At 49.3% G+C, this 140,940-nt stretch overlaps 6 protein-coding genes and 1 long non-coding RNA gene across 40 annotated transcripts; 3 read left to right on the top strand and 4 right to left on the bottom strand.

Moving 5' to 3' along the window:
* Positions 1-45,071: 45,071 nt before the first annotated feature.
* LOC139603711 (uncharacterized) lies at positions 45,072-60,499 on the bottom strand. Of its 9 annotated transcripts, none has more exons than XM_071454606.1 (6): positions 57,834-60,496; positions 54,394-54,742; positions 52,653-52,984; positions 52,209-52,444; positions 50,913-51,327; positions 45,072-50,623 (listed from the first exon to the last, which is right to left on the bottom strand). In XM_071454606.1, exons 3-6 carry the CDS (start codon positions 52,659-52,661, stop codon positions 50,594-50,596), a joined length of 690 nt encoding a protein of 229 aa, XP_071310707.1. In that variant the 5' UTR covers positions 52,662-52,984; positions 54,394-54,742; positions 57,834-60,496; the 3' UTR covers positions 45,072-50,593. The 9 variants fall into 9 exon arrangements, 6 of the variants coding, with proteins under 6 accessions (XP_071310707.1, XP_071310706.1, XP_071310705.1 ...); XM_071454605.1 differs by having other exon boundaries at positions 54,129-54,742; XM_071454604.1 differs by having other exon boundaries at positions 53,940-54,742.
* Positions 60,500-60,661: 162 nt separating this feature from the next.
* On the top strand, positions 60,662-80,915 carry LOC139603712 (uncharacterized). Its single transcript, XR_011683789.1, has 3 exons — positions 60,662-60,831; positions 71,329-71,438; positions 80,589-80,915. It is a non-coding gene; the product is annotated as an uncharacterized lncRNA (long non-coding RNA).
* On the bottom strand, positions 73,622-76,874 carry LOC139603660 (toll-like receptor 13). The gene has a single exon (XM_071454551.1). It carries the CDS (start codon positions 76,811-76,813, stop codon positions 73,622-73,624), a length of 3,192 nt encoding a protein of 1,063 aa, XP_071310652.1. The 5' UTR covers positions 76,814-76,874.
* A 3,531-nt stretch (positions 80,916-84,446) lies between the features above and the next one.
* On the bottom strand, positions 84,447-87,671 carry LOC139603612 (histone H3-like centromeric protein A). The gene is made up of 4 exons (XM_071454502.1): positions 87,528-87,671; positions 86,812-86,903; positions 85,158-85,235; positions 84,447-84,512 (listed from the first exon to the last, which is right to left on the bottom strand). Exons 1-4 carry the CDS (start codon positions 87,616-87,618, stop codon positions 84,447-84,449), a joined length of 327 nt encoding a protein of 108 aa, XP_071310603.1. The 5' UTR covers positions 87,619-87,671.
* Positions 87,672-89,337: 1,666 nt separating this feature from the next.
* On the bottom strand, positions 89,338-99,394 carry LOC139603708 (uncharacterized). Of its 9 annotated transcripts, none has more exons than XR_011683763.1 (9): positions 99,356-99,390; positions 99,225-99,268; positions 98,106-98,553; positions 97,661-97,727; positions 96,628-97,568; positions 95,038-95,210; positions 94,194-94,266; positions 90,367-90,498; positions 89,338-89,808 (listed from the first exon to the last, which is right to left on the bottom strand). XR_011683763.1 is itself a non-coding variant. In XM_071454597.1 (9 exons), exons 1-5 carry the CDS (start codon positions 99,362-99,364, stop codon positions 97,499-97,501), a joined length of 942 nt encoding a protein of 313 aa, XP_071310698.1. In that variant the 5' UTR covers positions 99,365-99,394; the 3' UTR covers positions 89,338-89,808; positions 90,367-90,498; positions 94,194-94,266; positions 95,038-95,210; positions 96,628-97,498. The 9 variants fall into 9 exon arrangements, 2 of the variants coding, with proteins under 2 accessions (XP_071310698.1, XP_071310697.1); XM_071454597.1 differs by having other exon boundaries at positions 98,106-98,857; positions 99,356-99,394; XR_011683762.1 differs by having other exon boundaries at positions 99,225-99,377.
* LOC139603709 (uncharacterized) lies at positions 96,812-117,623 on the top strand. Of its 18 annotated transcripts, XR_011683770.1 has the most exons (8): positions 96,815-96,949; positions 98,244-98,860; positions 102,178-102,222; positions 105,314-107,403; positions 107,612-109,143; positions 109,433-112,322; positions 116,732-116,836; positions 117,325-117,623. XR_011683770.1 is itself a non-coding variant. In XM_071454598.1 (4 exons), exons 1-4 carry the CDS (start codon positions 107,395-107,397, stop codon positions 109,460-109,462), a joined length of 690 nt encoding a protein of 229 aa, XP_071310699.1. In that variant the 5' UTR covers positions 107,271-107,394; the 3' UTR covers positions 109,463-114,984. The 18 variants fall into 18 exon arrangements, 1 of the variants encoding a protein (XP_071310699.1); XR_011683769.1 differs by lacking the exons at positions 116,732-116,836; positions 117,325-117,623 and adding an exon at positions 112,686-114,984; XR_011683771.1 differs by lacking the exons at positions 116,732-116,836; positions 117,325-117,623 and having other exon boundaries at positions 109,433-111,201; positions 112,126-114,984.
* A 2,173-nt stretch (positions 117,624-119,796) lies between these two features.
* Positions 119,797-122,451, top strand: LOC139603700 (sushi, nidogen and EGF-like domain-containing protein 1). Its single transcript, XM_071454588.1, has 5 exons — positions 119,797-119,871; positions 120,551-120,706; positions 121,175-121,462; positions 121,610-121,747; positions 122,170-122,451. The coding sequence occupies exons 1-5, from the start codon at positions 119,797-119,799 to the stop codon at positions 122,449-122,451; spliced, it is 939 nt and encodes a 312-aa protein (XP_071310689.1).
* Positions 122,452-140,940: the final 18,489 nt, after the last annotated feature.

The following is a 140,940-nucleotide window of genomic DNA, read 5'->3' on the forward strand; positions in this document are numbered from 1 at the left end:
TCTGCCCTCTGTAACCAAAGCTGTGCCAAAGCACAGATGCTGCCTTCAAACTGACTCAAATTCCAGCCTAAACCTCTCACCTTCCAGACAACGCCTTCTCCAACACCCACCAACACCAAGCCCCCAAACTCCTACACAGAAGCCCTCAACACCCCACCAGGACCCCCAGCTGTCCCTGTCCCTCCGCAGAGCTTTTGCAGCCTCCAGCAGACGCCCTGGCTCCCTGCACGTGCCGTGGGCTGGCACTCAGGAGGATCTGCTCCAAGGCCTTCCCCGGTGGCAGCTCAGGCTGCCAGGCCTGTGGTTCCTGGATCACCCTTCCCACCGAGCCTTCCTGGGCACGGCTGTTCCATGGGCACCTCTGCGCTCAGCTCGGACTGCTCCACTCAGCCAGGGCTGCTGGGAAAGGATCCAGAGCAGCCTGGCCAGCTCTTTCTCCAGCTCCCTCTTTACTCTCTGGGGAGGCAGAACATCCCACAGGAAAGCAACTGGTGGCACAAGGAGCAGGGGGCCTCAGGCACCTTTGGCAATGGAACAAGGCCTTGGTTTGACATAAGTAAGCACAAAGAAATTCACATTAGTAAACAAGTGCTTAGCACAGACAGATAGAAGTCCTTAGCACCAGTTAGCATAAGAAAAACCTGGGAGGCCTAACTTGACATGAGAGTGACTTGACAAAAGCTTTAAACATAGTCTGCCAGAAGAACTAAGGGCAAGTGAGGAATCAGCCCAGTGCAGGGAAGAGGAAGACTGTGCTGCTTTAGGGCATCGGGAGCGCTCCTGGCCAGTGCCTGGACATCAGCTTCAAGTCTAGGAATCTGACACAATGTATTTCTAACCCCTTGCCTGTCGAATCATCTCAGCAGTTTAAAAATGGATGGTATTTTTGATACAATTCCTACATCAACCCACTGAAATTTATACCTGGCAGAGACACATTTTAGTGGGGTGCAGACACCTGTCCTCCTGCCAAGTCAATAAAAGAGCTTTTGGCAGACAATGCATTTGTCTGCCGATGTCTTTGAATGAGGGAGAGCCCTCAGGACTGCTATATCCCAAGGGAACACCGTTGCCCTTGACCAGTAGGCACCTGCACAAGCTTAAAATCAGCTGCCTCAGCTTCCAGGACCTCTCTTAGCCAGCATCCTGATGTGGGTGCAGGGCTGCTGTGAAGCACTGCTGGGACCCAGCAGGACAGGACCGGCTGTCTCGTGTCCACGTAGCACCCCTGACACAGCCAGGGCCATCCCAAAACCAGAAAAATGCTCACGTGTCAGCAGAGGGGAGCAAGGAGCACTGGGCTCCTCTCAGGTATCTCAGCTGGGCTCGCTCCACAGCACGCCCCCATTTGAAGGCCTGCTGATGCCCAGCTGCCAGAAATGCCCACCTTGTTCTCTCCAAGATGCACAGGGAGAGCCAATGAGCAGGATGCCTTGGGAGGCAAACCTTCCAAGCCTTTTCTGAGGCCAGGGACACACCAAGATCAGCCAAGGCTCTCCACGCTGCCTGGTCCACACAGCTCAGCTCTGTGCCAGCCGTGGGCCACAGCAGCTTCCACCAAGCAGGAGGCAAATGCATATTGCCAAGAGTTGAAACACAGCAGACAGGGAAGATGTGAAAAGTGTGTGCCTAAAGGCCTTTTAATTCACAGCTCTCAAAGAGAGCTTTGGGGCTCATGGCTGGACAGAGATGCTCCTGCTCACACCTCTGTCCAAAGAGGGGGAACACACCCTGCTGCAGGTGCTTGGGTTGGTCTCTGCAGGTCCAGGCAGATGCCAAACCTGCTCTTCACAGCCTTCTCCCTTGCCCTGCCCCTCTGCCAAGTGCAAGGGGCCTCAAGGACTGAAAGGAGCACAGAGAGCCAAAGGGGGACACTTGCACCGACCTCACTGGGAGCTTCCTGGCAAGCACTTTCCTTGAGAAGCAAGCCCCTTTCCTCCAAAGGCATTTCCCCAAATGTGTAGCTTTCCTGGGGAACACCAACACACTCTTAAGAAAAGCTGGTAAGGCTGAATGACTCCAGGTCCTTTCAGGACAGGCACTCCAGCTCTAGCTCGTATCCCCCCAAGTGTGTGTCCGGGGGGAGGTTCAGATGTGCAGCCCCAGGCCCTCTACAAACACAAGCTGCCCGCTGTCTCTTCACCTGCCTCAGCTCCTGCCTGCACTCACAGCAGCAAAACCAGGCTGTTCCCAGCCAGAGCCCAGAGCCCTGTCCCTGCAGGACGCTCTTGCCAGCACCTTCCAGGACTCTCTGCTGTGCACACAGCGCTTTTCATGCCCGCTCTCAACAGGCTTTGGAACAGAGCACAACGTGGCTGGCTCTGCCACCAGCACAGCCCAAATACTGGCAGAGGAAGAAGCAGCAGGGGCTGTTTTGTGGCCATACCCAAGAGAAACTGGAAGGGTGCCCTCCCTCTGGTCTCACTTGGTTGGCTTTCTGACTGGGTCTGAGCCCGGGGCTGCCATTCCTCAGTTGTGGGGACCAGAACCACACCCGGGATCCCGGCACTGCCTGACAGCGCTCTGGGCACTGGCACGGTCGCGCGTCCGAGTCTCGGGCACCGTGCTGCTGCTTCATTTGCTCTTAGGCACATCCAAAGCTCTCTGTTAAGCCTGGATGTGTCGGATCGGTGGAAGAAATGCAGCACTCGATATGAGTAATCAGCAAGTCTCCAAGTTTATTGAGATAGTTCACACATATTTATATTGGTGTTAATGAAGCTTATACATATTGCAAAGCTGAGCTCATTATTGGTTAATTACTTATAGGTCAACCACACCTACTTCTATATTCTTATAGTTATTTTGTTATTACTTCTACATTCTTGTGGTTATTCTGCTGAAACTATCTCCATATTTCTGCCAAAAGATCCTCTCCCCCATCCTAATGTTGCAGCAAGGTGGCATCAGTGATTGGACACTGACTGCTGACTCCTAGACTTGCTTTCTTCTATCTTAATCAGCGGTATCATGTCTACGTGACCTTTCTCAGCTAGCCAACTGTCCACAAAGTTCTCCACACGGATGGTCTCTGGTTCTGCCCTCTTCCTGATCCAGGGCAGGGATGGAGCATTCCTGTGCTTTCAGGAAGCTATTCTTGAAAACTCGCAGCATTCCAAGCTCCTTTGCCCTCCATGGATGCTTGCCATGGAATCCCTCACAGGGGAGTTCAGAGCATCCTCAGGTTGGCTCTTCCAATGTCCAGGGCCTCCAGGGTGCTCAGCAACATCTCTAACCCCACAGTGTTGTGGAACTGGACCTTCAGCACAGGGACCTTTCCAGCCTCATCTGCCCTCGTTCCTCTGTGTCTGTGCACAAAACACGGCGTGGAGGAGAACGGCAGGAGGAGCCTGAGTGTCCCGGGGCCCTGGATTTGCATCGCTCCAGCTCCACAGAGATGCAGGTAAAGCGAAGAAGCCAAACTGTTTATTAATGGAAGGCGAAGCAAAGGGATGAGCTGGAAGGGAAGAAAGGGGAGGGCAGGTGTGGAAGGGCTCTGCAGCCACGGGATGGAGGTTCTCTGGCTGGCACGCCCTTGGTGGCCAAGGGCACACTCGAGAGTGGCCGCCCCCTGATCTCTGCCGAGACCGTCCAGGGTGGCGGTAATCACTACGGCGTGGGTGACACAGCAGGAGCACGGCATGAGAAATCTGAGGCAAAGGAAACAAGGAAGGATCACTGGTCTGAGTTTCCAAGGAAGGTTTATTCCCAAAAGGAGTCAGGTGCAAGTCACAAAGCAAATGGGTCTGACTAGCATTTTTAAAGAGGGGATGGTACAAGGGGTGGATACAACTCTCACCCAATGAGGGGATCTTAGGGGAGGAACAGATCACTCAGCAACTCCAATAAGGATCATTCAGGGGAGGCAAGAAGCCTCACAAACCAGTCAACCATCGAGACATAGCTAACTGACACAGAACATTTGAGAATACAAGGGGAGTGACTACAGAGACTGACAAGAGTAAGGGGTAGTACAACTGAGATTGACAAGGGCTTATAAGGGAATGAGGGGAGGAGCAGGGAGACTGACACACTGATGGGCAGACAAGTGGCAGAAAACTTTGTGGTGAACAACTTAGGACTGAACCATTAGGGGGAAAAAAATGGGGTACATGGGAGAAACCATTATAACTGATTAACATAGGAAATCTAACTTTTATGTTAAAACAACTGTAAAACACCAACTACCACAGGCAGGAACTGAGGGCTGGAGACAGGGAGCTGTCAACAGGGAGGGAGAAGGCAGGAGCTATGGGAGCTTCCCCAGGCTCAGCTGTGCCAATCATCAGCTGTGCCTGGAGCTCCAGCTGGTCTCCTCTGGTCTCCAGGTGGTCTCACCTTCCAAGGGACCTGGAGGTCTTCAAGAGACACTGATTCTTCTGAGCCAGCAGATGGACGTTGTTCTGCAGCTCTTCCCTCGTACATCACCTGAACAAATGTGCTTATGTGGGAGGGGCTGTTGTCTTCACTCAGGGCTTGAAGGGCTGAGGAGAGGAACAGAGCCATGGTCAGAACCTGGATGTGCAGGAATCCATGGAGACCTTTCTGCCAGGGCCATCCCACCCAGCTCTTGCCATGGCCACAAGAGAGGAGGGGCCAAGGGGATCAGCTGCAAGGTGCTGGCCATGAATCCCCTCACCCATGCCCCTGGAATCTCTGTGTGCTCTGCCCGCGCCACCCCTGGTCCACACAAGGAGCGAAGCCACTGCAGCCGGGGCAGGGATTGCAGCTCCCTGCCCAGGCACTGCAGCTCACCCGGCCAGCCCCCGCTGACAGCCCACTGCCCTCATCACCCTCACAGAGGGCCTGGAGCTCTTCCTTCTGCCCCATCAGGAGCACCCCGGCCATGCCTGGAACACAGGCTAACCATAACTAAGGCTGTTGAGGCTGTTATCCAGTTTGCTCTATGGCTTAATGAGGTGAGGAATTCATGGATCTTTAACTTCCACTGGAAGGCAGGCACATGGATTCAGAGCTATCACACACTAACTGTATGGTTTTGGGGTTACTTTAATAATTTACTTTAAAAACTGTACGTTTTGGGGGTACTTACTGTGAGGGAATGACACTGGGGGAACTTTTCTCCCAACCCTTCACCCAGCTCTTTGGGTCTGCCCCACCAGTTTTCAAAGGGTTCAGATCCACTCTAAATGCTAATGATATCATACAGTGGTTGGTGTTGCTGATAGGCCTGTTCTATTTAGCATTCAGAGATAAGGGGAGATTAACCTGGATAACCACGCTGACACCTACCCCAGAGACAAGGGATGCTGCTGCCCCAGAGCCTGACCCTGCCCCACAGCCCAGCTCAGAAATGAACCACCCAGACTGGGTGGGGGCTCTGGTGAAGGAGATGGGCCAGATGCTGAAGGAGCACATTTCCCCAGCTGGTGAGAAACCCTCCCCCTGCCCCAAAGAGAGAGAGTCTGCTGGTGCAGCAGTGGAACCCAGAGATGTTACAACTGTCCAGGTTCCAGCTGAACTGCAAGGGCAGTCACAGCCAGCAGCAGTCACCCCTGTGGAAACAAGGAGGTCTAAGATGAAATCAGAGCACCCAGATAAGGACAAGCATGGAGGCCCCTCACAACCCACAGGAGAGCCAATGGTTGAGATCATCACTGAGTCCCTGATGTACAAAAGTCTCTGTAATCTGCACAAAGACATTGTATGACGGGATGTGAGGCTTATACAACCTGGTTATTCTGGGTCTGGGATTTATGGGTAGAGGCTTGCAACTGAATGGTGGTGAGGCAAGGAATTTGGGGCCCTTGACCCAGGACTCAGGTATGAATCAGATTTTTTAAGGGAATCAGGGTGCCTTTCCCTCAGGGAGCAGCTTTTAATGAGTGTCAGAGAGAGGTTTGTCCCCAGGGAGAGAATGCAGGAGCAGCACCATAGAATGTGCTGGAAGACCCTCGAGGAAGGGATCCAAGAGCTGAGAGAAGTGTCAGTGTTGGAGGTACTCTTTGGGAGGGATGGACAGCATGATAATGACCATGACAAGGTCAGTGCACAGGGCAAATGCTGTGGAGTCTGGCAAATCTGGGGCCATCTGAATACACCACCTTCACTGCAATGATTCATGCCGATAACAACCAAGAGACGGTGGGCTCTGTCACCAACAAGCTTAGAAATTGTGAGAGTGTGATCAATGGCCCCATGCAGGCTCCTGTCTCTGCTGTGATCAAGGACCTAAAGAGGAGATGAGGGAGGAGGTGAGGAAGATCAATGCAGCACCCGTGCAATCACAGGCGCCAGTCAGAGCCCAACAACTCCCAGCTAGAGAGAGGGTACACCCCAAGGGCTGACCTGTGGTTCTTCCTTCATGACCATGGGGAAGACATAGGAATGTGGGATGGGAAACCCACTTTTGTCCTGGCAGCACGGGTGCATCAATTCAAGGAGGGAAACACTAATCGAGGGAACTCCATTAAAGTGAAAGTAGCCTCAACCTCCCATGATCGAGCTACCAGGTATGATCTGTCAGATCCCCTTGAAGGAACCTGTACCATGCATGCCCAGGAAAGAAATAATAACCAGGGCTAGAGGGAATTTCTGAAAAATTCTTTCGCCCAGGATTTTTCTCCTGGGAAGTGGAGAAGCCTCAGAGGATAAGGAAAACAATAATTATCTCAGTTGCTTCTCCTGTGTTTTGTTCCTTTGCAATGTGTTAGGAGATATTTTATCAACAGCTGATTGTTTCATTGGTTTCTGGTGTGTTTTCACTCATTGGCCAATCAGTGCCAAAATGTGTCAGGACTCTGGAGAGAGTCACGAGTTTTCATCATTTGCTTTTTAGCATTGTGTAAGTATCCTTCCTGTATTCTTTGGTATAGTTTAGTTTAGTATTCTTTAATATTATATAGCATCTTAAAATAATAAATTAGCCTTCTGAGAACATGAGGTCAGATTCATCATTCCTTCCTTCATCGGGGTACCCCACTAATACAACAGATACTGGTGTGCAGTGTACCCTAATGCTATCAGGACATGTGGGGGCAGAACCTGTTTCCATTGCTGAGGTGACAGGGGAATCATAGCAATTGACCCTGCTGGGAGCCCAGGTGAGCCTGACTGGGAAGGAGTGGCAGAAACATCCTATTGTGACTGGCCCGGAGGCCCTGTGTATTCTGGGCATAGATTTCCTCTGGAACGGCTCTTACAATGACCCAAAGGGACTCAGGTGGGCGTTTGGCATAGCTGCTGTAGAGGTAGAGGACATTAAGTAATTAAACACCTTCCCTGGACTATCAGAAAACCCATCTGCAGTAGGACTCCTGAGGGTGGAAGAGCAACAAGTGCCAATTGCCACCTCGACGGTGCCCCACTGGCAGTATTGGATGAATTGAGATGCCCTGATCCCCATCCACAAAATTATCCATGAGCTGGAGAGCCAAGGGCTGGTCAGCAAATCCCACTCACCCTTCAACAGTCCCATCTGGCCTGTGCAGAATCTGACAGAGAATGGAGATTGACTGTGGGCTATCATGCCTTGAATGCAGTGACTCCACCACTGAGCGCGGCTGTGCCAGACATGCTGGAACTCCAGCACGAGCTGGAGTCCAAGGCAGCAAAGTGCTTTGCCTCTATCAATATTGCCAATGCATTTCTCTCCATTCCTCTGGCAGCAGAATGCAGGCCTCAGTTTGCTTTCACCTGGAGGGGCGTGCAGTACACCTGGAACCGACAGCCCCAAGGGTGGAAGCACAGCCCCACCATCTGCCATGGACTGATCCAGGCTGCACTGGAAAAAGGTGAGGCTCTAGAACATCTACAGTACATCAAGGATATCACTGTGTGGGGGAACACAGCAATGGAAGTCTTTGAGAAAGGAGAAAGGATCATCCAGATTCTGCTGGAACCTGGCTTCACCATCAAGAAGAGCAAAGTCAAAGGACCCGCCTGAGAGATCCAGCTTCTGGGAGTGAAGTGGCAAGACGGACGGTGTCAGATTCCCACTGAGGTCATCAGTAAGATCACAACAATGTCTCCACCAACCAGCAAGAAAGAAACACAGGCTTTCCTAGGCTCCATAGGTTTTTAGAGAATGCACATTCCCGAATACAGCCAGATTGTGAGCCCTCTCTACCTGGTCACCCACAAAAAGAATGATTTCCACTGGGTCCCTGAACAGCAACAAGCCTTTGCCTAGATCAAGCAGGAGATCGCTCATGCAGTAGCCCTTGGCCCAGTCAGGACAAAATAAGAGGTATAGAACGTGCTCTACTCTGCAGCTGGGAGCCATGGTCTGTCCTGGAGCCTTTGGCAGAAGGTGCCTGGGGAGACTCAAGGCCGATCACTGGGATTCTGGAGCCGAAGTTACAGAGGATCCAAAGCCAATTACACTCCCACAGAGAAGGAAATCTCGGCCACCTATGAAGGAGTTCAAGGGGCCACAAGGGGTGATTGGTACAGAAGCACAACTCCTCCTGGCACCCTGACTACCGGTGCTGGGGTGGATGTTTAAAGGAAAGGTTCCCACTACCCACCACACCACTGACCCCACATGGAGTAAATGGATTGTTCTGATCACACAGCGTGCCTGTATTGGAAACCTGAATCGCCCTGGGATTTTGGAGATAATTACAAACTGGCTGAAAGGTAGAACTTTGGTCTCATCAATGAAGAGGAACAAGAACCAGTGACACAGGCTGAAGAAGTTCCACCATGCAACCATCTACCAGCAGAGCAAACGTGCTATGCTCTTTTCACTGATGATTCCTGTCACATCGTAGGGATGAACCAGAAGTGGAAAGCAGCCGTATGGAGCCCCACATGACAGGTTGTACAAAGGAGAAGGTGGATCAAGTCAACTTGCTGAACTCAAAGCAGTTCAGCTGGCCCTGGACATTGCTGAAAGAGAGAAGTGGCCAAAGCTCTACCTTTATACCGATTCGTGGATGGTAGCCAGTGCTCTGTGGGGCTGGCTGGAAAGGTGGAAAAAGGCCAACTGGCAACATAGAGGAAAATCAATCTGGGCTGCTGATGGATGGAAAGACATTGCCTCTAGGGTAGAAAATCTATCTGTGAAAGTCTGTCAAGTAGATGCCCATGTCCCCAAGAGTCAGGCTAATGAGGAACATCAAAACAAGGAGCAGGTAGATCAGGCTGCAAAGATAGGGGTGTCAAAGATAGACTTAGATTGGCAACATAAGGGGGAATTATTCCCAGATAATGGGCCCATGATGCCTCAGGTCATCAGGGCAGAGATGCCACCTATGAGTGGGTACAAGAATGAGGGGTGAATCTAACCATGGACAGTATTTCTCAGGTTATCCATGACTGTGAGATGTGTGCTGCCATCAAGCAGGCCCAGCAGGTGAAGCCCCTGTGGTACGGTGGGCAGTGGTCCAAGTACAAGTATGGGGAGGCCAGGCAGATTGACTCCATCACACTGCCCCAGACTTGCCAGGGCAAGAGCTACGTGCTGACCATGGTGGAAGCCACCACAGGATGTCTGGAGACTGACCCTGTGCCTCACACCACTGCCCAGAACACCATCCTGGGCCTGGAAAAAACAAATCCTGTGGAGACATGGCACCCCTGAGAGAATTGAATTGGACAACCGGACCCATTTCAAGAACAGCCTCATCCACACCTGGGTCAGAGAACATGGTATTGAATGGATATATCATATCCCCTATCATGCACCAGCTGCTGGGAAAGTTGAACGGTGCAATGGACTGCTTAAGACTACCCTGAAGGCACTTGGTGGGGCAACCTTCAGAAATTGGGAAATGAACTTAGCAAAAGCAACCTGGATGGTCAACACCCAAGGGTCCATCAACTGAGCTGGTCCTGCCCAGTCTGAACCCTTGCACACAGTGGATGAAGATAAACTCCCTGTGGTACACATGAAAGGTATTTTAGGAAAGACTAGATTAATCCCATCTCAGGCAAAGACAAACCCATCCGTGGGACTGTTTTTGCTCAAGGACCTGGGTACACTTGGTGGGTAATGCAGAAAGATGGTGAAAGCCATTGTGTACCACAGGGAAACCCAGTCTTAAGTGAGAACAGTGTGTAAGGTTTCATTGTGATGCAGATGGAAATAGAATAAGGGGTGAATAATGTCCTGGATTGAAAGATAATGTGTGTATTCTGTTACCATCTGTTAGAGGTAGGGCAGTTATCTTCTGTTAATTGGGCAGTTTTTCTTTATCTCTTCCACAAACCAATCCTCCCTCCAGGGTGACATCTGCTGTTAATGGGCCATTGATTGTCACTGCATGGCTGATAAAATTCCATCATCCTATTGTGAGATGCTCCACCCAGTGGGAGGAGCCAAGCATTCCTACCTGGATATAATCTGAGATTTTGGGATACCAGAGCAGCCTTTTCCCACTGGATTCCCAGAGGAGCAGCTGTCTTCTCCACTGCATTCCCAGAGGGTGATCAGGCCCATCTACACCACCCCTGGACCTTCAGAGGAAAACTCCACCGTTCTACAGGATCACTGCTCCAACAGAACCACACCTGTCACTGCAGGAGGGCTGCAGCCACCATTTAATGGGACTGCTGCCAACACCCTGACCCACTGGGTGTCAGGCTGTATTCTGACTCTGTCAGTAGGTTTTTTTGTTGTTTGTACTATTGCATTTGTATTTTTAGTTTTCCTTGTAAAGAACTGTTACTCCTATTCCCATATCTTTTCCTGAGAGACTTTTAATTTCAAAATTTTAATAATTCGGAGGGAGGGGATTTACATTTTCCATTTCAGGGGAGGCTTCTGCCTTCCTTAGCAGACACCTGTCTTTTCAAACCAAGACAGCTGGATACACAGAATTTTAGAGGCAGAATATCAATTTCAGCCATGGATGTCTGGAGGTGAAGGATGATTCTTTTCCATAGGAAGGAAAGCAGGGGACACTGGTGTTTCAGGGCCAGATGAAAGGTGGCCATCAGAGGCCAACGTCAGCCAGACCTCTCTGTCCTGGCAGCATTTGTCTGAAAGCAGCCTTTGGTTACAGGGAATTTTGAAGGTGGAATCCCAGTTTTGGCCATTTCTGCATAGATAAGAAGGACGGTTCTTTTCCACAGGAAGGAGAGCACAGAGCCCAAGTGTTTCAAAGGCAGAAGAGTAGACAGGTGGCTCCTGGGAGGCCAAGCCAGCCAGACCTGTCTGTCCTGGCAGCTTTCACCTGGGAGCAATCCTTGGATGGACAGAATGTTGGAGGTGGAATCCCACTTTGGCCATGAGCACCTGGTCGAGGTGGATGGATTTTCCAGAGGAAAGAAAAGCGCGAAGCCCAAGTGTTTTGGAAGAAGATGAGAGGTGGCCACCCATGGTCCAAGGCTTCCAGAGCTGTCTCTCCTGGCACCTTTCATCCATGGGAAATCTTTGGACACATGGATTTTTGGAGGTGGAATCTCAGTTTTGGCTGTGGGCAACTGGTCAGGAAGGAGAGTTCTTTTCATTAAGAAGGAAAGCAAAAAGCCCCAGTGTTTCAAAGGCAGATGAGAACCAGCTCTTTGGAAACCAAGGCCAGCCAGACCTGTCTCTCCTTGCAGTTTTTGTCTGTGAGAAATCCTTGGATATAGTGAATCCTGGAGGTGGAATCCCAATTTTGGCTATGGGTGTGAAAGGTGCTTTTTTCCCATAAGAAAGAAAAGCACATGGTCCCAGTGTTTCAAATGCAGATGAGAGGTGGCCCCCAGTTGGCCAAGCCAGCCAGATCTGTCTGTCCTGGTGGATTTCATCTGGGAACAATTCTTGGATAGACAAAAATTTGGAGGAGGAATCCCAATTTTGGCCAAGGTTGCCTGGAGAAGAAGGGCAGCTCTTTCCCACAGGAAGGAGAGCACAGAGCCCCAGTGCTTCAGGGACAGATGAGCAGCAGCCCTCGACATGCCAAGGTCAGCTGGACCTGTCAGGTGGTCCCCAGGAGGCCAAACCAGCCGCAGACCTGTTCCATGTTCTCTTGGTTCCATGGGGCCCCTGAGTTTCACAATGGTCTCCTTGATTCCATGAGGCACCTCAGTGTCACCATGGCCCCTTGGTTCCATGAGGTTCTGTGCTGTCAGCAATGGTCTCCTTGTTTCTGCAGTGTCACAATGGCTGCACGAAGGCTTGAGGGTTCAAAAGAACAGAGCATGAGCTCAGCCCATGGTCTGGACCCTCCTTCTCCTGGGGTTTGTGTCTCACCCACACTGGAACCCAAGCAGTTGGTAGCTGTATCTGTGTGTTTCTGTAGATGTTCTGTATTTCTACCATTCTCTTTGTTTTTTCTTCTTATCCTCTTTACCTTGGACATTTTTAGTAACTTAGGATCTTAAGGGTTAGAGGTATGCAGGATAAATGGTCTAAGTTAATGAAGTTAATGCTATAAAAAGAGTTTTGTGTTGAAGTGGATGTTATATTAAATTCTTTGCCAAAGTTCCTTGATTTTCTGTATTTTGCCAATAAAATTTTGTGTCATTTTGACTTCTTGAGAATATCTGGCAGGTGTTTCTCCTGTGCACCAAACTCCAGGAAAGGAGCCTTTGGTCACCCCCAGCATTTGAGTGTTCTGGGGTGTCCCAGCCCCGCAGGCTCACAATGGCCTCTTGTTTCCATGAGGCCCCGCTGTGTCACACTGGCCCTCAGTTCCCTGAGGATCTGGAGTGTCACACGGGTTTGTGGCATTTGTCCTTGTTGCCCCTCACATCCCCCTGGCCCACCAAGAGCCCCGAGGCAGCCGTGAGGGACAGGCCCTGCTGGCCCAGGCTGGGCTCAGGCCTTGGCCTTTCTGCTCCTGCAGCCAAGCCAGGCCTTGCTCAGCATTGCAGTTTTCTGCTCAGAGCCTTGGGCTCCCTGCAATCCTGGCCTCAAGGATCTGCTCTCACCAGGCCCTGGGCAGCCTTTGGCACTGCCTGCCCTCACTGGGGCCCAGCCATGCTCCAAGGCACTTGGAGTTTTGCTGCTGACTCCTTGAGCAGCTTCTTCATCCTTCTCTCCGTGCCTGAGGCTCCTGGACCCAGCCCCAAATCCACTGTGGGGCTGATTAAAATACAGAAAGCCCTCAGGAGCTCTTTGTCCTCCTTCCATTGTCTTTGAGTCTGCCAGGCTTGTGCAGTGACTGGAGTCAGTTTGGAGTTCTCTTCAGGAGGAAGATTCCAAAGTGCACATCATGATTTTTTGGTTTTAGTCAAGGAAATAGTTTTTACTTTTCATTTCAGAGAAGAGGGGATAGAAGCGTTCCTCAGGTGATCTTGATGCTGAATGTCTCCTTAGGAGGTCTGGGCACAGAGAAGAATGAGCCCCTTGCAGGCTGAGCCTGTTTGGACAAGCTGCTCCTCACCCCCAGCCTCACCATGTCTGACATCACCCACCTGAGACTGACATCCCAAAACATATCCAAAAATTAAAGCATTTTCCTTATAAATAAAATTGAATTTAAAAATAAAATTATAAATATATTATTCTATAATTTATAATAAATATCCTTCATTATTTTTATTACATTATGTTTATATTTTTGTTTAAAAATCTATACATTTTTTGCAACCAAAAAAATTATTGGTCTCTGATTCTAAGGAACACAATTCCTTTTAAAAACGCCAATCACTTGTTTTTAAAATTTTTAAAAGTTTAATAGTAATAAAATGGTTATAAAAATAGTAATACAATTAGAGTAATAATAATTTGGACAAATTGAATTATGACAATATGAGACAATAAAGACAAAGAGTTACGGATGTCTGGGTACCTTTTTCCGGGCAGCACAAGCCTGAAAAAGGACCCCTGCTAACAAAGGATTAACCCTTAAGAACAATAGCCCATTGCATATTCATACACTTCATACATGATGCATAAATTCCATTCAAATACAGGATTCTGTCTGGTCATTGTCAACTTCTTCCTTCTAATCCCAACAGCACCTTCAAGGCGGGAAGAAGTTCATTTCTTCTGATAAGAAGGCAATAAATTCTTTTCCTTGAAAGATTTAGGTGTCCTGTGGCTGCTGTCTGGTGTGAGTGCCTCATTCCTTTCTTAAAAAAAACCACTAACATAGTTCTTATTTTAACTGCCAAAGTTACCTTCTAATTGCAAAACTACATTTATTATTAAAATGTCAATACAGCACTACTAATCAATACATCAAAACACATATTCATCACTACTAATCAATACATCAAAATACAGATGTAAATATCTGCGTGCAGCCATATAATAGGCACTTTTCACAATTCCCTTCATTAATTAATTAATATCTATAGGCTATTTATTTCTTCCTCTTTATGCTAATTAGTTATATTTGTAGTCTTTTTGTCATCTTTTTTATCGTCTTTTTCTCCGATATAGTCAAGAGGGGGAACTTTGGGGTCCATGGAGACATTTCTGGGGCACATTTGGGGCAGTTCTGGGTCTGGGGAGGGAATTCAGAGAGAACTTGAGGGTCTGGAGGACACTTGGGGGAGCCGGGTGGGCACTTGGACGGGGCACTCAGGGATTCTGAGGGACAGTTTGGGGTCCAGGGCAGAACTTGAGGGTCCAGGGGGGCCCTTGGAGGTCAGGGAGGGGAATTTGGGGCAGCACTTGGGGGTGTGGGCGGGCCCTTGGGGTCTCTGACGAGGCTCTCTGGGGCGCGGGGGGTGATGGGAGTTGTAGGCGTGGGTGTAGTACGGTTTCACAGCGCCGCGGAGCATCACGGGAGTTCTGGGCGCAGCTGCAATGGCTCTCGGAGGGGTACGGGGCATGACGGGAGATGAAGTCCCGGCTGGAATAGCGCTGGACGCGCGCCGCGGGGCATGATGGGAGCTGTAGTCCTGGAAGTGGTTGGAACGCGGCATTTGGGGGTCCGGGAAGGCACTTGGGGGACACTTTGAATCCGATTCGCGTCTTGAGGTCCTCGGGGGAACGTAAACAGTTCGGGAGCCCTTGGAGGGAGTTCGGAGACTTCTAACCGGGCTCTTTAGGGCGCAGGGCAGGGCAGGAGTTTGAGGCGCGGGACTGTGTTCTGAGGGGCACTGGGGCCGCAGGGGATGAGAGGAGATGAATTTCCAGAAGTGGCTGTACCGGGCATCTGTGGGGTTGGGAGCACTCAGGGGCTCTGAGGACGCTTTTGGGGGATCCCGAATGCGCGCTGAGGGGGCACTGAGGGATTCTGGAGGGTCTGGGAGACACTTATGGGACAGATGGGGCGGATCCCGGGGCGAGGGTGGGGTTCTGTGGAGCGCGGGGCATGACGGGCGTTGTAGTCGCGGTTCCATTTGGCCTCAATCCGGCCGCGGGGCATGACGGGAGTTGTAGTCAAAAAGAAAAATGGCGGCCCCACCAGGCACCGCCCCCAAGACACCGATCCCGGTGCTGATTGGCTGCGGGCAGTGACAGGCGGGAGACTCAAAAATTGATGCAGGAACAGCCCATTCAACCTCTCCAGTCCCTCCCAGTACAGACCAGTTCATCCCCACTACAGCCCAGTTCATCCCAAGTAGAACCCAGTACAACCCCAGTGTCCTTCCAATCCCTCCCAGTACAGCCCAGTCTCTCCCAATACACCTGAGTCCATTCCCAGTCCCTCCCAGTTCCCCCCCAATGTCATCTACAGGATGCCCCAGTGTCTACAAGTCTTCCCCACAATGTCCCCAATGTCCCCAGTTTGCACCAGTAGTGCCCAGTATCACTCCCACTATGTCCCAGTGTCTCCCACAGCGTTCCCAGTGTTCCCCAGTATGTCCCAGTCCTCCCCAGTGTTTCCAAGGACAGTTTAATTTCTCACGGTGGCCATGGCAGCCAAACCCAGCAGTGGGGTCAGTGCAGTGCCCATGGCCACAGCCCCTTGCAGTGGCCCAGTGCAGCTTGGGCTGATGATCCACCCTCACAGCTGGCCCAGGGCAGCTCTGAAGTGGCTTTGGTGGCACCTGGGGCTGGCACACACCTGAGCAGTGTGTCTGTTTGCCGTGGGGAAACTCAGGAGTTTCAGATTGCTTCAAAAAATACAAAAAGGGAAAACCCTTCTTAGGCTGAGTGCAGCCAGCTCTCCAAACACAGCAGGTCCCAGGGAAGTGAGGACAGACAGGATGGGGCTGGGCAGTGTGGAGCAAGGTTGTCCACACTGGGTCAGAGCTCCAGGCACAGCTTCTGTGAGCAGGCCAGAGCTGCTGAGGAGAGACCCTGGGTCAATATCAATCACAGAATGCTGCAATCACCTCTGCTCTAAAAAGAAATAAAATAAAATACATCATTTAAAATAGGAATGTGTATTTCTGACAAGTTCTTTGAAATCTTTCTCCATCACTGGACTAGGAAAACTTTAATGACCCTCTCAGGGCTTTGGTGTTGTTTACATCAGACTCAATCCCTGAGAGTGTCTTCAAAAACCTTCTCAAGAACTCAAAGGTAAATTGAAACTCCAAAGCTTCTTGAAGTTTTAATGGATCCCACTGAGGGACACAACTGAGAAAGAGTCCCCAGGTTCCAGTTAGAGCAGAACCCTGGAGGCAGTGATGCCAGCTGGGGACAAACAAGGCCAAGGTGTCTCTGGTGCTGAGCTAAGCTGGATGTGTTTGAGGAATGCAAAGGGCCAAGGCCTGAGCTCCAGGGCCTGGCCAGGCAGATCCTGTCCCTCCCTTCTTGCTCAGGGCTCTTGCCGGGATGGGCTCTGGCATGTGGGGATGTGCAATGCCAAGGGCAGGAGCATGGGGCGGCCCCTGCCAGGCTGCTGAGCAGGGACAAGGAGGCCATGAGGCCCCAGGCCTGCAAGGGTCACTTGTCTCCTGCTCCTGCTCAGGCCCAGGCCCAGGCCCAGCAGCCATGGCCAACGTGCTGCCCAAGTTGGCTCTGCCAGGGCCTTGCAGCTGCTGCACAGCCGTGGTGCTTCTGAGGCAGATGAGATGTGACCACCAGAGGCCAAGGCCAGGCAGAGCTGGCTGGTTTTTCTTCTGGGAGATACCCTTGCATACAGGAAATTTTTAGGGGGAGTACCAATTTTGTCCATGGGCGTCTGAAAAGAGAGACAGTTCTTTCAAGATGAAGGAAAGTATGGAGCCCCAGTGGTTCATGGGCAGATGAGAAGCAGTGTAGCAGGCTCTGGGCCTTCTAGGCCTCTGTGGAGGGAAGAGGCTTAATGATAGGAAATGCCATGTCACAGTGAAATAGCAAAAACCCCTCTCTTCCACCTTTCAGACCTGTGCTTATCTCTCTGAAACCCCATCGGTCTCTTTCCCTTAACCCCTGCTATTGGACAATTTTGGATCTCCCTATACCCTATATAAAAGGCTGGTTTAGCCCATTCTGGTTAGAAGAGCCGTGCTGGAACCCTTCACAGACCCCAAATAAAGCCATCGCTGTGGAACTCCAGAGCAGCCTTCTGTCTCTCTCTGTGTCTGCTGGCTGGCCAGCAGTGCCTTAGCAAGCAAAAGAGCTGAACTCACAAAGAGCTGATAATCACTGAAGAGCTGATAATCACTGAAGAGCTGATATCCCTTATGCTTGCTAAAGGTTGCCAGGAGCTGAGAGCTGATTGGGTTTTGGGCAGTCTGTCCCACAGAGGACTGAGCTATCCAGCCCATGTTGCCTGCTTGGGGGCAAACCTGCACTTGGCAGGAGGCCGGGACACGTGGTGCACCAAACAGAAGGAGAGAACTCAAGAGCAGCATTTTCTTTGGAAATTGTAACTGCCTTTTGGAACGCAGTGGCCCTTGTGCAGAGAGACTTTGTTCTAGCAGGACTTTTCTGCAGGAGGGTGTCAGATTGACCCTCAGAAATTTACATCTGAACGAAATTGTTTGAGGAGACTGACAAGGCAGACCACCTTCCGCAGACCTTGACCAACAACTGAAGAAGTCTAAGTTTTAAAACAGCCTCTATTGCGTGCTTTTTTCTTTGGTCCTAATTATCTTTTTGGTTTTGTTTTTTTTTTTTTTCCTCATTTTTGTCTGCTGGAAGGGACGGGATAAAATGAGTTCAAAACTTAGTGTAATATATGCTAGGGGTAATTCATGCTATTGATGTATGGTATAAAATATTGTGAAAACCAAACCATGTCTTTTGACCATCCCAGCCGGGAGCAGCTGTCTTATTCAGATTCAACCTGTTCCCAGATGCAAGTTAAGATAACAATCGATGCCTTAATGTAAGAACAGAAGCTTCCCGGATGATGATCTTGGTTTCCCGAGTTGTCAGGGCACCCAAGTGCAATTCTCACCTTGCCGATTGTATCTATCAAGATAGTCGGTGGTGCCAACCTGATACATCTGAATACACGGCTTCCCCAGAGTGGATGACACACCTGGACTGGGCTTTTGTCAAGCTCTGCACATGGAAAGAAACGGCGAAGCGTGTGAAGAGTTACAAAGGAAATTTGGCCATCTTTGCCTTGGGTAGAATAAACTGTATAAAAACTCGCCGCACAAAGCTGTGAGCGTGAATGGGGGGACTCTGACACTCGGGAGGTCAGATCTGTGTTCACCTGGTGCCGAACCCAGGCTTGCTGCTGTCTCTTTGGCTGTGGTGGTTTTGAAGACTGAACTTCGGTCTCACAGACAAATTAATAAATCTTTGCTAATTTTTTTATAATTTTGGCTTAAGATTTGATCATTTATAACAATCTGGTGACAACCCAATGTGATTTGAATTTGGAGTTCGGGACTCCTTCCCTCCTGGAAGGTGCCCCACTGATTTCAGCGGTCTGAGTGGGATTGGAGTCCGCGAGACCAATCAAAAATCACCAAACCAAAACCGGAGCCACAGCCAAAGAGGGATAAAACAGGCCCAGCTCTCAGAGACTCGGCAAGATCCAAGCGATCTCTGAGCCCAAGGTGCTTTTGTTTTTCCACTCGAAAATCGACGTGCATGAAGAATCCACACAGGAAAAGGAACTGTGAGTATCGCATGGTTGAGTGGGGTGTGACCGAACGTGTGTGTGAGATGTGACTCTGTCATGAAGTGAGTGTGGACCCCACAATCACAGTTCCAGCATCCTGCAAGGGATGTGGTCGGTCAAAGGGGAAGTGGACGCTTTTGCTTAACACACATGGGACCCGAGACTCGCAGGGAGTTTGAGGGGGAAAATCGGTCACGGTTGGGTCAGGAAGGGGAAAAAGATGGTCCTGGAAAATTCTAGGAGTCCATCTGCCTTCTGATCCAGAGAAAACAGGTAAGAAAACCGGAGATCAGTCGAAAAGTCAGCAGAATGGTTCTCCGTTTGACTGAGTAAGACTGGCGGTGTTTCGCAAGCTCAGGAAATCGACATTGGACAAAGAGCTGGGACTCACGACGAGCATCCCAGGCGGAGGAGACAAGGTGAGGAAATTTGCAGGAGGGATTTTTGGAAAAATGGGGTTGGGAAAGAGTAGGTTCCAGAGAAAACTCCAGGAAAAATCTCCCCAGGGTCCCGGGAAAGTTCTGCCAGAAATCCCAAGAGATAGTCTGTCGGGGTGGATGCTAGAACATTGGGATGAAAACCCCAGGAGAGCGGGCAGGTCCAAGGAGAAAATGCTCCATTTTTGTATGGGGAAATGGGGAGGGAAGGAGATCGCAAAATACGTGGTCTGGCCGGTGTTTGGCACTTTCGAGGCATGGACTTGCAAGTTCTTGTATGATCACATATTTGATCGCCGCCCGTAGGATTTTGAGGAAATTGGGTACGCCAAAATGTGGAGGTACAAGTTTATACCCGGTATGAGCCCTCTGACGTGTGGCAAACAGGGGAAAGGAATGGGAACCCTTGGACAATCTTCCACCTCCCTACCTTGTTCCTCCGCCCCAGCCCAGACTGGCTCAGGCACCACCGGTGCCCGCGTTGCCTCTCAAGGCGGTGAACCCGCTGGGTGAGGTCTCAGCACCGCCACTCCCACCGGAGCTGGCTGTGGCACCTTCCCCTCCACGTGAACAAGCGGCGGCAACTCTGCTCCCATGTGAGCAGCCGCTGCTGCTGACCCTTCCCAAAACTGAAGAAAAACAGGTAACTCTCCCCAAAGACAGCTCTACCTGGCCCATTGAACGAGGCGGCAAACAAGGAGGGCAACCACAGGAGACAGTGGGGATGGGGAAGAGAAGCCCAGCTCCTTCCCTTGACAGGAGGTGCCGAAGGCTCCTGGAGTTATCGGCTTTATATCAGTACATGCGCTGATCAACACCAATGATGTGAGGGCATTCAAGAAAGAGATGGGAAAATTAATGGATGATCCTTTGGGAGTGGCGGAAAGGCAAGACGAATTTCTAGGGACCAGCACCTACACCTATGAGGATCTCCAAGCGATCCTGAGATCACTGTTCAATAATGAGGAGAGGGACATGATCAGACAAGCCACGATCAAAGATTGGGAAAAGAGAAACCCCAATGGGGAAAGCGGGGATGAGAGGTGGCCAAACCAGAAACCGTCCTGGAATGCCCAGATGGAGGAGAGGAGGCAGAAAATGATAAATTTAAAAAATATGATAATTCAGGGTATCAGGGAAGTGGTACCCAAGGGACAGAACATGAGCAATGTACTCAGGGAGTGCCAGGGAAAAGATGAAACACCTACGGAATGGTTGGAGAGGCTCTGAAAGGGCCTGAGAATGTATTTGGGGACGGATCCTGATTCCCCAATCGGGGCGGTTTTGCTAAAAACTCAGTTTGTGGCAAAATCCTGAGAAGACATTTGGAAAAAGCTAGAAAAGATAGATGGGTGGCAGGAAAAGGGATTGCAGGAGCTGCTTCAGGAAGCCCAGAAAGTCTACATGAGACGAGATGAAGAGAAACAGAAGATCCAAGCTAAGGTATTGGTAGCTGCGGTAAGGGAAGCACAAAAACAAGAGCAGGGCAGAGACATGGTGAAGGAGGTGCCAGTGAAGAAACAGAACTCTTCCCAAGGAAAAGGATCGAATGATCAGAAGAGAGATTTTGAGTGCTATTACTGCAAGCAAAAGGGACACATCCGAAGGAATTGTCCCAACAAAGCCAAGGACCAGGCAATGTTTCAAGAAGTTTAGGGGTGTCAGGGGCTTTTCAGTTTGGGGTCCAGAATACCGATGGACCCCTTGATAAAATTAAAAGTAGGACCCCACAGGCAGGAGGTGGTTTATGGTAGACTCGGGGGCGGAACGGACAGCTGTGCAGCAGCTGCCACAAGGGTGATCTCTGAGTGACAATTCCATGATGGTAATCGGGGCAAAGGGGGAACCTTTCGAGGTTCTGATCATAACAGATGTAGAAATAGAAACGGAAAACAAAAGACGTACAGGAAACATACTATTGATATAGGACACGGATTTTAATTTACTAGGGTGGGATATGATGGTAGTCCTAGAAATCGGCTTGGCAGTGCAGAATTCCCAGCTCAGGGTGACAATGTATAAACTCACCATTCAGGACGAGGAGGAAATAGACCTGAAGGTGTGGTATGTTCAAGGGGAAGCTGAGAGGTTGGACATAGAGCTGGTTTGTGTCAAAACTGAGAGACCAGAAGACCCTATATGGGTCAAACAATATCCCATCTCCATGGAGGGGAGGAAGGGATTGAAACCAGTGATTGACGAATTGATAAAGAAAGGAACGTTGGAGCCGTGCATGTCCCAGCATAACCCCCGATTTTGGCTGTGAAAAAGACAGACGGTAGCTTTAGGCTAGTGCAAGATTAAAGGGCTGAGACTCAGAGAACTAGGACTTCGTTCCCCACAGTCTCGAATCCTTACACTTTGTTGAATAACATTTCTCCTGAGGACATGTGGTACAGTGTGATTGACTTGAAGGATGCTTTTTGGACCTGTCCTTTAGCAGAGGGCAGCAGAGATTATTTTGCGTTTCAGTGGGAAGACCCGGAGACAAACAGAAAGCAGCAGCTCAGGTGGACATTGTTGCCTCAGGGCTTTGTGGATTCCCTGAATTTATTCGGGCAAGCACTTGAGGAGGTATCAAGTCATTTTGTACCAATGGAGGGGACAAAATTGCTACAATATGTAGACGATTTGTTGGTTGCAGGTCCTAGGGAGGAGGATGTAAGGGTGAGCACCATTGAGCTTTTGAACTTTTTAGGGGAAAAGGGGTTGAAGGTGTCAAAGTCGAAGTTGCAATTCACAGAGCCCGAGGTCAGGTACTTGGGACATTGGTTAACCAAGGGCAAAAAGAAATTGGATCCAGAGAGGGTGGCAGGGATTATTGCCTTACCACCCCTGCAAACAAAAAGGGAAGTCAGACAGTTTTGGGGGTTGTTGGGATATTGCTGGCAGTGGATTAAAGGGTACAGTGAAAAGGTGAAGTTTCTATACGAGAAACTCACCACAGACCAAATCAAATGGACAGAGAAAGATGAAGAAGAATTCAGGGGAGTCAAGGAAGCACTCACAGCAACACCAGTGCTGAGCCTCCCTGATGTGAAGAAACCCTTTAAGTTGTTCGTGGATTTGAGCAGTCACACAGTACATGGGGTGCTGACACAGGACTTGGCAGGGGTCAGGAAACCGGTGGGTTACTTGTCAAGGCTTTTGGACCCGGTCAGCAGGGGCTGGCCCACCTGCTTGCAGGCGATTGTTGCTGTAGCATTGCTGGTGGAGGAAGCCAAGAAGGTAACCTTCACTGCACCGTTGGTAGTATTTGCACCCTACAATGTGCGGGGCATACTACAACAGAAAGCAGATAAATGAGTCACTGATGCTAGATTGCTAAAGTATGAGGCCATTTTGATTCACTCACAGGATTTGGAACTGCGGACAACAACCACGCAAAACCCTGCGCAGTTTTTGTTTGGGGAAGCTTCAGAGGAGCTCATTCTCAATTGTGTGGAAGTGGTTGAGTTGCAGACGAAGATCAGAGAGGATTTGGAGGAGGAAGAATTAGATGAAGGAGAAAAATGGTTTGTAGACGGGTCAAGCAGGGTGACTGACAGGAAAAGAAAATCAGGATACGCAGTTGTGGATGGACAAACAGGAAAAGTGATTGAATCAGGTCCCCTGAGTGCAGGTTGGTTGGCACAGGCTTGCGAACTGTATGCAGTTCTGAGAGCCTTGAAAGGACTAAAAAGGGAAAAAGGGAACAATTTTTACAGATTCTAGGTATGCCTTTGGAGTGGTTCACACCTTGGCAAGAAAGGGGGTTGATCAACACCAGGGGAAAGGGACTGATGCATGGGGAATTGATCCAGCAAATCTTAGAAGCTCTAAGGGGGCCAGAGGAAATTGCGGTGGTCCATGTGAAGGGACACCAGGCAGGGATTCAGTTCCGAACCTGGGGGAACAATTTGGCAGACTAGGAGGCCAAGACCATGGCACTGATGACGGTAAGTACTCCAGAGATTGAAGGGATCGAGGTCCCAGATGACCCTCCTCAACCCTCCCAAAAGGAGAATGAAAGTTATGAGAAGACTGGAGGGAAACTGGAAGAAGGTAAGTGGAAATTGCCAGATGGGAGAGAACTAGTCTCTAAAGGTTTTACCAGGAGGATTTTGAGGAAACTGCACCAGCAAACACATTGGGGGGCACAGGCCATGGCAGAAGAATTTTTGAAATTTTTTGGGTGCAGGGAAATTTACAAATTGGCCAAACAAGAGGTACAAGGATGCCTGATTTGTCAGAAAATTAACAAGACTAAGGCAAGACAGGCCATTCTGGGGAGTCACTCCATTGCATACCGACCAAAGCGATTGCTCCATTGCATACCAACCAAAGCTGCCCAAAGTGGGGAGATTTGTGCTTGTGATCATGGACAAATTGACCCATTGGGTGGAGGTTTTCCCCAGTCCACGGGCAATGGCTCAGACAGTGTCCAGAAAATTACTGGAGGAAATTGTGCCCCGATATGGGGTGGGAATTACATCGATTCAGACCAAGGAACTCATTTTATGTCAAAAATTGTTAAGCAGATGGCTGAGTCACTGGGCATTCAGTGAGAATACCACACTCCGTGGCATCCCCAGAGTTCAGGACAAGTGGAAAGGATGAATCAGACTTTGAAAGCACAGTTATCTAAATTAATTTTAGAAACTCAGATGTCTTGGCTGAAATGCCTACCCTTAGCCTTGGTTAATATCAGGATGATGCCTCATTCAGAGACGGGGCTCTCACCATTTGAAATGCTATATGGGATGCCATATAGGCATGGGATGCCGGTGGGACACCCCAGGCTTGAGGACAGTCAGATTCAACCATATCTGGTTGCGATCAACAAAAATTTACAGGAACTTAGGAAACAAGGGATAGTATCTCAGAGTGCTCCTCTGGGACTCACTATCCACAAAATTCAACCGGGTGACAGAGTGTTTGTGAAAGTGTGGAAAGATGTACCCCTCTCTCCTCACTGGGAAGGCCCCTTTCTTGTGCTCCTGACCACAGACACAGCCATTCGGATGGCGGAGAAAGGCTGGACACATGCATCTAGGGTGAAGAAAGTCGAACACCAGGAGGAAGCGCCCGAGTGGAAGGTCACTTCTTCCCCAGGCAACTTGAAAATCAAACTCCAACATCCTTGTAAATGACCGACAGCGAGCGGATAAGTTGTATACTGTCTGACTGTGTATGCTATCCGTTTATACATTTCAAGTGTGAATATTGACAGGGGGTGTTTGTTGTACACTGTAGAAGGGGAAGAGGCTGAAGGGGCTGTGCACTCAGTGTCTGGAGGAGGAGCTTGAGCTGACTGACCGAATCCTAACCCTAGCCACAAATCTAGGAATCACCGAATTAGATTCACAGGAGTGAATCTAATTCACATTTTTCAGAATGGGGTGCGTGGAAAGCTTAGATCAAAGGCAGAGATTCTGGATGTGGAGTGCCGGAAGTCAATCAAGGTACTGTGCAGCTCAGATGCCGTCAGAATTTCATGGTGGGGCACCTTTAAAAGGAGGTATGTGGCTAGGTCAGAAAATGTGTTCCCTGAAGTATACTCCTGCTGCCGTGAAGATGGTCTTCCTCGCCGCTGGTAGCACCCCAGGGGGTGGAGGCAAAGGCAGAGGAGTACGCCTGGTGGGAATCCTGATTGGCCTGAGCCCAGCCATGTGTGGGACACAGTCTGCACATTGAGGTCCCGATGAGAGGCGGAAACGAGAGCTCTGCAGGTGAGTGCGGAAGTTGCACTCAGGTGGTCCCAGTTGTGCAAGGGGATGGGAAACCCTCAGCATACCAAGCCCTGGAGGAGTGCATCAAGGAGCCTGGCAGGTACTGTTGGAGAAACGGCACAAGGGTCAAATTATGTAAATTGGACAAAGGGATTTGGTGTATCAATCCCGAGGCAGGGTCAAGGAACAGGCAGTCAGGCAAGCACCAGCATCAGATACAGAGGAGGAATGCAGAAATAACATCAATCCCCGTTTGTAACCAATGTAATCGAACAATGTGGGTTGGGGGAAAAACGGAATTGATTTTTGTCGCGTATCACCAGGTGAACCCATTGTGTTATGACAATGCAAGGCTGGGGATATGCACGATGAACGGGAAAATGTATTGGATGGGAAGAATTGTTAAATTTGATATCAAATTTACCCTAAGCAGGGAACCAATCATACTGGATTTGGCACAGGCAAATGAGATGATAGGGTGTGCCTGCAATATTACAGAGTTGTCTGCTTTGCGAAAAATAAAGACGGTGAGGATCCTGAGGGAAGAATGAGGGAGATAACTCAGGAATTGAAGAGAAGGGAGTCAGAACTGAGGAGAAAGTGAGTTGAACAGGAGAGATTAAAAAGTCTGGGAGAACAGTATGAATTACTGGAGAAACAATACGCTGATGGGGAATTACCTTCCCTGGACAGAAATATATTTATTGATTTGATGCAAGAAATTGCAACTGAACTGGGATTGTCAAATTGCTGGCTTTGTGGGGGGCTGAAGTCAGCAGAGAAATGGCCATGAAAAGGGGAAGGTTTGGCTCCAGAACAGCTTCTGAAATGGGACAATCCAAGAGTCTCAAAGTTGGCACAGAGGCCTGAGGAGTAGATTTTGGGACCAGACGGTGATTGGAATCATTTGCATGAGTCAGGAAGGAAAGGAATATACCGAGATGGTGGGATACACTCCGTGTGTAACTACCCTGACGGTAAATTCAAACAACAAGGGCAAGGTCTGGCAACCAGAACCCCCTACGGGATACTGGAGCTGGAAGAATGGGACCAATTGCGAATGGAACAAAAGGATAGGACTGTGCTGGTTCAAAAATCCTGGAGCCAACCCTTTCCAATCCTTGGAGGGCCTGAGAGAATACTGGGGAGACCCAGGGAGCATAAATATCAGATGGAAAGCCCCAGATGGAATTTATTGGATTTGCGGGAAAAGGCATACAGCAAGTTACCCCCAAGGTGGAAAGGATCATGCACTTTGGGCATGATCTGGCCGGTTTTCTTTACTCTCCCTTGAACAAAAAGTAACCTATTAGGGGCTCTTCTGTATGAGGCCCTGAGGAGGAAGAGGAGAAGTTTGAAAAAGATGATACCTGTGATAATTGGCAAACAAACCTGGGGGGAGGAAGAGTGGCCGGCGGCAAGAATAATTAATTATTATGGACCGGCCACGTGGGCTCAGGATGGAAGCTACGGGTATAGGACTCTGATTTATCTGCTGAACATACTGATTAGGCTGCAGGCAGTGGTGGAAATTGTATCAAATCACACCTCTGAGGCCCTGGATTTACTTAGTCAGCAGCACACCCAGGTATGGGCATTTGTGTACCAAAATTGAATAGCTTTAGACTATTTGCTGGCTGAAGAAGGGGGAGTGTGTGGAAAGTTCAATGAATCAGAATGCTGTATTGAGATTGACAGTTATGGGGAGACCATAAGAGGATTGGCAGCCGAGATCAAGAAAGTGGCCCATGTCCCTGTTCAAAAATGGAATTCGATTTTGCAATCTTCATGGTGGGACAGATTGTTTGATGGGGCCTGGTGGAACCAAATTATGTTTTTTGTGCTGTGTTCAGTAGCCAGAATCCTATTCCTGCCATGTCTAATTCCTTGTTTTATTCGAGTGATTCACTCTGTGGTACAGGGGATGCAGATAGCAATAGTGCCCGTGGACCCGGAGTTGGCTTCCAGAGGCAACACACCTAAGATCATGAGTCTGGGAGAAAAGAAGTATGCCAGAAACGCTGCCAAAGTATTGACAAAATTTGAGAAACGAGTGAAAACAAATGTAAATAATACTGAGTATCAGGGTGTTCCACAAGGAGAGTACAGGATAGTTTGATAAAAGTTGCTCTCTTTGTGAAAGACCCTTAATGGTGGTGGGTAGAAGTAGAAATAAAAGAATTTAGCAATTTGGGTTATAAAAGAAGCATGAATTAAATTAGTGACATAAATGGGGAGGGATTGTAATATATGGTAAGGATAATTCATGCTATTAATGTATGGTATAAAATATTGTGAAATCCAAACCATGTCTTTTGACCATCCTGGCCGGGAGCAGCTGTCTACTTAGATTCAACAAATTCCCGGACACAGGGACACACATTAAGATAATGATTGACACCTTAACATAAGAATAGAAGCTTCCAGGACAATGATCACGGGGTTTCCCAAGTTGCAGAGAGCCACCCGAGTGCGATTATCGCCTTGCTGATTGCACCTCTCAAGATAGTCAGCGGTGCCAACCTGACACATCTGAATACACGGCTTCTCCGGAGCCGATTGACACCAATGGCACACCTGGACTGGACTTTTGTCAAGCTCTGCACGTGGAAAGAAACAGTGATGCGTGTGAAGAGTTACAAAGGATATTTGGCCATTTTTGCCTTGGGCAGAATAAACGGTATAAAACCCCACTGCAAGAAGCAGTATTCGTGAACTGAGGGGGAGACTCTGACACTCTGGAGGTCAGATCCAGGTTTACCCAGCGTCAACCCCGGGCTCAATACTGTCTCTTTGGCTGTGGTGGTTTCGAAGACCGAACTTCGGTCTCGCAGACAAATTAATAAATCTTTGCTAAATTTTTTATAATTTTGGCTCACGATTTGATCATTTATAACACAGAGAAGTCTTGGTTAGTTTGCAAATTATGTATTGTAGTCCCAACTTTGTCCCAAAAGAAGTCTTTAGTGATAATGTCTGTGTTAGTATCAGGAAACTGAGAAAGAATCCATTTTATGAATTTTTTTTGGATGGGTTTTGAAAGTTTACCTTTAGAGAAAGAAAAGTTGTTAGAAGATAAGATTTCTAGGATTAGTAAATATAAATCTCTCTCGTTCTGGGCTTGTTCCAAAGTACTAAGTTTTGACCCCATTTTATCCTGTCCCTTCCAGCAGTCAAAAACAAAAACAAAAACAAAAAAAAAAAACAAAAAAAAAAAAAAAAAAAAAAAAAAAAAGAAAAAAACCGAAAAGGTAATTTGGGCTCAAAAAAAACCGTGCGCAATAGAGGCTGTTTTAAAACTTACAGTTCTTCAGCTGTGGGTCAAGGTCTGCGGAAGGTGGTCTGCCTTGTCAGACTCCTCAAACAATTTCATTCAGATGTAAATTTCTGAGGGTCAATCTGACACCCTCCTGCAGAAAAGTCCTGCTAGAACAAAGTGCTCTCCCCACAACGGCCATGGCGTTAGGAAAGGCAGTTACAATTTCCAAGAAATGCTGCTCTTGAGTTGTCTCCTGTTTGGCTTACCACGTGTCCCGGTCTCCTGCTGGGTTCAGATTTGCCCCCAAGCAGGGAGCACGGGATGGATAGCTCAGTCCTCTGTGGGACAGACTGCCCAAAACCCAATCAGCTCTCAGCTCCTGGCAACCTTTAGCAAGCATAAAGGATATCAGCTCTTCAGTGATTATCAGCTCTTTAGTGATTATCAGCTCTTTGTGAGTTCAGCTCTTTTGCTTGCTAAGGCACTGCTGGCCAGCCAGCAGACACAGAGAGAGACAGAAGGCTGCTCTGGAGTTCCACAGCGATGGCTTTATTTGGGGTCTGTGAAGGGTTCCAGCGACGGCTCTTCTAACCAGAATGGGCTAAACCAGCCTTTTATATAGGGTATAGGGAGATCCAAAATTGTCCAATAGCAGGGGTTAAGGGAAAGAGACCGATGGGGTTTCAGAGAGATAAGCACAGGTCTGAAAGGTGGAAGAGAGGGGTTTTTGCTATTTCACTGTGACATGGCATTTCCTATCATTAAGCCTCTTCCCTCCACAGAGGCCTAGAAGGCCCAGAGCCTGCTACACTGCTTCTCATCTGCCCATGAACCACTGGGGCTCCATACTTTCCTTCATCTTGAAAGAACCGTCTCTCTTTTCAGACACCCATGGAGAAAATTGGTACTCCCCCCTAAAAATTTCCTGTATGCAAGGGTATCTCCCAGAAGAAAAACCAGCCAGCTCTGCCTGGCCTTGGCCTCTGGTGGTCACATCTCATCTGCCTCAGAAGCACCAGGGCTTGCAGCAGCTGCAAGGCCCTGGCAGAGCCAACTTGGGCAGCACATTAGCCATGGCTGCTGTGCCTGGGCCTGAGGCAGGAGCAGGAGACAAGTGACCCTTGCAGGCCTGGGGCCTCATGGCCTCCTTGTCCCTGCTCAGCAGCCTGGCAGGGGCCGCCCCATGCTCCTGCCCTTGGCATTGCACATCCCCACATGCCAGTGCCCATCCCGGCAACAGCCCTGAGCAAGGAGGGAGGGACAGGATCTGCCTGGCCAGGCCCTGGGGCTCAGGCCTTGGCCCTTTGCATTCCTCAAACACATCCAGCTTTACTCGGCACCAGAGACACCTTGGCCTTGTTTGTCCCCAGCTGTCAGCACTGCCTCCAGGGTTGTGTTCTTACTGGAACCTGGGGACACTTTCTCATTCTTTTCCCTCAGTGGGACCCATTAAAACTTCAAGAAACTTCAGAGTTTCAATTTAACTTTGAGCTCCTGAGAAGTTTTTTGAATACTCTCTCAGGGACTGAGTCTGATGTAAACAACACCAAATCCCTGAGAGGCTCATTAAAGTCCTTGTGCTGTGTCTGTGCTGCTGAGCTTTAAAGGAACAGCTCTTCCCAGGGCCAGCTCCTTTCCCAGCCCAGCAGGGCTGAGGGCTCTGCCTGCAGGCACTGAGGGGACAGGAGCCAGGCAGAGACAGGCTGAAGGCAATCAGGATTGGGAAGACATTGAGCTGAGACTTCACTTGGGGAAAGATCTTCACAGCCCTGTGCATGGTGAGTGTGTTGGTGCAGGGCAATGTCCCCTGTGCTTCTGGAGGGATCTCCTGAAGCCAGCACTCCCCAGAGAGGAGGAGGAGGAGGAGGAAGAGGACGAGGAGGAGGAGGAGGACGAGGAGGAGGAGGAGGAGGAGGAGGAGGAGGAGGAGGACGAGGAGGATGAGGAGGAGGAAAAGGAGGACGAGGAGGACGAGGAGGATGAGGAGGAGGAGGAGGAGGACGAGGAGGACGAGGAGGAGGAGGAGGACAAGGACGAGGACGAGGAGGAGGACGAGGAGAACGAGGAGGAGGAGGAGGAGGAGGACGAGGAGGAGGAGGACGAGGAGGACGAGGAGGAGGAGGACGAGGAGGAGGAGGAGGAGGAGGACGACGAGGAGGAGGAGGACGACGAGGAGGACGAGGACGAGGAGGAGGACGAGGACGAGGAGGAGGATGAGGAGGAGGAGGACGAGGAGGAGGAGGAGGAGGATGAGGAGGAGGAGGAGGACGAGGACGAGGAGGAGGATGAGGAGGAGGAGGACGAGGAGGAGGAGGAGGAGGATGAGGAGGAGGAGGAGGACGAGGAGGAGGAGGATGAGGAGGAGGAGGAGGAGGAGGACGAGGACGAGGAGGACGAGGAGGAGGAGGACGACGAGGAGGAGGAGGAGGACGAGGAGGAGGAGGACAAGGACGAGGAGGAGGACGAGGAGGAGGACGAGGAGGAGGAGAAGGACGAGGAGTAGGAGGAGCAGGAGGAGCAGGAGGAGCAGGAGCAGGAGGAGGAGGAGCAGGAGCAGGAGCAGGAGCAGGAGGAGCATGAGCAGGAGGAGCAGGAACAGGAGCAGCAGGAGGAGCAGGAGGAGGATGTGGTGCAGAGCGGGGCTGACCTGGGCACCGTCAGAGGGACAGGGCAGGATGGCTCCTGCTGCCAGGGACGGCTGCAGGGGCTGAAGCTGGGGCTGCAGCCAGGGCTGCCCAGGGCTGTCCTGCAGAGCAGCTCCTGCAGCCCTCAGGGCTCTTGGCCAGCCCAGGGCATGTGCCACCTGCCAGGGGCAGCTCTCAGCCTGCCTGGCAGCTCCCCATGGATGCTGCAGGGGAGAAGTTCCAGGTGCAAGGAGCCACCCCCATCAGGGCAGATTCCTCCTGCTCTGGAGATGGTGCTGCATGGCCAGGGCTGCTCTCAGCTTTCTCCTAAAGGGAAGGGAAAGGGGCTGTCAGCTTTGGTTGTGTCCCTGAGCCTCCTGCACTGTCACCCTGTGCATCCTGAGATGGGCCTCAGATCTCCCTCAGAAAGTGCCTCCTCAGCCTCCTCTCCCTACACACAGCAGCAGCAGCACCTTGGCTTGCAGCATCTCTGTTTGTCTGGCCTGCCCTTAAGGCCCTGGTGCCAGGGAGATGCCCCTGGGCAGTGCCCTTTGCTGGGACGGGTCTGCAGGGCAGAGCTGAGCCCCCAGGGCTGGTCTGGGCTCTGGCAGCACTGGCAGGGACAAGGCTTGGATAGAGAGAAACAGCTCCCAGTAGGCACAACTCCAGGCAGCAAAGAGCCAGACCAACACTCAATATCCCTTCCTGTTGTCCTGCACAGGGAAAGAGAAAAGGGCTTAGAGAAACTGACTTTGAAACTGGAGTCTTTAAAAAGGCCACTCTATTTTTCAAGTACAGTTTTAAGTAACAGTTACAGTTTTAAGAGATCACCCTGAACTAGAGGGAGGTGAAATGAGCAAAGGGCACCTCTGTGGGACCAGCAGGTCTGACTGCACTGGGGCACAGGGAGCAATGTTTTCCCTCTTGGCTCCCCAGTATTCAGGCTGAGAGCAATGCTGAAGATGAGGCAGTAATTCAGCCGCACAAAGTCGAACTCAAAAATAAAAATGTTTAGTGAAGTTTCCCCACAGAAAGATAAGAAGTTTTGAGGGAATTCCTAAAAAATCCCCATAGGATTGACTCAAAGAAGTTGTGCCCAGCTTGTCAATGTCTTCTCTCAACAGTCCACAATTCCCAGAGAGAAGAAATGTCCAACAGCAGCTCCATCAGGCACTTCCTCCTGCTGGCATTGGCAGACACGCGGCAGCTGCAGCTCCTGCACTTCTGCCTCTTGCTGGGCATCTCCCTGGCTGCCCTCCTGGGCAACGGCCTCATCATCAGCGCCGTAGCCTGCGGCCACCACCTGCACACTCCCATGTTCTTCTTCCTGCTCAACCTGGCCCTCAGCGACCTGGGCTCCATCTGCACCACTGTCCCCAAAGCCATGCACAATTCCCTCTGGGACACCAGCACCATCTCCTACTCAGCATGTGCTGCTCAGCTCTTTTTTTGTGTGTTTTTCATGTCATTAGAGGTTTCTCTCCTGACCATCATGCGCTACAACCACTTTGTGTCCATCTGCAAACCCCTGCATTATGGGACCCTCCTGGGCAGCAGAGCTTGTGCCCACATGGCAGCAGCTGCCTGGGCCAGCAGCTTTCTCAATGCTCTGCTGCAAACAACCAACACATTTTCCCTGTCCTTGTGCCATGGCAATGCCCTGGGCCAGTTCTTCTGTGAAATCCCACACAACCTGAAGCTCTCCTGCTCACACTCCAAACTCAGAGAATTTGGGCTTTTTGTGCTTGGTGCCTGTTTAGGTTTTGGCTGTTTTGTGTTCATTGTTTTCTCCTATGTGCAGATCTTCAGGGCTGTGCTGAGGATCCCCTCTGAGCAGGGACGGCACAAAGCCTTTTCCACCTACCTCCCTCACCTGGCCGTGGTCTTCCTGTTTGTCAGTACCTCATTTTTTGCCTGCCTGAAACTCCTCTCCATCTCCTCCCCATCCCTTGATCTGGTGGTATCAGTTCTATACTCAGTGGTGCCTCCAGCCCTGAACCCCTTCATCTACAGTCTTTTTCCTTCTTACCATCCAATATTCTGACACTTCAATGGACAAGGATGGATCCAGTATATTACTAGTGTGAAGATTACTTTCATATACCGGAATTATGGAGTCACAATCTGGCCAGAAATAGGTATGAGGATGGTACTCATCCCCTTTCCCCTCTTTTATTTATCCAGTCTCCTGTCATCTTTGGGCTTTCAACCTGTGACCACTGGTGGTCCTGGGAGAGTCTGATAGACTCTGCCAAATTTGTGGTGAGGGGCACCCCTTTTGAAAACTCCTTGTGCCACTGGGGCGGGGTATAAATCCTGGACACGTCCCCACTGTGAGAAATGATGCTCATTTCTAAAAAATTTTAGAAATGAGGCACCAGGAACAAAGGATTTTTTCCCACCACATGCTCATCCACACATTGGATATTTTGCCTTTTATCCCTTTAGCTCCTCCCAAAGTTCATCCTCCCAAATGTCCTGACTGCCCAGGTCACCCGGTGATAACAATGTGGGGGGGGATAGCGGTAGGTGTAAAACATAATTATAAATCTATAAAACTTCTCTTAACATATACATAATATTTGCCTTTTAATTGTGAGAGTCAACCATCACATTACTCATCTATCACAAGGGGGAATGAGGGACACCAGGAATGAGGGACACAGGGAACAGGGGACACTATAAACAGGGGACACCAGTGTCACCAAAAATATACAACAAAATAAAAAACCTCCTTAACACCAATGTAGCATTAAGAAACAGCATTCTTTATTTGTCCAGATGCATGAAGAGATAGCTCCTCCATGCATGCCTTCTTCTCTCCATGGTATTATTTTGCAAAACAAATTGTCTGTTTTTCAACAATTGATTTATTATTTTTTGTCATTTTTGCACTTACTATATTCCTTTGTAAACGAATCACCATATTCTCTCATTCCTAATGTGTTTCCTGATGTTTTAGTTCCATTATCTTATACATTAATTGTGGAGGTACAATTACCAGCCCACAAGATTCTATCAATCACCTGCTGGGATTTTCCTAATGGTAGGACTAACTGCCTGTCCTGATTACAATAATTTTGGGTTTTTTCCAGGACATTAAACTTTTTCCTAGGCATTAGCACAAGGATACCTTTTTTAGCATCCTCTTTAGCTGTTTTGTCAGCTAATTGATTCCCTGTATGAACTGGGGAGTGTCCAAACTGGTGGGCTTTACAAGAGTATCACGGCCACTTCTTTTGGCTTTTGCACACACTGTAGTAGTTGACTGATTTCTTCTTTGTACTTAATAGGAGACCTCTGCCAATAACATCCCCTTTCCTTCCATATGGCTCCATGGGCATGTATTATTTTAAAAGCATATTTTAAATCAGTCCATATGTTTACCCTTTTTCCCTCACAGATTCCTAGATAAAGTCATTAATTCTGCTTTTAATGCTGGTGTGTTAAAAGGTAAAGTCTGGTCTTCTATTCCCTGGGTCAAGATTCCTGCTGCACACCCAGCTGCCTGTTTTCTGTTTCTTATCATGCTGCTCCCACCGTTGCACAGGTCCTGTTCTGGGTCCTGGATAAAATCACTCTCAAGATCCCATCTGCCAGAACAAACTTGTTCAGTGGTTACCAGGTAGTCGTTGCACAAAGGGCTCCGGGCTTCTTTTGAAGACCGGAGAAACATGGCCAGGGTATAAAACATGGGTTACCTTAAGCACTGTCATTACCTTACCTTTTACCTTACCTTACCTTTTACCTTACCTTACCTTGCCTTACCTTGCCTTGCCTTGCCTTGCCTTGCCTTAACCTTACCTTACCTTACCTTAACCTTACCTTACATTACCTGTCCTGCTCCTGTAGGGCAACCTGCTACTTCAGCATCCCGCTGGCAATATCCAATGTCCTCCTTTTTGTTCCAAACCAGCTGTTCCCATGTGGGGTACACGTATTTTAATCTTTTGTCACAATATCCACTTTTGTGCTTCCTGCATTAAGAGCTCTGCAGTGACTGCTGCTCTCAAGAATTGAGGTCATCCTGTTCTGTCATTGTCCAGTTGTTTGGAAAAGTACCTCACAGGCTGCTTCCATGACCCCAAATGCTGTGCCAACATCCTTAAGGCCAGGAACACCTTTCGTGCACAAATATCTCCAATGGTTTAGTTAAGATTGGGAGTCCCAATGGAGGGGTTGGCATTAAGTCTCTTTCTAGGGCTTTAAAGGCCCTCTGACTCTCAAGGAGGTCCTGTGATCCCTCCGATCCATTGAATTTCAGGATTGTGTTCCACCTGGGCCACCACAACTTTTACCAATAATTGGTAAAAATAAAAAGCTCCTTAACACCAAGGTAGCATTAAGAAGTAGCATTCTTTGTTCAGTCAGATGCATGAGGGCTTAGCTCCTCCAAAATATCAGGTACAGGAGTGCTGACTACAGGAAAGTTCCTGTTTTTAGACTGTATTTTGCATACATATTCATTATCCCAGAATAAACATACTGATGATAATCATTTCCCCAAAATCATTAACATATTTCCCCTCCCCTTTATGTATGTGTTCTTTTGTCCTGGGCGTCTCTGGTGGTCCTTGGTGTTTGGAGACGCCAATATTCCAGTTGACCTGGCTGAGTTGGCAGGACACTAGGGCTGGTGAACTTCCAGTTGTCCTTCTTACACAAGGGGCATTGTGCAGTTCATGGGCCAGTCTGTTTTGAAGAATGAGCATGTGTGTGAGCTCACCAAGTGTGAACAATTTATCATCTGGTAACAGAATGGGCAATGGCCTTGAAGTGGGAAGGGCTGGGGGGTGAACTCAGGGACCATTGTCCCAAAAGACACCACACCACTGTTTTCACTGGCAGGCAAAGGTCACCTGGGGGCCACCTACCATGGTGGCACCAACCACAGTTACCCCCCACAGTGGTCCCAGGTACAGTATCTCCAGTCATGGGGGTCCCAGCTATGGTGACCTGTAGAGAGCTTTTTGGATAATTGGTTAGCTGAGAAAGGACATTTCGATGTGATACCGATGGATAAGGATAGGGGAAACAAGCTGGGAACTAAGCAACCAGTGTCCAATCACTGACAAAGGTCACAGTGACTTTCTCTGAAACGGGAAGACGGGGGAGGAAATTGCTTGCCAGAAAATGTAGATATCTTAGGTAGAGAAGCTAGAAGAATGCAAACATAGAAGCAAAACAATTATTAGAAGATAGAAGTAGGTGTGGTTGATCTAAGTGTGCTTTAACCAATAATGAGCTCAGCTTTTGCAATATGTATAAGCTTCATTAACACCAATATAAATATGTGTGAGTTTTCAATAAACTTCGGGATTTACTATTCACGCATATGGTGTGTCGCATTTCTCCCGCCGTTCACGACAGTGACCCCTGTCATGGTGGCCTTAACCATGATGGCACCAACCACCATGACCCCCAATCTCCAGTCTGTCACCCCAGAACCTCCCAGTGTGGGCCTGGGAATTCCAATATAGGTCAGGGACCCTCAGTGTCACCCTAAAACCTCCCACTGTGCACCTAGGGCCCGCTGGTAGTGGACTGTGGTAGAGTCCCTGTTGTTATGAACTGGTGTCTTAGGTTGGAAGATTTAACTGGAGGTGTGTGTATTCTATCACCATCTATTAAAAGTAGGGCAGTTATCTTCTGTTAATTGAGCAGTTTTCTTGATCTCTTCCACAACCAATCTTCCCTCCAGACAGACATCTTCTCTTAATGGGCCAGTAAGCCTCACTGCATGACTGATAAAATTACATCATCCCATTGTGAGATGCTCCACCCAGAAGAGCCAAGCATTCCTACATGGATATAATCTGAGATTTAGAACACCACAGTTGAGCTTTTCCCACTAAATTTCCAAAAGAGCAGCTTTCTTCTCCGCTGGATTCCCAGAGGAAGACCAGGCCCATCTACACCACCCCTGGACCTTCAGAAGAAAACTCCACCCTTCTACAGGATCACTGCTCCAACAGAACCACACCTGTCACTACAGGAGGACTGCAGCCACCATTTAATGGGACTGCTACCAGCACTCTGACCCACAGGATGTCGGGTCATATTCTGACTCTCTCAGTGCTGTTTTATATTATTATTGCATTTTTTATTTTATTTTTATTTTCTTTCCTAATAAAGAACTGTTATTCCTACTCCCAGATTTTTGCCTGAGAGCCCCTTAATTTCAAAATTATAATAATTCAGAGAGAGGGGGTTTACATTTTCCACTTCAAAAGCGGCTCCTGCCTTCCTTAACAGACAGCTGTCTTTCAAACCAAGACTACTGGTTTAAACACAGAAGACCCAAGAAAATGAAGTCTCTAAATAAAATGGATCAAACCCAGAAATGTTCAAAATACCCAAAAAACATGATTAAAACCAAATGAGGTTAGGTGTTTGTCCCAAAAATGTGATATATTTTATTTAATAGTAAAAGAGGCAAAGATAAAGAAAGAAAGAGAGAAAAGGGGAGAAAGAGAGAGAGAAAAAGAGAGAGACAGAGAAAGAAAGAAAGAAAGAAAGAAAGAAAGAAAGAAAGAAAGAAAGAAAGAAAGAAAGAAAGAAAGAAAGAAAGAAAGAAAGAAAGAAAGAAAGAAAGAAAGAAAGAAAGAGTGGAGGGTGGAGGCACAGGGAGAGAGCGAGAGTGGTTAGGTAGAAATATATCACCCTTCCAGGGGTCCCAATGACATCTTGTTGTTCCCCTTCATCTGGTCTTCTTGGTGGTAAGAGTCCCCCACCACCAGCACTGAAAAGTACAGAGTCCAATGATTAATTGTAAGATATATTAATTATGAGAATATTATATGTTTTATGAGATTAATATACATTTTGGGCAGGTGGGAATGCCCATATGCCTCCCTTGCAGGGGGCCAGTTTGACACTGTCCATTGCAATACTGTGGATCTGTTGCATCATGCTGCAGTGCTCTGGTGCAGGGACTGGGGCCTTTTAGGGGGCACCTTTGATGGGCCATGACACCCCTCTGCTGTCCTACAAGAGGATGAGCTTTTCCCCTGTGTAATATATGTTATAAAGTAATTCATGCTTAAGGGGAGAATGTATAAAATAAAAATTGTAAAAAAAATCTAACATCCAATGAACATCTGACTACAAGCAATCTGGAGACAGATTACCACATTGGAATTAGGAAACTCCTGGTGGCAGCAGGAGAACAATGCCTCGTTTACTAACGAAAGAACATGGCCAGCGTGGAGATGGGCTTCTTCTGGAGCCCAAGGGTGATCATCACTTGATAGATATCATCAATCAAGATAACCGAAGTCGCCAAGGAACATACATCTGAATACGCAACTTCCCCTGACATGATCCGCGCCTGCCACTACTCAGGAAACAGTGATTGTCCAGCCCTGTACAGTGAAAGAAACCTTCATACATATGTGGGGTTACAAAAGAAATCGGGGTACCTCTGCCTCAGGCATAAAAAACTGTATAAAACAGCCCTGCTGGAAATGGCATTCGTAAACACAGGGAGATCTGATGCAATAGAGGTCAGATCTAGGTTTACTCAGTGCTGATCCTGGGCTCGATGCTGCCTTTTTGACTGTGGTTTTTGAGGACCATATTTTGGTCGCAAAAATAAAATCTTTCACATTTCTTAATTTGGATTTCTGGCTGATCATTTATAACACCTGGGTGAAGGGGCCTCTCAGTTGAGCTGGTCTGCACAGTGGAGGGTGGGTGGTCACTGTGTGAGATGCAAAGCTGTGTTTTGTGTCAGGTACAAACAGGCGAAGTGTGTACTTGTGAATGCGAAATGTGTGGACATCGACAATGGGATAGTTGCGAATTCTAATAATAACTGATGAAAATAAAGCACGGAAAAAGGCCTTTGAACCTATCTTTTGTTTGCAATTAACCCTGGTTGATTTAGGAGCATTGGAATTAAGGTGTTAAGCATGTTGCTTTTTGCTTGCATTTAATCCACAAAAAAGCTCTGCAATAATAACCTTTTGAAGTATAGAGTATTACTTGTATCCTTGAAACTATAGCTTTAGAATATATATATAGGAAATATGCTTATCTCACGCCTTATTGAAGCAGAGAAAAACAGTTTGAGAAAGGAAGATGAACATCACCTCAAGGATTTATGGTTTTGACCAAAGGGAAGCTAGACATCACTGTTATGAGATTTATAGTCTCTGCAATTAAAAGGCGGACACATCTGGGGAGCTGGACTCCACCAGATGGGATTCGTCTTTCTTCTTTTGGAAACTGGACCATCACCATCTGGGGATACACCTTTGAAAATACATCCCGAGAAATTAAAATCACAATAGTGTATAGAATTGTGATGTAATAATTTGGAATAAAAATTGCTGATGAGTAAAAATTGGAAATAGAAACTGTTGAAAAAAACTGATGAGTACCCCTATAAATACCTGTAACCCTCAATTATCAGTGTGCAGTTGGAGGGAAAACTTCCCCCACTGTACCCAGCGCTGTATTGCTCATACTTTACCATATTAAATAATAAATTGATTGCTGCTTGAATATTGGCCTAGTCAAGCTTCTTATTCACAACAACTGTACTTCTGATCAGAGGTTTTTCCACTACACACCCAAAACCGCTTTCCATCCCACCCTTTGGTTCGAGGGTGTGTTCGAGCCTGGCAGCTGATAGCTCTGGGGCTGTGATCTCCACCCACAGAAGGTGCTAAGCTTGATCCCTCTGTGAATGTATTGTTCTCCATCAGCCCAGACCTGAGTTACTTTTATTTTATCTCCAGGGCCTTAGACAGGAGGCCTATTCAGGGTGTAGTAGTCTTCTGAGCAGCTTTTATACAGATTTCCTAGAATAGAAAAAAGTCCTTGATGAAGGAGTTTAAACTGTAACTTAAAACATTTCAATCTCCAACACCAGTATGGAGCTGGGACATCCCAGTATGGGCCTAGGACCCCGGGTGTCACTCCAGAACCTACCAGTATGGGGCTGGCACCTGCCCAGTATAAGCCTGGGACCCCAAACTCACCCAGGGGCCCCACAGGGGTCCCCAATATCCTCAGGGGTCCCCACTCCTCTGCGTGGCTGAGGAGGAGGAGGATGACGACAGGGGAGACCTTCATGTGTCCAGGCCTGGGGGAGTGTGAGGGGATCCCCTATCAACCATGTCCTCAGGTCCCCTGTGACCGCTCCATCTTCCCCATGTCCCCAGAGTCTCCATATCCCCCCATGCCCCTCCATGTCTCCTCCAATGTCCTCAGTGTCCCCAGTGACCCCCCACCATGTCCCTTTGTCCTTCCGATGCCCCTCATGCCCCCCCTCCATGCCCCCCCTCCATGTCCCCCCTCCATATCCCCATGTCCCCTCATGTGCCCCATGTCTCGTGTGTCCTCACTGGCCTCCCGAATTCCCCTGTGTCCACCATGTCCCACGTGTGCCCCCATGTCCCATATGGCCCCATATCCCCCATGCCCACCAGTGTCCCCACTCACTGCACTCCCATGGTCCCAGTCTGTCCCAGTGCTGTCACTGGAGCCACTTTATGCCCAGGGAGGGGACAGGCTGGGGGTGGGGGATGACATGGGACACCCCCAGGTGGCACCACCCAGGGCCCCAGGCAGTTCCGTCTCTGCCCAGACTGCAACTGGGGCAGACTGGAATGGACTGGGATGGACTGGGGAGGACACTGAGGTGGGGGCTGGGATGTGCTGGGGGACACTGGGAAGGCTGGAGGGGACACTGGCAGGGGGCATTGGGTGTGACAAGGATTCACTGGGAGGCACTGGGGGGCTACAGGAACATACTGGAAGACACTGAGAATGTTGGAGGGGCACTGGGGAGGGAAACTGGGAGGGACTGAGATGCACTGGGAGGCACTGGGGGATGCTGGGACATACTGGGGGGGGCACTGCAAGGCTTAAGAGGGCACTGGGGGGACACTGAGTGACACTGGGATGCAGGAGGAGTGACCAGGAGGGACTGGGACAAACTGGGAGGGATTTGGGAACACCATGGGGAATAGTGGGGGAGGACTGGAATGCACTGGGAGGGACTGGGGACAATGGGAGTGTACTGGGGCTAGTTGAGGGGGGCTGGAAGAGACCGGGGGGGTGTCCTGGTTCAGGGCAAATTTGGGAGAGAAAAGCATTATACAGTCAACCCAGGACAGGGGAGTAGGAGGCTGTTATACTGGGAGATACTGGGAGGCACATGGGGGGACTACGGGGTGGGTATTGGCATGTACTGGGAGGAACTGGGGATACACCTCCCCTGTGGACTCGGATGTCCGGGAACCCCCTCCCCTCCCCCTCCCCGGCACCAAACATCCGGGTGCCCCGCCGCCCTTCCCTCCCCGTGGGACTCCGGCGTTGGGAAATATTGACCGACGGGGGGCGGGGGAAGGGGGGACACGGAACCGCCCGCGGCAGAACAAGGTGGGACCAGCCCCCCCCCCTCCCCCCACTGCCCCCCAGCATATTCCCACACTCCTGTTTTCCCAGAATTCCCAAGATTTTATCCCGCATCACCCAAACGCAAACGGCGTTTTCTGTCAGGTTTTATTTTGAGGGCGAAAGCATAGATCTGGGACTTCTAAAATTCCGGGTTTTCCGGCTCTGAGGCTGTTTGAGGCTGACGTCAGTGATAGGGCGCAGCTACCCAGGTGAAATGTCAATTTTCCACATCACTGGATGGGAAGAAAGGCAAAATCCAGGGGGACTTTTTGGTAGTTTCCCCCAATTTAGGGGTATTTTCCCCCATTTCTGGACTTGTTATGCCCATTTTTGAACTCTTTCCCCCCTGTTGTTGGCCTCTTTCCCCAGTTTATGAGGCTCTTCCCCCTTTTTTATTCACTTTTCCCCTGTTTTGGACTCTTTTCCCCGCACCTTGTCTTGTGCTTCTCTGCCAGTCCTCTTCCCCCCTTTGTGGGGGGCTCTTTCCCCCGTTTCTGGTGTCTCTCTTTTTTGTCTTTTTCCCTGTTTTTTGTGCTCTTGCTCACTTTTTAATATTCCTTTCCCCCATTTTGGGATCCTTCATTAATTTTTGGTTTCTTTTCCCATCCCTTTGAGTTTTTATTCTAATTTGGGGGGTTCTTCCTGCATTTTTCCTCCCTATTTTCTCCTTTTTTGATATCTTTTCCACTTGTCTAAGTTCTTTTCCTCTATTGGCTCCTTTCCTCATTTACAGGTCTCATTTCTCATCTTTTGGGGTTATTTCCTGCCCCCCCCCCCCCCCCCCCCCCCCGTGCTCTTGCTCCCTTTTTTTTTGGTCTCTTTTCCTGAATTTTGGGGTCTTTGGAAAGCCAAACTTTCCCCAGTTTTGGCTCTTCCCCTCCTTTTTGGTCTCCTTTCCCATCTTTTTGGGGCTTTTTTCTCCCTTTTGGGGAACTCCTTTCCCCCTTTTTGTTCTCTTTTCCATCTTTTGAGCCTACTTTCCCTTTTTTAGGGGAGATTCTTTCCCTCTTTTTTAGGCTATTCTTTCCCGTTTTTTGGCACTGTTCCCCTAGTGCCACCCCAAGACACCCAAATCCCCCCAGTCCCGGTTCCCCAGCGTCCCCCTGGTGTCACCCACCTGGGTGATTGTGGATGTGACAGCCTGGTCACATCCAGATAGAGAGAAAGCTAGATAAGTTTTCCCAGAATTGGTCTGTGGAGCTGTAGGGAGCTGGAGACAAACAATGATAGCCAAAGATTAAAACAGCCTGCAGGTGGTTTTTTTCTGTTTTTCTCATAAGATTGTTTACAAATGGATGTCTTGTTAATTATCCAATTAGGTGAAATGTATTGGTTAAGTGACCAATCAGGTGCCCACGTCACCCCTGCGGCACCCAGTTCCACCAGAAATCCCGGGGTTCGGCTGATCCGGAGGGTTGTGTGCGTCTCCGTGATGGTCAACAGTCCTGGGAACTCCGTGGGCAGGGGCTGGGGACCCTGTTGAGCTGGAGAACACCGAGTTAAGGGAAAAAAGGGGATTTGGGGTGATACGGGGGTGAAGGGTAGTTGGAGGAATCTGGGTGGAAAAGAGGGAGTTTGTGGAAAAATTATGGGATGCATCAAGGCATGGTGGGGGTAGGATGAGGGACAACCCATGGTGGTGCTTCTCTGACATGAAATTGGGAGAATAAAGAGCAATTTTGGTCAAAATTATGGGGTGGGTCAATTTATGGATCTCTCTTAGCGAAGCACACAGGCTTCACTGGCAGGAAACTGGGAGCAGAATAGAACAATCTGGGGCAAAATTAAGGTAAGAACATCCTGTGGTGCTGGTGGGATGGGACAACCCATGTGGACTCTTGCCTGGTCTGAAATTAGGGAAAAAATATTGGGTTTTTTTTCAAATTAAAATGAAGGTCAGAAGGACATTTAGGGTGACAACATGCAGGGGTGACAACATCTTTGGGTGCCAGCCAGGATGGTGACAACTTACCCAGACCTTCCTGTTCTTCCGCATGGTGATGAGGCCGTGGGGGGTGGAGAGGTGAAGTGCCACCACTGCCAGCTGGTCCCCAACATCCCAGATCTCCCTCAGCAACTGGAACCACACAGGGTCCCAGGGGTCACACGCTGGCCACCACATAGATGCCGGTGGCTAGGGTGGCCCTGATGATGCTGTCAAAGGTGATGAAGCGAGTGGCAGGGACAGGGTGCAGTGCCCCAGGTGTGCGATGCAGGTGTGGGTGCTGTCATGGAGGCTGCAGGTGTGGCTGAAGGGACAAGTGAAGGGGTGGCACTGGAAGCCCCCAGGCCCCCAGCAGGTGGAGGACTGGGAGCAGTCAGAGGTCAGGATGGTCTCAGTGATCTGTTTTCCATGGATAAAATGTGGAAAGTGAGGAAAAGTGGCCTAAAATGACCAAAAAATGGGGATGAGGTCTCATGGGAGGGAGGGAGGGAGGGATGGGGCCCATGGCTCCCATATCCCCTATGTGTCTTCATATCCTCAATGGGTGCCCATGGGGATCACTAACATGTCCCCAGCATGTGGCCATATCCCCACACACCCCCATGTCCCCCATGGGGGAACTGGGACCTGCCGGGTGACACTGGGAACACTGCTGAAGACAGAGGGAGACACTGGGAAGGACACTAAATTCCCCCACTAAGAAGCATTGGGAGGCACTGTGGGGGGAACAGAGACAAATTTGGAGGGATTGGGAATGCTGTGGGGGAAATTTGGGGAGGACTCGAATACCTTGGTAGGGACTGTGGACAATACAGGGAATACTGGGGGAGACTGGAGGGGAGGACAGACCCTGAGCTCTCTCACCCCTGGGCTAAAGCAGGATCCACTGGGGGATGTGTTTGGGGAAAGTGGGACGCACGGGGAGAAATGGTGATGTGGGGGATGCTGTACTGTACTGGGAGGGACTGGGGACACTATGGGAGGCACACTGAAGGCACAGGAACAGACTGTCCCTGTGTGCCGAAAGATGAGTCGACGAGGCAAACATCCAGTCTGGATGAGCAACAAGGTTTTGAAGGAACTTAGAAATAAAAAAAAGATGTATCATCTTTTAAAGGAGGGACTGATTTCCCAGGAAGTATTTAAGGGAGCTGCTGGGGCATGTAGAAAAAAAATCAGGGAGGCCAAAGCTCAGTTTGAACTTAACTTGGCAACTTCTGTTAAAAATAATAAAAAAAGTTTTTACAAATATATTAATGGTAAAAGGAAGGGTACAACCGACCTCTGTTCCTTATTGGATGAGGCAGGCAGCCTAGTAACTAAAGATGAGGAAAAGGCAGAAATGCTTAATCCCTTCTTCGCCTCAGTCTTTAGTGGTAAGACAGCTTGTCCTCAAGACAAGTGTCCTCAGGGGTTGGTAGGTGGTACCAGGGAGCAAAATGGTCCTCTTGTTATCCAAGAAGAGGCAGTCAGAGAACTGCTGGGACACTTGGATATATATAAATCAATGGGACCAGGTGGGATCCATCCTAGGGTGATGAGGGAGCTGGCAGATGAGCTTGCAAATCTGCGCTCCATCATTTATCAAGACTTGTGGTTTGCTGATGAGGTTCTAGTTGATTGGAAACTGGCCAATGTGACACCTATTTACAAAAAAAGGTAGGAAGGATTGATCCTTGTAATTACAGGCCAGTTAGCCTGACCTCAGTACCAGGTGAGATAATGGAGCAGTTCATACTGAGTACTATCACACAGCACTTACAGGATGGCCAGGTGTCACGTTTTGAGGCTGGTGCAATGCCAGTGCCCCCCTGAAAATACATTCTCCCTGGTGTCTGCTGTGAGATGTGACCAGAAATAGAGCAAAGCGGGCTCCAACTTAGGAATAAAGAAGAGAAAACTTTATTAACCTACAACTATATGTAAAAAGAAACACACAGAAAGAATGAAAACCTTCCAAAAACATTCCTCCTACCCCCACCAAATTTCCAATACATCCATACCTCAGATCACCAACTCTCAGTCCATCACCACCCTTTAGATAATCAATTCTCAGTTCATCAAGGAGTGAAGAGTCCCTCTTGTGCCATAGGCTTCCCCTGGAAACACAGTGGAGACCTCTTGTGTTTCCTGTCACACGTGGCACCGCCCGGAGATCATTTGCCATCGTGACCTCTTCCATGTACAGTGCTCTCAGAGCTGCTTCTAGGGTTTTTCCTTTTAAGGGTGCTTTGTCCAGTTCCAAACAAAGTGCACAGTCTCTCACTTTCGGGACACCAGTCCCCCCCAAATTTCACCCCCTGTGGCCGAGGGGTCTCAAGAACAGAGATCTTCTCCTCCACTGAAGATCGAGGGCACCACTACCCTCCTCACCCGTTGCCTCTGTTCACACACTCCTTCACGTAACAACACTGAGCTCTCTTGGCTCCGAGCCATTGCCTCCCCCTAGATGCAGTCTCTGTGTCACAGGAAAAATGGTTCTGTCCATGACTATACAAGAAAAGTCCAGCCAAAGACCACTCCAGCATCTCCTCCCACCTAAGATCCTTCTCCACTTGTCTCATGGCCCATTTCCTCTTATCTCATCTCTATCTCTCTTCTCATTCAGCTCCAGGAGGATTGGCATTTGTAAGGCTTCCATCATCCAAGAAAAGGGTTAAAAATCTCAGGCTCTGCCTGTCCAGAACTCCCACACTGCCCTGCCAAGCGCCACCCCCCCCCCCCCTTCTCCTTCTCAGCCGGCCTGCTATCAAATTTCAAGGTGGTACAAACACAGAGACCGACTCTCCCCCTCTCTCTCTCTCTCCTGGGGGGGGGGGGGGGGGGGGGGGGGGTGGCTGCCCGATGACTCTCCAGTGTCCTCCACCCTTCCATCCTCAAGGGCCTCTTCACCTCCCTTCTCTGTCCAAGGCCCTGGCCTACCTCACCCGGCCGCATGGCTTCCCCTCCCCTGCCCAGCCACAGCAGCTGGGCAAGGGAGGTATGAACCTTTCCCTGACCGGAACCAAGAGAAGGTTTTCCTGGGAGTTCTCTGCTTTTAAGCCCCTGTGTTCTCAGAGGCGTATCCATGTCCTCGCTGGCCACACCAGGTGTCAATATTCAAATCTGAGCACCTATTGGTTTGACCACAGCATCCCAAAAAACCCACTTCTTCTCAAACCATAAACCCACTTCTTCTCAAACCATGACACCAGGGTATCAGACCCAGTCAGCATGGGTTTACAAAGGGTAGGTCATGTCTGATCAACCTGGTGTCCTTCTGTGACCAGGTGACCCGCCTGGTGGATGCAGAAAGGCTGTGGATGTTGTGTATCTGGACTCCAGCAAAGCCTTTGACACTGTCTCCCACAGCACACTCCTGGAGAAGCTGGCAGCCCATGGCTTGGACAGGAGCACTCTTTGATGGGCTAGGAACTGGCTGGATGGCTGGCCTAGAGAGGGGTGGTGAATGGTGCTGCATCCAGCTGAGAGCCAATCACCAGTGGTGTCCCTCAGGGGTTTGTACTGGGATCAGTTCTATTTAATATTGTTATAGACGACATGGATGAGGGGATTTAATCTTTCATTAGTAAATTTGTAGACGACACTAAGCTGGGAGCTTGTGTTGATCTATTGGAAGGAAGGATGGCTCTGCAGAGAGACTAAGATCGGTTGGATGGATGGGCAGAGTCCAACAGCATGAAGTTTAATAAGTCTAAGTGCCGAGTTCTACATTTTGGCCACAAAAATACCCTACAACGTTACAAGCTGGGGACGGTGTGGCTGGACAGTGTTCAGGCGGAAAGGGACCTGGGAGTGCTGGTTGACAGCCAGTTGAATATGAGCCAGCAGTGTGCCTTGGTGGCTAGGAAGGCCAATGGCATCCTGGCCTGCATTAGGAATGGTGTGGTCTGAAGGAGCAGGAAGGTCATTCTTCCCCTGTACTCGGCACTGGTGAGACCAGGCATCCTGAGTACTGTGTCCAGTTCTGGGCCCCCAGTTTAGGAAGGATGTTGAGATGCTTGAGCGTGTCCAGAGGAGGGCAACAAGGCTGGTGAGGGGCTTGGAACACAAGCCCTATGAGGAATGTTTGAAGGAGCTGGAGAAGAAGAGGCTTAGAGGTGACCTTATTGCTCTCTGCAACTTCCTGAAGGGAGCTTGTAGACAGGTGAGGATCGGTCTCTTCCACTGGGCAGCAACTGACAGAACAAGAGGACACAGTCTCAAGCTACGTCAGGAAAAGTATAGGCTGGATATTAGGAAAAAATTTTTCACCGAAAGAATAATAAAGTACTGGGAATGCTCTTATAAAGTACCTCCCTGGGAATGCTCTTCCCAGGGAGGTGGTAGAATCACCATCTCTGGATGTGTTTAACAAAAGACTGGACGTGGCACTTGGTACTATAGTTGAGGTGTTAGGGCATAGGTTGGACTTGATGATCTTAGAGATCTCTTCCAACCTCATTATTCTGTGACTCTGTGACCTGGGATCACCATGAGGAGCCTGGAAGGAGCTAGGGCTGGAACTGGGCTGTACTGGGAGGCACTGGGACCACACCCACCTGGAAGTAGCGCCCCTGGTGGAGGCAGCCACAGGTCTGGGAGGATGCAGCGGCCCCGTGGAACAGCAGCCCCTCGGCGCACTGACACCCCTGACAGCAGCGCTCACTGCAGGGGGGTGGGGCCGACACACCTGCACAGGTGTGCTCACAGGTGCAGGCACACAGCTGGTAGTGGCTCTTGGTGGGGTAGGTGAGAGCTGGGAAAGGGAGGGAAGAAACAAAGGGGGTCAATGGGGAGCAGTGGGGCTACTGGGGGGTCATCTGGGGTCAATGGGTGTCTCCTGGGATCAATGCCATCCCATCTTTGGGGTGGGTGGTCCCAAGGGAAATCCATGAAAATACGAGATAAAAGAAAAAATGCAGAAAAAAGGGCAAAAGTGCAGAAGAATAGGGAAAGCAGTGAACAAATTGCAAGGCAAAGGGACATACATGCATACCTTCCCTATAAATAAGGAAAAAAAGGAGAAATGCAGGAAAAAAAATACATAAATGTAAAAAAATTGGGGGAAATGGTGGGGAAAAGCATAAATATAAGAAAACTGAGAGAAAATGCAGAAAAAGAAATACAAATGCATAATACAGAGAAAAATACAGGCAAGAAAAATATGTACTGCCTAAAAATAGGGGGAAGAAAGGAAATGCAGGGGAAATATGACATAAAAATAGGAGGATGGAAAGGGGAAAAATGCTAGGAAAAGGAGAAAGAAAAATAGGGAAAAATGCAAGAAGTAAAGGTGTAAATGCATAGGAAATAGAGAAAATACGGGGAAATTGATTTTTAAAATGTAAATACATTTATCCAGGAAAAAAAAAAAGAAAACACTATGAAAAAAGAAGTAAATGCAGAGAAATATGACAGAAAGGAAAACAGATGCATGAAAAATATAGGTAAGGATATAAAAATAAAAGAAGGAAGGAGAACAAGGAAAAATGAAGCAAATCCATAAAAATAGGGGGAAAAATGAAGGGAAAACAACTTCCAACCAAGGTTTTAATGCATTTAACAGATCTTGCTTAGGAAAAAAAGTTGGACTGCATAGGAGGTGGGCTGAGGAGTCCCTTCCATCAAAGAAACCCAGTTTGGGGGGATCCCATGAGATTTGGAACATAAAGTGCCTTACCATGATGTCAGCCCATTTTCTGTGTTTCAATGACAAGGTGACTCCATAGACTTCCACAGACAATGCTTGGATCCTAGGGACCTTCCCCTTCTGCTGCTCCTCCTTCTAGATTGTGACAATAAATGATGTCACGTTGTCACCTGTGCCAGTCTGGGTAAGGACATATGAGTAAGTACCAGCGATGTTGAAGGCCATCCTATCAAAGGTGACATAGGTGTGGTCCCTTGTGGCCACACAGGTGCTGGACACCTGCGAGGTACACTGGAAGACATCACTGACAACCTTCCCATGGCCAACATGACAGGAAGTATTTTGGCACTCCACAGTGCCACCAGAGAGGCACTGGCACATCTCCTGCTCTGTGGGGTAGAATGTCTCCCCCTCTTTGTAGTAGACTCCATGGTGGCTGCAGCTGCAGTGGGACATGGGCACACACTTGTCGACGCCATCCTGACACATGCAGCCCTCGTGGCACTGCCCTTGGCATGTGGCAGAGTCAGCGCCGCAGGTGTGCTGGCAGGTGTGCGAGCAGAGCTCATTGGAGCTGTTGGAAGGACAGGGAATATCTGCCAGGAGACAATGGGATTCATGAGGAACCAGGAAATTCCAAGCCAAATCCTGGAAGTTTCCTGGAAATCAAGTGCAAACTTCACCTAATACAGAGCCTTTTAGCCCATGGCAAACTTGATTTTCATCCCTGTGCACATGACAAGGGGCATCATCAAATGACAATCCAACGATTATCTGATGATGATCCAATGATCATCCATAAGGAATATGCCATCCCATTACAATAGGAATTCTTCCTCTAAACCACACGATTTCTCACATTTTTATGGTGAAAAATGAAATATTCACTCAAAGAATGGGATTGCTCCACACTGGGTCCTCAACTGACCTCCAGGCTGGATCCCTTTAACCCAATTCCACTATTTTTAGTACATTTTTTGGTGGTTCTCCCTCTAAATTATCCACTTTGTAGCCAACACCAGGAAATTGGAGATTTTGAGGGGGTAAGGTATTCCAGATGAGACAACTTCTTCCTTAGTAAGGGTTTATTTTGGGTGAATTATGGGATCAACCAAGACTTTGGGTGGGATTCCCATGCGCCTCTGGGTTGTTCATACATAGATTTGGAGCAGACTTGAGGATTCTTTGTATACTGCTGAAGGAAAAACCCTCCCATTGTCCCAATCTACAGTAGAAATTATCTGTCCTCCACCTCTCAATGGACACACCAGCAGCCTGGCATGTGGTGGCGTAGAGGGCAATGATTGGACACATCCCTTCTTCCTGATCAGGGAACAGGCAGGAGTCATGGATGCAGCTCTAGAAGTACTGGTGGCCATCAACATGACCATGACATCCTCTAAAGAGTCCATCCACTTCCAAAATAATTTCACACCCCATCCCAGAGACTTCCTGCTGCAGCCAGGAAGGTGCAAGGGTGCTGGAACATTCCACTGTTGACCTCTCACCACATCCTGGGACATCTGTGACCTTCCAGCTGCTCCTGAAGGCATCTGGGTCTGACATCACATGGTTGTTCCTCATCATCATGTCATCGCTTGCAGTGCCTTTGTAGTTCCCACAGAGCCCACACAGGGCATTGGTGAAGCCACTGGCACCATGGTGGTGATGTGGCTGTACCAGTCATAGGTGACAACAAGGCCAAAATTGGTCACTTCCACCACGTCCTGCCCGTGACAATAGACAACAATCTTTCTTTCACTGTAGTGCTACGGGAGATTGACCAACTGCTCATCAGTCTGGGGAGAAAACCATAGAAATTGATCAAATTGGCAGACTGAAGGTAAACTATTTTCAACAGCCAGAGCAACCAAAAAGTGTCGATTTAATTAAATTTTGAATTGAATTAAATTTTTGATTGAATTAAATTTTGGATTTAAGAGAATGAGAAGGACCAAGTCCCAAAAGGAGGTTGATCAACCACTCATTGATCTGGAACAAATGATGTTGATTTAATGACATTTCAGATGTTCATGGGATGAGGTGGAGAATGTGATGAAAAGATAAGGGATCATTTCCTAAACTCACCATGATTTTTCCAGCATGTTCCCTGCTGATGCTGATGGTTTTCTTGTAGACTTTGACTGTCACCACGGCAATGGACGACACGAGGTGGTCACTAAGGTGGCCATTCTGCACCAACACCTGGCATCCCACCAAATTTTGGGTGTCCTCACACAACCCTACCAACACGTAAGACACACATCCCCTGGAAGATGAATGCCTTGCCATCAAAGGTCTCATAATGGGTGGCTCCGACAGCAGTGCAGACCCCAAAAATTTTGGGAGAACAATCCTGGATATCCTCCTCCATCTGGCATCCCTCCTCAGTGCCACAACCAGAATCCCAGCACACTGTCTGCCGCTGCTCTGCGTCACACACACAGTGTTGGATGCAAGGGAGGTCACTCCAAAATTCCTTGCCAAGGTCACAGAAGAAACCCTGAAAGACACAACCACATTCAGAAGGGGCGATTCAGGTGTCGGCATCAAGGACAAGGCCCTCGTGGCACATGGAGGTGTCCACGCAGGTGCTGACAGCGGCACAGCTGGATGACACAGCAGGGATGTTGCAGGTAGGGAGGCAGGCAAGGCCTCAGGTGCTGTAGGGTGGGCAAATGAGAGCTGGACAGGGAGGGAGACAGCGGTCAAGGTGGGGCGGTACATAGTGGGACAGACTACTTTGACTATCTGCACAGATACCCTGCAGATTCCATGGATTTTATGGAGTCTCCATGGACTTTCTAGGCCTTCTACCTGGACTTTCTGGAGTCTCAGCAGACTTCCTGCTCAGACTTTCTAGAGACTCCACCAACTTTGTGGACTTTCTACATGGACTTTCTGGAATCTCCTTGGAGTTCCATGGATTTCCTGCTTGGATCTTCTGCCATGGTCTTTCTCAACCCATGATCCCATGGGTCTTTAGTCCCACATCAATTAGCCTCCACCCACCCCAAGGAGTATTTTCACTTAACCATCCTCTATTCACAACATTCCAACTCTTTCCTCCAATGGGAAACATTGATCCTCTTCTCCTGGCAGTCATCAGCATAGTTCTTGAAGGCATAGCACAGCACATTGCGATGCCCCTCATTGGCACACAGGTCATAGATACAGTTCTTCACATAGATATTGGGACTGATAGTGTCATGACATGACTGGAATGGCCCAGAACGTTGGGACAACTTCCCACACCAGGTCTCTGCCTTGTATGTCACCACCTGGTCCCATCTGCACCGCCCACAGTCACCATCACAGATGTCCTGGCAGTGGCCACTCTCACTGGTCGCCTTCCAGCTCCACCCAAACTCCACAGTATCTCACATTTGTTTTCCATCAGGAGAGAGAGTGTCATCTTGGGGATCCCCATTGTTTTTCCCACACATTTCGCAGACTTTTCTAGAAAGAGCAGCCGGAAGTTTGATCACTACACGATCATCCCAGCTGTAGAGGACCTTCAGCTTGAAATTTGATTGAATCAACATGGATTTACCCTTCTGGTGGATGCAGACCTTCCTGTGGCAGAGGAAAATGGGGAGGCACAAGCGGTGGTTGCTCACCTGTAGGACAACAACAACCATCAAAACAACCAAAATCCATCAAAACTGGGCATGGAGTTCAAGAAGACTAGAAGTGTTTTCATACAAGGGTTACCTGCATACCAGCAAATCTGGGAATTATTTAGGAAAAGACCCTCGAGATCATTGCTAAATATGTAATTTCAGCAAAATTTTAAAAAATTGGGAAATTATGATGGTTTTTGCTTACCCTCACCATACCATTCTCTGACTGGACAGCAGTGACAGTGACGTTGTCGACTTGGATGGTGATGGAGCCAATGGAGGAAACTTTGGAGTTCTCCTTTTTCCTCCTTTTTGACCTCAACAGAGAAAGTAGGAAGGGTGGGATCAGGATTGCAGATGGTGGTCATGGTGTAGGCCCGCGATCCCATGAAATCAAAGGTTTTTCATCAAAACTGCAGTAGTGTGGCCCACCAGTGAGCCTACAGGTGGAGAAAGTCTCCTGGATGCACTCTGGTTGTCCATCCACCATCTCACACCTCTCGCATACCAAATCCTCACAGGAGACTGCTGTGGGGACTGAAAAAAAAGGGGAAAACCCATGAATGGTCAACTGCACAACACTCAACCATTGGGGTGACACAACAATTGACTCACTTTACTCACTGGCAGCACAGAGCCCCAGGAAACCATATCCAGTGTGAGTCTGGAACCCAGACACCAGGAGCCCAATGGGCACCTACGAGTTCTCAGCACTCTGCATCATTGCACTCATGGTGATGCTGGCCCAGGAGAAATCTGTGCCAGGAATGGCCTGCCATGCCACTGTGTTGTCTGGCCAATGGTTGAGGGTGGTGGTGGCAGTGGTAGTGGTGGGTGCAATGAGGATGGCATGGCTATACTGGCTGGGCACACTGCTAAAGCGGAATGCAGTGCAATGGGCGGTGACAGGTGGGACAAGAAGGAGGAAGGGATCTTGCCAAGATGACCCACTGAAGAAAAACACCAACTGCACTGCCACCACTGCACTGATGTACAGGTGGGAGTTATGGTTCACTGTTGACGATTTTTGCAGGTTGAGGAGTTTTTGCAAGACAATGGCCACGTTCAGCCAATGCACAATCGAGCCTGCTTGTAATAATGGACAATGGACACATTCACAAACAATGGATAATGGACATATTCAGAAATGGGGTCGGTATGTCCTTGAAAAAGATACAAGAAGAAGAGTCATCAGGACTCAGCAAGTTTGTCAGCAAGCTTGAGAAAGGGAGAAAAAAGAGAAGCCATGGGTGGGCCAGACAACCACAGCAAGACGTGTGAAAAATTAGATGATCCAATCAGCATTCCATTTTAGATACGTGAACAGCTAGGATTAACCAATCATGTATTAGCTATAGACACGTGAACAGTAGAAACTTATTATAAATATAGTCCTTTTAGGGATAATAAATTTGGCTTCACTGGATCATATTGGTTATGGCGTGATGTCCCTGAACCTCTGCACCCCACAGTTCACCACGAATGTCTGCACCTCCCTTGTTGCCATGGCCACAGTGGCATTCCTGCTCCCAGTATTGTAGTTGATGGTGTTGTCTTCATCCGTCACCACATAAACAAAATCAACCTCTGTCTGCAGTGGGTTGGGTGGCACCACGTAGCTCCTCCCCCACACTGTCATTGGGAGGAACTGCTCCACCACAAAGTCAAATCCAGCAGATACCTTGACACAGGTGTGGCCACTGAGGACGGCCACAGGGGTGTCGGCCACCACAACTGTGCCAGTGAAGTCCTGGCTGCTCTGGAGCTGCAGGCTGTGGTAGGGCTGCAGGAATAGGCGGAGCACGGCAACGGGGATGTATGTGGCCCCAGCAAAGTGGAAAGTGGTGCTGGTGCTGATGCTAAGAGTGATGGTGGTGGGGTCAGTGGCCACCATAAACTCAGTCAGGCCGCAAGTTTAGTTCCCAACCGGTGTCACCACATAGTACCTGATGCCCAGGCTCTCCATAGGTAGGAAGGCAATGGCATCCACAGTGTAGCCATTGGTACTGACAGACGTCACAGAGATGTCAGCACTGGCCTCAATCACCAAGGTTTTATGGGAAGTGTGGCTTCCAGTGAGTTCCAGGGTAGCAGGAAAGGGCAAGGGCACAGTGACATCTGGTCTCAGGGTGGTGTTCTGGGTGATGGAGCTGCCACAGAGCATCCCCGACACCTGGGTGTCAGCAGGGCCATAGAAGGCGAGCAGCAGCTGCAGGTACGTGCTGGGGGACTCGTTGTCGTTCTGTAGGATCACAGCACGGAACTCCCAGCCCCGGTAGCTGGCACTGGAGAGTGCTGGGAAAACAGGGGGAAAAGAGGGCCTTGGTTACTTTTTATATTAACCAAGGGGGTTATATAAAGGGGGCTTTTAGATTTTTATATCAATTTTTTTAATGTCAATTCTATACGTGTTTATACATCAGTTTTCCTATTTTACAGGAGGAATTGTACTGAAATTACATTAAAGATATGACTGCACTATCCAATTTATAGAGTCTATTTTTATATATTATCAAAATAGAAATTCTATTTGCAGTTTGTTATTTTAATAAACAATATTTGTCTTCTATTAACAAATTATTAAAATATATCAATGTGTTAATAATATGAAATAATGTATTATTAACTAATACTAATTATATAAAATACTATTCCTTAATACAACAATATTACTAGATATTTATATTATTATACCCTGTGTTCATTATATATTAATGGTATCATGTAATATAATTTAGTATATTACTACTTACTAGCACATTGATAAAATATTAATAATATAGGGCTAATATATCAGTAAAAATATGCCAATCACATTTTAGCCTGTTATTGTAGTATTATACTTGTTATCCATCATATAACTTAGTTATATAGTTTTCTATGTTATTATTATAGAGATCTATTAATTATAACACTGTGATATACAATACTTACATTTAAATACATAGAAGTACTTTTTCTATTATTTTGTACTTAATTTTGATAGAAATATCAGCAAAGATTTATTCCAAAACCATAAATATTAAAAATAATTAAAGTAATATAATAATAAATGCTGTAGCTATTGAACTTATTTCCGTATTAATCAAAGTAGAAAATAAATTAACGTATTTTTATAAATCTATACATCAGTAGATGATTTATATTTTCTCTACAAAATTATACAGATAACGATTTAAAATAATTTTATTGATTGTTTTCATAGAAACGGTTTGGGAAGAAATGGTAAAAATCAAGCAAAAATAAGCAATAAGGAGCACAATTACAAAGTTAGAGAGTATACTAGAGACTAGAATAGAATTAATATACCATTATATTATACTATATTGCAATATAATCTATCATTATATGTAATTAATATAACAATTATGATAGTGGATAGGACATTCTAACACAAAATATTATATATATATATATATATATACATAAATTGCATAGTTATAATACATTATAATATATAATAACATAATTCATATAATATTATGCAACTTCATGCCATATTACATAGTAAATTATTCTTTAATTGCATTATGTAATTACATTTATAGTAATTTATATATATTCTATAGTTTATAATTATCTCTTAATAACTAGATATAGTTATATATAATAGGAATATAGTGTGCTATATTAATAAATGCACTATTATATGAATAGAAAATATATTACATGTTTTTATAGTTCACATCTTTTGTATGTTCATATAACTTTTAATAAATTATTATTATTATTATTATTATTTACTGAATTTTCACAGAAATTTTTATTAAAAAATGCAAATCAAGAATAATGATAATACCAACATAATTACAGCAGAGTAGATCATATGTTGAATTTTCTATATAATTACAGTGGAGACTATATTATACATTCATATGGAACAATTGTAGTGGATGTATATTATTAATTTAACCACAACATATAAAAATATAAAAATGTATTAATAAGCAATTATTGTCCTATTAATCAATATTATGCTATTAAGTTACACTATTAAATATTATTATTAGGCAATTAAAATTGTACATATTTGGTATAAGATAAAATGTATATAGAAAAAATATATAAAATATCCAGAAATATGTAAAAGGAAAACTAAACAAAAAATATTGTAAAAAGATCAAAAATATTTTCAGTTTTTTTTAATGCTACAAAAAACCCAAAATGGCTGTTTTTTGCCTCAAAAGAGGTTAAAAAGAATGGGTATCTTCTCCTAATAAAAAGAAAAAAACCAAAAAAAGAAAAAAAGAATTTTTGAGATTGTCGGGGAAAAAAAACCCAGGAAAATGAGATAAAAATCTATTAAAACTCGGTGTATATATAAAAGCCCATCATAAGAGGTTTTTTAATTTAAAAAATAGGGAATTGAGGATGGTAGATTAAAAAAAATTCTGGTGATTTTTTCTGAAAAAAATTGAAATCAAGTGTTTTGGGGGGAAAATAGGGAATAATGAGGTTTGACTATCAATAAAAATAGGATTAAAGGGGCCTTTCCGAAATAATACGTGAAAACTATTTGCTTTTTTTAAAAAAGGGGATTTTGAAGAAAAATCAAGAGGGACGTGAGCAATTGGGATTTTAAGAATTACAACAGAGTGAGTTTTTTTTCTTTAAAAATAGCTGAAACTTAAAACAGAATTCAAGAGGGCTTTTTTCCTTAATGAATAAATTTTTAAAATAAAACTAAATAAAAAAAAGAAGAAACAAGAAAATATTAAGGGAATAAAAAGGGTTTTTTTTAATTTAAAACACTATCTAAAAAATTGGGCTGATAATTTTCTCTAATGAAAATTAGAAAAAAGCCAGGAAAATAAGGAATAAAAGGGTTTTTTTATTTTTCCTTAAGAATCAACTGCTTTTATTAAAAAAGAGCAAATAAAAGGACTTTGTTTTTTCATTTATAAAAACCTTTTAAAAATAGATCTTTTTTCCCTGGGAAAAAAATACAATTCCAGCATATAGATCTTGCGGTTTTGTCCTGGTAAAACACTAAAACTGAACATTAGAATTTTAGCTAAAAACAAAAAAAACACCAAAGAAAAACCCCACCAAAAAAACAACCCAAAAAGTAAACAAAAATACCCAGGACAAAGTGCACTTTTTTTTCCATGAAAATTAATCAGGCATTAATTTTCTTTTCAAAAAGAAGAAGATTATAAAGGCTTTTGGATTAAAAAAATATTTCAAAATGGGATTTTTGGTTAAACATAATAAATCTGTTGCTGAGAGGTTGTTGGAAAAATGCAGAATGGGGGAAGAACAGAATTTTCAGGCAAAAACAAGCCCAGGGGTTCAGGATTTCATCTTCTGTGCTAAAAAGTCTGGAAATGAGTAAAAAATCCAAGAAATTTGGGGATTTTTCATGGAAAACAGGAATTTTATTTACCACAGAAGGGAAGGAGGAGCCATCAGATCCCGTCTTGTGCCACCCCTGTAAAAAAAACACCAAAACCCACTAAAACCTGTTCTTTTGTGGGAAAAATCCATGTGAGCCCTGAGGCTCCAGAAGCCTCAAGTCACCCCCCAAATCACCCCAAAATGTCTTTTAATACCCTAAAATACCTTTTTTCACCCCACAGAAACCTCCTGGGACTTACTTTGGCCCCCACTGCCCCCAAGTCCACACCAAACATGCCAAACTCTAAAAAGTTTGTACAAAATTCCCCAAGTTTGGATCAAAATTGTTTTTCTTCCCAAATTCTCCCACTTTGGGTCAAAGTATTTTTTCTCCCAATCCCCCCCTTTCGGTCAAAATGGAATTAAACAGGGATTAAATATCCCTCCCCCCATTCTGCTCCCCACCTTGAGGCCACATCAGATTCTCCATCTATATCAGATTCACTCCAAAACCAGATGAATTTTAACTAAAATCACCTGGATTCATGTCAAAATGCTGACACAGCCCTCCCACCAACCCCTGATGCCCACTCCGTACCCCATTTCCACCAAATCCACACTAAAACTTCATGGAAAGGATGAATTTTTCCCCAATTCTCCCCACCCAGTTTTGGTATATGGATATTTTTTTTTGCCCAACATCCTCCAAATTTGGATCAAAATGGGGCTCAACATCCAGGAAAACTCTTCACTCACCTTGTCCCACACAAACCCTCCCAAATGCTCAATTTGGCCTCAAAAAGGGGAAGAGAAAACCCACCAAATTTTGGACATGATGAGGGAAAAAAAATCTGAAATTTGGAAGAAAAGTGCACAAAAAGGGCAAACCCCTGAGATTTGGGGGGGAATGGGCAATTTTATTTTTTGTTTAATGTGGAAAAAAGTGTTTGAAACCCAACATTTTAGAAGAAAAATGATGGAACTTTTGGGGAAAAGAGAGAAAATGGTCCTAAAACTGGGGAAGGGAAAGGGTAAAAAAATCTGAAATTTGGGCAGAAAAAATCCTCAATTTCTGCCTGTCACTAAACAATAAGGAAAACCAGGAATAAACAGGGAATGAAGCCTCCCCACTCTTCCCTACTCACTGGCCCCTTGGCTCTTGAATTCCTGGGTTTCTGCAGACACACAGTGTTTGTTCCAAAGCCACTCCTTTTATACCCAAATAAAAAATACTCAAGTCACAGCCAAACCATGCAGATTTGGGCAGATTCAGCAGAATTTCAGGATGGGGGCAAGGGTCATGACCCACAGTTCCAGAGAATTTGGGAGCTGGCAGCTGGATCCTGTCACAGATGGGAAATGATGGGAGTGGAACCCTCAGGACATTTGATACATGTGAGTGACAGGGATGTCGTGACAGGTGTGGGACCCACAGCAATTATCCCAAATTCCCTGAACTCCCAGAATCGCTGTCCCCATGGTAGCCTCTGCCCCACAACACCAGGGAAAGGACAGACCAAATCCAGACGTTTTTTACCCAAAATTAATGACCCAAGTCCCAGCAAGGAATTCCAGGGTATGGGAAATTCTGGCCCAAATGACTGAAAAAGCTGAAGAAAACCACCTGGAGTCAGGAGAGATGATGGCAAACAGGGAATTAAAGGGCTTTTGCCTTAAAATGAAGACATAAAAATGGGGAAAACCTGAACCCCACAGAGACGCTCAAAACTGTCCAGAGACAGAGACTCCACCCTCAAAGCCACCCAGGGACCCCCAAAACTACATGGGGATCCCCCAAAACTACGCAGGGATCCCCTCAGCCCTCTGAACCTCCCAAACCACAAGGTCCCTGGGGGGCCGTGGGGGTCCCTGGAAGGGTTTTGGGGCTCCTGACAAGTGACATGGAGAAGAGAAATTTTCAGCTGCCCTGAAGGTGCTGGATGGAGCTTAAAGACTAACAGGCAAGGATGTAAAGGTATGTACAGAGCATCACAAGCACTGGAGCCAGTGGACAAATAGGTAATGAGGAATATAGTGGGGCTTTTATCAAGTTACGTAACTGGACATGCCCAAGGAAAACGTTCAAGGAAAGGTCACGTGTAATATGGAAGCATTCTGTGAATATGACCACCAGAGACCTGTTCGTGGTCCCTCCAGGACCATACCCTGTGGCAAAGTTTCACCGCACACATCAGATTAAAGGAGACACATCTTCATTGTGTTCTGTACAGATAAAGAACGCCTGCTTTCTAATGCTTCAAATTGTGCTAGAAAGTTTATTTGCCAGCCAGTTTTGGTATCATTCCCTTGCACGGGCTTACGGATCTAAGGTGAGCTGAGAGAGTCCTGCCGGGCTTTGGGAGGGTTTGGAGTTCCTAGGGGAGATTTGGGGGGTCCATGGGGAGACTGGGGGTCTCTTGTCAGCGGGATCCCAGCTCTCTGCCACTTTAACCAACCCGAGGGCCTCCCAAACCACACTGGGACCCCCTCGACCCTCCTGCACAGCCAAGTCCTTTCTAGGACACCCAGAACCACACCAGCCTCCCTCCACCCCAAACCTTTCCCTGGGAATCCCAAACAACCTCTCTGAGACCCTCAAAACCACCCCACTGACCCCCAGAACTCCCTGGGCATCTCTCAGCATCCCCAGAACCGGAAACCCCTCCAGGAACCCCCATTTATACTCCAAGGCCTCCCTCGGCGCCTCCAGAGCCCCCCAAACCCCTCCGCGCATGCCCAAAGCCTCCCACGGACCCCTCCCCTGCCCCGCCGCGCTCGGCGGCGCCGCCGCTTCCTGCCTTCCCCCTCCCGCGCCTCCCATTGGCCGCAGCGCCCGCCCGTCCCCGCCCTGAACCAATCAGCGCCCGAGCTTGGAGCGCTGGGGGAAACCAAACGAGAGCGCGGGCGATGGAGCGGGTGAGGCCTGAGGGCTCCAGAGGGGACCGAGGGGGGAATTTGGGGGCTCAGGAGGGCTCCGCGTCACTTCCCGCATTCCTCCCGCAGAAGCTCAGCCTGGAGCAGCGAACGGAGCGTCTGGTGCAAAGGAGGTGGGAAAGCAGCCCGGCCTCAAGTGCCCCTCGGGATCCCCGAGTGCCCCCTGGAGGCCCCAGTCTGCTTCCCCGTTCCCTCAGTGTTGTCCCGGAATCCAAGTGCTCCCCAGACCCCCAAATGCCGCCCCAGACCTCTAAGCGCCTGCTAATTCCCTCCCTTGCCCCGGTGATCCCCCAGGAACGCCTCGGGGACCCCCAGTTACCCCACCCGAGCCCAGGTGATGCCCCAGACCCCCCATTATGCCCATAAGTGCATCCCGCAGCCCCTCAAAGTCCGCCCGAGACCATCAGTCCCGTCGGGTCAGTGCAGGGTGAGCATTTCGGGGGTCCTCGCCCCACCCCAACCTTCTCCTCCCCTCACCAGCCAGGCCCTGCTAAAGCCCCGCCCCTGCGGGCCGAAAGGGGCGAAGCCTCTGCTTGGCTCCCCTGCCTGCAGCTCCAGCTGCCTCCACCTGAGGGGCTCACACCCCCCCCAACCCATCTCCCCCAGGAGCTTTCTCATCAGGTTTTCTCTTGCTGTCTCTCCCTGAAGCCTGAGTGACAGAGCAGCCCGGGGGAGCACCTGGGGTCAGCCAAGGTCGCCCATCCCAACCCTCCCCCACTTTCAGAATCCCAGGCTGGTTTGGGTTGGAAGGGACTTCAAAGGTCATCTCGATCCACCCCCTGCCATGGGCAGGGGCATCTTCCACAATCGCAGGTTGCTCCAAGCCCTGTCCAACCTGGCCTTGGACACTTCCAGGGATGGAGCAGCTGCAGCTTCTCTGGACAATCTGTGCCAGGGTCTCACCACCCTCACAGGGAGGAATTTTGTCCCAATATCTCATATAACCCTGCCTTCTGGCAGGTGAAAACCCTCACCCTCCATCCTGTCCCCTGAAAAAGACCCTCCACAGCTCTCCTGGAGGCCCCTTTTTATATTATATTTTATATCTCTATTAGATTTATACCTACATACATATCAGCCCAAAAAGTGGCTCAGGCAGTCTGTGACTAGTTGAGGCCCTGGGGTAGCCCCTTTTAGGGGGTGTGGGGGAGTGGGCAGATCTATGGGTTATTTTAGAGAGCCTCTGGAAGTTTGGGAGGGTTCTGAGGGTTCATAGGGTGTTTGGGGAGGGAGAGCTATGGAGCATTTTGAGGGGATTCTGAGGGTATTTGGGATCTACCGGGGAGTCTGTAGGGGATGGAGGAGGTCTCTGGAGTTTTGGGACAGGCTACAGAAGTGTATACGCCAGGGCCCCAAAGTCCTCTCAACCTATTCATCTGACAGGATTTATCTGCGCCTGTCAGGGAAGCTCACCACACAGACCCTGTTCCAGATTACCATGAAATTTTGATGCACGCAACATGCAGGAATGTTTTTCCTGCAATTTCCCTGGCTCCAAGAGGGACCACGGGAGTGGCACGAAAAAGTTGGGGGGGCCTGTCCATCCCCCACATAGGCAATTGTAGTTTTGATTCAAATTTTAATTAAAGGCTGAACTGGTGCTGATACTGCAACAGGGTCAGGGTCTTTCTCTACATTGTCGTCATCACGCCAATTCCCAGGAGACACTCGAGGGGCGCATGGAGGCCAGCTGGGTGTGCTTGCGGGATCATTAAAGGGTCTGGAGGGGCACTTAGGGGTCAGAGAGGCTGCTGGAGAGCACCTGGGGGTCCGAGGGAACACACAAGGGGCATTTTGGTAGCCGACGAACGACCCAGAAGTTCCCATAGGTAATCCATCAATGATGATTGGTCCCTTTATTCCAGTCGGAACCTTTTCCGGTTGGGTGGTCATCAAGGTTACTGCTGCTGCGGCTGCCACATTCAATCTGAGGCTCCCGGCAGTGTCTGGTTGAAGGGAAGCTGGGCTGAGGTGTTGACAGCAGCTACTTGTGTCTGGGCGCGGCGGCTGGTGGACGCGCTGGCTTTCCCGTTTCCCGAGTGGCGTTGGCAGGCTCCGGTGTTGTGGGTATCCAAGGGACAATTTTGGCACCAGACCCTGGCTGCTTGATAAGCCTGTCGCATATGTCCTGTACCTCCACACCGGTAACATTTGAATCGGCCAGTAGATGGAGCCCGTGGAGTAATTGTTGCCGCTGCTTGTAGGGGGCAAGAGCAGCTAACACCTGACTCTGTGAGGCTTCTGCCTGTTTTCGTAATCCTACTCCTATCTCCTTAATAGCATCTACTAACATTGCTTGATTCCCTACGGGCACATTCGCCAATCATTCTAAAGCTTCTTCTATAGACCAATTAGCTCCTAGGGTATTTAATATGTTCTTTGTAGTCTGATTACTATTCTGGAGTACACATTGTTTTAACAAAGTACCCTTCATGAAATCAGGGACTCCTGCCCGCTCAATAGCATTGGCTACCTTATCTATAAAAGATCCAAAGACTCATCTCTTCCTTGCTTTATTCCCATATAAGAAGGAATCCCCCCTGGCTCTTTTATCCTATCTATAGCCAACCGCACCAGACGCATCGCCTCCCGACACTGATCAGGACCGAGTAACGCTTGTGCTTCTGTCCAAAGAAAAGGCCCTTGACCCATTAACTCCTCTAGGGTTATCCCATGTAATGGGTCGCCTGGCTGCCGTATTACTGCTTCACATTCCTGACAGAGTGACTGCCAGTGTGCATTAAACAAGAGCTGCTGATGTTGAGTGAGGATAAGCTTCTCTATTCCTCTGCAATCAGCTGGCAGCAAACCCTGAGTCCCCCAGATATAATCAAGCATTTGTTTTGTGGGCTCACCAGTTACCCCAAATTGACTAACTGTGGACCATAATTGCAACAACAACTTCCAGTCTAGATTAGTTATCGTTGCTTGAAACCCGCCCCCTGCCACGGGTGAATATATCACCGGACAAGCAACATCCATAGCTGCTTTTATAGCCTCCTCATCCCCCGTATCCATGATATCTTTTGCTACCGCTGCCCATGCCTCCCTTCACCCCATGCAATGGCCCCCGCTAGGTCACTCTCTGACCCAGGAATCGGCACATTACTAGGAGGAGGAGATGGAGGGTTTGACACAGGCGGTGCGGACGGTGCTATTGTAGCACACATAGGGGGTGAGCTGCTGCTTGAAGCAGGAGCCGATGTTGGTGGCAAAATGATTGTGGATGTGGCAGGGGGTAACGGACAATTAAACCAGTCCCCATAACCCTTATTCTTTTCATGTGCCACACTAGCTTGCTGAGCAGCCTTCTTTTCCGCCTGATATTGTAATAACTCATCATGCACAACTCGCCATAGCTTTCCCAACTTTTTTGCAGTTTTATCATCATCTATGACTGCCTCCCACAGCTTGTCCCCAAATTTACGCCACTCTGTTAACTCATGTACTGTATGAGGATTTTGAAAACCTCCCTGTTCATACCCATAAGCTAATAACCCAGGAAGCTCCTTCTGCAAATCTATGCCCTTAACCTGACGCTTTTGTAAAAAGCTAGTAAATAAATCATATGCTGCTTGCCTTTCTCTATCCATTTTAAAAACGTCAGTGCTGTTGCAGCCCTACAAGGTCTCGGCAGTACGTATTGGCCGGGCTCTCCGTTGAGGTCGCCCAGGGCGCGGCACCTTCCCTTTTTCAGCGGTGCTTGTTCGCCGTCCTTGCTGCGACAGGACCCGAACTCCTACACCGATCCACCGTGGTTGCCGTTGCCAGTATCTCGTCGTGGGGTCGCCATTTGTTGGATCGGTGGAAGAAATGGGCACTCAATATGAGTGATCAGCAAGTCTCAAACTTTATTGATAGTTCACACATATTTATATTGGTGTTAATGAAGCCTATACATATAGCAAAGCTGAGCTCATTATTGGTTAATTGCTTATCAGTCAACCACGCCTACTTCTATATTCTTATGGTTATTTTGTTACTACTTCTACATTCTTGTGATTATTCTGCTGAAATTATCCTCATATTTTTGGCAAAAGATCCTCTCTTCTATCCTGCTGTTGCACCAAGGGCACAATGTCCTTGTCAGTGGTTGGACACTGACTGCTGAATCCTAGACTTGCCTCCTTCTAACTTAACCAACGGTATTATGTCAATGTGACCTTTCTCAGCTAGCCAACTGTCCACAAAGCTCTCCACAGTCCTGCAAGAGACAACTTTCTAGGGGTCTCAGTCAGCCCTTCAGCCACAGGGAAATCTCAGCAAGGGGCAGATAGCTCAGCTCATAGCAGTGATTTCAGCTCTGCGTGATTTCAGCTCTGCCTTGCGAGGTGTACCCTGGCCAACACTGTCCATTCTAGATGTCTCTCAGGGCAGGAGGGCTGTGGTGCTGTTGGCTGGTTGCAGCATCAGGAGCTCATGATTGGTGTATCTGAAGCAATCCATCCTCATTGGCTATGGGAGTTACAGCACACAGTGGCAGTGTCATTCAGCACCCAATGTTATACAATTCAACATCACAGACTATTCTCACCCAAAGTCAAATCCTCCTGCATTACTCACAAAATGCCCCAGGGTCCTTGAGCAAAGACAATGCCATGGATAGGTTTGCCTCTGCTTAAGGCAGGACTGATCCAAACAGTTTTCCCTAACCCACTTCTCATATGCGCCACAGGTATTTTATCCCCTTCTCCAGTATGTGGATGTTTTGTTTGGGCAGGGCCAGCTCAATTGGGTAGAGCCTGGTAGGTGCTCACTGATCAGGCAGCCTTTGCTAAATGAAGATCCTAATGTTTGAAGGTCCCACCATCCATTGCTTTCAAGGTGGTTTTTAACAGTTCATTGTACCATTTGGCTTTCCCAGGGCCCAGGTGTTCATGAGGCTGTTTTTGAAATAAGTCCCATTGTTTGAGTCAGTTCTTTCAGTGCTGCTACTTTGCCACAGGGCTTGTTTTTCAAGGGTTTTTCAAGGGTCAACATGATGCTCCAGGAAGTGGCATAATGCATGAGGATGGGTCTCCAGCCATCCAGTCATACCTTCTACCACTGTCAGCATGTAGCTCTTGCCTTGGAGAGGTTGCAGCAGTATGATGCAATTGATCTGCCAGGCTTCCCCAGATTTATGTTTCAACCATCGTCCCCCACACCACAGGGGCTTTACTCGCCTGGCCCTGCTTGATCTCAGCACACATTCCACAGTCATGGATTACTCAGGATATAGTGTCCATTATTAAGTCTACCCCTCAGTCATGATGCATCTGTGTGATACATCTCTTCCCTGATGACCTTAGATGCCAAAGGGGCCCACTGAACCAGAAATAACTCACCCTTGTGTGGCCAGTCCAGACCCACTTGAGACACTTTAATCCTGGCAGCCCAATCCCCTGCCCATTGTTGTGATGCTCTTCGCTGGCCAACTCTTGGATACGTGAGCATCCACAGGATGGACTTTCACAGCCAACTTCTCTACCCAGGCATCAATGTGTCACAGCAACGGGCTCCTGCCAGGTAATAATTAGCATTGACGCCATCATTCACAAAAGGCTGATCAATCTCTTTATTCCATTATTATTATAAAGAAATCCATTGCTTTTATAGACAGTTACAATACACCCGGACCTAATTGGTCCTCCAATCCAAACACCATCACTATTGGCTAATTAAGAAACCACCCTTTGGTAAACACATCTCCATAACACATTCCACATTTTCACAACAACAGGTGCAGCAAGTTAAGATAAGAATTGTTTCTCATTCTTTTCTCTAATCTTCTCACAAACTTTTCCCAGAAAGGCCTGGGAAAGTTGTCTGTTGCTCTCTGTGACCAGAGAGCTGCTGCCACAGCAATGTCTTGCCACAATTCAATAACCTAGGTGGGTTTCCCTCTGCACTGCCAATTGGTCTTTTTCCATTGTCCAGCCACCTTCGCAGAGCATTTGCTGTTGTGCATGAGTCAGTGGTCATTCCTCTCATTCAGCGATATTCAGCAATAGCCAAAGCCAGCTGGATAGCTTTCAGCTCTGCAACCTGACTTGATTCATGTTGTCCCTCAGTAACTTCTGCAACTCATCACATAGGACTTCACAGGGCTGCCTTGTCTTTCCTGATATATCCCTACAATATCCTCTCCTGAGGTAAGGTCTGCAAAGGATACATGGGGCCACTGGGCCAGTTACAATGAGGGCCACTGGGTCAGTTACAATGAGGTTTTGCCCCTCATTCCCAGTCAGGATCACTTCAGCTTCCAATACAGTCAGCTGTTAGGATTCCTCTGTCATCCCAGAAATAGAGATGGATTCTACCCCTACAGATATTGATGGCATCTGGGTACATCAGGTGCTGATGTCAAATAAAGCCTTGTACTCTTGTGGTCCTGCTGTATATCCAATGGTACTTTTCCTCCACCTTGATGAAGCCAGGGCCCCTTGGAGCGGTGTGGCCGGTGGAAAGATACGCCCAGGCTAGGAATGACCAGCCCGTCTCCAGCCAAGGGGGCACTTCCCCAACACGAAGTCAAGTAATGTGCCTAAGGCAATAATCTGCCTTAAGGACGTAGGCCGCTATGGTACTCCGAGCCGCAGGATTGAAGAGGCGTCTCTCAGTTTCTTCAGGGTAAATGGGTTTATTGGATCGGGGGGAACTGGTAGTGAGGGAGAAGAGAGCTGAGAGCCCCGAGGTGGGGAAAAACCCCGGGTTTTAAAGGGGATGGGAGGGGTGAAGGATGACAAATCAGAAGAGGGAAGGAAAAGATACATTGGGGATTGACATGACAACAGAACCAATCTCGTATAACCGAGGGAGGGGCCCCGGCCCCTGAGCCAATCACCCGACACCCTGACCAGAAGCTTCTGGAAAAGGAGGCAGGGGTGCCAAGTGACAGGCAGGCAGCCAGGGGTGGAGAACAAAAATGATACATTCGACAACCATAGTAACTGGGGAGGGGTTTAGGGATTGACAGATAACTGGGATTGGGGCAGGACCTTTAACATGAACAGGGGGGGAACAGAACAAACACAAAACAAACCACAACAGCCCCTCTAGCTCTGATCATGGTACTTATTGCTCACTTGTAAATATGACCTGGAGGTCCTTTCAAGAGGATCAGAAGTAACATCAGCCCTTCTATTCTGTCTGAGGACTTGCCCAGTGGTAACTGGAGAAGATTTATCCTTGATGAGTTTTCTGTGATGGTGTTCTTCCTCTTAACTCACCTGTGAGAAACAGCTGCTCACTTTGAAAATTTAAAAAGGTTTATTAAACCTTAACAAAAATACAACAAAGGACTACATAAGAAAAAAAGTTGCAGCGCTGGGAATTGCCCGTGTGCATACCACATGGCTGGTTCCTCTTCAAGATGGATGCTCAGTCTTTTATCCCCCTGGAGCTTGCATCAGTCAGCCCTGGCCCCTCCCAAAGTCTGTCAGTCAGCTCTTCTTTGCCATTTATTGGTGGAGACTGCTTTCTTGTAACTGGATTGGAGATCAGGTGTTGCCATGTTGCACCCCCTAAGCACCAAGCTTTTCCATTCCCAACTGCCCCAGGTAAGGGACACCTGTGCGCACCTTCTTTTTACCTGGCCTAGACAACCCAGGCTGTCTGATGGTCACAACACGGGGTGGGGGGGAGGGAACTATGGGGAGAATAGAGGACATCTAAACTACAATAACATAACTATACATCACTAAAGCTTTTCTTAATATTCACACAATAGTTATCTTTTAATTGCGAGAGCCAATCATCTCATTATCCATCTATAACATCACCCATGCTGCTGGGGCAGAGATGGATTTTCAATCCCACTTCCTCATGTCCTCTCCATGGTCACACAGTTAAAACCACAGGTTACTGCACAGTCTGTCTCCCCTCTCCTGAGCAGGATTCTGCTCCCAATAGCAGAGACTCCGGTCCGTACCGGCAGGGCCTGGACATTTCCTCTTTAGTTTGCTCGAGTCTTTCAAATCTGTCTTCAGTGTTGGACATTCTTTCCACAGACAATGCATAGGTTGGTAGGGAGAAGAAAAGATGATCTTCATATTGCCAAAGCTGGGTGGAAGCTGTTGTCTCATTAGTCAAAGGGACAGGACCACGATCAGACTAAGAACGATTTATTGCTTAGATAACATCAGTCTCAAAGGCCATGAGATTTATAAGACAGCAAGCAGTCAGCCAAAATCTAAGATGGTCACAAGTTCTTTTTTGCAAGACAGTATATAACTTTCTAATCCCATGGACAGTCGCCACAGAGTATGTTTTGTTTTTCTAACCTATCCCCTTTACTTCTTTCTACTGCAATGTGAATACTTTTGTCCAATAAGGTCTTATTACATATACACACATATGTCTCTATTATAATATCTAAACTTTTAGCTTATTCTATACAATCACATTACTACATTATTGCACTATAAAACCCTTCATCATCTTATCTAATACAGTTTCTTACTTAAAGCATATTCTTGCTTATAACTATAGAAGCATAAGTTTATGATTTTTCTATTCAATGTCTGTGTACCTTGCTTTCACATCAATCTAGACTTCTTCTTAGGCTGTAAATCAAACCCTCTTGAGTCTGTGAAGATTTCTATCTTTCCAATTCCCACACTAGGTAGTCACCTGAAGCACTGTTTGCTTTCCTTCTTTCATCAACATCACTGCCAATGGTGGTATACAACGATGGTAGGCTTCATACAAACTTCTGCCATGTGGATTGTGTGCCCTGGACCTCATCGGGATCTTCCTCCTGTTGTGAGAGCCCCACTTCGTCTTCATCCCTCACTGAGCAAACTGATTTGGTCTTGGATTTCTTGTGTATAGGGACAACTGCTCCCAGCATATGTTGTGCCTGTGGTTCAGCTGCAACTGGAGTGCCCACAGTGCTTGTTGCTCTGCCTTCCTCCTCTTCCTCGTGAGGGTGCTGTCTAGTGATGTACAGTGGCTGGTAAATAACCAGGGCCCAGCACGTTGCATAACTTTGTGCCTCTCTGGAGTCACTACAGCATTTTTCTTTCATAAATTTTATCACTTTACCATGGTCCTGTAGTTACCAGGGGTGAACTTCCAAACCACTGGAGCAGAGAAATCCTCCAAACACTGGCCCTTGTCCTCCCATATTTCATACCACTCCTGACTATTCTCCCTCAGGGAAGATCTCTGAATGGTCTTTATGAAAATTTCTTTTCTAATTTTAAACGTGGTATAGACCACACTGAGGAGGCCTGGCAGACACAACAACAGGAACAGGCTGGGAGCTATTATTAATGGACTATTAATGGACTCCTCTAGGCAAGGGCAGGAGAGAAGCACTGAATACATATCCCAAATGACCCTCACTGCCTTTGATGTTACCATGTCATAAACTGATATCCCAGAGTACAGCAACAAAGCAATCCTGATCCCTCTCCTTGCTCTGAAAAAGAACATATGGCAATACGTACAGGGCATACAGGGTTAGGTACCACACCCACATGAACAGACCAAGAAACATTGTGACCACTGGCTTTGCACATAATACAACAAAGGCTTAGATCACATTTGTTTTCAAACAGCTCTAGATAGGTCTGTTGTTATCTCAACCCTTTGTGCCTCACATTGGGCAGCAATTAAGGATGTCATGTTTTAAGAACAGTATTCCATACTTTAATGCTTATACTGAAACCACATTGGCTCTTGCTTCCCCAACCCCTCCAGCTGGAAGCAAAAAAGGCAAAGATCACAGTTTAACACAAGAACAATTTACTGGAAACAGCAATGAAATAAGAAAACAGTGACAGAAACAATATTAATGACAACAGCTCATTAATAGATCATAATAAGACAAAGAATCTACACAGAAAGTCTGTGATAATACCGACTGTTTCCCCTCAAAGAAGGAACCCCTTCCTCTCAGAAGTGAGGAAAAGAGTCCTTTTCCCTTACCCCTGGCAAATAAGATGGTATTGAATAACCTCCTAGAAATGCCCACAGCAACACCCCTCAGCTACTGCAAAAAAAAAAAAAAAACAAACAAAAAACAAAACCAAAAAAAACCTCTATTTTAACAACTCTGTCCTGGCTGAAACTAGAATGGCCATGCCGGTGGGGAGATTTCAAAGGGGTATGGGAAGATGGATGCAAACAAGAGGAATGAGAAGCTCTGAAAGCAGAAATACCTCATGGGAAGTGACGTGAGAATGGGACTATAAGCTTGTTTGGGGAAGGTTCAAGGGTAAACTCCACATCATAGCAGTGCTGGTTTGGCAACTCCTTTGTCTCTGCTGCATTGAAGAGGCTGAAACAGGGAGAAAAACTGCCCTAAAGGGGAGCAGGGAGGGTGATAAGCTTTGCCTCATCCCAGCCCAGCCTGGGAGTGACTCCTGGCACAGGGGCTGCTGCAAGAAGCTCCCCTTCCCTCCTCTTCCCCTCCACTCCTCTCTCTCCTGTCCTGGGGACAGAGGGGGCGTGAAGATCCGAGGGTGCCACCTGCACAACTCCTGGCTGGCAGCAGATGTGACCCCAAGTTGTCACAGAGCCTGCAGAGCTGCAGGATGCCTCAGCCCGAATGCCTGGGGCTGCTGATATTGGGGTGTCTAGGTGCATTGGGGGTGCTGATCTCTGTGTCTGTTCTCTCCCAGCCCACATCATCAGAGCAGATCCTAGAGATATTGGCCAAGGGCAGTAGAAACCAGCGCAGCATCACACCAAGGCCAACACCACCTCCTCCCACTCCCATGCCATCCTCCAGGTGAGTGCTGCTGGCTGTGGTATTGCTACAATCAGTGCTGGAAATGAAGCTAGGAAGCTGCTGAGATAACATCCCAGGGCTGTCCCAGTCAGCACCGAGTTGGGAATTACATACCCCAGGACTCTGAGTGTCAAAGTGCTCCCCAGTTTCTTGATGCAAACTTGCCAAGTAGATTTAAACTCCAGCCATGTACTTTCCTGAATTTGCAGGGCTGTTACATTTGCCTGGGCAGATGGAGGCTCTGGCTATCACCTCAGCCTGTTCCTAGTGCCTCATCCATTGCTACTTGTAGGGGAGCAATGGATGAGGCATTCAATCAGGTGTCCGGATGCTTTTCCAGAGCCTTGGAAACCCAACCAGCTGTACCGTCCTCCACCACTAAACATGGGAGTTGCTGATTCTTTTCCATAACTCTGTCCCTTCCTTCCAGATCCTTTCCCTGGCTTTGCTCCTAGTGTCATGTCCAAGTGTTTGACTCATCCTCACAGCATGCCAGGTTCCTCTCCTACTCCTGCTCCATCTTCCAGTGTGATCCACTGACCCATTCCATGGGAAACACTGAGCCCTGGTCCCGCTAGTGCTACTTGCTCCAACCAACCTCCCCAGGGGTGTGTGGAGCCATGGCTTCAGCCATCTCTGTCCTCGCAGATCCAGGTGAAGCAGTGGGACCAACCCCACTCTTGGCTTTGCTGGGAATCTGTGTGTGTGGCCAAGGTGAGCCTGACTGACCCAGCGGACTTGGAGTGAGCCTAGGTCACCAAGGACTGCAGAGAGGGGCTGTGGGAGGGACCAGCATCAATTGCTCACTGCTGGCCCTTGACAGCATCATGCGCCCACTGGCCAGATGTAAGGGAAGGCTGTTCCCAGCCTGGAACTGCTGAGCTCTGGCTGTTGGGGGTTGGGCCTGGGAGGCACCTACCCAAGCACCCCAGGGCCGATAAGCTGAGCAGAGCTTCGGTCTCTCAGGACAGAGCAGGCAGAGCCACATCCTGCTCTGGAACAGCAGCTGATGCTCTTGCGAAAGGGCTTCCCTGGGCAGCACAACCCAGTGATCGTGGCCATGAGCCCTTGGCGCCGGCGGCCTGGACACCTGCAGCATGCTCTGGTTTGCCAGCCAAGCCAGGTACATCCTGCTGCTGGTGAGGATCAGGTGGGAGCGACGCAGGGACCTGCCTGGGGCTCGGGAGCTGCTGAGTTGGGGGTCAGGACAGTGTGTGGGAGGATGGATTGGTGGGTGCCTCCTGTAGGCTGCTGGAATTTCCCAGCCGTGGGGGTGTCGCTAGGGGCAGAAGCAGCTGCAGCAGCGTGTGCCCAGGATGACCCAGATGTGCAAGACCTGAAGCTCCCACGTGCTGGGAAAAGGAACTGAATGATGAAGCATTTGTTGCATTTGAACAACGAGGTCCATCTTGCTTCCCTCTTTTCCTCCTCCTCCATCCCCTTTTCCTCATTACTGTCATCCCAACTGCACATTTCTCAGACGATAACTGTCGGAACTCAGTACATCCCTCTGGGTGTCCAGAGTTGCTGAGGACCCCGCCGGGGGGCTCAGAGACCCTGGCATGCAGCCCAGAACACCTGGGGATTTGATTATGATCCCTGGAGCAAGTCACCAGATTTGCATGAGGACCTGAAAGTCACAGAGGTTTGAATAGTATAATAATAATATTATCACAGGGTGAAAATGTAGATTTTAGGATTTATGGCATGGGGGTTATGGGGACAAGATGGACGAACTTGGGCGTGTCTAGCCTTTCTTTTTCTTCTTCTTGTTCTCCATTTTCTGCTGTGATGCTGGCACTTTGGGATTGGTTTAGAGTAGAAGTGCACTGTCTAACACAGGTGATAGGTATTGGGAATTAAGTGTAAATATCTTATACATAGTTCATAGTATAAAAGGACAACACTGCCTTGGGGACGGTCAGAGTGCCTTTGGCGGCCTTGCTGAGCAGACCTTGGCTGGGCAGAAAGAAAATTTTATAGATAAGAATTAATAAACAACTTGAAGACTGAAAACTGAAGAGTTCAGACTCATTCTTCAGCCGCGCGGGCTGAAACAGAGACATCCCGCACATCTTGGGGTAGCAATTAACAACCATCTATCCGAGAGATAACCAGGGATTTTGGGATTTTTTTGATTGGGAATGTCCCTGGGGATCCCCATTACACCAGGGTAAGTCGCTCTAGAGCAGCTTCTCTCTCTCCCAGCAACCTTTCTCCTCCTCCTCCGCCTCCTCCTCCTCTTCCTCTTCCTCCTTCTTGTTACCTTCATCCCCACTGTGCAGAACATATTCCCAAGAGAAAAGCCAGTGATTTTGGGGCAGAAAACTGCTTTTCTGAGGGGGAACCTCCACAGTGGTCCCAGTCTTGTCAGGGCAGCCTCCCTCCCTGTCCCCCATCTTCCTCTCCTCGTTCTCCTTTTCCTCCTTGCTGCCATCAGCCCCACTCCACAGGACACCTTCCCCAGATAAAAAGCAGTGATTCTGGGGCAGAAGGTTTCTTTCCTGAGGGAAAACTTTCCTGGGGGTTCCAGATGTGCCAGGGCCTTCCTCCCTGCCCCCTCTCTCCCTCTCCTCCTCCTCTTCCCCCCCACTCAGGGCACACCTGAGCTTTGCCCAGAAGAGGGGCTGTGCAGGGGGCTCAGAGGGCCAGCGCAGGTGTGTGCGCCGCAGCAGCACACGGCGCATGCGATGGAAGGCCGAGAGCTCAGCCTCAGGGATGTCCTCAAGAAAGATGAGGACAAGGACATCACGCAGCTCATCGAAGAGGCGATAGCTGGCCATCTGGATCTCCAGTGAGCACCACTCACTGCGCAGGTACCCACGGCTCACCACACACACTGTGTGCCGGCTGTTGTACACAGCGTCCACAATGTTGTCCACTATGGCACGGCCGGGGCGAAAGTCACGGTGGTGCAGACAGAGCCGCAGGGCTCCACGCTCAAGCTCAGGCACCAACTCCTCCAGCACCCACTGCTCATCCCCGGAGTTGTAGGACACGAAGGTGTCATAGGTGTAGCGCCGCTGCTCCCGCCGCCAGTGCCCACGTGCCCAGGCACGCAGCAGGAACAGCTGGTAGCGCAATCGCCAGTACCCACGGTGGTGCAGCAGCGGCAGCACCAGCAGCAGGAGCACAGCCGGTGCTGTCCCTGCAAACAGGTACCGCCCCATGTCCAGGTAGCACACACACGTGTCAAAGCAGTGCAGGTATGCGGAGGCCCCACCCATCTCACCACATGTGTAGTTATACAGATAGACCACCTGCACAGGCCCATGTGCCAGCCAGGCAGGCAGCCAGGCATTGGCACAGCTGCAACTCAGTGGGCACTTGCGCAGGTCCAGATAGCGCAGGGCAGGGAGGCGGGTGGCCAGAGTCACATCCAATGTACGCAGCCCGTTCTTGGCCAGGCGTAGCTCCTTCAGTCGTGTCAGATTTCCGAAGACCTCAGGGCCAAGGCTGCGCAGTCCTGCGCTCTCCAGGTTCAGGCTGCGCAGTTGGCTCAGGTTCTTGAAGATGCCGGCAGGCAGGTGGCCCATCCCACCGCTGCTGTCAGCCAGCGTCAGGTACTGCAGCTGTGCCAGGTCATCGAAGGCATCAGCAGGGATGGCCGAGAGCGAGTTCTGTGACAGGTAGAGTGAGCGCAAGGCACTGAGGCCCTGGAAGAAGCGTTGTGGGACCACACGCATCCCATATGGCTGCTGCGCCTGCAGCTTCAGGTCATAGAGGTTATGCAGGTAGCGGAAAGGTGGCAGCTGCCGCAGGTGTCGGCTCAGGTAGCGCAGCGCATTGGCACGCAGGTCCAGCACACCCAGTGTCACCTGCACCGGCTGGAATGTGGCCACCCTCACCTCCAGCAGCCGGTTGCGGTCCAGGTAAAGCCGGCAAAGCTGCGGGAGGCCCTGGAATGCCTTGGCTGCCAAGTGCCGCAAGTTGTTCCCACCCAGGTCAAGGGTCTGCAGGCGGTCAAGCCCCTTGAAAGCACCAGGGAAGAGCACGGCCACACGGTTGTTGCGCAGGTTGAGGTCTTTCAGCTGGTGCAGGTCAGCAAAGGAGCCGGGCAGGATGTCAGTGAGCAGGTTGTTGTCAAGGCGCAGGTGCCTCAGGTTGCGGAGTCCACGCAGCGCTGCGCGGTGCAGCCGTGCCAGCCCGTTCACATCCAGCCGCAGCTGCCGCAGTGCTGGTGCATTGTCAAAAGCACCCGCACCGGCCACTAGGATGCGGTTGAAGCGCAGGGACACATTATGCAGCTGCTTCAGAACCGGGGTCCCATTGCACGATGGCAGCCGCTGCAGCAAGTTGTGCTCAGCCACCAGCTCACGCAGTGTTGCATGCTGCTTTGGGTTCAGCAGCTGCCCTATGCAGCCCAAATGCCGCAGCCGGTTGCCAGACACATCTAGGGCACCCAGCACCGGACACTTGGCCAGAGCCCCGTTGGGCATTGATGTAAGGTTCATGCGCTGCAGCTGCAGCCTCTGCAGCCTCTGTCCTCTCAGCTGCTTGCACAGGTATTCCAGGCCGCTTGTGTTCACCTGTAGCCCTGACACATCCACCTGACGTGGGGAGATTCCAGCCACGCGCAGCAGCTGCACTACATCCAGTGGGTTCCCAGCCAGGTGCAGGTGTGTCAGGTTGTTCAGGCACAGGTGAGAGAGCAGTGCAGGGTCCGAGATGTTGTTGTAGGACAGGTCGAGCACACGCAGCCCTGGGGGTATCACCTCAGGGGTGGCCCCTGAAAGAGCTCCCAGGGAGTTGTTGCAGAGGTACAGGGTCCCCAGTGTGGGTGGCAGCCCCGGGCCCAGTGTTGACAGCATGTTGCCACAAAGGTCGAGCAGGTCTAGGTGTGTCAGATTCCCCACAGCCATGGCCACAGGCTCCAGTGCGCTGAGCCGGCCACCCCGCAGCCAGAGCATGCTGAGTGCAGCCAGTGGCTGGAAAGCCCTGGGGGCCACCTTCTGTAGCGGATTGTGGTCCAGCCGCAGTGTGCTCAGGTTGCCCAGCCCGGTGAACACACCTGTGGGCAGCTCTGAGATGTTGTTGTGGGCCAGGTTTAGGTGAGCCAGTGCTGACAGCCCCGAGAAAGCCCCTGGGGCCAAGAGTTCCAGCTGGTTGTGGGTCAGATCAAGGATGTAGAGCCGCGGCAGGTGGGCAAAGGCACTGGGGGGCACCTGGCGCAAGATGTTGACAGAGAGGTTGAGGGATGTGGCAGTGGAGGGGAGGTCATCCACCGCAGCCCCCACGGTGCTCAGGAAGCGCTGGATGCAGCGGAACAGCCCAGGGTCCCATGGTGCCTGGATGCAGTTGTGGAAGCCATAGGGAAAGACCCCTGCTGGCACCATCACCAGTGTCACCAATGTCACCAGCAGTGGAGTGCACATCCTGACTCACCCTGGGGAGATCCTAGATGCAGTAGGGGAGAGAGAGAGTAGGATGAGGCTTGGTACCATAGAGGCCCCCTTCGAGGCCCAGGGACTGCACTTGGGGGTCAGGGATCCCCACCCCCCTAGGGACCTCCCTCGCAACCCAGGGACCTCACCACCATCCCAAAGACCCTACTCACGGCCCAGAGAACCCTCATCCACACCCCACCAGAACACCAGGATCCCCACTCTGCATGCAAGGACTCCTTGTCCGCACCCCAGGGACTCACACACACACTCCAGGGATTCCCTTCAGGGCCCAGAGACCCCCTCCATCCACAGCCCAGGCAGACACACCCCAGGGACCCCCATCACGGCCCAGGGGCCTCCCCCAGGACCAAAGAACCTCCACACACCCCAAGGACCCCTTGCCCCCCACTCCCGAGGGATTTTGGGGACCCCCTGCTCCCCATCAAGTTCCCACCGTGCCACTGCCTCTGCTTTGGGTGATTTTGGGGTTAGAAACGGGAAGTTTGGGGTATCACTTTTTGTCACCACTGCCCCACCCACCTCCCTGTGACGTGGGTGGGGGAGGCCCCTGCCTGGACGGATTTAAGGGTCCCCGGGGGGCTGGCAGGTGTACCAGGCCACACAGCTGGGTCACCCACCTGGTGCAGATTCCCGGAGTCTGGGGGGGAACCCTGGGACATCCAAGCCTCTTCCCCTCCCTCCCCCCCATCCCCACCCCGTGCCATCCCCCTGCTGCCACATGCTGCTCTTTGTTCCTCTTCCCCTTCCTCAGACTGAACCACCTGGTTTTGGTTCCTTCGGGGTAAATACTGGGCTGTACTGGGTTATGCTCTCTTGTACTGGGCTGTACTGGACTATATTGGTCTATACTGAGCTGTGATGGGTTGTGCTGAGTTACACTGTAGTGTACGGGGTGCTGCTGGGCCGTACGACGCTGTACTGGCTTGTACTGCCCAGTACCACCAGGGACAGAGGCGCTGTCCAGGTGCTGCGCAGGGGGCGTGGCCTGACTTGGGGGCGTGGTCCGTGCAGCATCAGGGCGGGCCCTGTCGGGAGTGTGGGGGGCTGGAGAGTGGGGGTCCATCAGGATGAGGGGGAATATTTGGGTCTGGGGGATTATAAACAGGCTCGGGGGATTTGGGGGCTGCAGGGACTGGGGTGCATGGGGGAACCATGGGGGTGTGGTGGGGGGGCTGCAGGGACTGTGCTGTGCAGCGGCCGCAGCTGGTGATGCGTAGCCCGCTGCAAATGTGGGGCGAGTACCCTCATCTTCCCCCCAGGGCGATGGGCTGGAGCTGGAGTATGAGATGGTGCCGAGCAAAGGGGATTCCTTCCGGATGCGGCACCTCTCGGCTGATGAGTTCAGTGCTGCCGCAGCCGGGGGAAAGACATTGCAAGGAGGACTGGCGTGCACCAAGATCGGGGGGTATATTGGGGGCTATGGGGGTCTGAGGAGGCTTATTGGGGTCTAGAAGGTCTGGAGGGGCTGAAGGGATTGGTGTATATCAGGGTCTGCGGCTGTATAGGGAGTTATGGTGGTCTGGGGGGCTGCAGGGATTTGGGACGGGGACATATATGAGGGTCTGGAGGATTGTTTAGGGGTTTGGGGGGTTGGAAGGATTGGAGTGCATCAGTATGGGGAATTATATTGGAGGTTATTGAGATCTGAGGAAGCTGAAGGGGTTGCGGTACAATGGGGAATGATGCTGGGGCTGCAATGCAGGGGGCGTCTGTGGATAGTCTGGTGGGTATTGGGGGGCTTCATGGGGTGAACCCCTTCTCACCCCTCCCCCCACCTTCCCCAGGCGTCCTGGAAACAGACATCACCTTCCTCCTCGTCTTCATTGTCACCCTCATGTTATTCATCAGCTGGAGGGAAATCTGAGCTTCAAGGGGGCCTGGGGGAGGCAGTGTTTTGAGAGATCTGGTGCTCACCCCCCCAGTCCCCCCAGACCTGGTCTAGGGATGGCAGCTGCTCCACACTACCTGCAAGATGCTCATGGTGGCTGCCAGCATGGAGTGTGAAGGGGGAGCTTGTGGGGCTATGGGCAGGTTTGTGGGAACCAGCAGCAGCTGTGGGGACTGGAGAGCATTGGGGTCTGGGGAAGTTATATTGGGATTTGGGGGATCTTCAGAGCCTGGGAGGTGTCGAGGTCCAAGGGGCATATTGAAATTTGATAGGGCTGGGGGTTCTGGGTGCGTTTGGGGAGGGCTTTCACAGCAAAGTATAGGGGATATGGGGGAGCACAAGGGCACTTTGAAGTCATGGGAGGTAATGAGGGGCTTGGGGAGGTACAGGAGGTGGGGGGGTGCACAGCCCCTCGTGTGGGGGGTGTGATGAAGGGGGGTACCCAGCCCTCCCCATATCCCCATGCCAGCTGCTCCCCCCACCCCATCAGCTTCCTCATTTTCCTCATGCTCATCCTGCTGGGCAAGTGCTTTTCCATCACAGGTACTATGGAGGGTATGGGGAGGTGGCTGGGGGGCAGCTGTGGGTCACTATGGGACAGTCAGGGGTCCCTATAGAGCATTTGGGGGGGGGAGGTGTGGAGTAGTTTTGGGGTTCTCTATGGGGCACCCACAGGGTTGGTGCTTTCAGGGGCCACATCAGACTGGGGAGCTCCATCCAGCTCTCCGTGTACAGCATCACCTACATCACCCTGCTTGCCTACAAGGCCCAGGTGAGACCCCTACACCCACTTGTATTTGTGCAGTTTAGGGAGGGTTTTTGGGTATTTGGGAGGGTATTTTGGGATGCAGGGGCAGTTCTTGACCACCATAAGGTGCTTTATAATTGTGAGGTTCAGGTGAGACCCATGTGCCCAGCTTTATTTGGGGAATATAGGAGGCATTTGGAGGGGTATGGGGTATTTGGATGGTGTTTGGCTTTGTGGGGTTTATCTTTGGAGGGAGAGGCAGTTTTTTGACCCTGGTTGAGTGATGTACCCCTACAAGTCACCTGCTGGGCACAGGCTCATTGTGCTGCACTTGAGGGCCTTCAGCTGGTTATGCAATGCCATCGCCATCACTGTCACCATTGTCCTTGAGTACCGCAACTTCTACCTGCCCTTCCTGGGAGCTTATGCCCTCTGATGAGTCCTCGGGCTACCTGGAGGACACCTGAGGTCTCTCACACAAGAGTCTCTCAAGGGGGTCTCATGAGGGATCTCACAAGGGTCACTCTTATAGAAGTCTCAAAGTGGTCTCACAGGCAGAAAACTCTTCAAGGAAAAATGCCACTCAGGTTCCACTGGGCAAGTCCTCAGGCAGAATTGAAGGGCTGATGTTACTTCTGACCCTCTGGAAGGGATCTCCAGGTCATATTTACAAGAAGTGAGCAACGAGTACCATGATCAGAGCTAGAGGGGCTCTGGCTCCAGCCAGCTGTGGGAAAAGGACAGTGGGGTTAGTTAGACTGTGTGGATCCATGGCCTGGCACAGCAGAGCCACAGGAGCACAAGGCTTTAGCTGACATGGGTGCACAATGCACCCTGATGCCATCATGCAGGGGCAGAATCCACCTCTGTTTTTGGGATGACGGAGGAACCCAACAGGGACTATACTGGAAGCTGAAGTGCTCCTGACTGGGCATGAGTGGCAGAAAAATGCCATTGTCGCTGGTCTAGAGGGTCCATGTATCCTTGGCACAGATCACCTCAGGAGAGGTATTTCAAGGACCCAAAAGGACACCATTGAGCTTTGGGAGAGCTGCTGTGGAGACAGAAGAAATTCAGACAGCTGAATTCCTTGCTTGGTCTTTCAGAGGACCCTTCTGCTGTGGGACTGCTGAGGGATGAAGAACAGCAGGTACTGATGGCCAGCACAACAGTGTCCCATTGGCAACATGGCACCGACTGGGACTTCAGGACCCCATCCATGAGCTGATGATCTGTGAACTGGAGAGCTGGGCGTGCTCAGCAAGACTCGCTCACCCCTCAGTAGCCCCACATGACCCCTGCCTGAGTCCTGTGGAGAGTGGACACTGACAGTGGACTGTCATGGCCTGAATGAAGTTACACCATCACTGAGTGCTGCCATGCTGGACATGTTGGAACTTCAGTATGGGCTGGAGTCCAAGGCAGCAAAAGGGTGCCACAGCAGAGGAAGCTTTTGAGAAGGGGGAGAAGATAATCCAGATCCTCCTGATGGTTCATTTTGCCATAAAACAGAGTAAAGTCAAGGGACCTTGAAATTCATAGCAATATGGACATTGTCAGATTCCAGTGTATGTGGTCAACAAAATAGCAGCAACGTGCTTTTGAACAAATTAAAGAGGTGATTGTTCCTACAGTAGCCGTTGGACCAGTCAGGACAGGACAAGGTGTGGAAAACATGCTCCACACTCCAGCCAGGGTGAATGGTCCACCCTGGAGCCTCTAGCAGAAGGAACCTGGGGAAGTTTGAGGACCACCCTATGGTTCTTGAGTCTGGGATACAAAGGATCTGAAGCCAGCTATACCCTTACACCACACTGCAGGTACTGGCAGCTTATGAGGAGGTTCCATCTGTTTCAGAAGTGATTGGCACCAAAGCACAGCTGCCACTGGCACCCGACTGCCAGTGCTGGGCTGGATGTTCCAAGGGAAAGGCATCTTGGAAGTCATTACGAACTGGACCTGAGGCAAAAATTTCAGATTATCAGCAGAAGGGAAGAGGTGAAGGTGGCACGTGCTAAGGAGGCCTTGACTACCAGAAAATGAAAAGCATCACTCTCTCTTTACTGATGGTTCCTGCCATATTGTAGGGATGCATCAAAAAGGGAAAGCTGCTGTATTGAGTCCTACATTAGAACTTGTGGAAGTCACTGAAGGACAAGGTGGATCCAGTCAGGTTACAGAGCATAAAGCTTAAAGCCATCCAGCTGGCTTTGGATATAGCTGAATGAGAGAAGCGGCCAACACTCTGCCTCTGCACTGACTCATGGATCATGGCAAATGCTCAGTAGGGTGGCTGGAATGATGGAAAAAGGGCAATTGGCAACACAAGGGAAACCCATCTGGGCTCCTGGACTGGGGCAAGACGTCACTGCCCAATGGATAAACTGATTGTGAAAGTCCCTCCTGTGGATGCTCACGTGCCCAAGAGTCGGGCACTGAAGAGCATCACAACAATGGACAGGGGGATGGGGCTGCCAGGATTAAAGTGTCTCAGGGGAGTCTGGACTAGCCACACAAGGGTGAGTTATTTCTGGCTCAGTGGGCCCATGATGCCTCAGGTAGCCAGTGTTTCAGGGGCAGATGAGAGGTTGCCCAGGCAAGGTAAAGACCTTTCTGTCCTGGAACATTTTGTGTGGGAGCAATCCTTGGATGGATCCAAATTTTGAGCTTGGCACCAAATTTAGGAAGTTGGGCTCAGAAAGTGAATGAAAGCACATTTCCTTGGGAGGAGAAACACCTAGTCCTACTGTTGGTGCTGCAGATGATTGTCGGCCCAAGAAAGGAAAAGGCAAGCAAGACCTATCTCTCCAGGCACCTATTTTGTTGGAGAAATCCTTGGACATACTTATTAGTAGAGGTGGTTTCCAAATTCCTTAAATGTGTTCCTGAAAGGGAATGACACTTTTTTTTCTTGGAAAATAAATCACTAGTCACAGTGTTTTAGGATGAAAACATTTTGCTGGCCTTCACCTCCACCTGGCAGATGATCATCTGCACACCGTCAGTCGGACAAGGTGTTTCCCTTCACAAGAATAGGTACTGCCATTCACATTGAAGAACCTAGTTGCAGCATTTTGAGCTGAGTTCCAGTATTGAATACATCTCAGCTCTAGACATTGCTCTCACACCAAACAGACTAGGGCAGAAAAGTTATGCTGGAATTTTTCTCCCCTCTTCAGTTTATAATCTGTGGTTAGCTGCTTTCTTTCCCATGTAAAAGCACTCTCATTCCATTTCAGGAATCAAACACACAATTTTGTAAATCACCTGCAATGTTGACTATGTCCAAGGATTGCTCCCAAACAAAGGCTCCAGAACAGCAAGGTCTTGCTGGCATGTCTCTCTACCAGGCAGATGATTATCTGTAGAACCAGCATTAGGACTGGGAATTTCACTTTTCTAGGTAAAGTATTGTCATTCACTTTCAGGGCCTGGGTTCTGACATTTGGATTCAAGCTCTGATATTGAATGTCTAAGGATTCCTCCCACACAAAAAATGTAAGGACGGAAAACTGTTGCTGTCTTTTACCTTCACTTTGCAAAGGGGTGAAGGTAAAAGACTTTGCAGTCATCTGAACACCACCAGCAGGATTATGTGTTTGCCTTCCCAAGGAAAGGTATTGTCATTCATGTTCAGGAGCACAGTTGCAGCATTTGGAGCCACATTCCAATATTGAATACTTCCACTGATTATCTAACACAAAATGATCCAGGGCAGAAACATCTTTGTGGCCTTTACCTCCCCTGGGAAGCATATCTGCACAAGAACAGTGGGTTATGTCCTTTCCTCCCCATGGAAAGTCACTTTATTCCTCGTCAAGAGTCCACCACCTTACTTAGGAGACAACTTTCCAATATTAAATATATCCAAGAATTACTCCCACACAATATGTGTCAGGTTAGAAAATTGTTGCTGGATTCTACCTCCCCTGGGGCATCATGTTATCTGCTCTTTGAACCCTGGGTCTAGGTGTTTTCCTTCCCCTATAAAAGTGCTTCAATCATCTTTAAGGAGCTCACCACTGAAATTTGGATACCACCTCCAGTACTGAAAACATCCAAGGATTGCTCCCACACAAAATGTGGACTAACAGGTCCTGCTGGCCTTTACCTCTAATGGACAGAGCTCCTGAAATAAAATGAATGTGCTTTACCATGGGAAGGAAAGCACATAGCCCCAGTGGTTTAGGTGCTGATTACAGGCTGCCCTAGGGGGGTAAAGATCAGCAACAGCTTTCTGATCTGGCAGCTTTTGTTATGACAGTCATCTTTGGGCATATATAATATCGGAGGTGGTATCCACTTTTGAATGATGGGCTTCTGGATGAGAATGAGAGTTCTTTTCTGTAGGAAGGAAAGCATGTTGCCCCAGTGTTTGCGGTGCTGATGAGAGGCTGCACAGGGGAGGTAAAGACCAGCCAAGACCTCTCTATCATGGCACCTTTTTGGTGGGAGCAATCCTTGGACATAATATTGGAAGTGTTATCTAATTTGGGTAATGGGTAAAATCCCTGGTCATATTCAATTAATTGCACTTACAGCTGAAAAGCATGTGTGATGTAGAATGCATGTACTAAGTTACCATATTTACTAGCTTAAATAAAAGACGTAACTCTACCCTGTGGGTTAAACTTGTTAATTTGTGAACCAAGTTTGCTTCCTGCTGGCAGTGATTGCTCCTGCAATAAGGATAAGCTGTCCTTCAATGGTTAACTTGATCCTCAGTGGGGGTGTGCTGGAATCATTACGATATCATTCCTGGGTAGAAAAAACAGTATGAGTCTCAGCAGCATTAGCCTGAAGACGTGAGATTGTCAAGAGAGAGCCCCAGGGTGGGGGTCTTGGTACAGGAGCCTGGGTGGTTGAGTCTGTGCAGGGGCTCTGGGGGGGTCCCCATTCAGATGCCCCCCCTCGGGTCCCCGCAGGTGCTGGGCTAGCTACAGATCCTTGGGGATCAGGGTGACTCAGCAGGCGTGCAGCGAGCACAGGTACACATCTTCCAGCAGCCACACCATGAAGGCCTCTGCTGCCTGTGTACCAAAACCTGAGCTGAGGTGGGGGGGTCCCCAAAACCCCCCCAGCATGCCCCAACCCCCACAGCTCCCCCGGAGGCAGAGAACCCCCCAAAACACACACCCAGGGGGCAAGGTTTCTCCAAACCTACCCACGGGCGACTGGGAGGGACCAAAACACCCTGTGCCTGTAAATGTGTGAGGAGGCACCAACACCCAGTGACCCATCCCAAATCCCTGACAGACCCCGGGAATAAGAGACACCCCCTGCACCACCCAGAGGTCTCCCACAGGCCCTCTCAACATCCATGGAACCCTGTCCCAGAACTCATAGACCCACCCCAGCCAATAGAACTCTGCTAGACTCCCCCTCAGCTCCCATCACACACACCCAACAAACCTCTCAGCCTCATCCAAGTACCCAAAGAGAGCTTCCTGGACCTCCCCAGCCCCCAGAGACACCCCCTGCACCCACAGACCCTTCCTGCAGCATCCACAGAACCCCCTCTTCCAACTCCCATGGAAACCTTCTCAGCACCCATGAGATCCCCCTCAGCCCCCTCCCCACCCCCTAAGTCCCCTGGATACCCCTGCAGGACCCATAGGACCCCTCCAGCCCCTCTGTGACCTCCCTCCACCACGTCTGGGCCCCACGAGCCCCACCTCCTGCAGCGCCAGCAGGGCCATGCTCTGCCAGCAGTGATCGACCCCACGGGTGAAGAGGAGGCAGATCTCCTGCACCTGTGGCAGGGAGGGCACAGGGAGGGGGGCACATGGGGGCAGTGGGATCACAGGGAGTGCAGGGACACTGGGACAACATGGAGGGGATATGGGGGCATTGGGGACATCCAGGGATGGGGCCACCACCATGGCGACACCCTGGAGACGTGGAGACACTGCCCTGGGGACATCCCAGGGACCTGGGGACACTCTTGTTGTCACCCTGGAGACACTTTGGGGACACCCCAGGGAGAGGAACACTGGGGACAGGAACACCTGGGTGTCACCATGATATTTTCTGAAAAATCCCTTTGCCAGGATTTTTCTCCTGAGAAGCTGAGAAGCCTCAGAAAATAAATGTAAACAATAATTATCTGATTGCTTGGAATGTGGTCTGGAGGTTGCTTACCAACAGGTGCATCTTTGATTGGTTTCATGTGAATTGTTTTTAATTAATGACCAATCCCAGTCCAGCTGTATGGGGACTCTGGTCAGTCACGGGTTTTTATTATTCATTTTTTTCCAGCCTTCTGTCTGTATCCTTTCTCTATGGTTTAATATAGTTTTAGTATATCATTTTCTTTTAATATAATATCATAAAATGATAAATCAGCCTTCTGAGAACTTGGAGTCAAATTCTCATCTCTCACCTTGTCCTGGGGACCCTCACAACACCACCACAGCTGGGGATACACTGGGGAGCGGGGATGTGGGAACACCATGATGGGGACACCCTGGGATCTGCCAGGTGGGAGGCAGGGGGGGAAGCACCACTCTGGGAACATCTTGGGAACACCCTCAGCCATGGGAACATGGGGACACTCCCCTGGGGACACCCCAATGGGACAGGGGAACAGTGCCAGCACAGCAGGAACACCAGCATGGCATAGGGAACACCCAATCCATGCAGCCTCTGAAGCTGGCAGCACACAAGGATGTCTGGAACCACAGAAGGACTTTGGGGGATATGCCAGGATGTTGGGGGAAGACAGGCCCACCATGTCACAAGGACGGGTGGTCCTAAGGAGTCCCAGGGGTTGATCTGGGGTTCTGGGGGGTAACTTGGTGGGTCTGTAGGGGGTTGGAGGGTCCCAGTGGTTTTTGGGATGGGGTCTAACAGGAGGTTAGAGGGTTCCAGGTTGGATTTCAGGGGGCCCAGGGTGGATATGAGGTTGGATTTTAAGGGGTCCTAGGGATTGTTTGAAGGGTTCCAGTGGGTATTTGGGAGAGTCCTATGGGGAGCTGAAGGGTCCCAGGGTGGATTTGAAGGCTCTGGGGGAGGTTGCAGGGTCTGAGAGGGTTGATCTGCGGTGTCCTGGGATGGATTTGGGGATCCCAGGTAAGGGAACAGAAAGGGGATCCAGAGTGGTTTGGAAGATCCCAGGCAATGTTGGAGGTTCTGGGATGAAACTGGGGGGATCCTGGAGAGGTTTGGGGGTCCCAAAGCAGATTTTATGGGTATCTGAGATGATCTGTGTGGTTGCAGGGGAGTTTGGGAGTCCATCAGGGGTGCTGGGGAGGTTCCATGGGGGAACTTGGCGTGTCTGGGGATTTTAGGGTGCAGGAGTGTTCATTTTGGAATGTGGGGGGTGCTCACCATGCGGGCAAAGGGGCTGGGGCACAGCAGCATGCGGGTGCTGCTCTGGTACTTGCAGATCTCCTGCAATGCCCGCTGACCTGGGCGGTGCCCTGGGGAAGCAATGGATGGGGAACTGTGGGGGCTTTAGGGGATCGATTTAGCCTGGGGGGGCACAGATGGGGGGCTCTGAAGGAACATGGGGGGCATAGGCGATCTATAGGGCCTGGCAGAACACAGGGGGCTATAGGGGATCTATGGGGGGCTATAGGGGTCAGGGGTAAACTGTGGAGGTTATAAGGGATCTGTAATGTCTGGGGGGACATTGTGGATATGAGGGATTTATAGGGAGCTATAGTGATGGCCGATATAGGGGAGTTATAGGGGACAGGGAGTAGGGGGTGTTACGAGGAACAGGGTGTAGGGGGCTGTAGCAATGTATCTGAACAACTTAGGCCTCAGTGTGCTCCAGCCATACTGCTTGTAACTGTTCTTATCAGAATTTTCTCAGGGCACTGTGGAATTCATCAAGGTTACTAAGACATAAACTGTGCTGAAATAAGAACAAAGAAGCTGAGTGATGGAAGCGTATAGGAGTATTTGGGGCACAGGCTGGGGGCGGAGGACAGCAACGGGGAGGGTCCATAGGAGTGCTCTGGAGGGGGGCCTGAAAGGGGGCTCGATGTGGGAGGCCCACAGGGGGTGTCTGTAAGGGGAGTCCCCCGCCCCTCACTCACTGCGTGCCCTCGGCCGGGGCGGGCGCTGGGGAGCCCCCGCGCCCTCGGGGGTGGGTTTGGGGCGGGGCATGGTGCGGCCGAGTCCAGGCATCCAGCAGGGCTGGAGGGGACCCGGCGGCCGGGGGAGGAGCTGTAAGGGCGGACGCAGGCGTCCGCCCCGCCCCCCCCCTCCCCCGGTATCCCCAAGCCCCGCTCCCCGCCAGTGACGTCACGCCCGGGATCCGCCGCCGCCGCTGCACTGCTCGTGACGTCACTTCCCTCCACGCGCCAATTGGGGCATGCGACCCCTCTGCGCCGCCGCACTCTGCTACTCAATGGTACCGCGCCTGCTGAGGGCTCATTAGCATAAAACTGCATGAACCCGCGCCTTGGTGCTTCCAGGGTAGTCTCAGTTATCGTCCCAGTGCGGTCCCAGTACAGGCTCTGTAATCGTTCCAGCGTGATCCCAGTCACTCCCAGTGTGGTTCCCGCTGCTCCTGGTCATCTGCATGATTCCAGTTACTCCCAGAATGATCCCAGTATGAGTCCAGTCCCCTGCAATATGATTCTAGTGCTTCCCAGTCACTCCCAGTGTGAGTCCAGTATGATCATGACTTCCAGTATAATGCCTGTCACACCCCCATCCAGTTGTCCCCTCCTGTATGATCCTAGTTGCCCCAGTTGTGGTCCCAGTACCCCCAACATGGTTCCAGCATCTTCCATTTGCTCCCAGTGTGTCTTTAGTTGGCTCCCAACATGGTCCCAGTAGCTCCCTGTGCCTCCTAGTACCCAGTGGGGGTCAGTGAAGGATTACGATTTTCCATGAAATCCACTGGGAGAAGCAGATTGGGGCATTATGAACCCATGGTGGCCCAGGTGGGCTTTGGGGGTCCCTTGAGGGCATTGCCTCGCAGACCTCCCAGTTAACCCCCAGTTTTCCCAGTGGGCCATCACACTCCTCATTTGACCCCATCAAGCCTCACAGTTGCCCCTTCTTGTCCAGCCAGGCCAGATGCTGAACAGGACCAGCGCCAACACGGAGCCCTGGGGAACCCAGCAGTGCCCAGCCCCAGCTGGCTGTGGCCCCATTCCTACTCCTCCTTGGCCTGGCCACCAGCCAGGTGTTCCCAGGGAGAGGCACCTGTCCCAGCTGTGAGTGGCAGGTGCTCCAGGAGAAGCAGGGAGATGGAGGCAGTGCCAAAGGCTTTGCTGAACTGCAGGCAGACACACCCACATATGTCCAACACCCACCCAGGCCACCTGGACACAGCAGAAGATCAGGTGAGTCAGGCAGTACCTGCCTTTCCCAAGCCCTGGCTGTTCCCAATGCCCTGGTTTTCCTGTCCATGCCATGGGTTCCCCGCAAGGAATCTGTTCCAGGGCTGTCCCAGCACCAAGGCTTGGAGTTTGCTGGATCCTTCTGGCCCTGGTCTCAGTGGCTCCTAGTCACCTCCAGCATGGTTCCAGTCATTCCCTGTATGACCCTAGTCACTCCTACTATGATAACAGCATGATCCCAGCATGGTCCCAGTTGCTCCCATTTACCCCCAGTATGATTCCCCTTTCTCCCTGTCATTCTCCAGAATGGTTCCAGTTATTCCCTCTATGATCCTAGTTACCCCAGTTGTGATCCCAGTTGCTCCCAGCATGGTCCCAGTAGCTCCTAGTGCCTCCCTGTAATCAGTGGGGGTCAGTTGAGGGTTGCAGCTGTCCATAAAATCCATCTGGGGGAAAAGGACACACAGGTGATGTGGGGGGATATGGAGGGACATGGGAGGCATTATCCTGCTGTCACCGAAATTGCAAGAAAAATAAAAACTCTCCAACAACGTTTCTACTTTAAGAGAATTAAGGCATTACTTTATTCTCGCCAGGATGTTGTTCTGGCCAGAATGTGCAACAGAGATAATTTAATCCACACATTGCCTGTGTTGTGCAGAGGAAACCATTCCATCACACATGGTTATTTATTAGATTTTTCACATACTTACACAGTCAAAACCCAGAAAAATGCATTGGTTCAATGTTCATTGGCCACAAGTTACACAGTTCTTTGTACCTGGTTTCCTATTGGTTATTGATCCCTTTGCTTCCAATGCTAATTAGGTCCTCGTTCTTCATTCTCTTATTGATCTTTTCTCAGACCAAGTGTCTCTGACACACCAGGAAAGAAGTTCAGGTGTTGACAGTCACTTCTCTCTTGAGCATGCTCTGGCAACTCCCGGTCCACTGAGATGTCGAGCTCGTCAGGCCTTGCCCAGGGAACAGAGTCTCTTGAACAGAAACTTCCATTCCTTTTTCTCTAAGCAAAGATGAACAAAACCCCTGACTAAAGTTAGTTAAAAATTCTAGGAGTTGCACCATTTCTAACACTGCCCCTCCCCATGGACACAGTACCCTTATTGTTACCCTGTGTCCCCATGTCCCCCCATCATGTACACAGATGATCCCAGGGTCCCTCATGTCCCACCTGTCCCCCCACATATCTGTGGTGGTTTGACAGGAAATGTGTTTTCTGGGATGCTGTGGTCAGGCCAATTGATGTTCAGATTTTAATATTGGCATCTAATCTGGCCATTAGGACATGGATCCGCCTCTGAGAACACGGGGTTAAAAGCAGAGCTCTCCCCTGGGAGGCTCTCTTGGGTTTCTGGCAGGAAAGAGTTCGGGTCTCTCCCCCAGCCTGCTGGCTGGGTGGGGGGAGGGGAAGAGCCATGTGGCCGGGAGAGGCAGGCCTGACCCCGGGGCTGGAAGGGTGGAAGAGAGAGAGAGAGACACCGGGAGCCATCGGGCAGCTCCCCCCCCCCCCCCCCCCCCCCCCCCCCCCGGGAGACAGAGAGACGGTGCCTGAGACTGTTACCTTGAAACTTGATAAACGTGTGCCTGTGCCGGCAGCACGGCTGAGGAGATGAAGGGGGGGTGCAGCCAGCCACTTGTAGGAGCTTTTAACCCCTTTTCGGACAATGAAAACTTTACAGAACATTAACCTTTCCTAGAAGAGAGATAGAGTGGAAGATGAAGAAGGAAATGGGCAAGTGTGAGAGAGGTCTGGGCAAGTGAGAGATGTTGGGAGAATAGAGAAGAATCTTAGTGGGAAGAGATGATGGAGTGGCTTTTGCTGGACTCTTTTTGTACAGCCATGGACAGACCCATGTTCCTTGCGATACAGAGACTGCATTCTAGGGGGAGGCAATGGCCACAGAACCAAGAGGGTTCAGTGTTGGTGCCCCTCGGCCCCAGGGAGTGAAATACGGGGGGGACAGGTGTCCCAAAGGAGAGACTGTGCCCTTTTGGATCGGGACAAAGCATCCTCAAAAAAGACAACCCTAGAAGCAGCTCTGGTCCGTGTTCAGTGGTGAGAGCACTGGACATGAAAGGAAGAGGTCATGACGGCAGATGTACTCCAGGCGGTGCCATGAGTGACGCGGAAACACACGAGGCTTCAGCTGTGTTTCCAGGGGAAGCCCATGGTACAAGAAGGACTCCTCTCCTCTTGATGAACTGAGGATTGATTGTCTGAAGGGTGGTGCTGGACCAAGAGTTGGTGATTTGGGGAATAGATGTATTGGAAATTTGGTGGGGGGAGGAGGAAGTGTATTTGTAAGGTTTTCATTTTCCTGTGTGTGTTCCTTTTATATATAGTTGTAGTTAATAAAGTTTTGTTTTCTTTATTTCTAAGTGGGAGCCTGCTTTGCTTATTCCTGGTCACATCTCACAGCAGAAACCAGGGAGAGGGTATCTTCATGGGGGCACTGGCATTGTGCCAGTGTCAAACCATGACAGTATCCCACAACGTCCTCATGTCTCCCTTGTGTCCCCCATGTTCCCACCCTATCCCCCATACCCCAATGTCCATGCCCTGTGGCAGGAGGTGCCTGGACTCTTCCTGGCCAGCTGGGACATCACTCTAGTGGCACCATGTTCCTCTGGGAGAGAAAAAATAGAGAGGGGAAAGACCCTGAATACAGGGGTGGACCCCAAAAGTGTGGCAAACAGGATGGGGCAAGAGCATCTTTCCTCCACTTAATTTTTGGGACCCTGCCAATGAGATAGGGGACACTATATCCCTTCATGGAATGAGTCCCCACCCAGGGATTTGGGCTGTATGGGATTGGGACTCCCCCCTCCCCCATTAATGGCCTTGAGACACTCACATGTAACTGATTTACCATCCTGGAACTGAGACCTTCCCCATGGGATTGGGATACACAATCCCCCCTCCCATGGGACTGGGGGACCCATCACTGGACGGGACATCCCCCTCCCCATAAGACTGAGACCCCCCTTGTAAGTGGGACAACCCCCCATGTGATTGGGCACAGAGCTGCATCATCAGCCCCTGCTCCCCCCTCACCAGGGCCCCTCTGGAGCTGATGGTGGCACTAAGCAAGGTGGTGACAAAGCCCCCTTTGAGGGCAGGGGGCCACAGGGGGGCTAAGGCCCTATTTGGGGCAGCTTCAGGGCTGGGGGCACAAAGAGGGACCCCAGCTCTCGGAATCCACTGACAGAGGAATGGAGAAGAATTCATTGGCAATGTCTATGGTGGCACCCTTTTGCTGCCTTGGACTCCAGCCCATACTGAAGTTCCAACATGTCCAGCATGGCAGCACTCAGTGATGGTGTAACTTCATTCAGGCCATGACAGTCCACTGTCAGTGTCCACTCTCCACAGGACTCAGGCAGGGGTCATGTGGGGCTACTGAGGGGTGAGCGAGTCTTGCTGAGCACGCCCAGCTCTCCAGTTCACAGATCATCAGCTCATGGATGGGGTCCTGAAGTCCCAGTCGGTGCCATGTTGCCAATGGGACACTGTTGTGCTGGCCATCAGTACCTGCTGTTCTTCATCCCTCAGCAGTCCCACAGCAGAAGGGTCCTCTGAAAGACCAAGCAAGGAATTCAGCTGTCTGAATTTCTTCTGTCTCCACAGCAGCTCTCCCAAAGCTCAATGGTGTCCTTTTGGGTCCTTGAAATACCTCTCCTGAGGTGATCTGTGCCAAGGATACATGGACCCTCTAGACCAGCGACAATGGCATTTTTCTGCCACTCATGCCCAGTCAGGAGCACTTCAGCTTCCAGTATAGTCCCTGTTGGGTTCCTCCGTCATCCCAAAAACAGAGGTGGATTCTGCCCCTGCATGATGGCATCAGGGTGCATTGTGCACCCATGTCAGCTAAAGCCTTGTGCTCCTGTGGCTCTGCTGTGCCAGGCCATGGATCCACACAGTCTAACTGACCCCACTGTCCTTTTCCCACAGCTGGCTGGAGCCAGAGCCCCTCTAGCTCTGATCATGGTACTCGTTGCTCACTTCTTGTAAATATGACCTGGAGATCCCTTCCAGAGGGTCAGAAGTAACATCAGCCCTTCAATTCTGCCTGAGGACTTGCCCAGTGGAACCTGAGTGGCATTTTTCCTTGAAGAGTTTTCTGTGGTGGTTAATTTTTCCTCTCAACTCACATACCTGTGCTGCCAAGGCAGAGGTGGGTTTTCCATCTCACTTCCATATGTCTTCACCATGGTCACACAGGTGAAACCACAGGTTGCCTTGTGGTGTGCCCCTCTCTCTTGAGCAGGGGGCACTTGTCCCTTATAGACTCTGGTCTGTACTAGTGGGCATGGGTCATTTCTTTCAGTTGCTGGAGGTCTTTTCCACAGATGAGATGCAGGCCCATAGGGTGAAAAAGATACTTTCTTCATATTGCCAGAGTTTGATAACCAAATTATCCGCTCTTTGTTCTCCTTTCCATGACATCAACGCCAATGATTTGGTATATTGTGATGGCACCTCAGTAGGAACTTCCACCACATGGTTTGTGTACACTGAACCTCATCTGGATCTATAGGGGACTGTAGGTCTGGACACGATCCAGTGCCATGTGCCCCAGGATGATACTGCCTAAGCAGGAAGATTGAACCAGATGACCCACTGCTCCCTTCCAACCAAACTGATTTTGTGATTCTGTGAAAGCAGGAGCCACTCACAAGTAATGATGGCATATGGTGATTTGGGGGAAAGAAGGTTCTGCCAGTTAAAGGGAGGGATGATAGGACAGAGGGATACATAGAGGAGAGATGGCACAGGGAAGAATGATGGCACAGTTTTACCCTATATTAGCTGGTTTGTGATAGACAAACCAACCAGCCCCTGGTTTGACTTACAGGGGCCTTGCCCAGTCTCTCCCAAGGCTGCAAGCATTTCCTTGGCCAGGACCTGAAGGGGCATAGAGTTCTGACCTATAAAAGTATCCAGACTGGGTTTTTCAAATGCCCTATATAAGCAAGGGCTTGGGAAATAAAAGCTCTCTGTTGCCAAATGAACATCGGAGTGAGTGGTCTTTGTCTCCTGCCAACTTCCCCCCCTGCCTGACACTCACAGCACAGGGAGCAGGACGGAGCAACAGAGAATAAAGCAGGAAGAGGCACATGCAATAAACTCATAAAATGAGGAAGACAGGGAGAAGGTTCTCCACTGGACTCCATAAAATTACATCACAGAACTGATCTAACTGTCTTTCATGACAAGACTGTTCCTGGATGGATGAGGGGAGTGAAGTGGGTCTGGGCTCCCTTGGCAGCTCTTCAGAAGGACTCAGCAGGTGGGAGAGATGGGAAGGGAGGAACCTCACCTGTCCTGCTACATCCCACAGGGCTGAGAGACAAAAAAACAGCTGAGAGCAATGCAACACTCACAGTTCTGTTTCCTTCAAACTCAAACCTGGGGAAAACTCCATCCATCCCTTCAGGGACACCAATTAGGCTCCACCTGCCAAACCCCAAACATTCTGAAGTGAGGAGATTATGCCAGACCAGTCGAACTCCAGAGGCCCTTCCACACCCAACTATTATTTCACTGCCCTAAACACAGGCAAGAGCCTCAGCAACCACATTTTGGGTAGTTTTCCTCAGCTTCTAAAGTTTCCTGATCCTTTTCCTTTGCCTTTTAAGAATCCTCACTTAAAGAAAAATGAGGTGCCAGGACCTGCTGGATGTCCCCAGATTCCCTCCCCAAACCCTGCAGCAGCAGGGAGAACCTGCCATGTCTGAGTGAAAATATTTTATTTTTCATAAAAAACATATGAAAAATGCTGATTTTATCTCTAAACCCTTTAGGTCTTGCCTGCCACACCTCATATCACTCCAGAACATGGGATTTATAAATCTTAAAATCCTTGAGAAAAATAACATTCACAGTTTAATTTTATTTTGGTGCAGTCAAGACTCTGGTCTTGTGGGATTTGGTGATGTTCACTGGGAGTAGCCCAGCAAGGGAAGGGTAAATTCTGCACAAGTTAAAGTCTTGCAAGCAAAGTATCTGCCTTGCAGATGTGTTGCAAAGGAGATTAATAAGCAGCACCATCATAATCTCTTGAATTATACAAGGTGGAACAATGACCTCTTGCGTAACACAGCCCAGACAAATTATGCAAAGTAAAACATTTTGAAGAAGGAAATCCATGTTCCAGAGAATTCCCTGACAGAGGAGTAAATCCACTATTTATTCCAAAATTCACTTTCTGGTTCAAATCAAACGCACCTAATCTCCCATTTGAGTTCACCTGAAACCAGCTAGAGCTTGGGAAATGTTTCTCGCTCTGCTGATGCCTCCTTTGATCCCAAGTCCCTTTCACTGCTGTTGTCCTTCCTCCTTGAGCAGCTCCCCAGGTGAGGAGGTGCTGCAGGTGCCAGAGCAGACACTCCCCTGTAGCCCTGGAGAAGAACAGAGTGAGGTAGGTGTTGCCTCCATGTCTGAAATGCCTCCATCTGAGGGACTCAGCCCATGGAAAGGGACCTGAAACACTTCCTGAGGGGCTCACACCCCCCCAACCCATCTCCCCCAGGAGCTTTCTCATCAGGTTTTCTCTTGCTGTCTCTCCCTGAAGCCTGAGTGACAGAGCAGCCCAGGGGAGCACCTGGGGTCAGCCAAGGTCGCCCATCCCAACCCTCCCCCACTTTCAGAATCCCAGGCTGGTTTGGGTTGGAAGGGACTTCAAAGGTCATCTCGATCCACCCCCTGCCATGGGCAGGGGCATCTTCCACAATCCCAGGTTGCTCCAAGCCCTGTCCAACCTGGCCTTGGACACTTCCAGGGATGGAGCAGCTGCAGCTTCTCTGGACAATCTGTGCCAGGGTCTCACCACCCTCACAGGGAGGAATTTTGTCCCAATATCTCATATAACCCTGCCCTCTGGCAGGTGAAAACCCTCACCCTCCATCCTGTCCCCTGAAAAAGACCCTCCACAGCTCTCCTGGAGGCCCCTTTTTATATTATATTTTATATCTCTATTAGATTTATACCTACATACATATCAGCCCAAAAAGTGGCTCAGGCAGTCTGTGACTAGTTGAGGCCACCTAGGGTAGCCCCTTTTAGGGGGAGTGGGCAGATCTATGGGTTATTTTAGAGAGCCTCTGGAAGTTTGGGAGGGTTCTGAGGGTTCATAGGGTGTTTGGGGAGGGAGAGCTATGGAGCATTTTGAGGGGATTCTGAGGGTATTTAGGATCTACCGGGGAGTCTGTAGGGGATGGAGGAGGTCTCTGGAGTTTTGGGACGGGCTACAGAAGTGTATACGCCAGGGCCCCAAAGTCCTCTCAACCTATTCATCTGACAGGATTTATCTGCGCCTGTCAGGGAAGCTCACCACACAGACCCTGTTCCCGATTACCATGAAATTTTGATGCACGCAACATGCAGGAATGTTTTTCCTGCAATTTCCCTGGCTCCAAGAGGGACCACGGGAGTGGCACGAAAAAGTTGGGGGGGCCTGTCCATCCCCCACATAGGCAATTGCAGTTTTGATTCAAATTTTAATTAAAGGCTGAACTGGTGCTGATACTGCAACAGGGTCAGGGTCTTTCTCTACATTGTCGTCATCACGCCAATTCCCAGGAGACACTCGAGGGGCGCATGGAGGCCAGCTGGGGGTGCTTGCGGGATCATTAAAGGGTCTGGAGGGGCGCTTAGGGGTCGGAGAGGCAGCTGGAGAGCACCTGGGGGTCCGAGGGAACACACAGGGGGCATTTTGGGGGCAAGTAGGGGACGGGCGGACTTCGGGACCCGGAGGGGCACTTGGGGGTCAGGAGAGGGAAACTTAGGGGTACTTACGGGGCCCCGGGGCGCACTTACGGTTCAGGGAAGCACCTGGGGAGCAGCTGGGACGGTACTTAGGGGACAGTCCCGGCGCTAACAGGCCTCTCACGGGCCGCGGGGCATGACGGGAACCACAGTCCCAGCTCTATCGGCGTCCTACGAAGCCCCGCGGTCTTTCGGGAGTTGTAGTCCAGGAAGTGAGTAAACTGGCGCGGAACCAGCGGCCAATGGGAGGTGGGGGGCACGAGGGATTTTTGGGGGCTCAGAGGGAGCTTGTGACCCCCTCAGCGCCCTCAGGGGCGGAGGGACACCAGAACCCCCCGGCGCCACGTCGGCCGTGTGAAGGTGAAGAAGACAGGTGAGCCCCACTCCCACGAGTTTGGGGGTTCCCCGCGCCCAATAAGCTCCCAGGCGCCCCTATAGACTTCCTAGTCCCCACAGACCCCCCAACGCTGTCCCGGGAACCCCAAAACATCCCACACACCCCGGACCGTTAAAGATGCCCCAAAGCCCAAGCATCCCCCCAAACCCCTTCCTGGACCCCCAATACCTTTCACAGATTTTTCCCCAGCACTCCTAGAGTCTCCCCCAAAAATCCCATAGACCGCTTCTAGACGCCCTAAAGACACCCAGTGCCCTCCCAACCCCTCCTGATTCCCAGTGCTCCTGATAAACCCCCCAAATCCCTTCCTCAGCCTCAGAGCCCCTCCAAACACCCCACAGACCCTCGCGGACACCCTAGAGACACCCAGCACCCCACCAACAGCCGCTTTGGAGCCCCCAGAATCCTCCAAATGCTCTTGGGGACATTTGGGGGGAGAGGGGATTTGGGGCAGTCCCAAAGGTGGGGGAGGTAAGGGAGGGAGTTTTGGGAGTCTCCCCAGCTCCCTGGTACAATCTTGAGGTGTCATTGTTTTATTGGCCCCACCATGGGTTGGGGGTGCCCAGGTGGGCATTCCAGGAGGGTCTCAATGGCCCTGGGGGGAGAAGGAGAGCAAATGGGGAGTTAGGAGGACCTGAGGGAGGCACAGGAGCAGAGCCCTGAAATTTGGGGGCAGGGATGTCCTACCGAAGGTGTCCCCTTACGGCCCGGCGGTGGCATCGCAGCATCCAGAGGAGGGGGTCCCCAAGAGGGCCTGGGGGGGGGGGGGCTGTGTGTCAGAGGGGGTGGCAGTCCCACAAGTGTTCTCCCAGCCCCACAAGGGACTTCCTGAGCCAGAAGTGTCTCCCCAACCCACAAGTGCCCCTCAGGCCCTCAAGTGTCCCCTGACCCACAATTGCAACCCCTGCCCCACGAGTGACTGCCCCTGGCCCACAAATGACCACCTTTACCCTACAGGGGAATCTCTAGCCCCACCAGTGACCCCCTGGCCCCAAAGGGCGCATCCAGGCCCACCAGTGACCCCTCTGACCCACAAATGCCCCCCAGCCCCACAAAGGTGCCTCATGATCCTCAAAAGCTCCCAGCCTTTAAGTGACCCCCATGACCCTCAAATGCTCCTCTGGTGCCTCACCCAGTGGCTGCTGCCATGGCGCCCCCTTTAGGGCATCACATGCACTGCTCCGGATTGGCTGTGGGGCCTCACGGGGGTCACGTGACCTCAAGCCGGGCCCTCCCTGGCGTGGGGGCTGAGGAAGCGCCTCCCTTGCAGGCCACAGGGCATCCTGAGAGCCGCGTGACTTCCAACATAGGGCACACCACAGAGCGCCAAGGCAGTCATGTGCCCCCCCAAATGGCTCCTGCAGCAAAGGCTCATCATGGGAGTCTCGCTTCCCACCGGGTGGTGCCCCCTGGTGCAGAGGTGCACAGCAGCTGCTGCTGATTTGCCGCGGGGCATGGTGGGAGCCACGTGACTGTGAGTATAGTGCCCCCTGTAGGGTATCCAGAGAGCTGCTCCTCGTTGGCCAGACCATCTTGCAGGAGTCAGGTGGCCTCCAACATGGATCCTGCCTCAAGGGTTCCTGGGAGAGAGCCTGGGGTGAAGACGCCCCCTGGTGCTTGCAGAAGTGTCTCCCGATTGGCCATGGCGCCTCAGGTGGGGCACGTGACCTCCCGGGTGGCTCTCCCTGCAGGGACCCCCGGGCAGCAGCAGAGCCCAGCAGGGCCCTGCCCACCAGGGGCGTGTCCAGCGCTGGCTCCTCCCCTCGGCACCGCCTCAAGCGCCATTCGACGAGGGGGTCATCGAGCGTGGAGCTGCAGGCAGGGGAGCCAAGCAGAGGCTTCGCCCCTTCCGGCCCGCAGGGGCGGGGCTTTAGCAGGGCCTGGCTGGTGAGGGGAGGAGAAGGTTGGGGTGGGGCGAGGACCCCCGAAATGCTCACCCTGCACTGACCCGACGGGACTGATGGTCTCGGGCGGACTTTGAGGGGCTGCGGGATGCACTTATGGGCATAATGGGGGGTCTGGGGCATCACCTGGGCTCGGGTGGGGTAACTGGGGGTCCCCGAGGCGTTCCTGGGGGATCACCGGGGCAAGGGAGGGAATTAGCAGGCGCTTAGAGGTCTGGGGCGGCATTTGGGGGTCTGGGGAGCACTTGGATTCCGGGACAACACTGAGGGAACGGGGAAGCAGACTGGGGCCTCCAGGGGGCACTCGGGGATCCCGAGGGGCACTTGAGGCCGGGCTGCTTTCCCACCTCCTTTGCACCAGACGCTCCGTTCGCTGCTCCAGGCTGAGCTTCTGCGGGAGGAATGCGGGAAGTGACGCGGAGCCCTCCTGAGCCCCCAAATTCCCCCCTCGGTCCCCTCTGGAGCCCTCAGGCCTCACCCGCTCCATCGCCCGCGCTCTCGTTTGGTTTCCCCCAGCGCTCCAAGCTCGGGCGCTGATTGGTTCAGGGCGGGGACGGGCGGGCGCTGCGGCCAATGGGAGGCGCGGGAGGGGGAAGGCAGGAAGCGGCGGCGCCGCCGAGCGCGGCGGGGCAGGGGAGGGGTCCGTGGGAGGCTTTGGGCATGCGCGGAGGGGTTTGGGGGGCTCTGGAGGCGCCGAGGGAGGCCTTGGAGTATAAATGGGGGTTCCTGGAGGGGTTTCCGGTTCTGGGGATGCTGAGAGATGCCCAGGGAGTTCTGGGGGTCAGTGGGGTGGTTTTGAGGGTCTCAGAGAGGTTGTTTGGGATTCCCAGGGAAAGGTTTGGGGTGGAGGGAGGCTGGTGTGGTTCTGGGTGTCCTAGAAAGGACTTGGCTGTGCAGGAGGGTCGAGGGGGTCCCAGTGTGGTTTGGGAGGCCCTCGGGTTGGTTAAAGTGGCAGAGAGCTGGGATCCCGCTGACAAGAGACCCCCAGTCTCCCCATGGACCCCCCAAATCTCCCCTAGGAACTCCAAACCCTCCCAAAGCCCGGCAGGACTCTCTCAGCTCACCTTAGATCCGTAAGCCCGTGCAAGGGAATGATACCAAAACTGGCTGGCAAATAAACTTTCTAGCACAATTTGAAGCATTAGAAAGCAGGCGTTCTTTATCTGTACAGAACACAATGAAGATGTGTCTCCTTTAATCTGATGTGTGCGGTGAAACTTTGCCACAGGGTATGGTCCTGGAGGGACCACGAACAGGTCTCTGGTGGTCATATTCACAGAATGCTTCCATATTACACGTGACCTTTCCTTGAACGTTTTCCTTGGGCATGTCCAGTTACGTAACTTGATAAAAGCCCCACTATATTCCTCATTACCTATTTGTCCACTGGCTCCAGTGCTTGTGATGCTCTGTACATACCTTTACATCCTTGCCTGTTAGTCTTTAAGCTCCATCCAGCACCTTCAGGGCAGCTGAAAATTTCTCTTCTCCATGTCACTTGTCAGGAGCCCCAAAACCCTTCCAGGGACCCCCACGGCCCCCCAGGGACCTTGTGGTTTGGGAGGTTCAGAGGGCTGAGGGGATCCCTGCGTAGTTTTGGGGGATCCCCATGTAGTTTTGGGGGTCCCTGGGTGGCTTTGAGGGTGGAGTCTCTGTCTCTGGACAGTTTTGAGCGTCTCTGTGGGGTTCAGGTTTTCCCCATTTTTATGTCTTCATTTTAAGGCAAAAGCCCTTTAATTCCCTGTTTGCCATCATCTCTCCTGACTCCAGGTGGTTTTCTTCAGCTTTTTCAGTCATTTGGGCCAGAATTTCCCATACCCTGGAATTCCTTGCTGGGACTTGGGTCATTAATTTTGGGTAAAAAACGTCTGGATTTGGTCTGTCCTTTCCCTGGTGTTGTGGGGCAGAGGCTACCATGGGGACAGCGATTCTGGGAGTTCAGGGAATTTGGGATAATTGCTGTGGGTCCCACACCTGTCACGACATCCCTGTCACTCACATGTATCAAATGTCCTGAGGGTTCCACTCCCATCATTTCCCATCTGTGACAGGATCCAGCTGCCAGCTCCCAAATTCTCTGGAACTGTGGGTCATGACCCTTGCCCCCATCCTGAAATTCTGCTGAATCTGCCCAAATCTGCATGGTTTGGCTGTGACTTGAGTATTTTTTATTTGGGTATAAAAGGAGTGGCTTTGGAACAAACACTGTGTGTCTGCAGAAACCCAGGAATTCAAGAGCCAAGGGGCCAGTGAGTAGGGAAGAGTGGGGAGGCTTCATTCCCTGTTTATTCCTGGTTTTCCTTATTGTTTAGTGACAGGCAGAAATTGAGGATTTTTTCTGCCCAAATTTCAGATTTTTTTACCCTTTCCCTTCCCCAGTTTTAGGACCATTTTCTCTCTTTTCCCCAAAAGTTCCATCATTTTTCTTCTAAAATGTTGGGTTTCAAACACTTTTTTCCACATTAAACAAAAAATAAAATTGCCCATTCCCCCCCAAATCTCAGGGGTTTGCCCTTTTTGTGCACTTTTCTTCCAAATTTCAGATTTTTTTTCCCTCATCATGTCCAAAATTTGGTGGGTTTTCTCTTCCCCTTTTTGAGGCCAAATTGAGCATTTGGGAGGGTTTGTGTGGGACAAGGTGAGTGAAGAGTTTTCCTGGATGTTGAGCCCCATTTTGATCCAAATTTGGAGGATGTTGGGCAAAAAAAAATATCCATATACCAAAACTGGGTGGGGAGAATTGGGGAAAAATTCATCCTTTCCATGAAGTTTTAGTGTGGATTTGGTGGAAATGGGGTACGGAGTGGGCATCAGGGGTTGGTGGGAGGGCTGTGTCAGCATTTTGACATGAATCCAGGTGATTTTAGTTAAAATTCATCTGGTTTTGGAGTGAATCTGATATAGATGGAGAATCTGATGTGGCCTCAAGGTGGGGAGCAGAATGGGGGGAGGGATATTTAATCCCTGTTTAATTCCATTTTGACCGAAAGGGGGGGATTGGGAGAAAAAATACTTTGACCCAAAGTGGGAGAATTTGGGAAGAAAAACAATTTTGATCCAAACTTGGGGAATTTTGTACAAACTTTTTAGAGTTTGGCATGTTTGGTGTGGACTTGGGGGCAGTGGGGGCCAAAGTAAGTCCCAGGAGGTTTCTGTGGGGTGAAAAAAGGTATTTTAGGGTATTAAAAGACATTTTGGGGTGATTTGGGGGGTGACTTGAGGCTTCTGGAGCCTCAGGGCTCACATGGATTTTTCCCACAAAAGAACAGGTTTTAGTGGGTTTTGGTGTTTTTTTTACAGGGGTGGCACAAGACGGGATCTGATGGCTCCTCCTTCCCTTCTGTGGTAAATAAAATTCCTGTTTTCCATGAAAAATCCCCAAATTTCTTGGATTTTTTACTCATTTCCAGACTTTTTAGCACAGAAGATGAAATCCTGAACCCCTGGGCTTGTTTTTGCCTGAAAATTCTGTTCTTCCCCCATTCTGCATTTTTCCAACAACCTCTCAGCAACAGATTTATTATGTTTAACCAAAAATCCCATTTTGAAATATTTTTTTAATCCAAAAGCCTTTATAATCTTCTTCTTTTTGAAAAGAAAATTAATGCCTGATTAATTTTCATGGAAAAAAAAGTGCACTTTGTCCTGGGTATTTTTGTTTACTTTTTGGGTTGTTTTTTTGGTGGGGTTTTTCTTTGGTGTTTTTTTTGTTTTTAGCTAAAATTCTAATGTTCAGTTTTAGTGTTTTACCAGGACAAAACCGCAAGATCTATATGCTGGAATTGTATTTTTTTCCCAGGGAAAAAAGATCTATTTTTAAAAGGTTTTTATAAATGAAAAAACAAAGTCCTTTTATTTGCTCTTTTTTAATAAAAGCAGTTGATTCTTAAGGAAAAATAAAAAAACCCTTTTATTCCTTATTTTCCTGGCTTTTTTCTAATTTTCATTAGAGAAAATTATCAGCCCAATTTTTTAGATAGTGTTTTAAATTAAAAAAAACCCTTTTTATTCCCTTAATATTTTCTTGTTTCTTCTTTTTTTTATTTAGTTTTATTTTAAAAATTTATTCATTAAGGAAAAAAGCCCTCTTGAATTCTGTTTTAAGTTTCAGCTATTTTTAAAGAAAAAAAACTCACTCTGTTGTAATTCTTAAAATCCCAATTGCTCACGTCCCTCTTGATTTTTCTTCAAAATCCCCTTTTTTAAAAAAAGCAAATAGTTTTCACGTATTATTTCGGAAAGGCCCCTTTAATCCTATTTTTATTGATAGTCAAACCTCATTATTCCCTATTTTCCCCCCAAAACACTTGATTTCAATTTTTTTCAGAAAAAATCACCAGAATTTTTTTTAATCTACCATCCTCAATTCCCTATTTTTTAAATTAAAAAACCTCTTATGATGGGCTTTTATATATACACCGAGTTTTAATAGATTTTTATCTCATTTTCCTGGGTTTTTTTTCCCCGACAATCTCAAAAATTCTTTTTTTCTTTTTTTGGTTTTTTTCTTTTTATTAGGAGAAGATACCCATTCTTTTTAACCTCTTTTGAGGCAAAAAACAGCCATTTTGGGTTTTTTGTAGCATTAAAAAAAACTGAAAATATTTTTGATCTTTTTACAATATTTTTTGTTTAGTTTTCCTTTTACATATTTCTGGATATTTTATATATTTTTTCTATATACATTTTATCTTATACCAAATATGTACAATTTTAATTGCCTAATAATAATATTTAATAGTGTAACTTAATAGCATAATATTGATTAATAGGACAATAATTGCTTATTAATACATTTTTATATTTTTATATGTTGTGGTTAAATTAATAATATACATCCACTACAATTGTTCCATATGAATGTATAATATAGTCTCCACTGTAATTATATAGAAAATTCAACATATGATCTACTCTGCTGTAATTATGTTGGTATTATCATTATTCTTGATTTGCATTTTTTAATAAAAATTTCTGTGAAAATTCAGTAAATAATAATAATAATAATAATAATTTATTAAAAGTTATATGAACATACAAAAGATGTGAACTATAAAAACATGTAATATATTTTCTATTCATATAATAGTGCATTTATTAATATAGCACACTATATTCCTATTATATATAACTATATCTAGTTATTAAGAGATAATTATAAACTATAGAATATATATAAATTACTATAAATGTAATTACATAATGCAATTAAAGAATAATTTACTATGTAATATGGCATGAAGTTGCATAATATTATATGAATTATGTTATTATATATTATAATGTATTATAACTATGCAATTTATGTATATATATATATATATATATAATATTTTGTGTTAGAATGTCCTATCCACTATCATAATTGTTATATTAATTACATATAATGATAGATTATATTGCAATATAGTATAATATAATGGTATATTAATTCTATTCTAGTCTCTAGTATACTCTCTAACTTTGTAATTGTGCTCCTTATTGCTTATTTTTGCTTGATTTTTACCATTTCTTCCCAAACCGTTTCTATGAAAACAATCAATAAAATTATTTTAAATCGTTATCTGTATAATTTTGTAGAGAAAATATAAATCATCTACTGATGTATAGATTTATAAAAATACGTTAATTTATTTTCTACTTTGATTAATACGGAAATAAGTTCAATAGCTACAGCATTTATTATTATATTACTTTAATTATTTTTAATATTTATGGTTTTGGAATAAATCTTTGCTGATATTTCTATCAAAATTAAGTACAAAATAATAGAAAAAGTACTTCTATGTATTTAAATGTAAGTATTGTATATCACAGTGTTATAATTAATAGATCTCTATAATAATAACATAGAAAACTATATAACTAAGTTATATGATGGATAACAAGTATAATACTACAATAACAGGCTAAAATGTGATTGGCATATTTTTACTGATATATTAGCCCTATATTATTAATATTTTATCAATGTGCTAGTAAGTAGTAATATACTAAATTATATTACATGATACCATTAATATATAATGAACACAGGGTATAATAATATAAATATCTAGTAATATTGTTGTATTAAGGAATAGTATTTTATATAATTAGTATTAGTTAATAATACATTATTTCATATTATTAACACATTGATATATTTTAATAATTTGTTAATAGAAGACAAATATTGTTTATTAAAATAACAAACTGCAAATAGAATTTCTATTTTGATAATATATAAAAATAGACTCTATAAATTGGATAGTGCAGTCATATCTTTAATGTAATTTCAGTACAATTCCTCCTGTAAAATAGGAAAACTGATGTATAAACACGTATAGAATTGACATTAAAAAAATTGATATAAAAATCTAAAAGCCCCCTTTATATAACCCCCTTGGTTAATATAAAAAGTAACCAAGGCCCTCTTTTCCCCCTGTTTTCCCAGCACTCTCCAGTGCCAGCTACCGGGGCTGGGAGTTCCGTGCTGTGATCCTACAGAACGACAACGAGTCCCCCAGCACGTACCTGCAGCTGCTGCTCGCCTTCTATGGCCCTGCTGACACCCAGGTGTCGGGGATGCTCTGTGGCAGCTCCATCACCCAGAACACCACCCTGAGACCAGATGTCACTGTGCCCTTGCCCTTTCCTGCTACCCTGGAACTCACTGGAAGCCACACTTCCCATAAAACCTTGGTGATTGAGGCCAGTGCTGACATCTCTGTGACGTCTGTCAGTACCAATGGCTACACTGTGGATGCCATTGCCTTCCTACCTATGGAGAGCCTGGGCATCAGGTACTATGTGGTGACACCGGTTGGGAACTAAACTTGCGGCCTGACTGAGTTTATGGTGGCCACTGACCCCACCACCATCACTCTTAGCATCAGCACCAGCACCACTTTCCACTTTGCTGGGGCCACATACATCCCCGTTGCCGTGCTCCGCCTATTCCTGCAGCCCTACCACAGCCTGCAGCTCCAGAGCAGCCAGGACTTCACTGGCACAGTTGTGGTGGCCGACACCCCTGTGGCCGTCCTCAGTGGCCACACCTGTGTCAAGGTATCTGCTGGATTTGACTTTGTGGTGGAGCAGTTCCTCCCAATGACAGTGTGGGGGAGGAGCTACGTGGTGCCACCCAACCCACTGCAGACAGAGGTTGATTTTGTTTATGTGGTGACGGATGAAGACAACACCATCAACTACAATACTGGGAGCAGGAATGCCACTGTGGCCATGGCAACAAGGGAGGTGCAGACATTCGTGGTGAACTGTGGGGTGCAGAGGTTCAGGGACATCACGCCATAACCAATATGATCCAGTGAAGCCAAATTTATTATCCCTAAAAGGACTATATTTATAATAAGTTTCTACTGTTCACGTGTCTATAGCTAATACATGATTGGTTAATCCTAGCTGTTCACGTATCTAAAATGGAATGCTGATTGGATCATCTAATTTTTCACACGTCTTGCTGTGGTTGTCTGGCCCACCCATGGCTTCTCTTTTTTCTCCCTTTCTCAAGCTTGCTGACAAACTTGCTGAGTCCTGATGACTCTTCTTCTTGTATCTTTTTCAAGGACATACCGACCCCATTTCTGAATATGTCCATTATCCATTGTTTGTGAATGTGTCCATTGTCCATTATTACAAGCAGGCTCGATTGTGCATTGGCTGAACGTGGCCATTGTCTTGCAAAAACTCCTCAACCTGCAAAAATCGTCAACAGTGAACCATAACTCCCACCTGTACATCAGTGCAGTGGTGGCAGTGCAGTTGGTGTTTTTCTTCAGTGGGTCATCTTGGCAAGATCCCTTCCTCCTTCTTGTCCCACCTGTCACCGCCCATTGCACTGCATTCCGCTTTAGCAGTGTGCCCAGCCAGTATAGCCATGCCATCCTCATTGCACCCACCACTACCACTGCCACCACCACCCTCAACCATTGGCCAGACAACACAGTGGCATGGCAGGCCATTCCTGGCACAGATTTCTCCTGGGCCAGCATCACCATGAGTGCAATGATGCAGAGTGCTGAGAACTCGTAGGTGCCCATTGGGCTCCTGGTGTCTGGGTTCCAGACTCACACTGGATATGGTTTCCTGGGGCTCTGTGCTGCCAGTGAGTAAAGTGAGTCAATTGTTGTGTCACCCCAATGGTTGAGTGTTGTGCAGTTGACCATTCATGGGTTTTCCCCTTTTTTTTCAGTCCCCACAGCAGTCTCCTGTGAGGATTTGGTATGCGAGAGGTGTGAGATGGTGGATGGACAACCAGAGTGCATCCAGGAGACTTTCTCCACCTGTAGGCTCACTGGTGGGCCACACTACTGCAGTTTTGATGAAAAACCTTTGATTTCATGGGATCGCGGGCCTACACCATGACCACCATCTGCAATCCTGATCCCACCCTTCCTACTTTCTCTGTTGAGGTCAAAAAGGAGGAAAAAGGAGAACTCCAAAGTTTCCTCCATTGGCTCCATCACCATCCAAGTCGACAACGTCACTGTCACTGCTGTCCAGTCAGAGAATGGTATGGTGAGGGTAAGCAAAAACCATCATAATTTCCCAATTTTTTAAAATTTTGCTGAAATTACATATTTAGCAATGATCTCGAGGGTCTTTTCCTAAATAATTCCCAGATTTGCTGGTATGCAGGTAACCCTTGTATGAAAACACTTCTAGTCTTCTTGAACTCCATGCCCAGTTTTGATGGATTTTGGTTGTTTTGATGGTTGTTGTTGTCCTACAGGTGAGCAACCACCGCTTGTGCCTCCCCATTTTCCTCTGCCACAGGAAGGTCTGCATCCACCAGAAGGGTAAATCCATGTTGATTCAATCAAATTTCAAGCTGAAGGTCCTCTACAGCTGGGATGATCGTGTAGTGATCAAACTTCCGGCTGCTCTTTCTAGAAAAGTCTGCGAAATGTGTGGGAAAAACAATGGGGATCCCCAAGATGACACTCTCTCTCCTGATGGAAAACAAATGTGAGATACTGTGGAGTTTGGGTGGAGCTGGAAGGCGACCAGTGAGAGTGGCCACTGCCAGGACATCTGTGATGGTGACTGTGGGCGGTGCAGATGGGACCAGGTGGTGACATACAAGGCAGAGACCTGGTGTGGGAAGTTGTCCCAACGTTCTGGGCCATTCCAGTCATGTCATGACACTATCAGTCCCAATATCTATGTGAAGAACTGTATCTATGACCTGTGTGCCAATGAGGGGCATCGCAATGTGCTGTGCTATGCCTTCAAGAACTATGCTGATGACTGCCAGGAGAAGAGGATCAATGTTTCCCATTGGAGGAAAGAGTTGGAATGTTGTGAATAGAGGATGGTTAAGTGAAAATACTCCTTGGGGTGGGTGGAGGCTAATTGATGTGGGACTAAAGACCCATGGGATCATGGGTTGAGAAAGACCATGGCAGAAGATCCAAGCAGGAAATCCATGGAACTCCAAGGAGATTCCAGAAAGTCCATGTAGAAAGTCCACAAAGTTGGTGGAGTCTCTAGAAAGTCTGAGCAGGAAGTCTGCTGAGACTCCAGAAAGTCCAGGTAGAAGGCCTAGAAAGTCCATGGAGACTCCATAAAATCCATGGAATCTGCAGGGTATCTGTGCAGATAGTCAAAGTAGTCTGTCCCACTATGTACCGCCCCACCTTGACCGCTGTCTCCCTCCCTGTCCAGCTCTCATTTGCCCACCCTACAGCACCTGAGGCCTTGCCTGCCTCCCTACCTGCAACATCCCTGCTGTGTCATCCAGCTGTGCCGCTGTCAGCACCTGCGTGGACACCTCCATGTGCCACGAGGGCCTTGTCCTTGATGCCGACACCTGAATCGCCCCTTCTGAATGTGGTTGTGTCTTTCAGGGTTTCTTCTGTGACCTTGGCAAGGAATTTTGGAGTGACCTCCCTTGCATCCAACACTGTGTGTGTGACGCAGAGCAGCGGCAGACAGTGTGCTGGGATTCTGGTTGTGGCACTGAGGAGGGATGCCAGATGGAGGAGGATATCCAGGATTGTTCTCCCAAAATTTTTGGGGTCTGCACTGCTGTCGGAGCCACCCATTATGAGACCTTTGATGGCAAGGCATTCATCTTCCAGGGGATGTGTGTCTTACGTGTTGGTAGGGTTGTGTGAGGACACCCAAAATTTGGTGGGATGCCAGGTGTTGGTGCAGAATGGCCACCTTAGTGACCACCTCGTGTCGTCCATTGCCGTGGTGACAGTCAAAGTCTACAAGAAAACCATCAGCATCAGCAGGGAACATGCTGGAAAAATCATGGTGAGTTTAGGAAATGATCCCTTATCTTTTCATCACATTCTCCACCTCATCCCATGAACATCTGAAATGTCATTAAATCAACATCATTTGTTCCAGATCAATGAGTGGTTGATCAACCTCCTTTTGGGACTTGGTCCTTCTCATTCTCTTAAATCCAAAATTTAATTCAATCAAAAATTTAATTCAATTCAAAATTTAATTAAATCGACACTTTTTGGTTGCTCTGGCTGTTGAAAATAGTTTACCTTCAGTCTGCCAATTTGATCAATTTCTATGGTTTTCTCCCCAGACTGATGAGCAGTTGGTCAATCTCCCGTAGCACTACAGTGAAAGAAAGATTGTTGTCTATTGTCACGGGCAGGACGTGGTGGAAGTGACCAATTTTGGCCTTGTTGTCACCTATGACTGGTACAGCCACATCACCACCATGGTGCCAGTGGCTTCACCAATGCCCTGTGTGGGCTCTGTGGGAACTACAAAGGCACTGCAAGCGATGACATGATGATGAGGAACAACCATGTGATGTCAGACCCAGATGCCTTCAGGAGCAGCTGGAAGGTCACAGATGTCCCAGGATGTGGTGAGAGGTCAACAGTGGAATGTTCCAGCACCCTTGCACCTTCCTGGCTGCAGCAGGAAGTCTCTGGGATGGGGTGTGAAATTATTTTGGAAGTGGATGGACTCTTTAGAGGATGTCATGGTCATGTTGATGGCCACCAGTACTTCTAGAGCTGCATCCATGACTCCTGCCTGTTCCCTGATCAGGAAGAAGGGATGTGTCCAATCATTGCCCTCTACGCCACCACATGCCAGGCTGCTGGTGTGTCCATTGAGAGGTGGAGGACAGATAATTTCTACTGTAGATTGGGACAATGGGAGGGTTTTTCCTTCAGCAGTATACAAAGAATCCTCAAGTCTGCTCCAAATCTATGTATGAACAACCCAGAGGCGCATGGGAATCCCACCCAAAGTCTTGGTTGATCCCATAATTCACCCAAAATAAACCCTTACTAAGGAAGAAGTTGTCTCATCTGGAATACCTTACCCCCTCAAAATCTCCAATTTCCTGGTGTTGGCTACAAAGTGGATAATTTAGAGGGAGAACCACCAAAAAATGTACTAAAAATAGTGGAATTGGGTTAAAGGGATCCAGCCTGGAGGTCAGTTGAGGACCCAGTGTGGAGCAATCCCATTCTTTGAGTGAATATTTCATTTTTCACCATAAAAATGTGAGAAATCGTGTGGTTTAGAGGAAGAATTCCTATTGTAATGGGATGGCATATTCCTTATGGATGATCATTGGATCATCATCAGATAATCGTTGGATTGTCATTTGATGATGCCCCTTGTCATGTGCACAGGGATGAAAATCAAGTTTGCCATGGGCTAAAAGGCTCTGTATTAGGTGAAGTTTGCACTTGATTTCCAGGAAACTTCCAGGATTTGGCTTGGAATTTCCTGGTTCCTCATGAATCCCATTGTCTCCTGGCAGATATTCCCTGTCCTTCCAACAGCTCCAATGAGCTCTGCTCGCACACCTGCCAGCACACCTGCGGCGCTGACTCTGCCACATGCCAAGGGCAGTGCCACGAGGGCTGCATGTGTCAGGATGGCGTCGACAAGTGTGTGCCCATGTCCCACTGCAGCTGCAGCCACCATGGAGTCTACTACAAAGAGGGGGAGACATTCTACCCCACAGAGCAGGAGATGTGCCAGTGCCTCTCTGGTGGCACTGTGGAGTGCCAAAATACTTCCTGTCATGTTGGCCATGGGAAGGTTGTCAGTGATGTCTTCCAGTGTACCTCGCAGGTGTCCAGCACCTGTGTGGCCACAAGGGACCACACCTATGTCACCTTTGATAGGATGGCCTTCAACATCGCTGGTACTTACTCATATGTCCTTACCCAGACTGGCACAGGTGACAACGTGACATCATTTATTGTCACAATCTAGAAGGAGGAGCAGCAGAAGGGGAAGGTCCCTAGGATCCAAGCATTGTCTGTGGAAGTCTATGGAGTCACCTTGTCATTGAAACACAGAAAATGGGCTGACATCATGGTAAGGCACTTTATGTTCCAAATCTCATGGGATCCCCCCAAACTGGGTTTCTTTGATGGAAGGGACTCCTCAGCCCACCTCCTATGCAGTCCAACTTTTTTTCCTAAGCAAGATCTGTTAAATGCATTAAAACCTTGGTTGGAAGTTGTTTTCCCTTCATTTTTCCCCCTATTTTTATGGATTTGCTTCATTTTTCCTTGTTCTCCTTCCTTCTTTTATTTTTATATCCTTACCTATATTTTTCATGCATCTGTTTTCCTTTCTGTCATATTTCTCTGCATTTACTTCTTTTTTCATAGTGTTTTCTTTTTTTTTTTCCTGGATAAATGTATTTACATTTTAAAAATCAATTTCCCCGTATTTTCTCTATTTCCTATGCATTTACACCTTTACTTCTTGCATTTTTCCCTATTTTTCTTTCTCCTTTTCCTAGCATTTTTCCCCTTTCCATCCTCCTATTTTTATGTCATATTTCCCCTGCATTTCCTTTCTTCCCCCTATTTTTAGGCAGTACATATTTTTCTTGCCTGTATTTTTCTCTGTATTATGCATTTGTATTTCTTTTTCTGCATTTTCTCTCAGTTTTCTTATATTTATGCTTTTCCCCACCATTTCCCCCAATTTTTTTACATTTATGTATTTTTTTTCCTGCATTTCTCCTTTTTTTCCTTATTTATAGGGAAGGTATGCATGTATGTCCCTTTGCCTTGCAATTTGTTCACTGCTTTCCCTATTCTTCTGCACTTTTGCCCTTTTTTCTGCATTTTTTCTTTTATCTCGTATTTTCATGGATTTCCCTTGGGACCACCCACCCCAAAGATGGGATGGCATTGATCCCAGGAGACACCCATTGACCCCAGATGACCCCCCAGTAGCCCCACTGCTCCCCATTGACCCCCTTTGTTTCTTCCCTCCCTTTCCCAGCTCTCACCTACCCCACCAAGAGCCACTACCAGCTGTGTGCCTGCACCTGTGAGCACACCTGTGCAGGTGTGTCGGCCCCACCCCCCTGCAGTGAGCGCTGCTGTCAGGGGTGTCAGTGCGCCGAGGGGCTGCTGTTCCACGGGGCCGCTGCATCCTCCCAGACCTGTGGCTGCCTCCACCAGGGGCGCTACTTCCAGGTGGGTGTGGTCCCAGTGCCTCCCAGTACAGCCCAGTTCCAGCCCTAGCTCCTTCCAGGCTCCTCATGGTGATCCCAGGTCACAGAGTCACAGAATAATGAGGTTGGAAGAGATCTCTAAGATCATCAAGTCCAACCTATGCCCTAACACCTCAACTATAGTACCAAGTGCCACGTCCAGTCTTTTGTTAAACACATCCAGAGATGGTGATTCTACCACCTCCCTGGGAAGAGCATTCCCAGGGAGGTACTTTATAAGAGCATTCCCAGTACTTTATTATTCTTTCGGTGAAAAATTTTTTCCTAATATCCAGCCTATACTTTTCCTGACGTAGCTTGAGACTGTGTCCTCTTGTTCTGTCAGTTGCTGCCCAGTGGAAGAGACCGATCCTCACCTGTCTACAAGCTCCCTTCAGGAAGTTGCAGAGAGCAATAAGGTCACCTCTAAGCCTCTTCTTCTCCAGCTCCTTCAAACATTCCTCATAGGGCTTGTGTTCCAAGCCCCTCACCAGCCTTGTTGCCCTCCTCTGGACACGCTCAAGCATCTCAACATCCTTCCTAAACTGGGGGCCCAGAACTGGACACAGTACTCAGGATGCCTGGTCTCACCAGTGCCGAGTACAGGGGAAGAATGACCTTCCTGCTCCTTCAGACCACACCATTCCTAATGCAGGCCAGGATGCCATTGGCCTTCCTAGCCACCAAGGCACACTGCTGGCTCATATTCAACTGGCTGTCAACCAGCACTCCCAGGTCCCTTTCCGCCTGAACACTGTCCAGCCACACCGTCCCCAGCTTGTAACGTTGTAGGGTATTTTTGTGGCCAAAATGTAGAACTCGGCACTTAGACTTATTAAACTTCATGCTGTTGGACTCTGCCCATCCATCCAACCGATCTTAGTCTCTCTGCAGAGCCATCCTTCCTTCCAATAGATCAACACAAGCTCCCAGCTTAGTGTCGTCTACAAATTTACTAATGAAAGATTAAATCCCCTCATCCATGTCGTCTATAACAATATTAAATAGAACTGATCCCAGTACAAACCCCTGAGGGACACCACTGGTGATTGGCTCTCAGCTGGATGCAGCACCATTCACCACCCCTCTCTAGGCCAGCCATCCAGCCAGTTCCTAGCCCATCAAAGAGTGCTCCTGTCCAAGCCATGGGCTGCCAGCTTCTCCAGGAGTGTGCTGTGGGAGACAGTGTCAAAGGCTTTGCTGGAGTCCAGATACACAACATCCACAGCCTTTCTGCATCCACCAGGCGGGTCACCTGGTCACAGAAGGACACCAGGTTGATCAGACATGACCTACCCTTTGTAAACCCATGCTGACTGGGTCTGATACCCTGGTGTCATGGTTTGAGAAGAAGTGGGTTTATGGTTTGAGAAGAAGTGGGTTTTTTGGGATGCTGTGGTCAAACCAATAGGTGCTCAGATTTGAATATTGACACCTGGTGTGGCCAGCGAGGACATGGATACGCCTCTGAGAACACAGGGGCTTAAAAGCAGAGAACTCCCAGGAAAACCTTCTCTTGGTTCCGGTCAGGGAAAGGTTCATACCTCCCTTGCCCAGCTGCTGTGGCTGGGCAGGGGAGGGGAAGCCATGCGGCCGGGTGAGGTAGGCCAGGGCCTTGGACAGAGAAGGGAGGTGAAGAGGCCCTTGAGGATGGAAGGGTGGAGGACACTGGAGAGTCATCGGGCAGCCACCCCCCCCCCCCCCCCCCCCCCCCCCAGGAGAGAGAGAGAGAGGGGGAGAGTCGGTCTCTGTGTTTGTACCACCTTGAAATTTGATAGCAGGCCGGCTGAGAAGGAGAAGGGGGGGGGGGGGTGGCGCTTGGCAGGGCAGTGTGGGAGTTCTGGACAGGCAGAGCCTGAGATTTTTAACCCTTTTCTTGGATGATGGAAGCCTTACAAATGCCAATCCTCCTGGAGCTGAATGAGAAGAGAGATAGAGATGAGATAAGAGGAAATGGGCCATGAGACAAGTGGAGAAGGATCTTAGGTGGGAGGAGATGCTGGAGTGGTCTTTGGCTGGACTTTTCTTGTATAGTCATGGACAGAACCATTTTTCCTGTGACACAGAGACTGCATCTAGGGGGAGGCAATGGCTCGGAGCCAAGAGAGCTCAGTGTTGTTACGTGAAGGAGTGTGTGAACAGAGGCAACGGGTGAGGAGGGTAGTGGTGCCCTCGATCTTCAGTGGAGGAGAAGATCTCTGTTCTTGAGACCCCTCGGCCACAGGGGGTGAAATTTGGGGGGGACTGGTGTCCCGAAAGTGAGAGACTGTGCACTTTGTTTGGAACTGGACAAAGCACCCTTAAAAGGAAAAACCCTAGAAGCAGCTCTGAGAGCACTGTACATGGAAGAGGTCACGATGGCAAATGATCTCCGGGCGGTGCCACGTGTGACAGGAAACACAAGAGGTCTCCACTGTGTTTCCAGGGGAAGCCTATGGCACAAGAGGGACTCTTCACTCCTTGATGAACTGAGAATTGATTATCTAAAGGGTGGTGATGGACTGAGAGTTGGTGATCTGAGGTATGGATGTATTGGAAATTTGGTGGGGGTAGGAGGAATGTTTTTGGAAGGTTTTCATTCTTTCTGTGTGTTTCTTTTTACATATAGTTGTAGGTTAATAAAGTTTTCTCTTCTTTATTCCTAAGTTGGAGCCCGCTTTGCTCTATTTCTGGTCACATCTCACAGCAGACACCAGGGAGAATGTATTTTCAGGGGGGCACTGGCATTGCACCAGCCTCAAAACGTGACACCTGGCCATCCTGTAAGTGCTGTGTGATAGTACTCAGTATGAACTGCTCCATTATCTCACCTGGTACTGAGGTCAGGCTAACTGGCCTGTAATTACAAGGATCAATCCTTCCTACCTTTTTTTGTAAATAGGTGTCACATTGGCCAGTTTCCAATCAACTAGAACCTCATCAGCAAACCACAAGTCTTGATAAATGATGGAGCGCAGATTTGCAAGCTCATCTGCCAGCTCCCTCATCACCCTAGGATGGATCCCACCTGGTCCCATTGATTTATATATATCCAAGTGTCCCAGCAGTTCTCTGACTGCCTCTTCTTGGATAACAAGAGGACCATTTTGCTCCCTGGTACCACCTACCAACCCCTGAGGACACTTGTCTTGAGGACAAGCTGTCTTACCACTAAAGACTGAGGCGAAGAAGGGATTAAGCATTTCTGCCTTTTCCTCATCTTTAGTTACTAGGCTGCCTGCCTCATCCAATAAGGAACAGAGGTCGGTTGTACCCTTCCTTTTACCATTAATATATTTGTAAAAACTTTTTTTATTATTTTTAACAGAAGTTGCCAAGTTAAGTTCAAACTGAGCTTTGGCCTCCCTGATTTTTTTTCTACATGCCCCAGCAGCTCCCTTAAATACTTCCTGGGAAATCAGTCCCTCCTTTAAAAGATGATACATCTTTTTTTTATTTCTAAGTTCCTTCAAAACCTTGTTGCTCATCCAGACTGGATGTTTGCCTCGTCGACTCATCTTTCGGCACACAGGGACAGTCTGTTCCTGTGCCTTCAGTGTGCCTCCCATAGTGTCCCCAGTCCCTCCCAGTACAGTACAGCATCCCCCACATCACCATTTCTCCCCGTGCGTCCCACTTTCCCCAAACACATCCCCCAGTGGATCCTGCTTTAGCCCAGGGGTGAGAGAGCTCAGGGTCTGTCCTCCCCTCCAGTCTCCCCCAGTATTCCCTGTATTGTCCACAGTCCCTACCAAGGTATTCGAGTCCTCCCCAAATTTCCCCCACAGCATTCCCAATCCCTCCAAATTTGTCTCTGTTCCCCCCACAGTGCCTCCCAATGCTTCTTAGTGGGGGAATTTAGTGTCCTTCCCAGTGTCTCCCTCTGTCTTCAGCAGTGTTCCCAGTGTCACCCGGCAGGTCCCAGTTCCCCCATGGGGGACATGGGGGTGTGTGGGGATATGGCCACATGCTGGGGACATGTTAGTGATCCCCATGGGCACCCATTGAGGATATGAAGACACATAGGGGATATGGGAGCCATGGGCCCCATCCCTCCCTCCCTCCCTCCCATGAGACCTCATCCCCATTTTTTGGTCATTTTAGGCCACTTTTCCTCACTTTCCACATTTTATCCATGGAAAACAGATCACTGAGACCATCCTGACCTCTGACTGCTCCCAGTCCTCCACCTGCTGGGGGCCTGGGGGCTTCCAGTGCCACCCCTTCACTTGTCCCTTCAGCCACACCTGCAGCCTCCATGACAGCACCCACACCTGCATCGCACACCTGGGGCACTGCACCCTGTCCCTGCCACTCGCTTCATCACCTTTGACAGCATCATCAGGGCCACCCTAGCCACCGGCATCTATGTGGTGGCCAGCGTGTGACCCCTGGGACCCTGTGTGGTTCCAGTTGCTGAGGGAGATCTGGGATGTTGGGGACCAGCTGGCAGTGGTGGCACTTCACCTCTCCACCCCCCACGGCCTCATCACCATGCGGAAGAACAGGAAGGTCTGGGTAAGTTGTCACCATCCTGGCTGGCACCCAAAGATGTTGTCACCCCTGCATGTTGTCACCCTAAATGTCCTTCTGACCTTCATTTTAATTTGAAAAAAAACCCAATATTTTTTCCCTAATTTCAGACCAGGCAAGAGTCCACATGGGTTGTCCCATCCCACCAGCACCACAGGATGTTCTTACCTTAATTTTGCCCCAGATTGTTCTATTCTGCTCCCAGTTTCCTGCCAGTGAAGCCTGTGTGCTTCGCTAAGAGAGATCCATAAATTGACCCACCCCATAATTTTGACCAAAATTGCTCTTTATTCTCCCAATTTCATGTCAGAGAAGCACCACCATGGGTTGTCCCTCATCCTACCCCCACCATGCCTTGATGCATCCCATAATTTTTCCACAAACTCCCTCTTTTCCACCCAGATTCCTCCAACTACCCTTCACCCCCGTATCACCCCAAATCCCCTTTTTTCCCTTAACTCGGTGTTCTCCAGCTCAACAGGGTCCCCAGCCCCTGCCCACGGAGTTCCCAGGACTGTTGACCATCACGGAGACGCACACAACCCTCCGGATCAGCCGAACCCCGGGATTTCTGGTGGAACTGGGTGCCGCAGGGGTGACGTGGGCACCTGATTGGTCACTTAACCAATACATTTCACCTAATTGGATAATTAACAAGACATCCATTTGTAAACAATCTTATGAGAAAAACAGAAAAAAACCACCTGCAGGCTGTTTTAATCTTTGGCTATCATTGTTTGTCTCCAGCTCCCTACAGCTCCACAGACCAATTCTGGGAAAACTTATCTAGCTTTCTCTCTATCTGGATGTGACCAGGCTGTCACATCCACAATCACCCAGGTGGGTGACACCAGGGGGACGCTGGGGAACCGGGACTGGGGGGATTTGGGTGTCTTGGGGTGGCACTAGGGGAACAGTGCCAAAAAACGGGAAAGAATAGCCTAAAAAAGAGGGAAAGAATCTCCCCTAAAAAAGGGAAAGTAGGCTCAAAAGATGGAAAAGAGAACAAAAAGGGGGAAAGGAGTTCCCCAAAAGGGAGAAAAAAGCCCCAAAAAGATGGGAAAGGAGACCAAAAAGGAGGGGAAGAGCCAAAACTGGGGAAAGTTTGGCTTTCCAAAGACCCCAAAATTCAGGAAAAGAGACCAAAAAAAAAGGGAGCAAGAGCACGGGGGGGGGGGGGGGGGGGGGGGGGGGGCAGGAAATAACCCCAAAAGATGAGAAATGAGACCTGTAAATGAGGAAAGGAGCCAATAGAGGAAAAGAACTTAGACAAGTGGAAAAGATATCAAAAAAGGAGAAAATAGGGAGGAAAAATGCAGGAAGAACCCCCCAAATTAGAATAAAAACTCAAAGGGATGGGAAAAGAAACCAAAAATTAATGAAGGACCCCAAAATGGGGGAAAGGAATATTAAAAAGTGAGCAAGAGCACAAAAAACAGGGAAAAAGACAAAAAAGAGAGACACCAGAAACGGGGGAAAGAGCCCCCCACAAAGGGGGGAAGAGGACTGGCAGAGAAGCACAAGACAAGGTGCGGGGAAAAGAGTCCAAAACAGGGGAAAAGTGAATAAAAAAGGGGGAAGAGCCTCATAAACTGGGGAAAGAGGCCAACAACAGGGGGGAAAGAGTTCAAAAATGGGCATAACAAGTCCAGAAATGGGGGAAAATACCCCTAAATTGGGGGAAACTACCAAAAAGTCCCCCTGGATTTTGCCTTTCTTCCCATCCAGTGATGTGGAAAATTGACATTTCACCTGGGTAGCTGCGCCCTATCACTGACGTCAGCCTCAAACAGCCTCAGAGCCGGAAAACCCGGAATTTTAGAAGTCCCAGATCTATGCTTTCGCCCTCAAAATAAAACCTGACAGAAAACGCCGTTTGCGTTTGGGTGATGCGGGATAAAATCTTGGGAATTCTGGGAAAACAGGAGTGTGGGAATATGCTGGGGGGCAGTGGGGGGAGGGGGGGGGGGGCTGGTCCCACCTTGTTCTGCCGCGGGCGGTTCCGTGTCCCCCCTTCCCCCGCCCCCCGTCGGTCAATATTTCCCAACGCCGGAGTCCCACGGGGAGGGAAGGGCGGCGGGGCACCCGGATGTTTGGTGCCGGGGAGGGGGAGGGGAGGGGGTTCCCGGACATCCGAGTCCACAGGGGAGGTGTATCCCCAGTTCCTCCCAGTACATGCCAATACCCACCCCGTAGTCCCCCCATGTGCCTCCCAGTATCTCCCAGTATAACAGCCTCCTACTCCCCTGTCCTGGGTTGACTGTATAATGCTTTTCTCTCCCAAATTTGCCCTGAACCAGGACACCCCCCCGGTCTCTTCCAGCCCCCCTCAACTAGCCCCAGTACACTCCCATTGTCCCCAGTCCCTCCCAGTGCATTCCAGTCCTCCCCCACTATTCCCCATGGTGTTCCCAAATCCCTCCCAGTTTGTCCCAGTCCCTCCTGGTCACTCCTCCTGCATCCCAGTGTCACTCAGTGTCCCCCCAGTGCCCTCTTAAGCCTTGCAGTGCCCCCCCCAGTATGTCCCAGCATCCCCCAGTGCCTCCCAGTGCATCTCAGTCCCTCCCAGTTTCCCTCCCCAGTGCCCCTCCAACATTCTCAGTGTCTTCCAGTATGTTCCTGTAGCCCCCCAGTGCCTCCCAGTGAATCCTTGTCACACCCAATGCCCCCTGCCAGTGTCCCCTCCAGCCTTCCCAGTGTCCCCCAGCACATCCCAGCCCCCACCTCAGTGTCCTCCCCAGTCCATCCCAGTCCATTCCAGTCTGCCCCAGTTGCAGTCTGGGCAGAGACGGAACTGCCTGGGGCCCTGGGTGGTGCCACCTGGGGGTGTCCCATGTCATCCCCCACCCCCAGCCTGTCCCCTCCCTGGGCATAAAGTGGCTCCAGTGACAGCACTGGGACAGACTGGGACCATGGGAGTGCAGTGAGTGGGGACACTGGTGGGCATGGGGGATATGGGGCCATATGGGACATGGGGGCACACGTGGGACATGGTGGACACAGGGGAATTCGGGAGGCCAGTGAGGACACACGAGACATGGGGCACATGAGGGGACATGGGGATATGGAGGGGGGACATGGAGGGGGGGCATGGAGGGGGGGCATGAGGGGCATCGGAAGGACAAAGGGACATGGTGGGGGGTCACTGGGGACACTGAGGACATTGGAGGAGACATGGAGGGGCATGGGGGGATATGGAGACTCTGGGGACATGGGGAAGATGGAGCGGTCACAGGGGACCTGAGGACATGGTTGATAGGGGATCCCCTCACACTCCCCCAGGCCTGGACACATGAAGGTCTCCCCTGTCGTCATCCTCCTCCTCCTCAGCCACGCAGAGGAGTGGGGACCCCTGGAGACATTGGGGACCCCTGTGGGGCCCCTGGGTGAGTTTGGGGTCCCAGACTTATACTGGGGAGGTGCCAGCCCCATACTGGTAGGCTCTGAAGGTCCCAGTCCCACACCAGGAGGTCTCAGCCCCATACTGGGATATCCCAGCTCCATACTGGGACATCCCAGTCTCCTACCAGCAGGCCCCATGCCCACACTGGGAGGTTGTGGGGTGACACTGGGGGTCCCTGACCTAAATGGGGAACCCCAGGCCCATACTGGAAGGTCCCAACTCCACACTGGGAGGTCTGAGGCGCCATTGGGTGTGTTCCCCAGGTGGCATCCTGTGCCACTGGGTGTGTGTCCCAGGTGTGTGACAGGTGTGTGTCCCCAGATACAGTCCTGTACCCCTTCGGACCAGAGGTGGGGGATGAGGCCACCCACCATGAGGACGATGGGACAAGCCCTGAGATCTTCCTGCAGGAAAACTTCTCCTTCTTTGGACGTGCCCACCGCTCACTCTATGTGGGTCATGTGACCAGGGGAACATGGGGGAGGTGGCATTTGGTGGGTAACACAGATGGAGGGTGACACCAAGGGGAGGGTGACAAGTTGGATGCAGCCACCAGAGTTGATGTCACCTCTTCTTCCTCCTCCTTGACTACATTGGTGAGTGGGGACCCCTGGGTACATGAGGGATACTCATGGGGGTCCCTGAAGACATTGGGCACACCTATGGAGCCCTCAGGTGGTTTTGGGGTTCCAGCCCTATAATGGTAGATTCTGGGGTGACCTGGGGCTCCCAGGCTCATACTGGGAGCTTCTGCATTGACTGACTGGAGGTTGGGGGTCATCACAGTTGAGGCCACCATGACAGGGACCACCATAGTTGAGATCCCCATGACTGGGGTGACACTGTACCTGGGACCACCATGCAGGGTCACTGTGGTTGGTGCCACCCAGGTGTGTGCCATGGGTGACCTTTGCCTGCAGGTGAACAACAATGGTGTGGTGTCCTTTGGGACAATGGTCCCGGAGTTCACCCCCCAGCCCTTCCCACTGCCAGGCCATCGCCCCTTTGTGGCACCTTACTGGGCTGATGTGGACACCCGTCTGGGAGGAGATGTCTTCTACCGGCAGAGCCGGGACCCCCAGCTGCTGGCACGCCTGGCCCAGGACCTGGCACCTGCTGTGCCACCTGGAGACCAGCCCCCACAGCCGACCTGGGCATTCGTGGCCACCTGGGACCGTGTGGCCTATTTTGGGGCTGCCTCAGACAAGGTGGGATATGGGGCAAGGTGGGGGGGCTCAAATATCTTGACCTTCAACCATGATGTCCCTAACCATGGTGGCACCAATGGTTTGGGGACACAGGGATGGAGACATAGCTGGGGGTGATGGTAACATGGTGACAATGTCCCTCTGCAGGTGAACACCTTCCAGGCTGTGCTGGCCTCAGATGGTGTCACGTGCTTTGTCCTGCTCAACTACGGAGACTTGCAGTGGACAACTGGCATTGCTAACCAGGGGGATCCCCACACTGGCCTGGGGGGCATCCCTGCACAGGTGGAGACACAGAAAGGCAAAGGAGACACTGGGCATGGGGACATCCCTGTGCAGATGAGGACAGTCCAAGGGATGGGGGACACTCAGCTAGGAGGGATTTTGGGCTTGAGGGGGGTAAAGCATTTTGGGGTGGAATGAAGGAGATTTGGGTGGGATTAAAGGGATTTGGGGTGAAATTAGGGTGGTTTTAAGTAGGATTTAAGGGAATTTGGGGTAGAATTAACTAATTTGTAGTGAAATCAGGGAGATTTGGTCTGAAATCAGAGGTATTTAGGTGGAATGAAGTGTATTTGGGGTGAAATGAATCTCATTTTTGGTAAAATTCAACGGGAATTTGGGCAAAATTTACCCCCCACCTTCTCCCATCCCCCTGTTCCCCTCCCTTCATGTTCCCCCCTCTTCCCTCATCTTCCCTCCTGCAGGCTGGGTTCAACAGTGGAGATGATGTCCACTACTACAATGTGCCAGGATCACGCACACCTGCAGTGCAGACCCTCAGCCACCGCAGCAACCTGGGGGTCCCGGGGCGCTGGGCTTTCCGTGTTGACCACTTCAAGGCCACTGAGGGACCCCCCGAGACTCCTGGCACCCTGTCAAAGACCCCTGAGGCCCCCTGGAGTCCATTGCCACCCCACAAGATCCTCTCAGTATCCCCCAACCCCCCCAAGACCACAGAGGAGCAGGTGTATATTTGTGGGTCATGAGCAGGTGACACCTGGGACATTCGGGGTAGGGGGGTTGCCTAACTGCCCTCACCTCACCCCCCACTGAAGGACGTGGTCCCACGAAGGCTGCATTATGATGGAAACAGCAATAAATACCCAATGAGCAACACCTGTATCAGCTGTGTGTACACAGATGCATGTAGGCAGCAACATAGATGTCATGTCTGAAATGTGTATGCATCCCCACTTGTTCCCATGAAGGTGATGGAATTAGCTGGGGACGGAAATTGTCAGTTAGAGGCAAAAACATCTGGGTTGGACATGGATGTGACAGACATACACCTGAGTCACAAAGATGTGTGGCATAGATACATCTGGATAACATCTGATGCAAAATGCACTACACCTGGACAGCACCTAGCTCACACACTCCTACATAGTGTTACACCTGGACAACACCTGAGTTCCACACAGGTGTGGATCCACCTGGATAACACCTGCTACAATACAGCACTCCACCTGGACAACACCTGGGTTGCACAGAGGTGTAGCATGACCTGGACATCACCAGCCCAGCCAAGGGCCCCAACACTGAAACCAAGGGCAGAGTAAAGGAAAGGGTTTGTGTTACAGTTAGGGTTAGAGCTTACAGTTAGGGGTTAGGGGTTAGTGCTTAGGGTTAGGGCTGTGGTTTGGTTAGGTGTAGGTCTAGGACTTAGAGTTAGATTACGGGTTATTGTTAGAGTCAGAGGTTCAGGATGCTTTTATTAAATCACTGTAAGCTTTAATTTAATATTGGAGTAGCCTAACTTTTCAGTATTAGTATCTGTAGTTATCCTTTTGGGGGCAGGATGTCACTGATACTAATGCAGTGCTAGATTTTTAGTGAGAAATGTTTTTCAGTCCAGGGTGCAGGGATGGTGCAGAGGAACTTCTAAAGTGATTCAATATTAAGCCCTATTTTGCTTTACACCAGCCCTGTCCTTTTTTACAGATCTTTGGTGAAGACAAAGGGGTCAGGTTTACTTTCTAAATTAGTTACACTTTCAAAGATCTGTTTATTAACTGACACCAAGATCACTTAGGAGCAGCTTATCATTGGTATGGGGAGGAGCCCAGAAGAGAGGGGGCTGATGGAGATGTCTCAAACACGGAGAGCCATCCAAGGACTGTTGGTGAAGAAGCAAGAACCTGATGTGACTGTGGAAGGGGCCATGTGAGGCTAGGGCACCACTTTTCTGGCACTAACATCCTTTTTCTAGTCCCTGGAGACACAACAAACTAAAGACAGCATCAGCACAGGAAAGGGCAGGATCTGTCCACCAAAGATTGATCTAGTGGGGAGGAGAAGTGACCACTCAAGACCCCCAAAGCCTCCAACCCACTTCAAGAAAGATCTGAAAGAATAGACTGAGCATGAGAATTAATGTCCAGAGACAGTCACAGCTGTCTGTAAAATAGTATCAACACCAAGTCCAGGCACTGCCTTCAGGACCGTGATTATCCCATGGCTTCCCTCCCTCCCTCCCTCCCTCCCTCCCTCCCCTGGCAGCTCTGGACAGAGATCTGTATCTGAAACTTGTCTGTGGCCTTATGGCTCAGGAGGTGGCGAGGGTGACCTTCACTGAGATGTCTGCAGAGGAATCCTCATGAACCGGTTTCTTTTCCATCCCTGTTGGAGGTACCCGGGCCTCATAGCGGAACCCCCGGTGCCCGCCTCGGGGCAGCTGCGGTGGGAGCTGCAGGTTGTGCCAGGGTGGGGAATGGCCAGGGTCTTCGGCAAGGGGTCGGGAATGGACACTGATCCTTTTCTGACCATGAGCTCGGGGCCCTGCGGCGCCGGGCGGGGGGAACCCGGTCACCAGGGACTGTGCGGGAGTCGGGAACAGCGAGAGACTCCGGGCTAAACATTAGCACCGGGGCCCGGGGGAGCCTCCCTGTCCCAAACTCCCATCTGCGGCACGGGGGCAGCGCCCGGGATCTTTAGGGCAGGGAGCAGCCGTAGGTGGGAGTTCAAAGTCCCTCCCCTGGGGCAGCATTTTGTCCCGATCCGAGGGAATAACTCAGGGTTGGAGTCCCTCGGGGGCCCGTAAGGAGGGCCGGAAGGGTCTCTTGAGGTTTTTCAACCTAAGCAAAGCGGTTTCAAGCCCCTCTCGGTGCTTGGAGCGCTGGCACAGCTCCGGCATGGGAAGAGCGGCCCTAGGCGAGCTGTGGGAGCTGGAAGCGGCTGCCCGAGGCTGCAGCGGTGCCGCAGAAGCCGCAGGAGGAGCGGCCGCGCTGCCCTGGAGCGGAGCTGGACACTGCGGCCGCGGGGCGCTGCTGAGAGAGCGCAGTGATTCCCGGTGCCGCGGCAGCGCCTGCTGGGTGCCTCCCTGGAGCCTTCTTGGGGAGTGCCGGGCTGTGAGAAGAGAGCAGGTGCCTTGGGGGCCGGGAGCGGCTGCGAGGGCTGTGCTAGGCTGCTCGGGCTGCGCTCGGCCCCCGGCGCAGGCGGGTCCGTGTGGCCGGGCCGGCACCGTCTCTGCAGCGGGCTCCGGGGCGAGCGGCCCGGCCCGGTTGTGGCCAGGACGAGCCTGGCCGGGCTTGGAGGTCTGGGCTGAACTGTGCTGGGAGGAAAAAGGCTGATGGAGAGTTGTTGAAACATTTTCAAACACTCAGTGGGAAACTATTTTAAAACCATGTGCAGTGTAATATATGTTATAAAGTAATTCATGCTCAAGGAGAGAATGTATGTTATAAAATTATAAAATCCAACGAGTCTCTGACCACAAGCAGCCCAGGGATAGATAACTACTCCGGAATTTCGAAATTCCTGAAGGCAGCAGAATAGCGCCTAGTTTACCTATGAATAGACGTGGCCAGCGTGATGAACGGCCGCCTCCGAGGCCATCCAAGGGTGATCATCACTTGATAGATACCATCAATCAAGATAACCAAAGTCGTCAAGAGAGAGACGTCTGAACATGCCACTTCCCCTGACATGATCAGTGCTTGCTACTACTCAGGAAATAGCGATTGTCCAGCCCTGCACAGTGAAAGAAACTTTCATGCATATACAGGGTTACAAAAGAAATCGGGGTACCTCTGCCTCAGGCATAAAAAACAGCCTCACTGGAAGCGGCATGCGTGAACAGAGGGAGATCCGATGCGATAGAGGTCGGATCTGTGTTCACCCAGCGCCATTCCCGGGCTCAATGCTGTCTCTTTGGCTGTGGGTTTTTGATGACCATATTTTGGTCGCGAAAATAAAATCTTTTGCATTTATTAATTTGGATTTCTGGCTGATCATTTATAACATGCTGTATGGTGTGTTACAGATGGTGTTTTCCTTCAAGATACTTTAAGAGTTGATTTAATTTTTTTTTTTTTTGTGGGCTTGTAAAAAGCTTCTGTTGCTGTGCAGGTTCTAGGCAGCCTCTGGTGCCTGGCTGGGAAATGTCTCTGGGGCACACACCTGCAGAGGGAGCTGGGCCCTCAGGACTGCTGGTGCTGCTCACGGAGCCTCCTCGCAAAGGGGATATAGGGAGATCCACAGTCAGAGGTATCGCAGCTTCACACTTTTGTGTGCACTTTGCAGCTTTTTGTTCTGGAAAAAAATTGCCTTTTTGGAACCCAGATTTCACTGTAACTGTTGGAAAGGCTTAACTATTGCGGCTTAACTATTGCAGCATTCTAAGGCAGTTTGCTTAAGATGAAGAGTATTTGTTTAAGAGCCTCCTGGTTGTCCAGCATGGGTGTTGTGACTTTGTGAAAAACATGTTCACTCTCCTGTGAAAATTTAAAAAAATTTAATAAAGGACAAGAGGAGACAAGGACCATAGAGAAAAGGGTATTATGGCCATGTGCATATTGGCACTCAGCCAAGACCACACTGTGAGAAACGACTGTTCACTTAAAAATTTAAAGGGTTTATTAAACCTTAACAAAAATACAAGAAAAGGACTAAATAAGGAAAAGCAGGCCTTGGAACTGCCCTCATCGCTGCCCACCACGTGGCTGGCTCCTCTTCAAGATGAATGTTTCACCTTTTATATCTCTAGCCCCTCCTAGAGCCTTGTCAGTCAACTCCTTCCTTGCTGTCCAGTGGTAGAAGTCACTTACATTCTGATTGGAGGTCAGATGCTGCCACAGTAACAAGCCAACCTTCCCAAATCTGTGGATTAGCAAAACCATCGCATGGTAAAACATACTGGGGAGAGGACATTGCAGTAATGCAACTATACATTTATATAACTTCTTGTACCATACAGATAATGTTTACCCCTTAATTGTGAGAGCCAACCATTTACGCATCTATAACAACACTATCACCTTTGGGGATACCCCTTCTGCTGTGAAAACCAGCAATGGTCCTGCTTACTCATTGCAGAAGGTGCAGCAGTTCCTGCAGTTGTGGCCTGTGTCAGACAAATTTGGTATCCCTCTTTCTCCAACTGGTCAAGCTATTGTAGAACGCGCTCATGGTACTCTGAAGCGGGTTCTTCAAAAACAAAAATGGGGAATGCAGGGTGAAACCCTGCACAGTCAGTTGGCAAAAGCTTTGTATACCATAAATAATCTTACTGTGCAGCAGAATTCAAATAACCCTGTCATTTTGAATCATCATCTCTTGTTGCAGGCTGCGGATGAGGCACATCAGCCTCGAGCAAAGGTTCGGGTGTAGAATTTAGTCACCAAACAGTGGGAAGGTCCCTATGACTTTATCGCTTTGGGGCGTGGGTATGCATGTGTATCTGCAGATACTGGGGTATGCTGGGTACCTTTGAAGTGTGTTTGTCCTAACCTGTGACCACAGAGACAGAATCCAGCTGACAGGCAAAATGGAAACTGTGACCAAACTGAAAGTCATCAGGTGGCTGAATCATTGAGTGATGACTCAGATGCAGACAACGCGAGTGATCACTCCAATGATTCCTCCACGAGTGGACACTGAACATTGTTCAATTTTTCCTTTTAACATTGTTCATTTTTCTTTTTCTTTTTTTTTAATCAAAAATGGGTGAGATGCGCCCTGTTCTTCTAAGCCTTCTGATGTTTGCGTTTTTCTAATAGAGCTTGTCATGCAATTTCATGTAAATAATCATTGTTTTGCATTCTTTTCTGGAGGAGGAGAAAATTGATTGTTGGTTTGCCCAGTATCTCTGGAGAGGTGGAACTTTAATCCTCCAATCCACTGGCATTTTTTGAATTCTATATAAACGGAGTCAGAAAATAAATATTTCTTCTTTTTGCTTTGGACGTTGCAGTGTGTGTGTGTTCATTTTGTGTTGTTGTTGTAAGTAAGATTCAGTTTGTATTGAGTACAGGTTGAGTTGATTATTGTAACCTTTGGAAGGGGAGTTATTGTTTTAAGGGGGTTAGTCAATGTTCTTTGCAAGTTCTAAAGTGTCCAGGATATAGCAGGGGAATGGTCCAAAGGGCCAGAATAACATCCAGAAACAGACTCAGTACAATAAAACCAGTGCCGTGCAAGGAGATTGGATGGAAGACCTAACCAATCATTCGAGGCTCCAAGGAAATGATTGGTCAGGAATGAAAAACAATGAAGACCAATAGGAACACCAGAAACAAGCCAATCACCGCGTGGATCCAAAACCCACCGATCCTGCACCTGAAGGAGGGTTATAAAAATGAGAGTTCAGATGAGTTTGGGATTCTTTTGAGGAACTCGGTTCTTGGAGAGGCCAGTGTGTATGTGAAGGAGACACAATTATTTTTTTGATTACTTGCATGCAGCTCTAAGCCTATTAGGCCTTCTGTCTCCTGTATCTATCTCTAAATAAATTAGAGCCTTTTTCTCTGAAGAAAATCTGGCTTCATTCGTCCATAACATCATGGTGCAAAACAGGAAAATAATTGCTGGCAGTTTCAGTTTTGGAGAAATAGAGAAATGTTTGCCAATTTCTCACTTGGAACCGCAGTACATACCAGGGCAAGTGGCCGCAAATGGATACCATTTTCATAGGAAAAACAAGTCGTTTCCCCAGGGTCTGAGACTCAGCCCAGACGTGGCTTTTAGTGCTTGAAGGACATACGGGGTCCTAGTTGTGGGCAGTGTAATTGTGGAGAAATACAGCAAAATTTGCAAATTTTTTGCTTGGCAAAATACTGTCAGCCAGGATGAGTGGCAACAAACGAAGGCCTTTTACCATAAAGAAAATGAAGTCATTGGCCCAGGGTCTGGGTATCAGATGAAAGGTGGCATCGGGGGCTCTAAGGACTTGCATGGTCCTAGTTGCTGCCAGCTTTATGTTTGGAAGAATCCAGCACAGTTTGCAAATTTCTCGCTAGGCACTGCCCTGCCTGCCAGGCCAAGTGGCCACAAATGAAGGCCATTTTCCAAGGGAAAAATATCCTTTACCCAGGGTCTGAGTAATATGTTCAAGGTGGTGTTTGAGACTCTAAGTACTTCCAGGGTCCTAGTTGCTGCCAGCTTTAGGTTTGGAAAAATCCAGCAAAGATTGCATCATTCTTGCTTTGCTCCCCACATTCTGCCAGGGAGAGTGGCTGCAAACGGAGGCCATTTCCCATGGGAAAAAGAAGTCCTTTCCCCACGGTCTGCGAATCAAATGAAAGGTGGCTTTTGGGGCTCTAAGGACATGCAGGGTACTTCTTAGTGGCAGCTTTAGATTTGGAGAAATACAGCAAAGATTGCAAATTCCTTGCTGGGCACCACCCTATTGGCCAGAGTGAGCGGCCACAAACCAAGTCTATTTTCCATGGGGAAAATGAAGTCATTGGCCCAGGGTCTGGGTATCAGATGAAAGGTGGCATCTGGGGCTCTAAGGACTTGCAAGGTCCTAGTTGTTGGCAGGTTTAGTTGTGGAGGAATCCATCAAAGTTTAAAAATTTCTCACTGGGCGCTGCCCTGTTGGCCAGGGCAAATGGCTGGAAAGAGAGGCCATTTTCCATGGGAAAAAGAAGTCCTTTCCCCACAGTCTGGCTGTCTGGTGAAAGGTGGCCTTTGGGGCTCTAAGGACTTACAGTTTCCTATTGCTGGCAGCTTTACTTTTAGGGAAATCCAGCATAATTTTCAAATTTCCTGCTTGGCACCCCACTTTCTGCCATGGCAAGGGGCTGCACAGGGATACCATTTCTCTGGGTAAAAGAAGTAATTTCCCCATGATCTGGGTATCAGCAGAAAGGTGATGTTTGGGACTCTAAGGAGTTGCAGGCTCCTAGTTACCGGCAGCTTTAGTTTTGGAGAAAATCAGCCAAGTCTGTAAATTTCAGACAGGGAATGAAGCAGGTGGCCGGGGCGAGTGGCCTCAAACTGACCCCATTTTCCATGGGGAAAAGAAGTCATGTCCCCAGGGTCTGGGTATCAGATGAAAGGTGGCGTCTGGGGCTCTAAGGACTTGCAAGCTCCTAGTTGCCAGCAGCTTTAGCTGTGGAGAAATCCGGCAAAGTTTAAAAAATACTCACGGGGCACTGCCCTGTTGGCCAAGGCAAATGGCTGCAAATGGAGGCCATTTTCCATGGGAAAAAGAAGTCTTTTCCCAGGGTCTGTGAATCAAATGAAAGGTGGCTTTTGGGGCTCTAAGGACTTGCAGGGTAGTACTTCTTACTGGCAGCTTTAGATGTGGAGAAATCCAGCAAAGATTGCAAATTCCTTGCTGGGCACCACCCTATTGGCCAGAGTGAGCGGCCACAAACCAAGTCTATTTTCCATGGGGAAAATGAAGTCATTGGCCCAGGGTCTGGGTATCAGATGAAAGGTGGCCTTTGGGGCTCTAAGGACTTGCAGGGTCTGAGTTGCTGCCAGCTTTACTTTTAGGGAAATCCAGCAGAATTTTCAAATTTCCTGCTTGGCACCCTACTTTCTGCCAGGGCAAGTGGCCGCACAGGGATACCATTTTTATGGGAAAAAGAAGTAATTTCCCCATCATGTGGGTATCAGCAGAGAGGTGATGTTTGGGGCTCTAAGGAGTTGCAGGCTCCTAGTTGCCAGCAGCTTTAGTTTTGGAGAAAATCAGCCAAGTTTGCAAATTTCAGACAGGGAACGAAGCAGACGGCCAGGCTGAGTGGATTCAAACAGACCCCATTTTCCATGGGAAAAAAAAGTCATGTCCCCAGGGTCTGGGTATCAATTAAATGTGGCATCTGGGGCCCTAAGGACATGCAGGCTCCAAGTTCACGGTAGCTTTAGTTGTGGAGAAAATCAGCAAAGTTTAAAAATTTCTCACTGAGCACTGCCCTGTTGGTCAGGGCAAATGGATGCAAAGAGAGGATATTTTCCATGGGAAAAAGGAGTCCTTTCCCCACGGTCTGGGCGTCAGACGAAAGGTGGCCTTTGGGGCTCTAAGGACTTGCAGGGTTCTTGTTGTTGGCAGCTTTACTTTTACGGAAATCCAGCAGAATTTCCAAATTTCCTGCTTGGCACCCCACTTTCTGCCAGGGCAAGTGGCCGCACCGGGACACCATTTCTATGGGAAAAGGAAGTAATTTCCCCATGATCTGGGTATCAGCAGAGAGGTGATGTTTGGGGCCCTAAGGAGCTGCAGGCTCCTAGTTGCCAGCAGCTTTAGTTTTGGAGAAAATCAGCCAAGTTTGCAAATTTCAGACAGGGAACGAAGCAGATGGCCAGGGCGAGTGGCCAGAAATGGAGGCCATTTTCCATGGGGAAAATGAAGTCATTGGCCCCGGGTCTGGGTATCAGATGAAAGGCGGCATCAGGGGCTCTAAGGACTTGCTGGGTTCTAGTTGCTGCCAGCTTTAGTTTTGGAAGAATCCAGCACATTTTGCAAATTTCTCGCTTGGCACTGCCCTGCCTGCCAGGCCAAGTGGCCACAAATGAAGGGCATTTTCCATGGGAAAAATGTCCTTTACCCAGGATCTCAGTAATATGTTCAAGGTGGCCTTTCAGGCTCTAAGGACTTTCAGGCTCCTGGTTGCTGCCAACTTTAGTTTTGGAAAAATCCATCAAAGATTGCATCACTCTAGCTTGGCTCCCCACATTCTGCCATAGTTAGTGGGTGCTAACGGAGGCCATTTCCCATGGGAAAAAGAAGTCCTTTCCCCACGGTCTGCAAATCAAATGCAAGGTGGCCTTTGGGGCTCTAAGGACTTGCAGGGTACTTCTTACTGGCAGCTTTAGATTTGGAGCAATCCAGCAAAGATCGCAAATTTCTTGCTGGGCACCACCCTATTGGCCAGGGCGAGAGGCCAGAAATGGAGGCCATTTTCCTTGGGGAAAATGAAGTCATTGGCCCAGGGTCTGGGTATCAGATGAAAGGTGACATCTGGGGCTCTAAGGACTTGCAGGGTCCCAGCTGCTGCCAGCTCTACATTGAGGGAAATCCAGCAGAATTTTCAAATTTCCTGCTTGGCACCCCACTTTCTGCCCGGGCAAGTGGCCGCACAGGGATACTATTTCTATGGGAAAAAGAAGTAATTTCCCCATGATCTGGGTGACAGCAGAGAGGTGAAATTTGGGGCTCTAAGGAGCTGCATGCTCCTCGTTGCCAGCATGTCGTAGCGGCGGGAGAGATGCGACACACCATATGCGATGAATAGCAAATCTCGAAGTTTATTGAAACTCCACACATATTTATATTAGTGTTACTGAAGCTTATACATATTGCAAAAGCCGAGCTCATTATTGGTTAAAGCACACTTAGATCAAACACACCTACTTCTATCTCTTAACAATTATTTTGCTTCTATGTGTACATTCTTCTAATTTCTCTACCTTGGGATAGCTACATTTTCTGGCAAGCAATTTTCTCCCCCGTCTTCCCGTTTTAGAGAAGGTCACTGTGACCTTCGTCAGTAATTAGGCACCGGTTGCTCAGTTCCCAGCTTGTTTCTCTTACCCTTATCCATCGGTATCACATCGGAATGTCCTTTCTCAGCTAACCAATTATCCAAAAAGCTCTCTACATCTCCCCTGTTTTTCTGTTGAACAAGCATATTTTGATTAAATGCAGTAGTTATCATCTTTCGCACCATATTCTGCAAGCATATACAAAAACAAGGCAAAACTAATACTAACAACAAAACTACAATAGCTACGACAATGCTAACCTTAATAATTGAACGTAACCATGATCCTAAGTTTAAAGATTTGAGCCATCCATCAATACCAAGGCCTGATTCCACTTGGAAGTTCCCAGTTAACCTCCGTAACTCAGAGAGCTGTGAGTGTACAGATTGTGCATGATCAGAGAGATTCATGCAACACATGCCCTCAAATTCATCACAACCATGGCCTTGTGCAAGTAAGAGAAAATCAATTGCAGCTCTATTTTGAAGCGTTGCATGGCGAATAGAATCTACATCAAGCAAAAGACTAGAAATTGCTAAAGAAGTTGCATTTGTTTGTTTAGCAAGCCAACATCCTAACTCATTTAAAATAGCATGAGCACCCGCTGCTGATACCCCTGGAGTTAAGAAAGATGCTGCAACTATGGCCGCTGGGGACCAAAACTTTACATCATCCCGGCAGTCGGCTGCAAAAGCATGAGCCATTCGCCTGCTTCTACGATGGCGACGACTCATGTTCAGTATCATGGACATGTTAGGTGTAAGTAGAGACAGCCGTCCAAGTGTACATGGTCCCCCGCGCAGCATTGATGGGATACCAGCCCAAGCACGGTCTCCACATATCAGGAAATATCCTGCTGGCAACTGAATAGGGTCATTTGATGAGACTGACACTCTCTTTGTTGTATAACTGCACCAGGCCGATGCATTACGGTAGACAGCCATGCTGGAAGTTACAACATTAGAATGGTTCTTGGCTGACAGCAGGCTTCTATGGTTAAAGTGAATGCATGCATCTGCCATCACTGACCCTAACAACTCTAACTCTTGGGGCTCCTGTGGAGCTAGAGGAAAGCGGGAAATCCATTGATCCCAATTGTCCACACTCACCCTAGCATTGCTGACCTTACAAGTTGGCACATGTAAAGGGCACGGCCAGGGATCTGCTGGTAATCCAACCAAGCAAGTTGTGAAAGGATTGCCAGGAGAAGACAACGACAGGCAAATAGTCTCCTGTTTAGTTAGGTTTGCCAGGGTGACCCATATGTTAGTTTTGGGCTGAGGTGGGGCCCATGCCTGATGGTCTACACTGTCCCCAAAAGAAGCAAAAATTAATAAAGCGACAACATAAAGTTTCCATCCCATCTTGATTTCCTCAGGCACCCTTTTGGGCCACTCGGCCATCAAGCCTGTCACAAACTCTTAAGAACGTCTCTTTCTCCTTAGCTTCAGCCCCTTTAAGCTTTTCAGACAATCCTCCCACACTTGATTGGGATCCTGACCCACCAAAATAGGACCTATCACGTTTGCTTGTGCCAGAGGAATATTTCTACCACACTTAGTCTGCAAAATACAGGATCGAGATATCCCCAGAATACGTCTGACTAAATGCTGTATTTCCCACCTAAACCATGCGAGGATCTTCTGTTCTGGGGACTCATACAATTGTAACCCCTGGAAACCAGGCAGCCCTGTGAACGATGTAAGATCCCTCTGCCAAGAGTTAAACCGCCAATAGAAACCACACCTTTCACACCACAACTCAGGTAAACGAGTTTGGTGCACCCACTTAGTCTCCTGACAACCTCCACAAAAAAGCAGTACCCATGCAGTACAGCGTCTATCTTGACACTTAATACAAGCTAAATTTCTAGGCCCCTTAAATTCCAACTCAGAAAGCGTCGAATACAAGCTTAATATGTTATCAAGAGACTTGCACCGATCAATTGCTCGATTGATGGCAGCATCACAGTGTCCTTTCAGTTTGAGAAGTATCGGTCAAAGGATGATCAGCAGCTTCGTCTCCACCCGCTGACGATCCCCTTCGCTCAGCCGGTCGAGATGTTCCATCAAGCACAGCTGCTCGGGTCCATTTAGCAGGTACCCACAAAGGTCCTGTAGGAGTAGAAACACAAAGATATCCGCGGCCCCAGTATAACACCTTAGCAGGACTTTGCCATTGTCCTGACTTGGGATCCCTGTATCTCACCCACACATCTTTCTTTACACCATCTGCTTCACGTACATAGTGACGAATCACAGCAGGAACCTTGTTTTCCCCAAAAACACACAGGTGGTTCAAAACAAACAAGCACTTTAACAATCTCTCTTGTGGCTCTCTGGTATCCTTATATTTACTCAGATATCTTTTTAAGGTACCATTTGCTCTCTCAACAATCGCTTGTCCTGTAGGAGAATTGGGGATGCCGGTTATGTGCTCTATTCCCCACATTTGCAGAAATTGCTTTATTCTTTTGCTACTGTAAGCAGGCCCATTGTCTGTCTTGATACGCTGTGGTACTCCCATTACTACAAAACAACTGCTGAGATGTCTCTCTACCTGCCCTGCTTTCTCACCAGTCTGCGCTGTGGCCCATATAAAATGACTGTAAGTGTCTATGGTAACATGTACATACTTCAACCTCCCAAACTCTGCCACATGTGTGACATCCATTTGCCAGGTCTCATTTGTGCTCAGCCCTCTTGGGTTAACTCCCAGACCTAAACCACAGCCTCCATTATGATGACTGCATATAGGACAGGCTTTGACTATTGCCCGTGCCTCCTCCATAGATATTTGAAATTCTCTATGAAGGCCTTTTGCATTCTGGTGGAACATGGAGTGTGCCTCTCTGGCTATGGCCTGTTTGGGAATCGGAGTTGCTTGTGTGACTGAGACTAACTTATCTGCTCGCATGTTACCTTCTCCCAGACCAATATCCCATTTGTGACTTCTGATATGGATAACACAAAAGGAATGCTTTCTTAGCCTAATTGCTCTCTGCAGTTGCATAAACAGCTCGTGTAACCTCCTGTTTTGAACCTCTTTTATGGAGGCATCCTCTATTCTCTCACACACTCCTGCAACATACAGAGAATCTGTTACAATGTTAAGAGGTCCAGAGAAATGCATCATGGCCCATACAACAGCCAAAAGCTCCATCGTTTGTAAAGTGTCCATCTCAGTAGCTCGGAGTATGTGATGATGCCATTGTCCCTTTTCTCGCCAGGTCACTGCAGCAGTTTTAGATTTTCTTCCTGCATCAGTGTAGGCAGTTGTAGCATCCGATAAGGGCTTCAGTGATCTTTTTGGGCATTGAATCCAACCCCATTGTCCTACCCAATTCAATGGTACATTGGGAATATCATCAGTGGCAGTCACGCTACCGGCTCCCAACAGGGCCTCTTGTAACTCCATACTGTTTGCCAGATACCAGGTCAATGTATCCTTTTTCATTGGTATCTGTATCTGATCAGGTTCCTTTCCCATAATCTGTATTGTCCGTTCACGACCCTTTTTAAGGAGATCAGCTAGACTTTCCATCTTCTGAAGAAGGGTTTTCTGTTGTTGAAGTGGAGGAGATATCCATTCCAAGGCCCATGTCTCCCCCGTTTTTCTGTCATGCTGAGTAAGTGCACCCAGTAAAAATTTTGGCCCGCACCAAACCGTCAGCTGTATAGGAAGGTCGAGATCATGTCTCCGAACACTGCCTTGTGTAACACAGTCCAATATCCTCTGCAGTGTCTCAGCCTGTTCGGGGGCTATATGAACAGGCTGTGCCGGATCAGTCCCCTTCAGTAAAGGTCGAAGCTCGTCCAAGAGGTCATTAGGGATACCAACAATGGGGTGTAGCCACTGTAGATCCCCCAGTAATTTCTGAACATCATGCAATGTATGTAATTTGATGTTTAATTGCAATTTCTGAGGGGTAACAATTTGATCAGTAAGTGTCCACCCCAAATATTTCCACGGTGCAGACAACTGAATTTTTTCAGGAGCTACAGTCAGTCCATGGAGCTTCAGAGCATCATGTATTGCCTGAATTTGTTGACGTGCAAAAGGTTCTGGTTGTGCAAATAGAATGTCATCCATATAATGATAAATAATTGTGTCAGGCCAGGCATGTCGCAAGGGCTGTAGAGCTGCAGCGACATAAAGTTGACACAAGGTGGCGCTGTTCCGCATTCCCTGGGGAAGAGAAACCCATTCGAATCTCTTGTCCGGCTCTGCTCTGTTTAAAGACGGCAAAGTGAATGCAAACCTCCGAGTATCTCGAGGATGCAGAGCAATAGTAAAAAAGCAGTCCTTCAGATCAATAATCAAAAGTGGCCAGTCCCTTGGTAGCATAGCCGGGTTAGGTAGACCAGGTTGTAGGGCTCCCATTGGCTCCATCTGTTCATTCACAGCTCGCAAATCATGTATTAAGCGATACTTTCCCGACTTCTTCTTAATCACAAAGATGGGCGTGTTCCATGGACTTGTTGACAGCTGTAAATGTCCTTGTTTATATTGTTCATATACCAGCATGTGAACCTGCTCGAGACTTTCCCTTTTTAAAGGCCACTGCTTAACCCACACCGGAGTGTTCGTGGTCCAGGTCAATGGGATTGGGAAAGTCCATGCAATGGCCCTTAGCCTAAAGGGTGCTCATTTGTCAAAACCACACCCATCTGAGCCAGAATGTCCCGACCGATTAGACACTGCACAGTAGGAGGCAAAGGTACAACTGACAAAACACCTCGTACAGTTTTATCCTCAACCGTCACAGATAGCATGGGTGATTTTCTTGCAAGTGTCAGGCCTCCAACTCCGGTTACTGGCATAGTAGTTGACTGCAATGGCCAATTGTGGGGCCAAAAATCCGGACTCACAATGCTGGAGTCTGCGCCAGTGTCTAACAGTCCTTCCAAGGTTCGCCTTTCGCCCTGATAGTCCAAAATTACAGTGCGCTTTGGCCGTTCATTTAAGTTCATTGTCAAAAGGGCAAGGCCCCCCGTGGATCCGAATCCATGCTCTCCTCTGGAGTGTGCCTGGCGAGGGGGTACAGTCTTAGCCAACTGCTGCAGAGGAATCAACTGAGCTATCCTTTGTCCCTTTTCGATCCGCATCGGTGGAAAAAGAGTATGCACCATAATAGAAATCTCTCCTGTGTAATCAGCATCTATTACTCCAGCTAAAACAAATAATCCCATCATCGTAGCCGAGGAACGCCCTAAAAGCAGAGCCCCCATAGGTAAGCCGTCAATAATGAGTGGCCCTTTTACCCCAGTTGGAACCTTTTCCGGGCGAGTAGTCATCAAAGTCACGGCTGCTGCTGCTTCGAGGTCTAGTCCAAGGCTCCCGGCAGTTGCGGGCTGGGGGCAGGTTGAGTCGAAGTTGTGACAGCTGCTATTTGTGTCTGGGCGCGGCGGCTGGCGGGCGCGCTGGCTCTGCCGTTTCCCGAGCGGCGTCTGCAGATTCCGGTATTGTGGGTGTCCAGGCGGCAATGGCTACACCAAACACTGACGGCGGGACAGTCCCGTCGCGCATGTCCCGTTCCTCCACATCGGTAGCACCTGCATCGGCTAGTGGATGGAGCTCGTGGAGCATTTATTGCAGCTGCTTGGAGCGGGGCGAGGGCTGCCAGTACTTGGTTTTGAGAGGACTCTGCCTGCTTCTGCAACCCGGCCCCTAGCTCCTTAATAGCATCTACTAACATTGCCTGTGATCCCAGCGGGACATTAGCTAATCGCTCTAAAGCTTCCTCTATAGACCAATTAGCCCCCAGGGTATTTATCACATTCTTGGTAAGCTGATTGCCGTTTTGAAGTGCGCATTGTTTGAGCATGGACCCTTTCATGAATTCAGGGACTCCTGCTCGTTCAATAGCGCTGGCTACCCTGTCTATAAAAGCTCCGAAAGACTCTTCCGTACCTTGCTTCATTCCCATGTAAGAAGGAATTCCTCCCGGGTCCTTAATTCTGTCGATAGCTAAACGTGCTAACCGCATAGCCTCCCTGCACTTTTCGGGCCCAATCAATGCTTGTGCCTCCGTTCTAAGAAACGGCCCGAACCCCATTAACTCCTCCAGGGTCACCCCATACAACGGGTCTCCTGGTTGCCGTACCACTGCGACACATTGCTGACAAATCACCTGCCAATGGGCATTAAATAAAAGCTGTTGGTGTTGAGTAAAAATGAGCCGCGTTACCGTCCTGCAATCTGCCGGCAGCAAAACCTGAGTGCTCCAGATGTAATCCAGCATTTGTTTTGTGGGTTCACTAGTTACTCCAAATTGACTAACTGTGGATCGTAACTGCGATAACAGTTTCCAGTCCAGGGCAGTTATTGTGGCTTGAAACCCTCCCCCTGGCTGGGGAGAATAGACCACCGGGCAGGCCATTTCCATAGCAGCCGATCTTGCCTCCTCATCCCCCGTGTCCATAAATTCTTTAGCTACCGCCGCCCATGCCTCCCTTCGCTGCTGAGCAACGGCCCTTGCAAGGTCACCGTCTGACCTGGGGACGGTCGAACCGCTAAGCGGAGGAGGTGTAGGGCTTAACACCGGGACAGGCGGCGCGGACGGCACGGCTGGAGGACACGCGGGGGGGGGGGCTGCTGCCCGAAAGAGGAACTGGTAGCGGCGGGGAGCCGTTGTCTGGAGCGGGGGCTGGGGTTGGCGGGGAGCCGCCGCTTACTGCAGATGCCGGTGCCGGCGGCAGACCGCCACCTGAGGCAGGAACCGAAATCGGTGAGGGGGTGCCCGTCAAAACAGGTGCCGAAGCTGGTGGGGCCGTGCTGCTTAGAGCAGGCGCCGATGGGGGTGGGGAACTGCCGTTTAAGGTAGAAGGCGATGCTGGCGGCAGATTGACTGTGGACATAACAGGAGGCAGCGGGGAACCAAACCAGTCCCCATAACTCCTGTTCCTTTCATGAGCTGCACTGGCCTGCCGGGCAGCTCTTTCCTCTGCCTGGTATTTTAGCAATTCATCATGAACGACTCGCCATAACTTCCCCCACTTTTTCGCGGTCTTATCGTCATCTATGACTGCGTGCCACAGCTTATCCCCGAATATATGCCACTCCGACAATTCATGCACTGTATGTGGATTACGAAAAAGCCCCTGTGCACACCCATAAGCTAACAACCCAGGAAGTTCTTTCTGTAAATCTATCCCTCTAATCTGACGCCCTCGTAAAAAGTCAGTAAATAAATCATATGCTGCTTGCCTGTCTTTATCCATTTTAACGACGATAGCGCGCTTCTTGCGGCTCTATTCAGGTCCGGCAGCACGTAGCAGCCAGGCACTCCTCTGAGCTCACCCGGGGCACTTGACACCTTCCTTTTTCAGCGGTGTTTTTTGCCGTACCCAGCCGCGAAAGGACCTGCACTTGACTTTTACGCCTCCGACCGTGGCTAGTCCCGAAGGAACACGTCCGGGGTCACCATTTGTCGTAGCGGCGGGAGAGATGCGACACACCATATGCGATGAATAGCAAATCTCGAAGTTTATTGAAACTCCACACATATTTATATTAGTGTTACTGAAGCTTATACATATTGCAAAAGCCGAGCTCATTATTGGTTAAAGCACACTTAGATCAAACACACCTACTTCTATCTCTTAACAATTATTTTGCTTCTATGTGTACATTCTTCTAATTTCTCTACCTTGGGATAGCTACATTTTCTGGCAAGCAATTTTCTCCCCCGTCTTCCCGTTTTAGAGAAGGTCACTGTGACCTTCGTCAGTAATTAGGCACCGGTTGCTCAGTTCCCAGCTTGTTTCTCTTACCCTTATCCATCGGTATCACATCGGAATGTCCTTTCTCAGCTAACCAATTATCCAAAAAGCTCTCTACACCAGCAGGTTTTGTTTTGGAGAAAATCAGCCAAGTTTGCAAATTTCAGACAGGGAACGAAGCAGATGGCTGGGGCGAGTGGCCCCAAACTCACCCCATTGTGGTAGGTAAGGGACAGGCGTTCAGAAGATTTCGGGCTGTGACGGAAAATTACAGGAATCCTTCTGCCCCCCTCCCCATAGATAAAGATCACCCTTAGAATTTAGCCAAACAGGTAGCCCCCCTAACCTATGGATGCCAGTAACTTTCCACTCCATACTAACCCTAGAAAGTATAGCCAAACCCCTTTCTGACGTAGAGAAACCACTTAGTCCATAAATACCCTTGAGACCCCTCAATAAATGCCTTTAACTGTCCACCACATTGGTGTTTGCATCCGTTACTGGCCCCGAGGGATCCAAGGAGGGGATCGCCGTTCTGGACCTCGAAACCCGGTCGCCACTGCCTTCCCAAGAAGGCAACATAGTGGTGCCGAAACCCGGGACCGAGCGACGAGTCCGGGCGACGGGGGTACTCCTGGCCGGGGGACAGCGTCCACAGCGGCGGGAACGACTGTGGCGAAGCAGGGGGATGCCCCAGGGACCCGCGATTCGTATGGAAGTGATAGCGAAGGTCGTAAGTTCGATACATATGCAATGGGGAATCAAATGGGAGCTCAGGAATTTTAATCTCACTTTAACGAGACTCCTCGAGCTCGGGGTCATTGACCGACCCATAGATATATTGCATTCTGAGGCGTGGCAGAAATGCCCTGTCGCGTTAGCAGAGGACACAAAAGCCACGGGCAGCAGCAAAAGCCTGAAAGCGTGGGGGAAGGCAGAAGCAGCCCTACGCAAAGCATTAGAAGAACGGGAGACGTGGAACGCTGCGTGTTCCTGTTTGTTAATCACGCCACAGCTGTGGCAGGGGGTGATAACGTGAAA

Source organism: Agelaius tricolor, unplaced genomic scaffold (genome assembly GCF_023055355.1).
Source record: "Agelaius tricolor isolate 1412-34295 unplaced genomic scaffold, bAgeTri1.0.p SCAF_40, whole genome shotgun sequence".
NCBI classification, from domain to species: domain Eukaryota; kingdom Metazoa; phylum Chordata; class Aves; order Passeriformes; family Icteridae; genus Agelaius; species Agelaius tricolor.

What these genes read in the sequence shown, in the direction of transcription:
- LOC139603711 (XM_071454606.1), bottom strand. An exon ending in TCTCCTGATGGAAAACAAAT is followed by an intron (nt 51,328 to 52,208) that starts GTGAGATACTGT and finishes TGTGTCTTTCAG; the next exon opens with GGTTTCTTCTGTGACCTTGG. An exon ending in AACATGCTGGAAAAATCATG is followed by an intron (nt 50,624 to 50,912) that starts GTGAGTTTAGGA and finishes TTTTCTCCCCAG; the next exon opens with ACTGATGAGCAGTTGGTCAA.
- LOC139603660 (XM_071454551.1), bottom strand. Translation starts at nt 76,813, where the DNA reads ATGTGCACTCCACTGCTGGTGACATTGGTGACACTGGTGATGGTGCCA.
- LOC139603612 (XM_071454502.1), bottom strand. Translation starts at nt 87,618, where the DNA reads ATGCCTGGACTCGGCCGCACCATGCCCCGCCCCAAACCCACCCCCGAG. An exon ending in CCAGCCCCTTTGCCCGCATG is followed by an intron (nt 85,236 to 86,811) that starts GTGAGCACCCCC and finishes TCCCTGCCACAG; the next exon opens with GTGCAGGAGATCTGCCTCCT. An exon ending in CCCTGCTGGCGCTGCAGGAG is followed by an intron (nt 84,513 to 85,157) that starts GTGGGGCTCGTG and finishes TTTGGTACACAG; the next exon opens with GCAGCAGAGGCCTTCATGGT.
- LOC139603708 (XM_071454596.1), bottom strand. Translation starts at nt 99,364, where the DNA reads ATGGAGCGGGTGAGGCCTGAGGGCTCCAGAGGGGACCGAGGGGGGAAT. An exon ending in GAGCGTCTGGTGCAAAGGAG is followed by an intron (nt 98,858 to 99,224) that starts GTGGGAAAGCAG and finishes TCCCCTCACCAG; the next exon opens with CCAGGCCCTGCTAAAGCCCC. An exon ending in GCCGTAAGGGGACACCTTCG is followed by an intron (nt 97,569 to 97,660) that starts GTAGGACATCCC and finishes TTCTCCCCCCAG; the next exon opens with GGCCATTGAGACCCTCCTGG.
- LOC139603709 (XM_071454598.1), top strand. An exon ending in TCTCCTGATGGAAAACAAAT is followed by an intron (nt 107,848 to 108,728) that starts GTGAGATACTGT and finishes TGTGTCTTTCAG; the next exon opens with GGTTTCTTCTGTGACCTTGG. An exon ending in AACATGCTGGAAAAATCATG is followed by an intron (nt 109,144 to 109,432) that starts GTGAGTTTAGGA and finishes TTTTCTCCCCAG; the next exon opens with ACTGATGAGCAGTTGGTCAA.
- LOC139603700 (XM_071454588.1), top strand. Translation starts at nt 119,797, where the DNA reads ATGGGGGATATGGGGCCATATGGGACATGGGGGCACACGTGGGACATG. An exon ending in GTGCCCACCGCTCACTCTAT is followed by an intron (nt 120,707 to 121,174) that starts GTGGGTCATGTG and finishes CTTTGCCTGCAG; the next exon opens with GTGAACAACAATGGTGTGGT. An exon ending in TTGGGGCTGCCTCAGACAAG is followed by an intron (nt 121,463 to 121,609) that starts GTGGGATATGGG and finishes GTCCCTCTGCAG; the next exon opens with GTGAACACCTTCCAGGCTGT.